General features: G+C 43.2%; 3 protein-coding genes across 6 annotated transcripts in view; all 3 read right to left on the minus strand.

Moving 5' to 3' along the window:
- Positions 1 to 32,950: 32,950 nt before the first annotated feature.
- Positions 32,951 to 87,124, minus strand: LOC139578334 (RNA polymerase II elongation factor ELL-like). 3 transcript variants are annotated; one of them, XM_071405782.1, is made up of 12 exons: positions 86,915 to 87,124; positions 68,018 to 68,062; positions 57,014 to 57,135; positions 55,777 to 55,940; positions 54,359 to 54,609; positions 45,044 to 45,168; positions 38,012 to 38,138; positions 36,393 to 36,963; positions 35,939 to 36,005; positions 35,603 to 35,774; positions 35,379 to 35,423; positions 32,951 to 35,289 (listed from the first exon to the last, which is right to left on the minus strand). In XM_071405782.1, exons 1-12 carry the CDS (start codon positions 87,047 to 87,049, stop codon positions 35,173 to 35,175), a joined length of 1,941 nt encoding a protein of 646 aa, XP_071261883.1. In that variant the 5' UTR covers positions 87,050 to 87,124; the 3' UTR covers positions 32,951 to 35,172. The 3 variants fall into 3 exon arrangements, with proteins under 3 accessions (XP_071261883.1, XP_071261884.1, XP_071261885.1); XM_071405783.1 differs by lacking the exon at positions 86,915 to 87,124 and adding an exon at positions 85,787 to 85,901; XM_071405784.1 differs by lacking the exon at positions 68,018 to 68,062 and having other exon boundaries at positions 86,915 to 87,112.
- Positions 87,125 to 87,903: 779 nt separating this feature from the next.
- On the minus strand, positions 87,904 to 96,765 carry LOC139578335 (peptidyl-prolyl cis-trans isomerase FKBP8-like). Its single transcript, XM_071405785.1, has 9 exons — positions 96,631 to 96,765; positions 94,400 to 94,658; positions 94,128 to 94,297; positions 93,837 to 93,925; positions 92,828 to 93,048; positions 92,566 to 92,738; positions 92,392 to 92,469; positions 89,128 to 89,268; positions 87,904 to 88,973 (listed from the first exon to the last, which is right to left on the minus strand). Exons 2-9 carry the CDS (start codon positions 94,644 to 94,646, stop codon positions 88,887 to 88,889), a joined length of 1,206 nt encoding a protein of 401 aa, XP_071261886.1. The 5' UTR covers positions 94,647 to 94,658; positions 96,631 to 96,765; the 3' UTR covers positions 87,904 to 88,886.
- Positions 96,766 to 99,981: 3,216 nt separating this feature from the next.
- The window catches only part of LOC139578337 (single-stranded DNA-binding protein 3-like), a 149,574-nt gene continuing 131,228 nt past the window's right edge, over positions 99,982 to 118,327 (minus strand). Inside the window, exons 6-18 of one of the 2 annotated variants that reach the window (XM_071405786.1) lie at positions 113,685 to 113,768; positions 111,552 to 111,611; positions 111,356 to 111,422; positions 110,263 to 110,330; positions 107,656 to 107,720; positions 107,391 to 107,436; positions 107,235 to 107,270; positions 105,613 to 105,667; positions 104,289 to 104,359; positions 104,087 to 104,165; positions 103,564 to 103,592; positions 103,255 to 103,356; positions 99,982 to 102,695 (exon numbers count right to left, since the gene is read on the minus strand). In XM_071405786.1, the coding sequence (XP_071261887.1) occupies positions 102,534 to 102,695; positions 103,255 to 103,356; positions 103,564 to 103,592; positions 104,087 to 104,165; positions 104,289 to 104,359; positions 105,613 to 105,667; positions 107,235 to 107,270; positions 107,391 to 107,436; positions 107,656 to 107,720; positions 110,263 to 110,330; positions 111,356 to 111,422; positions 111,552 to 111,611; positions 113,685 to 113,768 (924 nt within the window). In that variant the 3' untranslated portion in view covers positions 99,982 to 102,533. Of the gene's footprint in view, positions 102,696 to 102,716; positions 102,881 to 103,254; positions 103,357 to 103,563; positions 103,593 to 104,086; positions 104,166 to 104,288; positions 104,360 to 105,612; positions 105,668 to 107,234; positions 107,271 to 107,390; positions 107,437 to 107,655; positions 107,721 to 110,262; positions 110,331 to 111,355; positions 111,423 to 111,551; positions 111,612 to 113,684; positions 113,769 to 118,327 lie in introns of those variants that run through there. The other variant, XM_071405787.1, reaches the window with a different exon arrangement.

Here is a 118,327-nt window from a genome sequence, read left to right on the forward strand (position 1 = left end):
ACATGACCCTAAAAATGGTTTCTCATGGAGACAAAGGTTATTTACATTTACATTTAAGTCATTTAGCAGACGCTCTTATCCAGAGCGACTTACAAATTGGTGCATTCACCTTATGATATCCAGTGGAACAACCACTTTACAATAGTGCATCTAACTCTTTTAAGGGGGGGGGGGGGGTTAGAAGGATTACTTTATCCTATCCTAGGTATTCCTTAAAGAGGTGGGGTTTCAGGTGTCTCCGGAAGGTGGTGATTGACTCCGCTGACCTGGCGTCGTGAGGGAGTTTGTTCCACCATTGGGGTGCCAGAGCAGCGAACAGTTTTGACTGGGCTGAGCGGGAACTGTACTTCCTCAGAGGTAGGGAGGCGAGCAGGCCAGAGGTGGATGAACGCAGTGCCCTTGTTTGGGTGTAGGGCCTGATCAGAGCCTGAAGGTACGGAGGTGCCGTTCCCCTCACAGCTCCGTAGGCAAGCACCATGGTCTTGTAGCGGATGCGAGCTTCAACTGGAAGCCAGTGGAGAGAGCGGAGGAGCGGGGTGACGTGAGAGAACTTGGGAAAGTTGAACACCAGACGGGCTGCGGCGTTCTGGATGAGTTGTAGGGGTTTAATGGCACAGGCAGGGAGCCCAGCCAACAGCGAGTTGCAGTAATCCAGACGGGAGATGACAAGTGCCTGGATTAGGACCTGCGCCGCTTCCTGCGTGAGGCAGGGTCGTACTCTGCGAATGTTGTAGAGCATGAACCTACAGGAACGGGTCACCGCCTTGATGTTAGTTGAGAACGACAGCGTGTTGTCCAGGATCACGCCAAGGTTCTTAGCACTCTGGGAGGAGGACACAATGGAGTTGTCAACCGTGATGGCGAGATCATGGAACGGGCAGTCCTTCCCCGGGAGGAAGAGCAGCTCCGTCTTGCCGAGGTTCAGCTTGAGGTGGTGATCCGTCATCCACACTGATATGTCTGCCAGACATGCAGAGATGCGATTCACCACCTGGTTATCAGAGGGGGGAAAGGAGAAGATTAATTGTGTGTCGTCTGCATAGCAATGATAGGAGAGACCATGTGAGGATATGACAGAGCCAAGTGACTTGGTGTATAGCGAGAATAGGAGAGGGCCTAGAACAGAGCCCTGGGGGACACCAGTGGTGAGAGCACGTGGTGCGGAGACAGATTCTCGCCACGCCACCTGGTAGGAGCGACTTGTCAGGTAGGACGCAATCCAAGCGTGGGCCGCGCCGGAGATGCCCAGCTCGGAGAGGGTGGAGAGGAGGATCTGATGGTTCACAGTATCAAAGGCAGCCGATAGGTCTAGAAGGATGAGAGCAGAGGAGAGAGAGTTAGCTTTAGCAGTGCGGAGCGCCTCCGTGACACAGAGAAGAGCAGTCTCAGTTGAATGACTAGTCTTGAAACCTGACTGATTTGGATCAAGAAGGTCATTCTGAGAGAGATAGCAGGAGAGCTGGCCAAGGACGGCACGTTCAAGAGTTTTGGAGAGAAAAGAAAGAAGGGATACTGGTCTGTAGTTGTTGACATCGGAGGGATCGAGTGTAGGTTTTTTCAGAAGGGGTGCAACTCTCGCTCTCTTGAAGACGGAAGGGACGTAGCCAGCGGTCAAGGATGAGTTGATGAGCGAGGTGAGGTAAGGGAGAAGGTCTCCGGAAATGGTCTGGAGAAGAGAGGAGGGGATAGGGTCAAGCGGGCAGGTTGTTGGGCGGCCGGCCGTCACAAGACGCGAGATTTCATCTGGAGAGAGAGGGGAGAAAGAGGTCAAAGCACAGGGTAGGGCAGTGTGAGCAGAACCAGCGGTGTCGTTTGACTTAGCAAACGAGGATCGGATGTCGTCGACCTTTTCAAAATGTTATGTCCCCTGCTCAAACATTGCATACATCAACCAATGGCTGCATGCCACGTCATCGACTAACATAATACTGTAACATATGAGAGATGGCATAAAAATAAAATAATAATAAAAAATTAAATATGAGAGATGGCATGTGTCAGCAATGAGTGTGCAGAGGAACGCACCCATAACATGCACCGTTTGAGCTACTCCAGGAAGTGACGTTACAGGCTAGGTCAGTGCTGCCCCCTTGCATTGACTAATTTAAGCACCGCGGTATAAAATGAACTGGAGAATGCTCCCAAGATATCTGACCATTGTTTTCAAGGTAATCTACTCACATTCGTATACGCCGATTCATGGACCGGCTATATCCGGGTTGCATCCGGTTTATATGGAACAACGTCAAATGCGCACAACGTCAACACGTCATCCAAAAACATGGCAGACATTGTATGAATAGAGAATGTTGATCTCGGCTGTGAGTGATAGAAAAAATAAATCGGCCTCAGCAACAATGATTTGAATAATTCAATGGATGTTTTGAGCACAAAGGTGATGATTAATGTGTCTTATTAGCAATGTTCAAATCTATGTTAAACAGCAGTACCGAAGCAAAACTGTAGGAGCAGTCGAACCCTGGGCCCTTGAACTCAAGCCAAGGAGTTTGTCATTGAAGCCAAGGAGTTCAAGGCCAACCATGGTACTGCAGCATTGTTAGCAGAAAATAGGATCCCACATTATTGTGAATCGAAACATGGCGATCATCGTGGTCAATCTTCTTGTAAATAAAAGTTTTGAAGATAATCATGTTACCAATAATTGCTTCTAATAGACCAAATGTATTTCCTTGAAACAATTATTTTAAAATCACACACAGAAAAAGTAATAATGATAATTTAGTTGCTAATTGCAGCCTGGAGTACCCCAGTCGGCCTTCAAATCAAAAGGTAATTGGTCACATACACATGTTTAGCAGATGTTATTGCGGGTGTAGCGAAATGCTTGTTTTCTAGCTCCAACAATGCAGTAATATATAACAATTCTCAACAATACATACAAACCTAAAAGTAAAATAATGGAATTAAGGAATATATAAATATATTAGGATGAGCAATGTCGGAGTGGCATAGACTCAAATACAGTAGAATAGAATACAGTACATACATATGAGATGAGTAAAGCACAAATTTGTAAACATTATTAAAGTGGCCAGTAATTTCAAGTCTTATGTATATGTAACAGTTTTAACTTTAGTCCGTCCCCTCGACCCGACCCGGGCGTGAACCAGGGACCCTCTGCACACATCAACAACAGTCACCCTTGAAGCATCGTTACCCATCGCTCCACAAAAGCCGCGGCCCTTGCAGAGCAAGGGGAACCACTACTTCAAGGTCTCAGAGCAAGTGACGTCACCGATTGAAAGGCTATTAGCGCGCACCACCGCTAACTAGATAGCCATTTCACATCCGTTACACTCACCCCCCTTTCGACCTCCTCCTTTTCCACAGCAACCAGTGATCCGGGTCACGGCACCAATTTAACTTTAGTCCGTTCCCTCTCCCCGACCCGGGCGTGAACCAGGGACCCTCTGCACACATCAACAACTGACACCCACGAAGCATTGTTACCCATCGCTCCACAAAAGCCGCAGCCCTTGCAGAGCAAGGGGAACCACTACTTCAAAGTCTCAGAGCAAGTGACGTCACCGATTGAAAGGCTATTAGCACGCACCACCGCTAACTAGATAGCCATTTCACATTGGTTACATGTATAGGGCAGCAGCCTCTAAGGTGCAGGGTTACGTAACTGGGTGGAAGCCGCCTAGTGATGGCTATTTAACGGGGTGAACAGGCAGTGGCTCGGCTGGTTGTTGCCCTGGAGGGCTGATAGTTTGCCACCGGTGATGCGCTGGGCAGACCACACCACCCTCTGGAGAGCCCTGCGGTTGCGGGCGGTGCAGTTGCCGTGCCAGGCGGTGATACAGCCAGACAGGATGATCTCAATTGTGCATCTGTAAAAGTTTAGGGTTTTAGGTGCCAAGCCAAATTTCTTCAGCCTCCTGAGGTTGAAGAGACGCTGTTGCACCTTCTTCACCACACTGTCGGTGGGGTTGGACCAATTCCGATGGAGCAGTGGACCGTCAGTTATGTGTACGCTGAGGAACTTGAATCTTTCCAACTGCGGTTCCGCCGATGTGGATAGGAGCATGCTCCCTCTGCTGTTTCCTGAAGTCCATGAGCAGCTCCTTTGTTTTGTCGACATTACCAGGGCTCTCACCTGCTCCCTGTAGGCTGTCTCGTCATTGTTGGTAATCAGGCCTACTACTGTTGTGTCGTCAGCAAACTTGATGATTGAGTTGGTGGCGTGTGTGGCCATGCAGTCATGGATGAACAGGGAGTACAGGAGGGGACTGAGTACAGGAGAGGGCTGAGTGGAGGTGTTGTTTCCTACCTTCACCACCTGGGGGGCGGCCCATCAGGAAGTCCAGGACCCAGTTGCACAGGGCGCGGTTCAGACCCAGGGCCCGGAGCGTAATTATGAGCTTGGAGGGTACTATGGTGTTGAATGCTGAGCTATAGACAATGAACAGCATTCTGACATAGGTATTCCTCTTGTCCAGACGGGATAGGGCAGTGCGATGGCGATTGCATCATCTGCGGATCTATTGGGGCGGTAAGCAAATTGAAGTGGGTCTATCTACGGTGTCAGGTAAGGTAATGGTGATATGATCCTTAACTAGCCTCTCAAAGCACTTCATGATGACAGAAGTGAGTGCTACGGGGCGAGAGTCATTTAGTTCGGTTACCTTTGCTTTCTTGGGTACAGGAACAATGGTGGACATCTTGAAGCAAGCGGGGACAGCAGACTGGGATAGGGAGAGATTGAATATGTCCGTAAACACTCCAGCCAGCTGGTCTGTGCATGCTCTGAGGACGCGGCTAGGGATGCCGTCTGTTCCGGCAGCCTTGCGAGAGTTAACACCTTCAACTTGAGTTCAATGACTGTATATATGAATGGACAAAGCTATTGATCATCTGCCACTATTAATTCCTATGTGAAGACTCAATAGGGTATTAAAGCCAAATAAAGTCTTGAGCAACCCCACTTTTGACCATTGAAGCATGTGAATCGAAACATGGCGATCTTCGTGGTCAATCTTCTTGTAAATAAAAGTTTTGAAGATAATCATGTTACCAATAATTGCTTCTAATAGACCAAATGTATTTCCTTGAAACAATTATTTTAAAATCACACACAGAAAAAGTAATAATGATAATTTAGTTGCTAATTGCAGCCTGGAGTACCCCAGTCGGCCTTCAAATCAAAAGGTAATTGGTCACATACACATGTTTAGCAGATGTTATTGCGGGTGTAGCGAAATGCTTGTTTTCTAGCTCCAACAATGCAGTAATATATAACAATTCTCAACAATACATACAAACCTAAAAGTAAAATAATGGAATTAAGGAATATATAAATATATTAGGATGAGCAATGTCGGAGTGGCATAGACTCAAATACAGTAGAATAGAATACAGTACATACATATGAGATGAGTAAAGCACAAATTTGTAAACATTATTAAAGTGGCCAGTAATTTCAAGTCTTATGTATATGTAACAGTTTTAACTTTAGTCCGTCCCCTCGACCCGACCCGGGCGTGAACCAGGGACCCTCTGCACACATCAACAACTGTCACCCTTGAAGCATCGTTACCCATCGCTCCACAAAAGCCGCGGCCCTTGCAGAGCAAGGGGAACCACTACTTCAAGGTCTCAGAGCAAGTGACGTCACCGATTGAAAGGCTATTAGCGCGCACCACCGCTAACTAGATAGCCATTTCACATCCGTTACACTCACCCCCCTTTCGACCTCCTCCTTTTCCACAGCAACCAGTGATCCGGGTCACGGCACCAATTTAACTTTAGTCCGTTCCCTCTCCCCGACCCGGGCGTGAACCAGGGACCCTCTGCACACATCAACAACTGACACCCACGAAGCATTGTTACCCATCGCTCCACAAAAGCCGCAGCCCTTGCAGAGCAAGGGGAACCACTACTTCAAAGTCTCAGAGCAAGTGACGTCACCGATTGAAAGGCTATTAGCACGCACCACCGCTAACTAGATAGCCATTTCACATTGGTTACATGTATAGGGCAGCAGCCTCTAAGGTGCAGGGTTACGTAACTGGGTGGAAGCCGCCTAGTGATGGCTATTTAACGGGGTGAACAGGCAGTGGCTCGGCTGGTTGTTGCCCTGGAGGGCTGATAGTTTGCCACCGGTGATGCGCTGGGCAGACCACACCACCCTCTGGAGAGCCCTGCGGTTGCGGGCGGTGCAGTTGCCGTGCCAGGCGGTGATACAGCCAGACAGGATGATCTCAATTGTGCATCTGTAAAAGTTTAGGGTTTTAGGTGCCAAGCCAAATTTCTTCAGCCTCCTGAGGTTGAAGAGACGCTGTTGCACCTTCTTCACCACACTGTCGGTGGGGTTGGACCAATTCCGATGGAGCAGTGGACCGTCAGTTATGTGTACGCTGAGGAACTTGAATCTTTCCAACTGCGGTTCCGCCGATGTGGATAGGAGCATGCTCCCTCTGCTGTTTCCTGAAGTCCATGAGCAGCTCCTTTGTTTTGTCGACATTACCAGGGCTCTCACCTGCTCCCTGTAGGCTGTCTCGTCATTGTTGGTAATCAGGCCTACTACTGTTGTGTCGTCAGCAAACTTGATGATTGAGTTGGTGGCGTGTGTGGCCATGCAGTCATGGATGAACAGGGAGTACAGGAGGGGACTGAGTACAGGAGAGGGCTGAGTGGAGGTGTTGTTTCCTACCTTCACCACCTGGGGGGCGGCCCATCAGGAAGTCCAGGACCCAGTTGCACAGGGCGCGGTTCAGACCCAGGGCCCGGAGCGTAATTATGAGCTTGGAGGGTACTATGGTGTTGAATGCTGAGCTATAGACAATGAACAGCATTCTGACATAGGTATTCCTCTTGTCCAGACGGGATAGGGCAGTGCGATGGCGATTGCATCATCTGCGGATCTATTGGGGCGGTAAGCAAATTGAAGTGGGTCTATCTACGGTGTCAGGTAAGGTAATGGTGATATGATCCTTAACTAGCCTCTCAAAGCACTTCATGATGACAGAAGTGAGTGCTACGGGGCGAGAGTCATTTAGTTCGGTTACCTTTGCTTTCTTGGGTACAGGAACAATGGTGGACATCTTGAAGCAAGCGGGGACAGCAGACTGGGATAGGGAGAGATTGAATATGTCCGTAAACACTCCAGCCAGCTGGTCTGTGCATGCTCTGAGGACGCGGCTAGGGATGCCGTCTGTTCCGGCAGCCTTGCGAGAGTTAACACCTTCAACTTGAGTTCAATGACTGTATATATGAATGGACAAAGCTATTGATCATCTGCCACTATTAATTCCTATGTGAAGACTCAATAGGGTATTAAAGCCAAATAAAGTCTTGAGCAACCCCACTTTTGACCATTGAAGCATGTGAATCGAAACATGGCGATCTTCGTGGTCAATCTTCTTGTAAATAAAAGTTTTGAAGATAATCATGTTACCAATAATTGCTTCTAATAGACCAAATGTATTTCCTTGAAACAATTATTTTAAAATCACACACAGAAAAAGTAATAATGATAATTTAGTTGCTAATTGCAGCCTGGAGTACCCCAGTCGGCCTTCAAATCAAAAGGTAATTGGTCACATACACATGTTTAGCAGATGTTATTGCGGGTGTAGCGAAATGCTTGTTTTCTAGCTCCAACAATGCAGTAATATATAACAATTCTCAACAATACATACAAACCTAAAAGTAAAATAATGGAATTAAGGAATATATAAATATATTAGGATGAGCAATGTCGGAGTGGCATAGACTCAAATACAGTAGAATAGAATACAGTACATACATATGAGATGAGTAAAGCACAAATTTGTAAACATTATTAAAGTGGCCAGTAATTTCAAGTCTTATGTATATGTAACAGTTTTAACTTTAGTCCGTCCCCTCGACCCGACCCGGGCGTGAACCAGGGACCCTCTGCACACATCAACAACAGTCACCCTTGAAGCATCGTTACCCATCGCTCCACAAAAGCCGCGGCCCTTGCAGAGCAAGGGGAACCACTACTTCAAGGTCTCAGAGCAAGTGACGTCACCGATTGAAAGGCTATTAGCGCGCACCACCGCTAACTAGATAGCCATTTCACATCCGTTACACTCACCCCCCTTTCGACCTCCTCCTTTTCCACAGCAACCAGTGATCCGGGTCACGGCACCAATTTAACTTTAGTCCGTTCCCTCTCCCCGACCCGGGCGTGAACCAGGGACCCTCTGCACACATCAACAACTGACACCCACGAAGCATTGTTACCCATCGCTCCACAAAAGCCGCAGCCCTTGCAGAGCAAGGGGAACCACTACTTCAAAGTCTCAGAGCAAGTGACGTCACCGATTGAAAGGCTATTAGCACGCACCACCGCTAACTAGATAGCCATTTCACATTGGTTACATGTATAGGGCAGCAGCCTCTAAGGTGCAGGGTTACGTAACTGGGTGGAAGCCGCCTAGTGATGGCTATTTAACGGGGTGAACAGGCAGTGGCTCGGCTGGTTGTTGCCCTGGAGGGCTGATAGTTTGCCACCGGTGATGCGCTGGGCAGACCGCACCACCCTCTGGAGAGCCCTGCGGTTGCGGGCGGTGCAGTTGCCGTGCCAGGCGGTGATACAGCCAGACAGGATGATCTCAATTGTGCATCTGTAAAAGTTTAGGGTTTTAGGTGCCAAACCAAATTTCTTCAGCCTCCTGAGGTTGAAGAGACGCTGTTGCACCTTCTTCACCACACTGTCGGTGGGGTTGGACCAATTCCGATGGAGCAGTGGACCGTCAGTTATGTGTACGCTGAGGAACTTGAATCTTTCCAACTGCGGTTCCGCCGATGTGGATAGGAGCATGCTCCCTCTGCTGTTTCCTGAAGTCCATGAGCAGCTCCTTTGTTTTGTCGACATTACCAGGGCTCTCACCTGCTCCCTGTAGGCTGTCTCGTCATTGTTGGTAATCAGGCCTACTACTGTTGTGTCGTCAGCAAACTTGATGATTGAGTTGGTGGCGTGTGTGGCCATGCAGTCATGGATGAACAGGGAGTACAGGAGGGGACTGAGTACAGGAGAGGGCTGAGTGGAGGTGTTGTTTCCTACCTTCACCACCTGGGGGGCGGCCCATCAGGAAGTCCAGGACCCAGTTGCACAGGGCGCGGTTCAGACCCAGGGCCCGGAGCGTAATTATGAGCTTGGAGGGTACTATGGTGTTGAATGCTGAGCTATAGACAATGAACAGCATTCTGACATAGGTATTCCTCTTGTCCAGACGGGATAGGGCAGTGCGATGGCGATTGCATCATCTGCGGATCTATTGGGGCGGTAAGCAAATTGAAGTGGGTCTATCTACGGTGTCAGGTAAGGTAATGGTGATATGATCCTTAACTAGCCTCTCAAAGCACTTCATGATGACAGAAGTGAGTGCTACGGGGCGAGAGTCATTTAGTTCGGTTACCTTTGCTTTCTTGGGTACAGGAACAATGGTGGACATCTTGAAGCAAGCGGGGACAGCAGACTGGGATAGGGAGAGATTGAATATGTCCGTAAACACTCCAGCCAGCTGGTCTGTGCATGCTCTGAGGACGCGGCTAGGGATGCCGTCTGTTCCGGCAGCCTTGCGAGAGTTAACACCTTCAACTTGAGTTCAATGACTGTATATATGAATGGACAAAGCTATTGATCATCTGCCACTATTAATTCCTATGTGAAGACTCAATAGGGTATTAAAGCCAAATAAAGTCTTGAGCAACCCCACTTTTGACCATTGAAGCATGTGAATCGAAACATGGCGATCTTCGTGGTCAATCTTCTTGTAAATAAAAGTTTTGAAGATAATCATGTTACCAATAATTGCTTCTAATAGACCAAATGTATTTCCTTGAAACAATTATTTTAAAATCACACACAGAAAAAGTAATAATGATAATTTAGTTGCTAATTGCAGCCTGGAGTACCCCAGTCGGCCTTCAAATCAAAAGGTAATTGGTCACATACACATGTTTAGCAGATGTTATTGCGGGTGTAGCGAAATGCTTGTTTTCTAGCTCCAACAATGCAGTAATATATAACAATTCTCAACAATACATACAAACCTAAAAGTAAAATAATGGAATTAAGGAATATATAAATATATTAGGATGAGCAATGTCGGAGTGGCATAGACTCAAATACAGTAGAATAGAATACAGTACATACATATGAGATGAGTAAAGCACAAATTTGTAAACATTATTAAAGTGGCCAGTAATTTCAAGTCTTATGTATATGTAACAGTTTTAACTTTAGTCCGTCCCCTCGACCCGACCCGGGCGTGAACCAGGGACCCTCTGCACACATCAACAACAGTCACCCTTGAAGCATCGTTACCCATCGCTCCACAAAAGCCGCGGCCCTTGCAGAGCAAGGGGAACCACTACTTCAAGGTCTCAGAGCAAGTGACGTCACCGATTGAAAGGCTATTAGCGCGCACCACCGCTAACTAGATAGCCATTTCACATCCGTTACACTCACCCCCCTTTCGACCTCCTCCTTTTCCACAGCAACCAGTGATCCGGGTCACGGCACCAATTTAACTTTAGTCCGTTCCCTCTCCCCGACCCGGGCGTGAACCAGGGACCCTCTGCACACATCAACAACTGACACCCACGAAGCATTGTTACCCATCGCTCCACAAAAGCCGCAGCCCTTGCAGAGCAAGGGGAACCACTACTTCAAAGTCTCAGAGCAAGTGACGTCACCGATTGAAAGGCTATTAGCACGCACCACCGCTAACTAGATAGCCATTTCACATTGGTTACATGTATAGGGCAGCAGCCTCTAAGGTGCAGGGTTACGTAACTGGGTGGAAGCCGCCTAGTGATGGCTATTTAACGGGGTGAACAGGCAGTGGCTCGGCTGGTTGTTGCCCTGGAGGGCTGATAGTTTGCCACCGGTGATGCGCTGGGCAGACCGCACCACCCTCTGGAGAGCCCTGCGGTTGCGGGCGGTGCAGTTGCCGTGCCAGGCGGTGATACAGCCAGACAGGATGATCTCAATTGTGCATCTGTAAAAGTTTAGGGTTTTAGGTGCCAAGCCAAATTTCTTCAGCCTCCTGAGGTTGAAGAGACGCTGTTGCACCTTCTTCACCACACTGTCGGTGGGGTTGGACCAATTCCGATGGAGCAGTGGACCGTCAGTTATGTGTACGCTGAGGAACTTGAATCTTTCCAACTGCGGTTCCGCCGATGTGGATAGGAGCATGCTCCCTCTGCTGTTTCCTGAAGTCCATGAGCAGCTCCTTTGTTTTGTCGACATTACCAGGGCTCTCACCTGCTCCCTGTAGGCTGTCTCGTCATTGTTGGTAATCAGGCCTACTACTGTTGTGTCGTCAGCAAACTTGATGATTGAGTTGGTGGCGTGTGTGGCCATGCAGTCATGGATGAACAGGGAGTACAGGAGGGGACTGAGTACAGGAGAGGGCTGAGTGGAGGTGTTGTTTCCTACCTTCACCACCTGGGGGGCGGCCCATCAGGAAGTCCAGGACCCAGTTGCACAGGGCGCGGTTCAGACCCAGGGCCCGGAGCGTAATTATGAGCTTGGAGGGTACTATGGTGTTGAATGCTGAGCTATAGACAATGAACAGCATTCTGACATAGGTATTCCTCTTGTCCAGACGGGATAGGGCAGTGCGATGGCGATTGCATCATCTGCGGATCTATTGGGGCGGTAAGCAAATTGAAGTGGGTCTATCTACGGTGTCAGGTAAGGTAATGGTGATATGATCCTTAACTAGCCTCTCAAAGCACTTCATGATGACAGAAGTGAGTGCTACGGGGCGAGAGTCATTTAGTTCGGTTACCTTTGCTTTCTTGGGTACAGGAACAATGGTGGACATCTTGAAGCAAGCGGGGACAGCAGACTGGGATAGGGAGAGATTGAATATGTCCGTAAACACTCCAGCCAGCTGGTCTGTGCATGCTCTGAGGACGCGGCTAGGGATGCCGTCTGTTCCGGCAGCCTTGCGAGAGTTAACACCTTCAACTTGAGTTCAATGACTGTATATATGAATGGACAAAGCTATTGATCATCTGCCACTATTAATTCCTATGTGAAGACTCAATAGGGTATTAAAGCCAAATAAAGTCTTGAGCAACCCCACTTTTGACCATTGAAGCAAATTCAGGGTGGGTGTAGGCAGCTCAAACCTGACACTGCATATTACACCATAAGGTCAAAAATACTTGATGAAGTCACTAGGCATTAGGCATTGTTCTAAGGTAAACAAATACCTATAGGCATCCCATCGCTGCCACCAATGTAGCCAACCGATGTAGCGTGAGTGAATGCTATAGTGCCTTCCAGGGGGTTTTCAAACCTCTACTACTGGACCTCCAGTCATGTATTTGAACTATTCCAGAGCTAGCACACCTGATTCAACTAAGCAACTAATTATCAAGCCCTTGATTAGGTCAGCTACACTGAACAAAAATATAAACACAACATGTAAAGTGTTGGTCCCATGTCTCATGAGCTGAATAAAAGATCCCATAAATGTTCCATATACTCAAAAAGCTTATTTATCAAAAATCTTGTGCACAAATTTGTTAACATCCATGTTAGTGAGCATTTCTCCTTTTCCAAAATAATCCATCCACTTAACAGGTATGGCATATCAAGTAGCTGATTAATCAGCATGATCATTACACAGGTACACCTTGTGCTTGGGACAATAGAAGGCCACTCTAAAATGTGCAGTTTTGTCACCCAACACAATGCCATAGATGTCTCAATTGTTGAGGGAGCGTGCAATTGGCATGCTGTGTGCAGGAATGTCCACCAGAGATTTTATTAATGTTCAATTCTGTACCATAAGCCGCCTCCAACGTTGTTTTAGAGAATTTGGCAGTACAACCAACCGGCCTCACAACTGCAGACCAAATGCAACCATGCCAGCCCAGGACCTCCACATCCGGCTTCTTCACCTGCGGGATCGTCTGAGACCAGCCACCCGGACAGCTGATGAAACTGTGGGTTTGCACAGCCGAAGAATTTCTGCACAAACTGTCAGAAACCGTCTCAGGGAAGCTCATCTGCGTGCTTGTCATCCTCACCAGGGTGTTGACCTGACTGCAGTTTGGCATTGTAACCGACTTCAGTGGGCAAGTGCTTGCCTTTGATGAGCACTGGCACGCTGGAGGTGTGCGGATTAATGCCAGTTTCAACTGTACTGGGCCGATGGCGTTGTGTGGGTGAGTGGTTTGCAGATGTCAACGTTGTGAACAGTGCCCCATGGTGGCGATTATGGTATGGGCAGGCATAAGCTACGGACAACAAACACAATTGCATTTTTTGACAATTTGAATACACAGAGATACCGTGACAAGATCCTGAGGCCCATTGTCGTGCCATTCATCCACCGGCATTATGATTATGCACAGCCCCATATCGCAAGGATCTGTACACAATTCCTGGAAACTGAAAATGTCCCAGTTCTTCCATGGCCTGCATACTCACCAGACATGCCACCCATTGAACATGTTTGGGATGCTCTAGAGTCTGGCTTGACGTGTACGACAGAGTGTTCCAGTTCCCGGGAATATCCATCAACTTCGCACAGCCATTGAGGAGGAGTGGGACAACATTCCACAGGCCACAATCAACAGCCTGATCAACTCTATGCAAAGGAGATGTGTCACGCTGCATGAGCCAAATGGTGGTCACACCAGATACTGCCTGGTTTTCTTATCCACGCCCCTGCCTTTAAAAAAAAAGATATCTGTGACCACCAAATGCATCTGTATTCCCAGTCATGTGAAATCCATAGATTAGGGCCGAATTCATTTACTTGAATTTACTGATTTCTGTAACTGTAACTCAGTCAAATCTTTGAAATTGTTGCATGTTGCGTTTATATTTCTGTTTAGTGTAGTTCAGGGCTACAACCTAATTGTGAAACTGGGGGTCCCCAAAGAGAGCTTTGAAAACCACTGCCGTAGTCGATGAGTCATGAGTTTTACCACCTCCACCGCAATAGCCCAGGCCTTGGACGGAGTCAGTAAAACTCCCACCCGGGTCTCCTCCAACTCTTTCTCACGCCGGGCTGCTACACGGATGCCAATTAGCAGTACACAGCCAGGGTGGTGTTCAGTACGCATGAAAGGACAAAAATGGTCAGAAAACGGGAAGGTACTATCTGGACTAGCCCAATAAGATACGCTTTATTCCCTTTTCCTTGCAAACATTTTTACACTGTCCCCCTAATGAACAAGAACTGGCTCACTAATCACGACAGAAGGCACAACTTGATAAAAATTTCCCAAAATGGTGACCGTGAAAAGATCGATGTTCCTGGGGCAGGCACAAGCTCTATGAATATGTGGTGGAGCAGTTGGGATCTCCCCGGTGGCACCGCTGCAGGCAGAGTTGGGAGAGGTGCCGTTAAAGTTAAGACAACAACTAACCATGACATATTGGGTTATTAGATATTGGAACATATTGAGTTCTGGCCAGGTGTCCGGTTGGTGTATGCCATTCCCTAAACCGAGGATAACACTTTGCGGAAGAGCTGACAGTAACATGTGTAGAACCTTAAGAAACATTTTGTCTGCACTGAGGTGAGTAGCTAGCCAGTGCATTTGCTAGGCTAGATATACACTACATCACCAAAAGTTTGTGGACACCTCTTCAAGTTAGTGTATTTGGCTATTTCAGCCACACCCGTTGCTGACAGGTGTATAAGATCGAGCACATAGCCATGCAATCTCCATAGACAAACATTGGCAGTATAATGGCAGTATAATGGCCCATACAGAAGGGCTCAGTGACATTCAACATCTAGGAGCAACAACGGATCAGCCTCAAGGTGGTAGGCCACACAAGCTCACAGAACGGGACCGCCGAGTGCTGATATGCATAGCGTGTAAAAATCGTCTGTCCTCGGTTGCAACACTCACTACCGAGTTCCAAACTGCCTCTGGAAGCATTGTCAGCACAAGAACTGTTCGTCGGGAGCTTCATGAAATGGGTTTTCATGGCCGAGCAGCCACACACAAGCCTAATATCACCATGCACAATGCCAAGCGTCGGCTGGAGTGGTGTAAAGCTCACCGCCATTGAACTCTGGAGCATTGGAAACGCGTTCTCTGGAGTGATTAATCACACTTCCCCATCTGGCGGTCCAACGGACAAATCTGTGTTTGGCGGATGCCAGGAGAATACTACCTGCTCCAATGCATAGTGCCAACTGTAAAGTTTGGTGGAGGAGGAATAAGGGTCTGGGGCTGTTTTTCATGGTTCGAGCTAGGCCCCTTAGTTCCAGTGAAAGGAAATCTTAACGCTACAGCATACAATGACATTCTAGACGATTCTGTGCTTCCAACTTTGTGGCAACAGTTTGGGGAAAGCCCTTTTCCTGTGTCAGCATAACAATGCCCCTGTGCACAAAGTGAGGTCCATAGTGTATTTTGGATGTAGCTAACTAATCCGACACAACTAACCAGTTTTGTTAGCAGGTTTCCAGGGCTTTGATCCTGACTGCTCATAGTTTTACTGTGAGCCTCACTGTATTACAATTTACATGGGAGTTTAGTTCAGTGTATAGCATCTACAGGCCTCAAACTCGACTCTAGATCTCGAAGCCAGTTCCACTGCATTTTTTCATTGTTCCCCTCTAATCAGGGACTGATTTAGACCTGGGACACCAGGTGTGTGCAATTAATTATCAGATAGAACAAAAAGCAGCAGGATCTGAACCTCGTACTGTAAGAGTTGAGTACCCCTGAACTACAGTATGTCTACATTGGGATTTAACAACTCAACATTGATTGACTTAAAATTGAGGGATTCATTGAGGGAGAGCCAACAGTGAGATACCCTCCCTGACCCAGTGCCTTTTGATCCTCAAGGTATACTTGTCATAGGGATGAGAATGATGACGCCCAATGACAGAGAAAGAAGTCATTACATCTCAAAAAGCACAAGAAAGAGGATTTCGATAGCCACCATCTCAGATTGTTCTGAAATCGTTTCTGTAGTTAGAAATGGTTAACCTCTACAGGATCGGGGGTCCCTAAACCGGGGCAGTTGTTGCTCAATATGCGATAATGTGACTAGAAAATGTTGTAAACAACAGCCAACTTCCGGGACATAGACATATCTTACATGGGCAGAAAGCTTAAATTCTTGTTCATCTAACTGCAGTGTCGAATATACAGTAGCTATTACAGCAAAAGAATACCATGCTATTGTTTGATGACAACAAAATACTTTTATCACGGTAACTGGTTTGATACATTCACCTCTGAAGGTAAATAATGTACTAACATTCAGTAATCTTACTCTGATTTGTCATCTTGAGGGTCCCAGAGATAAAATGTAGTGTAGTTTTGGTTGAAAAAAGACATTTCTATATTCAATTGTAGGAACTGGTTCTACAGTTTGACCCCATTACTGTCTCTGGCTCCACACCCACCCCGCCCGGCCATCTAGATGTGTGAAGGTTAGTGTCTTTTCTAGAGGGAAGCTAATGATCTATCATGAATGACATTCCTGGGAGTGTGTACAGTCGTGGCCAAAAGTTTTGAGAATGACACAAATATTAATTTCCACAAAGTTTGCTGCTTCAGTGTCTTTAGATATTTTTGTCAGATGTTACTATGGAATACTGAAGTATAATTACAAGCATTTCATAAGTGTCAAAGGCTTTTATTGACAATTACATGAAGTTGATGAAAAGAGTCAATATTTGCAGTGTTGACCCTTCTTTTTCAAGACCTCTGCAATCCGCCCTGGCATGCTGTCAATTAACTTCTGGGCCACATCCTGACTGATAGCAGCCCATTCTTGCATAATCAATGCTTGGAGTTTGTCAGAATTTGTGGGTTTTTGTTTGTCCACCTGCCTCTTGAGGATTGACCACAAGTTCTCAATGGGATTAAGGTCTGGGGAATTTCCTGGCCATGGACCCAAAATATTGATGTTTTGTTCCCCGAACCACTTAGTTATCACTTTTGCCTTATGGCAAGGTGCTCCATCATGCTGGAAAAAGGCATTGTTTGTCACCAAACTGTTCCTGGATGGTTGGGAGAAGTTGCTCTCGGAGGATGTGTTGGTACCATTCTTTATTCATGGCTATGTTCTTAGGCTAAATTGTGAGTGAGCCCACTCCCTTGGCTGAGAAGCAACCCCACACATGAATGGTCTCAGGATGCTTTACTATTGGCATGACACAGGACTGATGGTAGCACTCACCTTGTCTTCTCCGGACAAGCTTTTTTCCGTATGCCCCAAACAATTGGAAAGAGGATTCATCAGAGAAAATGACTTTACCCCAGTCCTCAGGAGTCCAATCCCTGTACCTTTTGCAGAATATCAGTCTGTCCCTGATTTTTTCCTGGAGAGAAGTGGCTTCTTTGCTGCCCTTCTTGACACCAGGCCATCCTCCAAAAGTCTTCGCCTCACTGTGCGTGCAGATGCACTCACACCTGCCTGCTGCCATTCCTGAGCAAGCTCTGTACTGGTGGTGCCCCGATCCCGCAGCTGAATCAACTTTAGGAGACGGTCCTGACGCTTGTTGGACTTTCTTGGGCGCCCTGAAGCCTTCTTCACAACAATTGAACTGCTCTCCTTGAAGTTCTTGATGATCCGATAAATGGTTGATTTAGGTGCAATCTTACTGGCAGCAATATCCTTGCCTGTGAAGCCCTTTTTGTGCAAAGCAATGATGACGGCACATGTTTCCTTCCAGGAAACCATGGTTGACAGAGGAAGAACAATGATTCCAAGCACCACCCTCCTTTTGAAGCTTCCAGTCTGTTATTCAAACTCAATCAGCATGACAGAGTGATCTCCAGCCTTGTCCTCGTCAACACTCACACCTGTGTTAACTAGAGAATCACTGACATGATGTCAGCTGGTCCTTTTGAGGCAGGGCTGAAATGCAGTGGTAATGTTTTTGGGGGGATTCAGTTCATTTGCATGGCAAAGAGGGACTTTGCAATTAATTGCAATTAATCTGATCACTCTTCATAACATTCTGGAGTATATGCAAATTACCATCATACAAACTGAGGCAGCAGACTTTGTGAAAATTAATACTTGTGTCATTCTCAAAAACTTGGCCATGACTGTAAACTTACATTTTTTATTACCATAGCATTTTCGTATGTTCTCTGTAGATATGTACTTGAAAATGTATAAATTGACCAATTCGGCACATTTGGGCAAACTCCTGGCAGACATGAAACAAAATATTGTGTAGTGAATCAATTGCCAGAGTTAAATCTCAAAAGCTCCTCTCAGTTCACACAGACACAATATAGTTCTAAGAACCCCCTATTATGTTGCATGAAACAAACATTTGATGCAATAACAGTATTATAACATAATCTCGTCATTTCACCACCACACACTGTGAAACTATAATGTCCAAAGGATATCAAAAATGTTCTGCACAATCAGGTCAGTTTATGTAGTTCATATCACAGTATCCCAAATATGATTTGTTGTCCATAGTATCAATGTGATTTCACTAAATCTCAAAAATGTAAATCCTGCTTATAGGCTATTTAGAGCACACCCATAGAATCCTTGTGTCAAAAAGTAGTTTTTTTTGCATTATGTCCTGTAGGATCAGCTGCAGATACATGGTGGAGAGAGGCCAAACGTATCAAGGCACAAGGCGAGACCCAGATGCAGACACAGGAGGCAGATGGTTGGAGTCTTACAATGTTTAATAATCCAAAGGGGTAGGCAAGAGAATGGTTGTGTACAGGCAAAAGGGCAAAACCAGTTCAGAGTCCAATAGGTACCGAAGGGCAGGCAAATACAAGGTCAGGGCAGGCAGGATGATCAGACAGGCGGGAAAGTAGTCCAGAGTCAGGCATTGGTCAAAACCGGGAAGACTAGCAAAAGAGAATAGAAAAGGAGTACAGGGAAAAACATGCTGGTTGACTTGACTAAACATACAAGACGAACTGGCACATAGAGACAGGAAACACAGGGATTAATACGCTGGGGAAAATAAGCGACACCTGGAAGGGGTGGAGACAATCATATGGACAGGTGAAACAGATCAGGGCGTGACAATATGAGTGCTCCCAGTATCACAAGCGCTTCATCCGAAGTTCCACTCTGGCCAAAGACCATACTCCTGCCCCACCTGCGGCAAAATCTTTAAGCTGCAAGGTGATGTCAACCAGCATCTGGTGGTGCATGAAGATGTTCTTCCCTTTGCCTGTGACCAGTGTGGTAAAGGCTTCAAGATGGCAGGCTGCCTGACCAAGCATCAGAAAGTCCACACCACAGATTACCTCTTCGGTTGCACCATTTGTGGTCGCACCTTTTAAATGGGAGGCGTCACTCAGGGACCATGTGCAGTTCCACAAGGGAAGCAGGACCTTTGTCTGCCTGGATGAGGGCTGTGGAGGGAACTTCACCCATCGTTCAACCTACCTGCAGCACTGCCGCACACACAAAACTATGATGAATACTTCTGCCAGTTCTGCAGCCGTGTCTGCTGTTTGCACTCTAATCTGCTGAAGCATGAATGCGCGCACGCACTCAACAGTTGGGGGCGAATCCTGCAACTGAGACACATTCTAGAACAACAAAGGACATGAAAAGCTGTGTTCTCCTTGATATGGAATATGACATCAAAAACTACCAGGGACTTTAAAAAAACATTTTCTATTTTTATATTTCACCTTTATTTAACCAGGTAGGCCAGTTGAGAACAAGTTCTCATTTACAACTACGACCTGGCCAAGATAAAGCAAAGCAGTGCGACACAAACACATGGGATAAACAAACGTACAGTCAATAACACAATAGAAAAGTCTATTTACAGTGTGTGCAAATGTAATAAGATTAGGGAGGTATGGCAATAAATAGGCCATAGTGGCAAAATAATTACAATTTAGCAGTTAAACACTGGAGTGATAGACGTGCAGAAGATGCATTTGCAAGTAGAGATACTGGGGTGCAAAGGAGCAAAAAATAAATAACAATATGGGGATGAGGTAGTTGGGTGGGCTAGTTACAGATGGGCTGTGTACAGGTACAATGATCGGTAAGCTGCTCTGACAGCTGATGCTTAAAGTTAGAGAGGGAGATATAAGACTCCAGCTTCAGTGATTTTTGCAATTCGTTCCATTCATTGTCAGAAAAGAACTGGAAGGAAAGGTGGCCAAAGGAGGAGTTGGCTTTGGGGATTACCCGTGAAATATACCTGCTGGAGTGGGTACTACGGGTGGGTGCTGCTATGGTGACCAGTGAGCTGAGATAAGGCGGGGCTTTACCTAGCAAAGACTTATAGATGACCTGGAGCCAATGGGTTTGGCGACGAATATGAAGCGAGGGCCAGCCAACGAGAGCATACAGGTCGCACTGGTGGGTTGTATATGTGGCTTTGGTGAAAAAAAACAGATGGCACTGTGATAGACTGCATCCAACTTGCTGAGTAGCGTGTTGGATGCTATTTTGTAAATGACATCGGTAGGATAGTCAGTTTTACGAGGGTATGTTTGGCAGCATGAGTGAAGGATGCTTTGTTTTGCGAAATAGGAAGCAAATTCTAGATTTAATTTTGGATTGGAGATGGTTAATGTGAGTCTGGAAGGAGAGTTTACAGTCTAACCAGACACGTAGGTATTTGTAGTTGTCCACATATTCTAAGCCAAAACCGTCCAGAGTAGTGATGCTAGACGGGCGGGCGGGTGCGGGCAGCGATCGGGTGAAGAGCATGCATTTAGTTTTACTTGCACTTAAGAGCAGTTTGACACCACGGAAGGAGTGTTGTATGGCATTGAAGCTCGTGTGGAGGTTTGTTAACACAGTGTCCAAAAAAGGGCCAGAAGTATACAGAATGATGTTGTCTGCGTATAGGTGGATCAGAGAATCACCAGCAGCAAGAGCGACATCATTGATGTATACAGAGAAAATAGTCAGCCCGAGAATTGAACCGTGTGGCACCCCCATAGAGACTGCCAGAGGTCCGGACAACAGGCCCTCCGATTTGACACACTGAACTCTATCTGAGAAGTAGTTGGTGAACCAGGCGAGGCAGTCATTTGAGAAACCAAGGCTGTTGAGTCTGCCGATAAGAATACGGTGATTGACAGAGTCGAAAGCCTTGGCCAGGTCGATGAAGACGGCTGCACAGTATTGTCTTTTATCGATGGCAGTTATGATATCGTTTAGGACCTTGAGTGTGGCTGAGGTGCACCCATGACCAGCTCGGAAACCAGATTGCATAGCGGAGAAGGTACGGTAGGTACCATTTGAAATGGTCGGTGATCTGTTTGTTAACTTGGCTTTCGAAGACTTTAGAAAGGCAGGGTAGGTGAGATATAGGTCTGTAACAGTTTGGGTCTAGAAGAGGGGGATGACCGTGGCAGCTTTCCAATCGGATAATTTTAGAAAACGGATAATTTAAGAAAGAGAGGGTCCAGATTGTCTAGCCCAGCTGATTTGTAGGGGTCCAGATTCTGCAGCTCTTTCAGAACATCAGCTATCTGGATTTGGGTGAAGGAGAAATGGGGGAGGCTTGGGCAAGTTGCTGTTGGTGGTGCAGAGCTGTTGACTGAGGTAGGGGCCAGCCGTAGAAAAATGCTTATTGAAATTCTCGATTAACATAGATTTATCGGTGGTGACAGTGTTTCCTAGCCTCAGTGTAGTGGGTAGCTGGGAGGAGGTGCTCTTATTCTCCACAGTGTCCCAGAACTTGTAAATGGAAATCCTGATGTCTTTATAAGGCAAATTATTTGAAATAATTTATTTTGTTTAGCGTTTGTAAGACCGTCCACATTGTGAATTCATTTAAATATCAGAGATTATTTGAGATTATTTGATTTTATAATCCAGGAGGCCTTAATGACTTGTTGATCATGTTGGTATGGAAATAGGGAGTCAATGGTATGATGACACCAATAAAAAGGGCTAATAATTTAAAAAGCCTTTTCTCAACAACTATTTTCCACTCATCGCAAATTACGTATTGGTTGGTATCATATACACTTCACAATGTACAGTGGGGCAAAAAAGTATTTAGTCAGCCACCAATTGTGCAAGTTCTCCCACTTAAAAAGATGAGAGAGGCCTGTAATTTTCATCATAGGTACATTTTAACTATGACAGACAAAATGAGAAAAACAAATCCAGAAAATCACATTGTAGGATTTTTAATGAATTTATTTGCAAATTATGGTGGAAAATAAGTATTTGGTCAATAACAAAAGTTTATCTCAATACTTTGTTATATACCCTTTGCTGGCAATGACAGAGGTCAAACGTTTTCTGTAAGTCTTCACAAGGTTTTCACACACTGTTGCTGCTATTTTGGCCCATTCCTCCATGCAGATCTCCTCTAGAGCAGTGATGTTTTGGGGCTGTTGCTGGGCAACACGGACTTTCAACTCCCTCCAAAGATTTTCTATGGGGTTGAGATCTGGAGACTGGCTAGGCCACTCCAGGACCTTGAAATGCTTCTTACGAAGCCACTCCTTCGTTGCCTGGGCGGTGTGTTTGGGATCATTGTCATGCTGAAAGACCCAGCCACGTTTCATCTTCAATGCCCTTGCTGATGGAAGGAGGTTTTCACTCAAAATCTCACGATACATGGCCCCATTCATTCTTTCCTTTACACGGATCAGTCGTCCTGGTCCCTTTGCAGAAAAACAGCCCCAAAGCATGATGTTTCCACCCCCATGCTTCACAGTAGGTATGGTGTTCTTTGGATGCAACTCAGCATTCTTTGTCCTCCAAACACGACGAGTTGAGTTTTTACCAAAAAGTTCTATTTTGGTTTCATCTGACCATATGACATTCTCCCAATCTTCTTCTGGATCATCCAAATGCTCTCTAGCAAACTTCAGACGGGCCTGGACATGTACTGGCTTAAGCAGGGGGACACGTCTGGCACTGCAGGATTTGAGTCCCTGGCGGCGTAGTGTGTTACTGATGGTAGGCTTTGTTACTTTGGTCCCAGCTCTCTGCAGGTCATTCACTAGGTCCCCCCGTGTGGTTCTGGGATTTTTGCTCACCGTTCTTGTGATCATTTTGACCCCACGGGGTGAGATCTTGCGTGGAGCCCCAGATCGAGGGAGATTATCAGTGGTCTTGTATGTCTTCCATTTCCTAATAATTTCTCCCACAGTTGATTTCTTCAAACCAAGCTGCTTACCTATTGCAGATTCAGTCTTCCCAGCCTGGTGCAGGTCTACAATTTTGTTTCTGGTGTCCTTTGACAGCTCTTTGGTCTTGGCCATAGTGGAGTTTGGAGTGTGACTGTTTGAGGTTGTGGACAGGTGTCTTTTATACTGATAACAAGTTCAAACAGGTGCCATTAATACAGGTAACGAGTGGAGGACAGAGGAGCCTCTTAAAGAAGAAGTTACAGGTCTGTTAGAGCCAGAAGTCTTGCTTGTTTGTAGGTGACCAAATACTTATTTTCCACCATCATTTGCAAATAAATTCATTAAAAATCCTACAATGTGATTTTCTGGATTTTTTTTCTCTCATTTTGTCTGTCATAGTTGAAGTGTACCTATGATGAAAATTACAGGCCTCTCTCATCTTTTTAAGTGGGAAAACTTGCACAATTGGTGGGTGACTAAATACTTTTTTGCCCCACTGTATATGTAACCGAGTTAAGAACGTACCGCTCACTCCACAGCTTGCTTGAAAAATCACCAATGGAGCCATCCAAGAGTTACAATTGAATTCGGAAGTTTACATACACTTAGGTTGGAGTCATTAAAACTCGTTTTTCAACCACTCCACAAATTTCTTGTTAACAAACTATAGTTTTGGCAAGTAGGTTAGGACATCTACTTTGTGCATGACACAAGTAATTTTACCAACAATTGTTTACAGACAGATTATTTCACTTATAATTCACTGTATCACAATTGCAGTGGGTCAGAAGTTTACATACAATAAGTTGACTGTGCCTTTAAACAGCTTGTAAATTCCAGAAAATGATGTCATGGTTTTAGAAGCTTCTGATAGGCTAATTGAGATAATTTGAGTCAATTGGAGGTGTACCTGTGGATGTATTTCAAAGCCTACCTTCAAACTCAGTGCCTCTTTGCTTGACATCATGGGGATATCAAAAGCAATCAGCCAAGACATCAGAATTCTTTTGTAGACCTCCACAAGTCTGGTTCAATTTCCAAATTCCTGAAGGTACCACGTTCATCTGTACAAACAATAGTACGCAAGTATAAACACCATGGGACCACGCAGCCATCATACCGCTCAGGAAGGAGACGCGTTCTGTCTCCTAGAGATGAACGTACTTTGGTGCGAAAAGTGCAAATCAATCCCAGAACAACAGTAAAGGACCTTGTAAAGATGCTGGAGGAAACAGCTGCAAAAGTATCTATATCCACAGTAAAACGAGTCCTATATCGACATAACCTGAAAGGCCGCTCAGCAAAGAAGAAGCCACTGCTCCAAAACTGCCATAAAAAAGCCAGACTACGGTTTGCAACTCCACATGGGGACAAAGATTGTACTTTTTGGAGAAATGTCCTCTGGTCTGATGATACAAAAATAGAACTGTTTGGCCATAATGACCATCGTTATGTTTGGAGGAAAAAGGGGGAGACTTGCAAGCCGAACAACACCATCCCAATTGTGAAGCACGGGGGCATCATCATGTTGTGGGGGTGCTTTGCTGCAGGAGGGACTGGTGCACTTCACAAAATAAGGCCAGCATCCCGGAGTCGCCTGTTCACTGTTGACGTTGAGACTGGTGTTTTGCGGGTACTATTTAATGAAGCTGCCAGTTGAGGACTTGTGAGGTCTCTGTTTCTAGACACTCTAATGTACTTGTCCTCTTGCTCAGTTCTGCACCAGTGTGTCCCACTCCTCTTTCTATTCTGGTTAGAGCCAGTTTGTGCTGTTCTGTGAAGAGAGTAGTACATAGGGTTGTACGAGATCTTTAGTTTCTTGGCAATTTCTCGCATGGAATAGCCTTCATTTCTCAGAACAAGAATAGACTGATGAGTTTCAGAAGGAAGGTCTTTGTTTCTGGCCATTTTGAGCCTGTAATCGAACCCACAAATGCTGATGCTCCAGATACTCAACTAGTCTAAAGTCCAGTTTTATTGCTTCCTTAATCAGCACAACAGTTTCAGCTTTGCTAACATAATTGCAAAATGGTTTTCTAATGATCAATTAGACTTTTAAAATGATAAACTTGGATTAGCTAACACAACATGCCATTGGAACACTGGAGTGATGGTTGCTGATAATGGGCCTTTTGTATGCCTATGTAGATATTCCATAAAAAATCTGCAGTTTCCAGCTACAATAGTAATTTACAACATTAACAATGTCTACACTGTATTTCTGATCAATATTATGTTATTTTAATGGACTTTTTTTTGTGCTTTTTATTCAAAAACAAGGACATTTCTAAGTGACCCCAAACTTTTGAACAGTAGTGTACATGGACCCATTGTGTAATGATTAACAAACAGGGAGATGTATAAAGGTCATTCAACTGTCCGGTTACGCTTAAACATGACCTACTTTCCCAAATTAGGGTATTGATCCGTGCTACTTGTATAGAGAATATATCTCATCCCTATCCTTAAGACTGAGACAAATTAAAGGATTGTGCCTTGCTGGCAGACCCATGAACATACAGGCAAGAGAGTCCTTAACTTCTGGTGTGGTTATAAACATGCCAGCGGCTCTGTGGATAGGCTGAATAGTGTGTAGTGGTGTTGCATGTTGAGGGGGTTGGCCTGGAGTCCACCAGGAGCAAACTGAACTTGCTGACACCCATCCAGGTCCCTGAGCTGAGGCCAACATTTGGACGGGGGCGAGGCAGCTAAACCTGTCCAACTGGAACACTTATGGATTTCTAAGATCTTTCACAAAGTGAGTCAGATTGCTGCCCCTGATCGCCACACAGATCCAACTCCTACCCACACAGCCATGCCAATGCTTTTTCAGTCTCACCCAAGAGTGTGGCAGGCAGGAAAACAGTAAACAATCCTGTGGCATACAGTGAAGCTCAACAGAACCATAAAAAACACCTACAACCTATGGAATGTTATTTTGATAAGTGTACTTACTGATTGTGTTTTTCTGGCCTTTGCCGTCCCTGGATATTGAACAGAATTGAGATGTGTGGCTAGGGGTTATAATTGCAGAGTGTAAGTGGAGAAAGTCAAAGTTGCAGGTCCATTATGATATTCTGAGCGAGCATCTTGAAAAAAGATGACTGCTATGGTGTGTGGTCATCCACACCCCCTCCCGAAATGGCTGCAGTGCCATTTTTTCCCCATATATAACAAGGCAATTAGAAATGCCAGACGGGGTCATTTTTCTAACTTGATCACTTATAATTAGATAGTGCTCTTCTCGAACCATTGATGGCCTGATAAATCCTATCCCCGCAAACCTGTGAACTTTCCTCCACATCTATACTGTATGTGATGAGTTTGTGGCATATTTCAGAGATATGATAACAAACATTAGGCTGGTTATCAGTCAAGCTGGAGACTTATATCTCCCTCACTAACTTCAAGCATCGGCTGTCAGAGCAGTACACAGCCCATCTGTAAATAGCCCATCCAACCAACTACCTACCTCATCCCCATATTTGTTTTTGTTTTTTTATGCTCTTTTTCACACCAGTATTTCTACTTGCACATCCTCATCTGCACATCTATCACTCCGGTGTTAATTGCTAAATTGTAATTACTTCGCCACTATGGACTATTTATTTCCTTACCTCCTTACTTCATTTGCACACACTGTATACAGATTTTCTATTGTGTTATTGACTGTACGTTTGTTTATTCCTTGTGTAACTCGGTGTTGTTGTTTTTGTCGCACTGCTTTGCTTTATCTTGACCAGGTCACAGTTGTAAATGAGAACTTGTTCTCAACTGGCCTACCTGGTTAAATGAAGGTGAAATAAAAATAAATAAAAAAGCAAGACCTGTTAAGAAATTAGATGATATGTGCCCTAGCCTACCACACAAAGGCACTATGGATTTATTTTTTCTGGTTGACACAGACATGCTCAGGAAAGTGATATCACAACTTAAGACTTCTACCTGCCTTCTCGATCCTATCCCCACCATCTTCTTCAAAACAGATTTTAATTGCATATCTAAAGAAGTGCAAGCTATTGTTAATCACTCCCTGTTCACAGGCACTTTTCCCACTGCACTAACAACTGCTATGGTGAAAGAAGAAATGTAATCTAGATTCTTCAGCTCTTAGCAATTTACGGCCAATCTCCAACCTTCCATTCTTAAGCATTATTGGTGTTCAAACAGCTAAATTACTGCCAACTCTATTTAACTTTTTTTTTTGGCAATCTTGTTTTTGTGCCCACCACAGAACAGAGACAGCCTTAGTTAAAGTGGTAAATGATCTTAGAGAAAACACAGATGCCAAACAGCTCCCTGTCCTTGGATTTAAGTGATGCATTCTACACTGACCATGATGTCCTTCTGGACAGACTGGAGAGGTGGGTTGGCCTCTCTGAGAAAGTTCTAAATTGGTTTAGGACCTATTTAACTGGTCAATAGTTCTTTGTCACCCTTGGTGAACATAACTCAAAGACAATACATATCACATGTGGTGTACTATTCAGTTTATATATGTTACCCCATGGCAGTGTTATCAGAAACCACAGCATTGATTTTCACTGCTTTGCAGACAGTACACAACTTTACATTTCTGTCTCACCAGAGGATTTTAGAAGCACGGATAAATGATTAGACTGTATTAGTGATTTAAATACTTGGATGGCTCACAATTTCCGCCAGCTAAATCAAGACAAGCCCGAGGTACTTATTGTCGGAGCCAAAGCACACAGAGAGAATCTGTCCGCACAATTTAATTAATGAGCAATAAAGATTAAACACCAGGTAAAAAAACCTTGGTGTCATTTTAGATTCTGAACTCAATTTCGAATCACACATTAGGAATGTGTCCAAAATAGCTTTTTACCACCTGAGGAACATTGGCAAGGTATGGCCGTTTCTATCTCAGGCTGATACAGAGAGACTCATCCATGATTTTATTACAAGCAGGTTTGACTACTGTAATGCTCTCTGTCTGGTCTACCCAAGAAAGCCATTGGTCAACTGCAAAACATACAGAATGCTTCAGCTCGGGTACTGACCAAGCCTAGACATTACACCGTTTTTAAGGTCTCTGCACTGGCTGCCTGTGAGTTTTAGAATACATTTTAAGATTATTCTATTGGTTTTAAATCAATCCACAATTGTCCACCCCAATACATGTCAGGCATGCTTTTAAGTTATGTACCCAGTAGGTTCCTCAGGTCCTCTGGCACTGGCCTTTTAACTATCCCAAAGCTTAGGACCAAGAGGCATGGAGAGGCAGCCTTTGGTTACTATGCCCTCAGCCTCTTGTACAGCCTGCCAGAGAACCTGAGGGGGGCCAAAACTGTACACATATTTAAAAGAGATCTTAAAACACCTATTTAGCTTTGCTTTTCCTTAGGGTGCTTTTTAGTCATTCAGTTTTAGTTATTATTTTGTTTTTTATCCTCTTATGTTTGCTGTGTAGTAAATATATTATTTATTTTATTTTCAGTGATTTGTATTAGTTTTTTCCTGTGAAGCACATTGCGTTGCATTCCATGTCTGAAATTTGCTGTATAAATAAAGCTTGATTTAATAATGTAACCTCTCACAGCCTTCTCCAGGTTGAAAAAGTAATGGAGACACAATCTGCAGTTTATAAATGAAGTACTGCTGCCCCCTAGAGGATTCTGATGAGAGACTTCCTAGATGTGTTTGAATGCCCATACTAACATACTGTATACTACATAGTTAATGACTATATACTACATACTATTAGTTAATTATAGTATACTGTAAACGAGTTGAGCGTACTAGAGCTTCGCCTGTCTACCAGATGTTGATGCTGTTGCTATGCAACCTCTTGCTAGCTTGATAGCATAACAAATGACTAGCTAAACATTTTACGTTTTCGGGTGTGTTTGTAAATTCAATCTGGAATGACAGAGTGCGCTCTGCGCGTTTGTAAATTCTACTCTTGTCAGATTGTGTGTTAGTAAATTCAGCGCACACATTGGACGCTCTGGCCGAGGAATAGCCTGTAAATTTGATCCAAGCGTTCAATGGCAGTCAAGCGTCTAAGCTAACGTTGGCTAGCTACTTCCAGACACAAATGAGAGAACACCTCACTGACCATTGTACTCTCCCTAGCAGAGCTGGTTAGGCGGTTTCCTGTTATCCAGAGCATTGGTGACTGTAACTGTGCTGCTGGTAACAATTTAATTACGCTGTTTTTAGGACGTTTACTGACACTGGCCATTTTCAACTTTGTATTGAGTGTTCGTAAATTAATCAGTTATTCTGCGCAAGAGTGCTCTGAAATCGGAGTAAATAGCCAGAATTAACAATGTCCAATGAAACGCACGACTATACCGCTAAATTAAGAATGATGTGAATAATCATGTCAATAAACGTTGTGTAGTTAGTTAGATAGCATATAGTTTAACATACTGCCTAGCCAGTTCGTTGTATTAGGTGCCAACTAACGTTAGGTAACTAAATTAGCTAACATACCGGTACATACTGCTGCTGTAAGGGAAGCGTAGCTTACAAATTGTCAGCCAACGTAACGTATTTTAAAAGTCATTACTTTATTACATTGCTCAACATTTTCTTAACATTTGTCATAATTAGTTAAAGAAATGAATTTGTATCCATTCTCGTCGGATTTCGGCTGCATATTTTCCGGCAATCTGAAAAACTGTGAAGCCACGCCCATTTTCTGAAGTTGGATTATGGGCCCTAAATATGGAACGCCGTTTGGGTCTTTGCATGTCAAAAAAGATACACGCGTTAAATAACAGCATTTGACGGGTCAAATTAGCTTTTTATTCGCCACGTCAAATAACACAATTCCGTTAAAGAATGTTGTGTGTGCTGAATTTGCATGTAAATTGTACAATACTGCTTTGGTAATAAGGCATTATTTGTTCAACCGAATGGGAAAACGATGGTGTGAGCATTTGGAATTAGATCAGGATCAAAAATATTTGCAAATATCTTTGATACCGATGTTTTTAAAACTTCTGGGGTATCTAGCTAGCTTTAGCTTGGTACTGTAAGAAATGCTGTCTTCATTGACCTTAACACATAGCTATAATACTGTTATAATGCCTTCCTTATTAAAGCAGACTTTGTTGCAAATATCTTGCTACACCCCACATTTAAACACCATCTGCCCGTAACAGATACAAACCTCACTCCCCCACGCAGGGGAGGATGGCTGACTCAGACCTTTTATTACCACTGATAAGGGAGGCATGCCATTATGCAGCACGCACACGCACACGCACACACACACACACACACACACACACACACACCCTTGCTTTAGGCTGGGTTTCCAGGAACAAAGAACAGTGCCAGGAACCAATGAGGCATGGACACCAGTGTGGAGGGAATGGGCCTCCACTTACAGCGACCAGTCAGGAGCACGAACTACAAGAATCTACCTACGTCATTTACTGTATAACTAGAACTGCACAATATGTTTCGGGTCTCTTCTTCCGATAGTTCCCTAAGAACTAGACGAACGGGGCCGTGCAGCACGCTTTGCCAGATATTTTTACCTCTGAATAAACTGTCTTTATAATACCTTATCCACCTCGTCCAGCATCTCAACTTGGTCTCATTTCTCTAGTAACGAATCATCAACAGTACCAAGTTAGCACCAATGCAACCAGCCTGAAAAGTGACTTATTGCGGGACTTTTAAACAACTGTGAATTGAGCCACATTATTGTACCAGTGAACCTACTATGTGTATTGAACACTATTCCAGAGGAGAAACTATGCAATGTGGATGTTTTGGAGCCTGATAACTCTGAGGACTTTGGGGAAAAAAGCACTTGTGTACTGAGTAGACTGATACCCCATTTCATTGATCCCCAAGCATTGATCCACCTCCTGGGGAGGTGATTTCCCACAGTCAAAGTCCCGCAATAAGAGCTAAGACGCTAATATTTGCAAATCTTCACAGTTGTGTTCTGTAGGTGTCACCGAGTACTTATACACAATTTCATTGCTCCACATTCCAACACTCCAACCTTGTTTAACATGACCTAGTCTAAATATGGCACCACTTTCTAATACTGACTTTTATTTTCAAGGCGAAACGCAAATTCCATTATTGTGGCTAATCTTTATTGTAGCTAGCTTTAGAACACATAACCCTGTCCGGTCAAGCAATACTAGCCAGATGACGCTAACTGGCTGCTTATAACGTTATAACGTGAGCAATAGCTGGCTAGCTAGTTATTTCAATAGGAGAACAATAAGTGGGTACCTTAAGTATTCCCCCAATGCAATTCTATAGTCGTAACACATTCACAGTTTTGATTTCAACTGATTTTTGTCAAATTAATAAATTGTCTTTTGTTGAATTTATATAAGAACATTCCAACCTCGTTTAGCATGATCTATTCCATTATGGCATGATTCCACTATTTGTATTAATTTGCATCACTTTCATTGCGACACTTTTATTCTGAAGGCGAATCGCAAATTCCACTATTGTGGCTAATCCTTATTGTGGCTAGCTTCACATAGGTGGGTCCGACCACCATTAATCAAATAGGAACGGTCTTAAAAATTAGGGGCATTTTAAATGACACCTAGATAGAAAGTTAGCTAGCTAACTATAGCTACTGAAACAGATAGTCGTTTTGTTATGTTTTTGAGGAAGAACATTGTTTGTATCCACCAGATAGCTAGAATTGTTTATGACCAGCACTGTCCATAGCTTGGGGGAAGTGTGTCTGCGTTCGTGCGGCAGCGGCAGGTGCGGGAGACAACTTTACCAGCATCATAGCATAAGTATCGGTGAATCGTTGTGACCGTGTAATCAATGCGTATTAACTACGTAAAAACAATTATGAACGTGTTCAATTATTATGTGACGTGCAGTCTTATCCAGGTCCTGATTGGTCAACAAGCTTATTTGACGTATCTTTGTTTGACACGCAAAGAACCAAACGGCGTTCCATACCTAAAAGCATGAAAATAGTGTATATATATATATGGAGCATGAATATTCCGTATTTTGGCGAATTTAGTAAGACATCCGGGAACTTTTGACATACTAACTATAGCCATACTACTAGATTCACGTCATAAATAATACGGTTAGTGAGAGTATTCGAACACAGCTCCTGTTTCACTGTTAACTACTGTACTGCTGTCATCTCTACATGCCATGATGTTGCTTTTTTACAATGATAAGTAAACACATATTGATCAAGGACAGGTGTGACAATATACAATGGAGAGAAAACATACATTCCACATACGAGTTTATCAAGAAAACATGTTCCAATGATTCATGTCCACAGGGCTAAATATAGATTTCCTGCCCAATTATGAGGAAATCATTTTTAGAAATGGGGCAGGAAACACAGTACATTCAACAGTAAAACAAATGACACTGGGCAATTCAAGTACCAGAAATGAGGTGTAATTTAGAGCTATATGGGAACAGCAATAGAAAGTGACATGTTTTGTGTATTCAGTAAAATATCAGGCCAGGACTGATAAGGGGGTGAAATCATGTTGTTTGGCCTCTGTATTTGACATTTGTAATTCTTTACAAAATGTCCCCAAATCTCAATTCCGCATAATTAATGTGGTTTGTGTGTTTGAAATTCCATGCAACAACTGGCTCAGAATATGACCCCAAATAAATATTTTAAATAATTTTATTGAAATAAAGATCAATTTCAGTCCCAGACCCTTATGGTTTAAAAAAGCAGGCTTTGGGTTTAAGCGACAACATCCCCACATCTTCTCCAAAGCCATCTCTTTGCCAAAACAGCAGCATTTGTAATCATATGAAAACTTATACTTAAACTTAACAGGTCACTTGGCACATCCAATTCATACCATGGTGTACTGTTCTGGCAGTTCATACTTAAACACAACTAGTTCCATATCCAAGCAAATGTATTTACCATCTTTATTGATGAAAAGAATGGAGTCAAAATGGATTGACCGCAAGTGAAATGTATACAGTAATCATATTAGAATGTCTCTATAAAACAACTCGAGTATGAGACCAGCGAAAAGTTGCTTCTTATTTATAGAGCTCAACATTACTGGGTGATGACAAGAATGGATTCTGGTCACAAAACATTCACAAGACCCCAATGTTCTCTTCCCAGAGGCAATCTGTCAGACCCAGTAATCAGCATTGTGACCAATTAATCTTTCAGCATCAGCCATGTTGCGTAGTGTTTGGATTTCATGTGTGATGATACAGTAAACTTACATGGAAACATCTAAGCAAAGGCATGTAGATCCCATTTGAAGTGAATAAGAGCCCCACTCACATCTTAACCAAAGGCTTGATGACATGTTATAGGGCAATACTGGTTTAAAATGACATGTTCAAAATAAACCAACAATTACTCTGAAATGGATTATGCCATTTGGTCAATTCCTGGGAGAGCATCTTGTTTTGGTATTAATGCTTGTCAGAACATTGTCAAATAGTTTCCATATTGAAGTTTAAAATCAGGGCTTTGCATGTCCTTGGGAAGCGGTTTCAAGTAAAGATACTAATACTGGTCATTGTAAGACATTCGGAAAGCATGCACTGATGGACAAAGTGAAAATATACATTTTGACAAAACCCAGGTAAGAGTAACTAATATTTGCAACAAAAAAAAGTGGACTTTCCATATTCACATAAAATGGTCAATATCAGAAATGCATTAGTTGACTAGACCAAACTTGACAAGGGATTGAGAGCTTAGTGAAGAACAGTTTCCAAAACATTACAGCTTTTCTGATCATTTCAGGGGCTTTCGGGACACATTGAAGAGCTGTAATACTGTAGCCTGGCAGATACACAAGGATAATTGAGTCATCCACTCCACTTGGAAGATGTGAGGCTGGTCCTGGGTTAACAGTCACCTTGACAATCATATTGATGAACAAACACGGGGTTGGGGGAAAAAAAGAAAAACATTGTTTAAGAGCAAATTGTTTGTATTGATTGAAGGGAAATTATAACCAATATATTCCACTACATTGAACAGAGAAAATTTACAATAGTAAATGCTGCTGCATGGGGTATACTAATATCTTCCAATTTATGATTAAAGACTACATTATGTTGAAGAAGCTGATTTTTCCATCTTCCCTGTTTCCATTAGGTGATACAATTTTGCCTGAGTGGGGTTTGCAAATTTCTGACAGTGAACTGGCTTTACAATTGCGTAGGGAAGCTGAAAACAACCTTGCCCCACAGCAGATCGGCATAGCCAAGTACCATCACTAACTATAATTACAGTTTACCATGACCAATTCTGAAAAATACTTTACCAGCTGGTGTTACCCCTTTATATTCATTAAGCTCCTATCATCCGAGGATGCACCTGCTCTTCCATTAAGTCCTTCTGGTTAAGACATATGAACAAGATGTAAGAAAAGCCAAACAGAGGCACCTGTGCCTGACTGGAGTTTTTATATCATTGTCTTTATTAATTGATGGGGATAGTTGTATCTCTTTAAAAGGAAACAAATTATGAACAGCAACAGATGGACAATTTGATGGCAGCTTTTGCATAAAATACTGGCTGACATTCAAGATGAAGACAAAAACAATACACTGCCTTGTAGTACTGATTGAGGAGTGTAAAATTATAACAGATCTTGTTATCCCTATGTAAGTCCAAAAAGAAAAAAATAAATTAAAAAAGAAAACATAGTAAAATAGTTAATCAGAAAACATGATATCGCAATCCATATTTTTTTCTCTTAAACTATTTGCATTTGGCTTAAGATCTGCTGACTCCCTTTCAGTGTCACCATCACCCCCCCAGTCTACAAACCAGGAAAGGCTGTTTGGAGATGTCCAAAGAATGTGGATTTTCCATTTCTACTCTTTGAGAAATCTGTGTGCACTAAGGTGGGCTGAGAGTATGAGAAACACCACCACAAAGCTTTTCCGGATGCAATGTAGCTACACAGCGATCTGGCCAAACATGCCACAGTCTTAAAAAAAGAAAAAATATAATGTGGTCTGCTTTGTCCTCACTAGTGCTTTTGGCCCCAATGAGGGGAATACTCCCTTCATGGCATCTTTAGTAAGTACTTTTAGAGTAAGCAGAATCCAGTTTCTTTCTGTCTGGTTTCCAGAGAGAAAAGAGTAAATGTCAAACTAGTGCCAGTTATGAAGTTGCTGATGATCATATTCTGCTATAAGTTTCTTTATATGTGCCAGTTTGTTGTGTAGATATTCACAGCGATTCTTCTCTTGGCTATAGTTTCGATTCGTCTGTGAAGGATAGAAAAACAATCAGTATTTGTGGAGAAATTCCTTTAGCAGCTTTACGAAAAAAAAGAAAAACCAGATGCAAAGCTTACCTTTTTTATTTTACGATACTCTTGGAGTATCTGATTGTGGATTGTCTGTAAAAGAAAATACAAAATGACGATTTATAAAATGGATCAATCGGTGATTGTCAGAACATTTCATTCCAATTTTAATCCTGAAGTTGAACATGAAAACAAAAATAACTCCGGACGGCACCATAGTGCAGCTGAAGTGCTTAGGCAGAACAGTAGTCACAATGCTCCAGGGGGTGTACCTTGTACTGGTCTGTGCCTTGTTGGAGCTGCTTGAGCTCAGTGTCGAGCACAGTGAACTGCCGAGTGATGCCCTCTATCCGAGAGTGGAGGCCACGGTACTCACTGTACTCAGTATTAAAGTCATTCTTGTAGGTCTGACGCTGCTCGGAAGAGCCAATCACGGTATACTTCCTGTTCAGAGGGTGGGGGGGGGGGAGAAATGCAGAACTAAGAAAGAGGAGTGATTCAATGAAATACCTCAATTGCGCACTTTCCATGTCGTCAGGATCTGTTGCTGAAAACAGTCATTTCATTATACATGTATTTTGGTTTTGTAAGAAGAAGGAAGTGCTTACGATAAATAGTCTGCCATCTCAGTCGATGACGAAGGAACACTGGTGTTGTTGCACATTCCATTGAGATCTGAAAGGAAGCACAAGGTGACTTTGTAAGATAACCTTTCTCCATTGAAGCCGATACATGAAGACTCACTATTTATTATCACTTACATCAGTCAGGGCTTCCATTCACAAGAAAGCAGACTGCAGTAATCTAGGTATAGTGTTCATACATACATTTTATCAATTCATTTCAAATTGGGACAAAATCAGATATTTGAAATATAAGGATGAGCATGTGTTGTCTTTCCATTGTGCAAAATGTCTGAATTACCCGATTTAAAACTCATGAGCTGTAATCATGCTTAGCAGTAGAGGTCCCCAATTTTGCCAATCAGTCACCTGATTTAACTGAGTACCAATGTGATTACTACAAACAATGACTATAGATCTCTATACTATGACAACTCACCTGTGCTCCTGTGTGGAATACTGCTGCTCTTCAGGTTGTCAGGGCTGGAGGTGATGTCACAGGCCTTTCTTGGTTCAGGAACACGCTCTTCCACTCCCTTCCTCTCCCTCTCCTTGGACTTTTCCTTGTCTTTGTGTTTTTTGGACTTCTTCTTGGACTTGCCGTGCAGGGAAGGCGAGGAGCTCTTGCCTCGGGGCCTGTCGCGGCCCATGTGTCTGGGGGACGAGTGGCCCAGGCTTGGAACGGACAGTGCTGCAGGCCCAGAGAAGACGGGTGGCTGGCTCAGTCTCTCGGCCATGGCTGCCTCCTGGCTCTCACAGTCCCGGCCATTGTGGCTGGAGTCGTTGCTGACATCAGAGAGTGGGTCGAAGGGTCGGGGGATGTCCAGCAGGGGGAGCTGGGAGCTGGATGTCACACCGTCTCCTACTGCCGCGACCATGACCCCGCTCACCTCCTTCCCATTAGAGGAACTCAGCTTGCCATTTACTGGTCCCGCTGCCTTGTTGGCGAGGTGTGATATCCTGGGCTTTTTGTTGGCCAGTGGATCAATGAAATCCGCAGCCGGCCGTTTCTGGCAGAAACAGAGTTTGATGCACAAAATGAAACAGGGAATGTGGACTCATTTCACCTCTAAGGATTCTGAGAAAGTATGAACTGTAGTTTCTATTGATGACACATCAAGATAAAGAATATATACAAAAATGAAGTTAATGTGCTGTGCTGGTGAGAAGCAGAGGAGAAGGTCAGAGTAGTCAGAGTGAAAGGGAACTCGGCTACACTGAGTGTATGATGACCGTGCCCTTTCCACACAATGCATGGTATTGTATTACTACCCGACTTAATTTGAACCGGCCTACACTAACAACTTTAGAAGTGGCTGACCTAATCACAGTGGAGCAGGAAGTCCTTGGTTCTGAAATAACACTAGGCCCAGTTTGAAGCCCTGTGGACCGGCACGGCTCCTTAACCTGTTTAGTTTGGCAGAACTCCTCGAACGTCTCTCACCAAACCAGACAACTGCTCCGCTGTGGGTTTCTGTTTACAGCTAGTGTTCCAAAACTCCCTCTTTTCAACACCATTGCACGTTTGTGTGTGTACGAAGGAGGGGGAGACTGGAGTGTGTATTTGCTAATGCGTAAGGGAGGGAATGGAAGGGAAAGGACATGAGGTGTCCGAGGTGAAAACCCAGAGGGGAAGGAGCTAATAATAAAATCTATAGTAACTCCACAGAGAACAATGAGACAGATATTTCACTGGATGTATAAATGCTCCTTGCTTGTTCTGCCCACTATGACTAATTTGCTCCCATTGGAAACGACAAGCTGTGGTCTCTTGGTTTAGTTATACAATTTTTTGGTAACTCCTCCTGAGAGGACGTTCTGTGAGGACGGTGGGGAGGAGGTGGAAAAGAATAAAAGGGTGGAGGAGCATGGCGCATGTAGCTCAGTTGGTAGAGCGCAATGCCAGGGTTGTGGGTTCGATTCCCACGGTGGACCAGTATGGGGGGGAAAGTATGAAAATGTACGCACTCACTACTGTAAGTCGCTCTGGATAAGAGCTTCTGCTAAATGACTAAAATGTAAATGTAAGAGAAGGAAATGGAGGAAGAGGAGGCTTACCTGCAACGGGGAGCTGCTGGACAGCTCTTTGGGAGGGCTCACTGGGAGTGGGACCTCAACTGGAGGTGGCGGAGCCACTGTGGTGGTGGTCGTGTTCTGAGTCTGACTTTGGGCCTGACTCATTTTCCTAAAACAAAGCAAGTCACAGAAACAGAGTCACCACACAGTGAGACATAAATAATACATTGCAGAAAGCCCAAAATTCAGACTTTCATTATTTGGGGAAAAACTTCCAGAGTTCGGGTTAAATCTATTGTGATACCCCCTGTCCGGGGGTATCATCGGATGGGGCCACAGTGTCTCCTGACCCCTCCTGTCTCAGCCTCCAGTATTTATGCTGCAGTAGTTTATGTGTCGGGGGGCTAGGGTCAGTTGGTTATACCTGGAGTACTTCTCCTATCTTATCCAGTGTCCTGTGTGAATTTAAGTATGCTCTCTCTAATTCTCTCGTTCTCTCTTTCTTTCTCTCTCGGAGAACCTGAGCCCTAGGACCATACGTCACGGCAAACCGGGCATGATGACTCCTTGCTGTCCCCAGTCCACCTGGCCTTGCTGCTGTTCCAGTTTCAACTGTTCTGCCTGCTGTTATGGAACCCCTACCTGTTCAACTCTTAATGATCGGCTATGAAAAGCCAACTGACTTTTATTCCTGATTATTATTTGACCATGCTTGTCATTTATGAACATTTTGAAAATCTTGGCTCTCTAATTCTCTCCTTCTCTCTTTCTTTCTCTCTCTCGGAGGACCGGAGCCCTAGGACCATACGTCAGGACTACCGGGCATGATGACTCCTTGCTGTCCCCAGTCCGCCTGGCCCTGCTGCTATTCCAGTTTCAACTGTTCTGCCTGCGGTTATGGAACCCCTACCTGTCCCAGACCTGCTGTTTTCAATTCTTAATGATCGGCTATGAAAAGCCAACTGACATTTATTCCTGATTATTATTTGACCATGCTTGTCATTTATGAACATTTTGAAAATCTTGGCTCTCTCTAATTCTCTCCTTCTCTCTCTCTTTCTCTCTCTCGGAGGACCTGAGCCCTGGGACCGTGCGTCGGGGCTGCCGGGCGTGATGGCTCCTTGCTGTCCCCAGTCCACCTGGCCTTGCTGCTATTCCAGTTTCAGCTGTTCTGCCTGCGGTTATGGAACCGCCACCTGTCCCGGACCTGCTATTTTCAACTCTTGATGATCGGCTATGAAAAGCCAACTGAAAATTATTCATGATTATTATTTGACCATGCTTGTCACTTATGAACATTTTGAACATCTTGGCATAGTTCTGTTATAATCTCCACCCAGCACAGCCAGAAGAGGACTGGCCACCCCTCATAGCCTGGTTCCTCTCTAGGTTTCTTCCTAGGTTTTGGCCTTTCTAGGGAGTTTTTCCTAGCCACCGTGCTTCTACATCTGCATTGCTTGCTGTTTGGGGTTTTAGGCTGGGTGTCTGTACAGCACTTCGAGATATTAGCTGATGTACGAAGGGCTATATAAAATAAACTTGATTTGATTTATTGCTGAAGTAGGTCGAGGCACATTGGGGCCATACTTGCGAACATTAGAAAAGTGTAAACTTTCTCAGTCTCAAAATGCGCATCAGACAACTAAAATCAATCAACGTAGTTGCACTTGATCAAATGCTACATACTTTATATCCACCAACCAATGGCATTTCTTAAAATAGGTCAAATTGGCCACCAGCAGGATATTTTAAACCTCCAGATTGAAGTGTTGAATGCCAGTATAGCATGATGCATTCTTGACTAGGCTACTAACGTTAGACAAAATTCAAAAGGCAAGTCTTCGCATATAGGCCTATGACAAAAATCAAGTTTTTGCTAATCCGTTTCACACACACACATCCATGTGCTTTTGTGGGGAAAAGATCAAGGTCTATACAACATTTACGTTTACTGCACAGTAAAAAAAAAGTCAAAGAGCCATGGCCTTCTCAATTGGCTGTCATGTACCATCGCATCCTGGTGGTACACACTGCCAAAGAGTTTGACTCAAAAATGACAGTGCACATTAAAAGGAAAAATCCGACAACACTGAAAAAGAAAAAGTGGTTAAAAAACAATATGTTTGGTGAACAAATGTTTCATTTTGGCGTTATAATAAGGTTGGTAGCAACATGGAAAATCTTTGTGGAAACCTGTTGCAGCTCAAGTCGACAAAAAAAAAAATCCACAATGCAATCCTCTGTGCTGACTGACTAGCTAGGTAGCCAGCCAGCAAATGTAGCTACACACAATAATCTCAAAGACAATATCAGCATGCAAAGTAGCTAGTTCGCTGTAAAATCACCTAAACAAACTGCACTATCAATTTAGAAGTCTAGCCCATTTTTCCCCACAGCAAGAAAGGAGTTGCCATATTAATACAATAAACCCTTTTTCATTATCAAGCCAATTAAGAATATTGTAGAAACTTGTAACGACGTAAGAAATGCAGTAATTATATTGTGAAACAAACTAATTTTGCGAGCTATGACATGAAGTAATTTGAATATGTTGCAAGAGAATAATTTGACCTTATTAAACTCGCCAGATCATTTCCCGTCAATTTAACTCGATTGACGGTTATGATTAAGCAATAAGACACAAGTGGGTATGGCAGCCAAGTGGTTAGAGTGTTGGGCCAGTAACCAAAAGGTTGCTGGATCGAATCCCTGAGCTGACAAAGTAAAAATCTGTCGTTCTGCCCCTGAACAAGGCAGGTAAAGCTACTGTTCCCCGGTAGGCTGTCATTGTAAATAAGAATTTGTTCTCAACTGACTTGCCTAAATAAATAAAGGTTAAATAAAAATATGGCCAATATACCACGGCTATGGGCTGTTCTTAAGCATGACGCATCACGGAGTGCATGGATACAGTTGTTATCCGTGGTATATTGGCCATCTACCCCAAATCCCCAGGGTGCCTTATTGCTATTATAAACTGGTTGCCAATGTAATTGGAACAGTAAAAAGTATATTTGTCATACCCGTGGTATATGGTCTAAAATCAAATCAAAGTTTATTTGTCACGTGCGCCGAATACAACAGGTGTAGACCTTACAGTGAAATGCTTACTTACAGGCTCTAACCAACAGTGCAAAAAAGGTATTAGATGAACAATAAGTAGGTAAAGAAATAGAACAGTAAAAAGATTGGCTATATACAGTAGCAAGGCTATAAAAGTAGGGAGGCTACATACAGACCCCGGTTAGTCAGGCTGATTGAGGTAGTATGTACATGTAGATTTGGTTAAAGTGACTATGCATATATGATGAACAGAGAGTAGCAGTAGCGTAAAAGAGGGGTTGGCAGGTGGGACACAATGCAGATAGCCCGGTTATCCAATGTGCGGGAGCACTGGTTGGTCGGCCCAATTGAGATAGTATGTACATGAATGTATAGTTAAAGTGACTATGCATATATGAACAGCTTTCAGCCCAATAAGCATTCAGGGCTCAAACCAGGTTTATAATTGTAAATAAATCTCCTTTGCGGATATGCATAACTATAGATAAATCCGACAGGAGAGTTTGAGTGATGAAAGTTGGACAGAGGATCTTTATCTCTGAGCAAGAAATACTTGGACTAAATTAATGCTAGGCTATTTTCTGGCAAATGTGCTGTTATTTGCCAGATGCTAAGAATACAAACCATTATAAAATAGCCCATTTGCAAGATTGACTTGTCATTTCAATGGGCATAGGCTACAGACTGATTGTAATTCAACTTTGCCATTGTTTGCTTAGATAAAGGCAGGTAGCCTTATAGGCCTACATCTAAATTCAGATAGTCTACAGTTGCTTAGACAATATGTAGTCAAGATGTAAACTCAATGATTAAGCAGCTTGCATAGTTCAAATTAAGATTTATTCAACATGAATAGCGAGGAGATTGAGGTAAGAAATGCTTGTGTTTCCCAAACCATGCTGGAATAGGCTACTGAGGATGGGGTCATATCTTTAATTCACTGAATTAAATATTACTGTATATGAAGTGAATATGCTTGTGAACAGTTTAATTTTTTAAATATATTTTTTAACTTGTAGCCCAATCTGACCGCTGTTACCGTCAATCTAACAACTATGTTCTAACAACTGATCGGCAATTGTGATAGAGCTTCGATAGCTTCCAATTTAATTAACTAAACATGTCCCTTAATAATGGCATAATAACATTGAAGTTGTGCTATTTATTAAATTGGTTTGCCAGCTACAGGTAGGCTACACAAGTGGCACAAATTGATTTGCAATGACTTCAGAGATTGTCATTTCAACATATTTATTGTATCAAATGGTTACCCACAATGGCATATAAATTAATAGGCTACTTGATGGCCAGAGGCAAATGTATCATTCTCCACATTTAATGTCAGTTTCATTGAGGACTTCTGCCCATAAAAAGAACCACGCGAGGGAGTTCCATAACTTCCATTTCAAATGTTCACTTCGGCAGCCCCCGAGACCCAAGAATTGAGAATGTGTAAAACCCTTCGCTTTATATGGTTTTCCATGAGAAAAGTCGACATTGGAATGAACAGAATTTTGCAAATATATCCAATGCGCTCTAGAGCGCCTAAGGTCATTTTTCCTGTGCTTTGTTGCCTGATTTCTTTATGTGCATCAGTTCTAGCGCGTTAATGTTTTATGGAAAAAAGGTTGGAAATAGGTGTCTCCATAATGACAACGTGAACGCGACTGGTCGACAATCTGCTGGGTGGGGCGTTATTACTTTCCTTCATTCATTGGATCCATATCTCCTTTCTATAATATATCTAGGATTTGGCACCATGCGATGCACCCCCCTGGACTAAAGGGGCAGACAAATAGGAAAAATTTGCAAGACCCTCTGTTAAATTACACATTTCCTGAGGTAGGAATATCTCACATATGATCAATGGTTCATTCGAGAGTTATGACATCAGATAGTATTGAAATCTGACATGTATGATAGACGTTTTCGCGATTTTAAAGTCGTATTCTTATTAACTTCCAATGTAGCGAAAGAGACTACGCAGTGCTACATCATGCCGGACGGCTTTCTGCCTGCTTGAATGCCAATAACTCACAGATACACATGAAAACATTAAATGACCCAGGTAAATCAACAGATCAGAGATGCACAAAAACAATATAACATTCAACAAACATGTTTGTTAAGGAAAACACTGTTCACTGCTGTCCTCGATTCAAAATAGCTCATGGTATTATAATTAGACATATAAAATATTGTACATGTAAAGTGTAGCCTACATGTCTATGTAATATAGCAGCGATTATTATTTAGGTAGCAGTGCCAGTAGCCTGTATGTCAACAAGAGAATTCTATTTAAATGTATTCGTAACAGTCATTTACAAGATTTTGGCTCCACTTCTCAACACAGCAACACAATAAATGTAATTCTACATCTCAAAAGGGGGGGAAAATGTGAGATTCAAACCCTTTCCATAATCTGCGACAACTACGTGGAGCTAGGCACTACACAGAGCTATTTGACCAGTCAGTCAAGCATGTGATCTAGTTCTTTTTTTTTTTTAATCAGAAGGTGCCGTTCGCTTTCAGGAACAAGTGTTGGATTATGTCCAACTACATCGAGTTTAATTGGATGATATGGAATTTTAATCATATATAAAATCACAGCCAGCTATGCAGGTTAGCACAGAGCTAAATCAGCCAGGTTATCGGTGGGGAACAGATAACATATAGTGTGTGCTCACGAGCAACTACTTTGACGGTTTTAAATGCGCATTGAGATGGAGAAAAAGTATAAACAAACCTTTTCTAATTTCACAAGTAGAGCCCCATTGAGTTGACAAGTCTGCAATCAAACTAGTACTAGGTGGTTGTATTAATTCATAGCGCCAAGGTTAACTCTATTCCCTGTTCCAATGGACCTGTGACATATTGGCACATGACAGCATTATGGTGGCCTTGCTCTACATTCTGTTATTTTCCTCAACTCAATTCAGTCTGACAGATACAAATAAAACTGACCTGGTTTAACACAAGTCAGACATCATAACCAGATCATTGACAAAGCCCTGGGTGAGATGCTAAGTTACAGTTGCATAAAAAAATAGAAAGGGTGTGTAATGTGTACATAAACAGGTTATTTGTGTATGTTGGTAGTGTGGACAGTAGGGGGCAGTGGGATACACTGGGGAAATCTCCAAACCACACCCTGACAGAGAGCGAGTGGTAGGGAGGAGAAAGAGGGAGAGAGAAAAAGCGAGAGTGCGCTAGAGGGGTGGGGAGAGCAGACTAGGGGAAAGGCTGGCTGCTGTGCTCTGGTCAAGTCCCAACTGAAGACAAGCAAGCCCAGGCCTGGACCTTGGACCAGTGCCACCTCACACATGGATCAGCATGTGCTGGAACAGTGTTGCATCACAGGCCTTCCGATCATTTTGCTGCACCACTCTTGCGTGACTACGGCTGGTGTTCAAACTTTAGGGGAGGGAGGGTGGTCAGCTCATAAGCTAGCCAAGCTCAAAGTCCAGTCCCAAAAAATATATGATTGAAATATATTGCTTTGGGATGACTTCCACAGAAACATTTAATAATTGAGTGTGTGAAATATTCCCTGCTATATTGAGTCCAACAACTTTGGGTCAACTCCGTAAACCCAGCTAAGCGCTCTGCAATGCCTATTCTAAATTTAGCTGGGATGTACATTTTCTTACTGCCCCAGATGTTAAAAAACAGCTTTTTCCACTGGGTCCCACCAAAGAAAAAAAAGCCAGCTAGTTCTGTCAACAAAACAGGGCAGAGGGAATACTCAGAGCAGGGATCCACACAGAGAGAACAGTGCCTGGTTTCAGACTAGAATCTACTATTCCTGAGCATACTTGGAGCTCCTGGGATTCTATGGAAGTTTGTTTAAACCACACAAAGCAGAGGTGAAAAACTCCAGAAACCAATGTGGGGATGATCCCATTATTGCTGGTTTATGCCGCTGGCAGTTATTGACACGTGGAGCTACACAGAAAAGCATTGGTTTAATATGGCATGCGGTATAGTAATATAGCACCATCTAGCACATACCGAACAAGGATCCTCTTCAGAAGTTGCTGGTCTCCCTCAGTGTAGCCTGGCCAGTCCTTCTGAATGTCCTTAAACAAAGAGTCCTTCAATGTGAAGGTGTTGTCTCTCCCATTTAGGTTAGCCACCTAGAGACAAGCGACAGCAATCAGTGCATTACAATAATGCCATGATGCAGTATTCTGGAAGAACGCATTTCCTAAACCTATTCTCAAGAAATGCACCATTAATACCCTGCACCACTGGCAGTGACTGACTTGTTTGCAGTGGGCTTCAGGGCCGGCTCGGACTTACCTGTAACCACAGGCTAAGCCCCGGCTCTAAGTGTCTTGAAGGCTTGGGTCCTGTGACTAATTTATCAGTTGTGGGACAGAGCTCAGAAGGGCCCTCGGTCTGCCAAGGTGCAGCAAACCCAACCTGTTGTGAAAGGCACTCTACCTTATGAGCATGGGTGTTATGAGATGGGTGGCACCGGCCTGAAATATGATTGACCCAATGTGAATTGGGGGGGGGCACTAAGGGTGGCCAGAGCAAAAATACAGTGCGTTTGTTCTGGCAGTTTAGTGGGCTGGCTTTGGGACCAATGTTCCCTCGAATTCCAGCACCAAGCAAATTTCAGGTCTGCTGAGCACAAACTTGAATGTTTTGAAAAGTCAGTGCAACTTCCAGGGTGCGTTCGTTGTGAGCACAGAGGCTGTACCCCTCTTTAAATTAAAAATAGGGTTGTCCCGACTAAAAATTATCTTGGTCGACCAAGAGTCAATCGATTGGTCGAAATGTTCAAACGTGTATTTTTCCATATATAGACATCCTATGTGTTTTAATCAAATTAACTATATGCACTGAGCTTTTATGATGTTTTATGCGAACTGTTCGATTAAATAATTAAGACATAAAATTGACTAGATTTAGTCCGACCGCACTGACGAGCAACCATTGTCTCTCTTCCCTGCTGCAGCGACCACCACAGAACATCAGTGTGTATCGTGCTGTCCGTGTTGCTGAAGCTGCATCATAATTACAGCCATTTCTGACTGAAAAGTTGTTACCTAAACAAATTAGGGATTTCTGTAAAACAATCCCTATTCCTTCAACCCTTGCTCTCTTTACGTGATGTATGCAGATGACCAACAGGGCCTGACCTAGGCCTATAGCATATCACAATCACATAAATAAATCGATTATAACAAACTCCGAACACATAACAGCAAAATTAATGCATAGGACTTGAGAAAAAAAACTGAAACGGGGGAATGTTTACTGGTTGCTCAGGAGGTAAAGGGGAAGTCAGATGTGTGGAAAACAATTGACTTGTGGAAAATACTGATCAAGAAAAAGGAGCAAGTGCTGCATCCATATCAGGTGTGCCAAACAGGTGCTGTTAGATTACAATACAACTTTTCTGAGCGATTGTTAACAATGTAAAAAAAAAAAAAAAAAAAAATGAAGCGTACCTGAGAGGCTGTAGTAAAAAATTAAAAATAAAAAAAATCTAAAAAATGTAAAGCCTTTATTGCAGCAAAGACTAAAAACAGTCATTCATTTGAGAATGAAATTTCTGAAATGGAACGGTTTAGGCCTATTTAATATTCAATGGTCGCTTTGCTTTGTAATTTATAAAACAAATGCTTGATTGCATTTCAAATCATGAATGACTCGTATGCGGTGTTATGACGAACTAAAAATGAATGATTGATACAGTAGCCTATATAAGTATTGAAATATAGACCTAAGTAAGTTACGGTATTAAGACTTAACAGGATGCGCTCTTAGGCCTACAGCTTGATGGTGGTTATACAAGGCTGGGGGCTCCCAAGCGGCCTAAGGCACTGCATCTCAGTGCAATACCTGGTTCGAATCCAGGCTGCATCACATCCGGCCGTGATTGGGAGTCCCATAGGGCGGCGCACAATTGGCCAAGCGCCGTCCGGGTTTGGCCGAGGTAGGCAGTCAATTGTAAATAAGAATTTGTTCTAAACTGACTTGCCTAGTTAAAAAAAAAAAAATATATACAGTGGGGAGAACAAGTATTTGATACACTGCCGATTTTGCAGGTTTTCCTACTTACAAAGCATGTAGAGGTCTGTAATATTTATCATAGGTACACTTCAACTGTGAGACACGGAATCTAAAACAAAAATCCAGAAAATCACATTGTATGATTTTTAAGTAATTAATTTGCATTTTATTGCATGACATAAGTATTTGATACATCAGAAAAGCAGAACTTAATATTTGGTACAGAAACCTTTGTTTGCAATTACAGAGATCATACGTTTCCTGTAGTTCTTGACCAGGTTTGCACACACTGCAGCAGGGATTTTGGCCCACTCCTCCATACAGACCTTCTCCAGATCCTTCAGGTTTCGGGGCTGTCGCTGGGCAATACGGACTTTCAGCGCCCTCCAAAGATTTTCTATTGGGTTCAGGTCTGGAGACTGGCTAGGCCACTCCAGGACCTTGAGATGCTTCTTACGGAGCCACTCCTTAGTTTCCCTGGCTGTGTGTTTCGGGTCGTTGTCATGCTGGAAGACCCAGCCACGACCCATCTTCAATGCTCTTACTGAGGGAAGGAGGTCGTTGGCCAAGATCTCGCGATACATGGCCCCATCCATCCTCCCCTCAATACGGTGCAGTCGTCCTGTCCCCTTTGCAGAAAAGCATCCCCAAAGAATGATGTTTCCACCTCCATGCTTCATGGTTGGGATGGTGTTCTTGGGGTTGTATTCATCCTTCTTCTTCCTCCAAACACGTCGAGTGGAGTTTAGACCAAAAAGCTCAATTTTTGTCTCATCAGACCACATGACCTTCTCCCATTCTTCCTCTGGATCATCCAGATGGTCATTGGCAAACTTCAGACGGGCCTGGACATGCCCTGGCTTGAGCAGGGGGACCTTGCGTGCGCTGCAGTATTTTAATCCATGACGGCATAGTGTGTTACTAATGGTTTTCTTTGAGACTGTGGTCCCAGCTCTCTTCAGGTCATTGACCAGGTCCTGCCGTGTAGTTCTGGGCTGATCCCTCACCTTCCTCATGATCATTGATGCCCCACGAGGTGAGATCTTGCATGGAGCCCCAGACCGAGGATGATTGACCGTCATCTTGAACTTCTTCCATTTTCTAATAATTGCGCCAACAGTTGTTGCCTTCTCACCAAGCTGCTTGCCTATTGTCCTGTAGCCCATCCCAGCCTTGTGCAGGTCTACAATTTTATCCCTGATGTCCTTACACAGCTCTCTGGTCTTGGCCATTGTGGAGAGGTTGGAGTCTGTTTGATTGAGTGTGTGGACAGGTGTCTTTTATACAGGTAACGAGTTCAAACAGGTGCAGTTAATACAGGTAATGAGTGGAGAACAGGAGGGCTTCTTAAAGAAAAACTAACAGGTCTGTGAGAGTCGGAATTCTTACTGGTTGGAAGGTGATCAAATACTTATGTCTTGCAATAAAATGCAAATTAATTACTTAAAAATCATACAATGTGATTTTCTGGATTTTTGTTTTAGATTCCGTCTCTCACAGTTGAAGTTTACCTATGATAAAAATTACAGACCTCTACATGCTTTGTAAGTAGGAAAACCTGCAAAATCGGCAGTGTATCAAATACTTGTTCTCCCCACTGTATATACACACTGCTCAAAAAAATAAAGGGAACACTTAAACAACACAATGTAACTCCAAGTCAATCACACTTCTGTGAAATCAAACTGTCCACTTAGGAAGCAACACTGATTGACAATACATTTCACATGCTGTTGTGCAAATGGAATAGACAACAGGTGGAAATTATAGGCAATTAGCAAGACACCCCCAATAAAGGAGTGGTTCTGCAGGTGGTGACCACAGACCACTTCTCAGTTCCTATGCTTCCTGGCTGATGTTTTGGTCACTTTTGAATGCTGGCAGTGCTTTCACTCTAGTGGTAGCATGAGACGGAGTCTACAACCCACACAAGTGGCTCAGGTAGTGCAGCTCATCCAGGATGGCACATCAATGCGAGCTGTGGCAAGAAGGTTTGCTGTGTCTGTCAGCGTAGTGTCCAGAGCATGGAGGCGCTACCAGGAGACAGGCCAGTACATCAGGAGACGTGGAGGAGGCCGTATGAGGGCAACAACCCAGCAGCAGGACCGCTACCTCCGCCTTTGTGCAAGGAGGAGCATTTCCAGAGCCCTGCAAAATTACCTCCAGCAGGCCACAAATGTGCATGTGTCTGCTCAAACGGTCAGAAACAGACTCCATGAGGGTGGTATGAGGGCCCGACGTCCACAGGTGGGGGTTGTGCTTACAGCCCAACACCGTGCAGGACGTTTGGCATTTGCCAAAGAACACCAAGATTGGCAAATTCGCCAATGGCGCCCTGTGCTCTTCACAGATGAAAGCAGGTTCACACTGAGCACATGTGACAGACGTGACAGAGTCAGGAGACGCCGTGGAGAACGTTCTGCTGCCTGCAACATCCTCCAGCATGACCGGTTTGGCGGTGGGTCAGTCATGGTGTGGGGTGGCATTTCTTTGGGGGGCCGCACAGCCCTCCATGTGCTCGCCAGAGGTAGCCTGACTGCCATTAGGTACCGAGATGAGATCCTCAGACCCCTTGTGAGACCATATGCTGGTGCGGTTGGCCCTGGGTTCCTCCTAATGCAAGACAATGCTAGACCTCATGTGGCTGGAGTGTGTCAGCAGTTCCTGCAAGAGGAAGGCATTGATGCTATGGACTGGCCCGCCCGTTCCCCAGACTTGAATCCAATTGAGCACATCTGGGACATCATGTCTCGCTCCATCCACCAACGCCACGTTGCACCACAGACTCCAGGAGTTGGCGGATGCTTTAGTCCAGGTCTGGGAGGAGATCCCTCAGGAGACCATCCGCCACCTCATCAGGAGCATGCCCAGGCGTTGTAGGGAGGTCATACAGGCACGTGGAGGCCACACACACACACACACTACTGAGCCTCATTTGGACTTGTTAAAAGGACATTACATCGAAGTTGGATACGCATGTAGTGTGGTTTTCCACTTTAATTTTGAGTGTGACTCCAAATCCAGACCTCCATGGGTTGATACATTTGATAATTTGTGTGATTTTGTTGTCAGCACATTCAACTATGTAAAGAAAAAAGTATTTAATAAGAATATTTCATTTATTCAGATCTAGGATGTGTTATTTTAGTGTTCCCTTTATTTTTTTGAGCAGTGTATATATTTAAGGCTGCTATACTAAGCCTATTAATGATAATGAAATGAATTATCATTAGCAATAACAATAAGGAGATCAAGGTTATAATTATTATATAAAGTGTAAACACTAATTTAATTATAAATAATACCAGAGAGGCTGGTCTAACGAGAAAAAAGTGTGAAGCCTTTATTACAGCATAGCAAAGATTAAAAACAGACTCATTTGTGGATGCCTGAGGCTTGGTGTTCAGAGTCAGTAGGCTATTAAACACACAAACAAGCAACAGAAGCAGGATCTGTCTTATTTTAGTAGATAAGGATGATTTATAAAGCCAGGCATATTTAACAGTTAGGCTATTGATTAAAGACCTAATTAAGTTGGAGTTTCCTCTCCTCACTTTTCTTAGACAATTAAGGCAAGGGCTGTTGTCTCATCTCTATAACTCCGCTGCCGACTCTGGCGCATTGTTCTCAATACCAATATGCTGGATACTTTTGTTATTATGCACATAGCAACATGGTGTAGGAAAAGGCACCAATTCAACAGCGCACTGATGTGTTTCAGAATCACTATCCAACGCGGGAGAAAACACATCTTATTTGTTGCGCCATTGTTCTTACATATAACCATATAAAACTCAGCAAAAAAGAAACGTCCCTTTTTCAGGACCCTGTCTTTCAAAGATAATTCGTAAAAATCCAAATAATTTCACAGATCTTCATTGTAAAGGGTTTAAACTGTTTCCCATGCTTGTTCAATGACCCATAAACAATTAATTAACACGCACCTGTGGAACGGTCGTTAACACACTAACAGCTTAGACTGTAGGCAATTAAGGTCACAGTTATGAAAACTTAGGACACTAAAGAGGCCTTTCTACTGACTCTGAAAAACACCAAGAAAGAAAGATGCCCAGAGTCCCTGCTCATCTGCATGAATGTGCCATATGCCTCCTTGCAGCATGCCTGAGGACTGCAGATGTGCCCAGGGCAATAAATTGCAATGTCCGTACTGTGAGACGCCTAAGACAGCGCTACAGGGAGACAGGACGGACAGCTGATCGTCCTCGCAGTGGCAGACCACGTGTAACACCTGCACAGGATCGGTACATCTGAACATCACACCTGTGGGACAGGTACAGGATGGCAACAACTGCCCGAGTTACACCAGGAACGCACAATCCCTCCATCAGTGCTCAGACTGTCCGCAATAGGCTGAGAGGCTGGACTGAGGGCTTGTAGGCCTGTTGTAAGGCAGGTCCTCACCAGACATCACCGAAAACAACGTCATCTATGGGCACAAACCCACCGTCGCTGGACCAGACAGGACTGTCAGAAAGTGCTCTTCACTGATGAGTCGCCGTTGTGTTTCACCAGGGGTGATGGTCGGATTTGCGTTTATCGTCGAAGGAATGAGCGTTACACCGAGGCCCGTACTCTGGAGCGGGATCGATTTGGAGGTGGAAGGTCCGTCATGGTCTGGGGCGGTGTATCACAGCATCATCGGACTGAGCTTGTTGTCATTGCAGGCAATCTCAATGCTGTGCGTTACAGGTAAGACATCCTCCTCCCTCATGTGGTACCCTTGCTGCAGGCTCATCCTAATATGGCCCTCCAGCATGACAATGCCACCAGCCATACTGCTCATTCTGTGCGTGATTTCCTGCAAGACAGGAATGTCAGTGTTCTGCCATGGCCAGCGAAGAGCACGGATCTCAATCCCACGTCTGAGACCTGAGCACGTCTGGGACCTGTTGGATCGGAGGGTGAGGGCTAGGGCCATTCCCCCCAGAAATGTCCAGGAACTTGCAGGTGCCTTGGTGAAAGAGTGGGGTAACATCTCATAGCAAGAACTGGCAAATCTGGTGCAGTCCATGAGGAGGAGATGCACTGCAGTACTTAATGCAGCTGGTGGCCACACCAGATACTGACCGATACTTTTGTTTTTGACCCCCTCTTTGTTCAGGGACACATTATTCCATTTGTTAGTCACATGTCTGTGGAACTTGTTCAGTTTATGTCTCAGTTGTTGAATCTTGTTATGTTCATACAAATAGCAGGTGACAGTAAGTTTATTTTTTGCTCAGTTTACTATTTCAGTAGCACATGTCTTAGAGTGATGGACTGTGCCATCCCCACAGCCTCCACAATGGACCAGTCCACTCAGACAGGTCTCTTGTACACAATGATTATAAAAAAATTAAAAAAAATGCAACTTTCTCGACTAAAGAAATCTCGGTCGACCAACAGCCTATCGACCAAACAATCGACTAAACGGGGTCAGCCTTAATTTTAACAGTGGCCAAGTAGCCGTTCTATCCTTCAGCCTACATTATCAGCCAATGTGTGGTGTTCAATGAAGGCCTAAATTCCATGAGACTTTTCAAAAAACATGAACCTGTCTATCCACCTGTCCTTCAGACAAGGTGGTGACTGAAAATGTTGTATTGTGTTTGATGCAAGAAACCACAACCAAATAAAATGCATTATTCACATACCATCATCATAATCATCACTATAGAGTATGACAAATGTATGCTACTCTGCGTATTGGCTACTTAGTTTATTCAAGCCTGTCTAGAAATACAACAATGCCCTTTTAATAAGCTCTTGACTCGCTTTTCAAAGATGTCTAGAAATGTACACGTTTTGTGCTCTTGTAGGAACCAACCACTCCCCCATTGTGACCAGAAATGAGCTATAACTGGCATAATAACTCACCAACTAGCAAAGAATATGCACACATGGCTACATGGAGCCTTCGTTTTGATCTCAAAACAAGTGCATCTACTCCTGACTGCTCGTGCCTGTCAATGCAATAGAATCCTACTCCGACACACTCTGCAAAATCTCCTGCATAGTTAGTTTTGCATTAAGGTTGGGTGATATTTGGGTAGACCACTACAATGTTACTCCGAAGATCACAATATCATTTTGCTACGTTAATGACTAGATCATTCCAGACTGTGCAATTCTTGTGCTTATTTAAGATAGTCGCATTCTCATTAAATAATCTTAGCATGGTATGTTGCATTGAAAGTGGATAACATGAAGTTGATTCGATTACAATTCCCACAGTAGAGGGAAACGTTGATAGTACTGTTAACAGGGACAAGTGTTTGAAGTTCAATCTCATGCTTCTCTGCTCGGGCAGGAATTTCTTCTGTGCGGCAGTCCTGAGGGATCTGCGCGCAGGAACATTGTTTAGGAACATGCAGATGCCTTGGAGCAGGTGCGAAGGCTGTTGGATTGTCTGGCTGGCTTTAGGGCCATGGAGAGTGCAGCTGCATTAACTGAAACTTGAATAGTGCGAGGTTGAAGATGGATAGCTAACTGCTGTTTGACTTGACAGGAAACTAAACGATTGTTTTTAATCCCAGCGCTCAGCTAGTGTGAAGCAGCTAATTGCTGTGTGGCATGCATTGGTCCTAAAATGTTATGCATCCCTTATCGACTGAGTTGAATGAAGCTACAGCAGCCAAGGCGATAATGTCTGGAATAACTTTTGCTGTTCTCCAAATCACATTTTAAAGCTGAAATCCTTAGTTGCTACATCACTTTTTTTTTTTAAGTATAAATGAATTACAGATACACCCCTTGATTCTTGATGAATATGAGCTTAGTTCAACTGTCGTATCCCATCAGAACCCAAAATATAAGATTATTTTACGACAATGTTAATAACAATATAAATGTAAACAAACACCGTATAGCCCCAAAACATGGTTAAAACTATAATGTTGATTTCATGAAAGGTCAGTCCTTGCATCCATAGCTCTGTCTATGAATTTGAATGTTTACATTTCTCCAGGCGCATCGATCAGCATTTTAGCAAACCTAAGGCGGGGAGCCCATTTTTTTATTGTTTCAATTGCGGTGACTAGCTTTAAAACTGTATAGAAATGCAGCTTTCACAACATTTCTTGGAAGGGGGAAGAAACCACTGAACTAACTTGAATATTTTCCCTAAGTTAATTTTCAAATGAATTTATTTTAATAAATTAGGGCAGATACAAATTAACACAATGCATCAATTTGTGATACCCCATGGCCACCCATGACTGGTCCTTGGTCCCCCCTTGGCCACCCCATTAAAAAATGTATAGAAAGCTCCTGCCTATGAGTGTGACTGACTTGACTAACCTGTTGCAGGAGGCTGTCAAGAGAGTCTTTGTCGAAGGGCAAGAGGCCGTCCTTCTGCAGGCGCAGGATGAGCTCCGGCTTCCTATAGGGCTTAAGGGCCAGCAGGTGGGTGAGGCGCTCCCTCAGGGGCCTCTGCTGCGCCGTGCTCTTCTTCCCCGTGCTGCTGGAGATTATGACAGGCCGCGACGTCCGCCGCGACGGAGCGATGTCAGACAGGCCAGGCGCTGGTTTCCGGATCTGCACCTTCTTACCTGAGAAAAGAAAAGCAACATTGTTGTGTGTAAGAAAGGTTGAGCCTTTGTGACATCTAACCATGAGAGGTTGGGGGTTGTAATGAGAAGTTCTAGGTCCATCTGAAGTTCTCTTCAACAGAGAAAAGCAAACACAGGGTGAACTTTATGAGAGAACCTAAGTTGTCTAGAAAGTTACCACAGTACAAATAGTTGAACAAGCTGCTTCCTGGCAAAACAGCCACATTAAATCAGACTGTGAACATGTGATGTGATGGTGTTTGTGGTGACTGGTCAGTTAGTTGGTTCGTTTGAGTCAGAGACGTAACTGTGTGAAGCTCTGAGCACCTAACCATCCGGCCAGCCCATTGAGCCCCACACAGGGAACCATGAGCATGCAATTATCCCTACGCTGTGAGCTCAGCCATTTTCACAAGAATTAAGGTCATACGGAGATAGAGTGTGACTAAGGCACAGCTTGGGACTCAAAATAAATTAAACCACACCGTTTCTGACTTCCTCTCCAACAAGTCAATTACAGCATATCCTAGAAGCTTAATTTTAAAAAACAGCAATGCATAACAGAGATCATGGTGTTTCAGTTCTAGGTACACTTCTACTTTGTTTCTGTTCAGGGCTACTATGGTCTTTACTGATGTGCAGCAGAAACAGTTTCAGTATGCAGCTCTCCTGAGACTAGTAAAAAGCCCACAGTCTGATGTTCACTTGAAGCAGCCATGCTTGTGTGTGCGCGTGTGTTTTCAGTGTGGAAATACAATCTCTAGACTGGAGGCGGCTAGGATAGGAGGCTAAAACTGCCACCGGACAGGGCCTCACTAGTAGGACGAAGGGCTGCTTGACTGATGCGGAAATAACACCATATTGAATTATAGCCTAGCTGATGAGCCTGCCACTGCTCTGGCTCACTGTCGCGAGACCCAAACACACCCTAAAATGAGACAGCTCACCATCAGCATTCACCCTGGATGTGAACCGACATGAGGGAAAGTGTCACAAAACAAAAACATGAACAGGAATGCAAAACCTCTTTCTAATACAGTATGCATATATCCTAGACAGGGCTATAGGCCTTTTAAATTAGTAGCCTATGTTCTGTTTGACTGAGCTGGTTCTGACCGAAGGCCCTTACCACAGCCGAGTGTAAAACGTAATGTCGAAGGGCCTTACCTACGTATCTCCCCCCAGGCTTGATGACGATCGCACCCCTGCTGCGGGTCTCCTCCTCTGCCTGAGCCATGCTTTGCCTGGCCTTCTGGTAGGAGTCGTCTGTGGCACACACAGTGATCTTGTCCTGGATCCCACCCAGGCAGTCCAGCTGAATGCTCCCTTCACTGGGACAACGGAGAGGGTTACACAGAAACAAAGACCAACAGGTCAACTCACTCCCACGCTTGGGGAGATTCTCTTAGCTTCCCTACAAAAAAGGTACAAACTTTTAACTTTGAGTAGACACATCCAAATGGCATTAGCTTACAGTTTGAGGAACATGTAACGAAAACAGAAACGAAATCCGTGCTTTTATTGCAAAAAAATAAAGAGACTTGAGGAAGCCCATTCAGTAAAACATTTTTTTTAAATGTAACAATTTTCTGTCTTAGCCTTTCCTTATGCTGCCCAACGCACCTTGCTGTGCTAATATTCATGACATACCACTGCCTTGAGTGCACCATCATTTGATTATCTATTCAACTGTGGAATCCCTAGTTATCAAACCAATGTTGCATCAAATTCTATTCTTTCCTGGTTTTCCCTGCCTTTGATTCCTCCTCACGTTGATGACGGTTTGGCAGGGGATATAACGGAATTGGCAGCCCTCAGTGGCTCTGCCCCGGGTTTATAGCGGAATTAGAGGCTCATGAGGATCCAGGTCGATGGGTGAACTCCAGCCGACCCAGTCTCTCATTAGAAATAGTTGAGGACATGGGTGTTAAAAAAACTAGCCAGTCAGAGCCGGGACTCAGTTCCTCGCCTTCCACCTCAATACGCAGACATCTGGCCCAATTCAATTAATTTGCTCAACATTTGTCTTTGATCAGACTGGGAGGCAAATAGGACAGAAAGCACACTTGAGAGCAGATGGCACTCACTCTGCACCAAAGCCTGTGATCAGGAAGTTCTCCTCCAAACATTTTTCAGAACTCTCCTAATCCAGTTCAGCTCTTAACCATGTTAACAAACTCCTCCGTATGCAAACAAACAGTCACTCAATTTAGCCTGTCCAAATAGACTTTTTCAAACCTACTGACAGAGTGGAGTCATGGTAGCTTCATTCCAAAACAGAATTCATATGAAATAAACAGTGTCAACTGTGTTTGCATGCATCAATGCTTATTATGCGTGTATATGAGTGATGAATGTCTCATATGTCAAAGAGGATGAGGCCAGCGCCTCTGTGCTCACTCACCTGGTGATGTACTGCTGAATGCAGTCGAAACTTCCCTGTGGGTTGTCTCTACCAACATTGGACAAGTAGAAAGTAAACGTCCGCAGCTCATTCGGATTTTCCGACCGTGGTATTGAGATTTTCTGTGGACGGAGGAGAAAATTATAAATCAATGGCAGACATTCTTCCAGAGAGTGCGTTTAAATGATCAATATGCATGCCTCTCCTTAATGTAAATATGCCTTGTCCATTGCTGTTCTGGTTAATGTTTATTGGCTTATTTCACTGTAGAGATTCTAGCCCTGTTCACTATACCATATCCAACCTCTCAGTTCCACCACCCACATATGCGATGACATCACCTGGTTTCAATGATGTTTCTAGAGACAATATCTCTCTCATCATCACTCAATACCTAGGTCTACCTCCACTGTATTCACATCCTACCATACCTTTGTCTGTACATTATTCCTTTAAACTATTTTATCGCCCCCAGAAACCTCCTCTTACTCTCTGCTCCAGTAGCTCTAGGCGACCAATTCTCATAGCTTTTAGCCGTACCCTTATCCTACTCCTCCTCTGTTCCTCTGGTGATGTAGAGGTGAATCCAGGCCCTGCAGTACCTGGCTCCACTCCTATTCCCCAGGCGCTCTCTTTTGATGACTTCTGTAACCGTAATAGCCTTGGCTTCATGCATGTTAACATTAGAAGCCTCCTCCCTAAGTTTGTTTTGTTCACTGCTTTAGCACACTCTGCCAACCCGGATGTTTTAGCCGTGTCTGAATCCTGGCTTAGAAAGACCACCAAAAACTCAGATATTTTCATCCCCAATTACAAGATTTTCAGACAAGATAGAACGGCCAAAGGGGGCGGTGTTGCAATCTACTGCAAAGACTGCCTGCAGAGTTCTGTCTTACTATCCAGGTCTGTTCCCAAACAATTTGAACTTCTACTTTTAAAAATCCACCTCTCTAAAAACAAGTCTCTCACCGTTGCCGCCTGCTATAGACCACCCTCTGCCCCCAGCTGTGCTCTGGACACTATATGTGAACTGATTGCCCCCCATCTATCTTCAGAGTTCGTGCTGCTAGGCGACCTAAATTTGAACATGCTCAAAACCCCAGCCACCCTACAATCTAAGCTTGATGCCCTCAATCTCACACAAATTATCAATGAACCTACCAGGTACCACCCCAATTCCGTAAACTCGGGTACCCTCATAGATATCATCCTAACAAACTTGCCCTCCAAATACACCTCTGCTGTTTTCAACCAAGATCTCAGCGATCACTGCCTCATTGCCTGTATCCGTAATGGGTCAGCGGTCAAACGACCTCCACTCATCACTGTCAAACGCTCCCTGAAACACTTCAGCGAGCAGGCCTTTCTAATCGACCTGGCCGGGGTATCCTGGAAGGATATCGATCTCATCCCGTCAGTAGAGGATGCCTGGTCATTTTTTAAAAATGCCTTCCTCACCATCTTGAATAAGCATGCCCCATTCAAGAAATTTAGAACCAGGAACAGATATAGCCCTTGGTTCTCTCCTGACCTGACTGCCCTTAACCAACAGAAAAACATCCTATGGCGTTCTGCATTAGCATCGAACAGCCCCCGTGATATGCAACTTTTCAGGGAAGCCAGAAACCAATATACACAGGCAGTTAGAACAGCCAAGGCTAGCTTTTTCAAGCAGAAATTTGCTTCCTGCAACACAAATTCAAAAAAGTTCTGGGACACCGTAAAGTCCATGGAGAATAAGAACACCTCCTCCCAGCTTCCAACCGCTCTGAAGATAGGAAACACTGTCACCACCGACAAATCCACTATAATTGAGAATTTCAATAAGCATTTTTCCACGGCTGGCCATGCTTTCCATCTGGCTGCCCCTACCCCGGACAACAGCACTGCCCTCCCCTCTGCTACTCGCCCAAGCTTCCCCCATTTCTCTTTCTCCCAAATACAGTCAGCTGATGTCCTAAATGAGCTGCAAAATCTGGACCCTTACAAATCAGCCGGGCTAGATAATCTGGACCCTTTCTTTCTAAAACTATCTGCTGAAATTGTTGCCACCCCTATTACTAGCCTCTTCAACCTCTCTTTCGTGTCGTCCGAGATCCCCAAAGATTGGAAAGCAGCTGCGGTTATCCCCCTCTTCAAAGGGGGGGACACCCTTGACCCTAACTGCTACAGACCTATATCTATCCTACCCTGCCTTTCTAAGGTCTTCGAAAGCCAAGTCAACAAACAGATTACCGACCATTTCGAATCCCACCACACCTTCTCCGCTATGCAATCTGGTTTCAGAGCTGGTCATGGGTGCACCTCAGCCACGCTCAAGGTCATAAACGACATCGTAACCGCCATCGATAGGAAACAATACTGTGCAGCCGTATTCATTGACCTGGCCAAGGCTTTTGACTCTGTCAATCACCACATCCTCATTGGCAGACTCGACAGCCTTGGTTTCTCTAATGATTGCCTCGCCTGGTTCACCAACTACTTCTCTGATCGAGTTCAGTGTGTCAAATCGGAGGGTCTGTTGTCCGGGCCTCTGGCAGTCTCTATGGGGGTGCCACAGGGTTCAATTCTTGGACCGACTCTCTTCTCTGTATACATCAATGATGTCGCTCTTGCTGCTGGTGATTCTCTGATCCACCTCTACGCAGACGACACTATTCTGTATACTTCTGGCCCTTCTTTTGACACTGTGTTAACAACTCTCCAGGCGAGCTTCAATGCCATACAACTCTCCTTCCGTGGCCTCCAACTGCTCTTAAATACAAGTAAAACCAAATGCATGCTCTTCAACCGATCGCTGCCTGCCCCTGCCCGCCTGTCCAACATCACTACTTTGGACGGTTCTGACTTAGAATATGTGGACAACTACAAATACCTAGGTGTCTGGTTAGACTGTAAACTCTCCTTCCAGACTCACATCAAACATCTCCAATCCAAAGTCAAATCTAGAATTGGCTTCCTATTCCGCAACAAAGCATCCTTTACTCATGCTGCCAAACATACCCTTGTAAAACTGACCATCCTACCAATCCTCGACTTCGGTGATGTCATTTACAAAATAGCCTCCAAAACCCTACTCAATAAATTGGATGCAGTCTATCACAGTGCCATCCGTTTTGTCACCAAAGCCCCATATACTACCCACCACTGCGACCTGTACACTCTCGTTGGCTGGCCCTCGCTTCATACTCGTCGCCAAACCCACTGGTTCCAGGTCATCTACAAGACCCTGCTAGGTAAAGTCCCCCCTTATCTCTGCTCGCTGGTCACCATAGCAGCACCTATCTGTAGCACGCGCTCCAGCAGGTATATCTCTCTAGTCACCCCCAAAACCAATTCTTCCTTTGGACGCCTCTCCTTCCAGTTCTCTGCTGCCAATGACTGGAACGAACTACAAAAATCTCTGAAATTGGAAACACCTATCTCCCTCACTAGCTTTAAGCACCAGCTGTCAGAGCAGCTCATAGATTACTGCACCTGTACATAACCCATCTACAATTTAGCCCAAACAACTACCTCTTTACCTACTGTATTTATTTTATTAATTTATTTTGCTCCTTTGCACCCCATTATTTTCTGTCTCTACTTTGCACTTTCTTCCGCTGCAAACCAACCATTCCAGGGTTTTTTTTTAGTTTTATTTTACTTGCTGTGTTGTATTCACTTCACCTCCATGGCCTTTTATATTTTTATTTATTTATTTTATTTATTTATACATATATTTGTTTGCCTTCACCTCCCTTATCTCACCTCACTTGCTCACATTGTATATAGACTTATTTTTTTTTCACTGTATTATTGACTATATGTTTGTTTTACTCCATGTGTAACTATGTGTTGTTGTATGTGTCGAACTGCTTTGCTTTATCTTGGCCAGGTCGCAATTGTAAATGAGAACGTGTTCTCAATTTGCCTACCTGGTTAAATAAAGGTTAAATAAATAAATAAATAAATATAGGAAAGGTCATCCATAATCTGTTCCATCCAATACATCCAGCAGCTGATGTCACAGATTTAGAAAACAAATCTAACAGTGTTGTTTGCTGAACGTCTCACTCACACACAACCCAAATCAAATTTTATTTGTCACATACACATGGTAAGAAGATGTTAATGCGAGTGTAGCGAAATGCTTGTGCTTCTAGTTCCGACAATGCAGTAATAACCAACGAGTTATCTAACCTAACAATTCCACAACTACTACCTTATACACACAAGTGTAAAGGGAAAAAGAATATGTACATAAAGATATATGAATGAGTGATGGTACAGAACGGCATAGGCAAGATGCAGTAGATGGTATCGAGTACAGTATATACATATGAGATGAGTAATGTAGGGTATGTAAACCAAAGTGCATAGTTTAAAGTGGTTAGTGATACATTTTTGATCAATTTCCATCAATACCATTATTAAAGTGAGCTGGAGTTGAGTCAGGATGTTGGCAGCAGCCACTCGATGTTAGTGGTGGCTGTTTAACAGTCTGATGGCCTTGATAGAAGCTGTTTTTCAGTCTCTCGGTCCCTGCTTTGATGCACCTGTACTGACCTCGCCTTCTGGATAATAGCGGTGTGAACAGGCAGTGGCTCGGGTGGTTGTTGTCCTTGATGATCTTTATGGCCTTTCTGTGACATCGGGTAGTGTAGGTGTCCTGGAGGGCAGGTAGTTTGCCCCCAGTGATGCGTTGTGCAGACCTCACTACCCTCTGGAGAGCCTTACGGTTGTGGGCGGAGCAGTTGCCGTACCAGGCAGTGATACAGCCCGACAGGATGCTCTCGATTGTGCATCTGTAGAAGTTTGTGGGTGCTTTTGGTGACAAGCCGAATTTCTTCAGCCTCCTGAGGTTGAAGAGGCGCTGCTGCGCCTTCTTCACAACGCTGTCTGTGTGGGTGGACCAATTCAGTTTGTCCGTGATGTGTACGCCGAGGAACTTAACTTACTACCCTCTCTACTACTGTCCCGTCGATGTGGATAGGGGGGTGATCCCTCTGGTGTTTCCTGAAATCCACAATCATCTCCTTTGTTTTGTTGACGTTGAGTGTGAGGTTATTTTCCTGACACCACAGTCCGAGGGCCCTCACCTCCTCCCTGTAGGCCGTCTCGTCGTTGTTGGTAATCAAGCCTACCACTGTAGTGTCGTCCGCAAACTTGATGATTGTGTTGGAGGCGTACATGGCCACGCAGTCGTGGGTGAACAGGGAGTACAGGAGAGGGCTGAGAACGCACCCTTGTGGGGCCCCAGTGTTGAGGATCAGCGGGGTGGAGATGTTGTTACCTACCCTCACCACCTGGGGGCGGCCCGCCAGGAAGTCCAGTACCCAGTTGCACAGGGCGGGGTCGAGACCCAGGGTCTCGAGCTTGATGACGAGTTTGGAGGGTACTATGGTGTTAACTGCTGAGCTGTAGTCGATGAACAGGATTCTCACATAGGTATTCCTCTTGTCCAGATGGGTTAGGGCAGTATGCAGTGTGGTTGCGATTGCGTCGTCTGTGTATCGATTGGGGCGGTAAGCAAATTCGAGTGGGTCTAGGGTGTCAGGTAGGGTGGAGGTGATATGGTCCTCGACTAGTCTCTCAAAGCACTTCATGATGACGGAAGTGAGTGCTACGGGGCGGTAGTCATTTAGCTCAGTTACCTTAGCTTTCTTGGGAACAGGAACAATGGTGGCCCTCTTGAAGCATGTGGGAACAGCAGACTGGGATAAGGATTGATTGAATATGTCCGTAAACACACCAGCCAGCTGGTCTGCGCATGCTCTGAGGACACGGCTGGGGATGCCGTCTGGGCCTGCAGCCTTGCGAGGGTTAAAATGTTTTACTCACGTCGGCTGCAGTGAAGGAGAGTCCGCAGGTTTTGGTAGCGGGCCGTGTCAGTGGCACTGTATTGTCCTCAAAGCGAGCAAAGAAGTTATTTAGTCTGTCTGGGAGCAAGACATCCTGGTCCACAACGGGGCTGGTTTTCTTTTTTTAATCCGTGATTGACTGTAGACCCTGCCACATACCTTGTGTCTGAGCCGTTGAATTGCAACTCTATTTTGTCTCTATACTGACGCTCAGCTTGTTTGATTGCTTTGCGGAGGGAATAGCTACACTGTTTGTATTCGGTCATGTTTCCGGTCACTTTGCCCTGGTTAAAAGCAGTGGTTCGCGCTTTCAGTTTCGCGCGAATGCTGCCATCAATCCACGGTTTCTGGTTTAGGAATGTTTTAATAGTTGTTGTGGGTACGACATCGCCAATGCACTTTCTAATGAACTCGCTCACCGAATCAGCGTATTCGTCAATGTTGTTGTTGGCCGCAATGCGGAACATATCCGAATCCACGTGATCGAACCCCCCCCGGTGCACTTCCAGATACAGTAAAACCACTCACCACAACCCTCTAACTTATGAGCAATATAGTTTACTACACACACACAAACATATCGGTGAGTAGTACTAGGCCTCAGTAGAATAGAGATTCATGTAAATTCTAGAAATTAAACCTCAAATCTACAACGTTGTTTGAATCCCTTGGAGCATGCCCCAGGCCCATCAGGTGTTCTGACATGTTCAGTGAATAAAGCTGTATAGCCAACAACAGCTTTACAACAGTAAACCCACTCACCACCCTGTAACTTATGAGCAACATACATGTAACTGCCCGAATAAAGGAAACCCCAATAGTGTCAGTAGGGAGTTTGGGCCACCAAAATCCCGAACAGCTTAAATGCGCCTTGGGATAGATTCTACAAGTGTTTGGAACTATTTTGGAGGGATGCAACACCATTCTGCCATGAGAAATTCCATCATTTGGTGTTTTGTTTATGGTGGAAAACGCTGTTTCAGGCACCGCTCCAGAATTGTTTAACTGGGTTGAGATCTGATGGCCGACACACACACCCTTTGAGAGCCCTCTTTCAAAGTCACGGAGATCTCTTCTTCTAGCCATGGTAGCCCAAATAATGGGCAACTGGGAATTTATATACATGAAGCACGATGGGATGTTAATTAACTCAGGAACCACATCTGTGAGGAAGTGCCTGCTTTCAATATACTCAGTATCCCTCAATTACTCAAGTGTTTCCTTTATTTTGGCAGTTACCTATATGTGTACTATAGGTAGGTGTCTGTCAGGCTTGCATGGTGGCGATGTGGGAGGATGATGAGTAACAGGATAAGGCTTGAGGCTAAAAGACGGGGATGCATAGCTGAGCTAGGCTAGTCCACAAGTCCCCACTGATCTGTGACATTCTGCTTGTTTAACTGGTAATGTAAGTAAATGTAACAAGCAGTAAATCGTTACACATAGGTATTTCTGAAGTAGTCAAGCCTGCTTAGCCATAATTGCTCTCCTGCTCCCATGTTACAGGTGTTGCTTCTAGGCAAACTTGGGAATGAGTGAAATTACCACCTAGACTACTGCCCAGCGCAGAGGCCTCTTAATCACAGGGTTCGTAGCTGGTCCACACATCTGTTGGACTTTGTTTTTAAAGAGGGAAAATAATTAGCCAAACACTGGGCTGCTTTTAAGAGGCCCATGTGATGCAGATGTGATGCAGGATCCCGATTCCAGTATTATCCAGTACTATAGACAGGTGATGGTTGAGGTGTCAGAGTTCAGTGAAACACCCCGTAATCTTCTTCGAACAACAGTGAGTATGTTAAACTGGCAGGGAGAGGTTGGAGAAATGAAGACCGATTTTAAAGCCATACGCCTCCCTCTCCTACAATGGAAAACAAATTCTAGAATTTGGGCCTGGACTCCCATGAGGATTTAAAAATAATAATAATGTTTTACCTACGCCTGCTGGGGTAGAGAGTAGTTGGGTATGTGAGCAAGTCTCACTTTAACAGGAGTGGAGCTCCAGGCTTGAGAGAAGAACAGAGTGTTGGATGGGGTAGAGCGAGGCATGGCCAGGGGAGAGGGCGGTGTTTTGGGGAGTTCTGGCAGGCTTGCTGAGCAGGCTGACCCCTGGCTTGGTCTGTTGGCTCGCTGCAGTGTTGGAGAGCTGTGACCCACTGCTCCTCTAACACACTGGGGCTGATATACTCAAAGACCGCTATCTCGGTCTCTCTCCCTCTCTCACTAGCAGCCCAGCTCGGTTTACCCAAGGTCCTAACACGTGTGGAGCCTGCAGGTGGCCAACTATAAATAAACACTGGGCTCTCGGTTATGTGAGACGCTCAGCCTCAGCTCCAGTACAAACCTGCCTTTTATGCTCCACATGAAGAGATCTAGCCTTTCACAGTGCGGAGTTATCAACCCATTGCCTTGTGTTTATAAGAGAAACTGAATGGGATTAGACCAATTATCGTAATGTCCAATTGAGGTAGCCTGGATATTATAATAATCTTACTTCACAAGAAGAAAACAAACAGGACAACGATCATGCTTCCTCATTCAAACGTTGCACTGAATATTATCGATTCACCCCTTCCTGATCATGCTTCCTCATTCAAACGTTCCGCTGAATATCATCAATTCACCACTTCCTGGTGACTGCAGATGTGCACACCAGACACCCCTCTCATCAGTCAATCTCACACACACTTTACAAGGGTAGTGTGTGTGTGTGTGTGTATAACCTGCGATGATTAAGAGGCAGTGGGACTCACTGGAAGGCAAAGGAGGGGTGAGTCAGTCTGACACAGAACAGGATTACAGAGTCGGGCCCCAGCTGTGAATGTGGGCTGATTGAGGATCCATGCAACAGATGTCCTGATCCCACTACAGGCAGGCCGGGGCCAACCAACCAACAGTAATGCTGCAGCAATGGGCTACTGCTTGAGCCTACTGGCAGTTATCTATGGACACTGGAACTTCACACAGATGTTACAGTCAGGTGGTGAATTACTACCCTCTCAAAAATACTTTACCCACATGAAAACCAGCGAGCCTCAAACCCACACTACATCTAGCCATAACCAACCAGACAGGTCAGAAGCAGCCTTCTCTCAGAGGAAATGCCAAGCCAAAATGATGCATTTTATTACCAAAACATGCACTCAAATAAGAAACAGGGAGCATGGAAAGAGTGGTAGTCCATCCTCAACAAAAAGCTGAATGAACAGCACACTCCAGCGCACCCTCTCCACCAGACAGACACGGTCACCCACCCTACCCCCTCTTCCATCTGAAAAGCAAATGGATTGTAACAGCTATTTCCAACCCCCTTCTCTCTCTGCCTCTAGCTCCCCTCATATTTTGCACAGTCCTGCAAACAAAGCCTCTTTTCAGGCCAGGGGCACTGGAGAGGACTGGCCCTTCACAGCAGCTCCTCCTTAGCGTAATTAATGAAACAGCTGAGGGAGAGGCCGTGCAAAGCAGGGGGCATTCATCGCTGGCACAAGCCTGTCCTCCTCGCCAAATACAGCCAGACATACAGCCTGAGGAACACTGACACACAGTCGCACACACACTGTCGTCCACCCACACAGGATGTTTACCATCCTTGGCCTGTTTACCTTTCCTGACTATTCTTTGAGCTGGTTCTATTATGCCACCTTGACCCTGGAAGTGACTGAATGAAAGCTCTGCCAATATGAATGAATGTAAATGCTATGGTCATACTGAGCAGCCAACACATTTAGCAGGTTACCCCCTCACTCCCCCGCTTTCATTAGCATTCCGGTGTACTAATAGAACATGTTCCTATCCAGACCCGCCATGATTCAGCCATTAAACACATGCATAATTCAGCACTTCAAACACCCAGTAAAAACACCATATTTTCTAACCATCTGATCTCTCAAGTTGATGGGAGCAATTACTGATACCTCCCGCTCCCACTAGAAGCATGAATTGGGGGGGGGGGGGGGGAGACAGGCATCTGATGGAGATTTAACTACCTTATGAAAAATGCAGCTTTAAACACTCTCCAGCTTTATCAAATATTAGATTGAGGGTTTCAAGTTTTAATGTCATGTGTACAAGTACAGTGAAATGCCTTTATTGCCAGCGCTAAACCCAACAATGCAGAAATCAATATCAATGTAGTACTAAAAATAACATAAGGTAGAAAAAAAAAAAAACACGAAAATAAGAACACGAGAAGTAAGCTATATACAGGGTCAGTTCCAATACCATATTTACAAATGGTTCATTAAAGACAAAGCCATGGTCGTGCATTGCTTCAAATGAGAGAATAGACTGTTCAAAACGTTTAAAGCACAATCCAATGGCCACTGAAACCTCTCACTTTGTAACCACGTTAGACACTGGGTTGCATGTGACCCACCTACCTTCTGTACACGGTACTGTTCAGACAGCTCGCTTAGCTTTAGCTTATCTAGGCCTAAACAGTACTGATTATCCAAACAATATAACGTAGACACGTTAGCAACATCTGTGGCACCGCTCCAGTTTATGTTCTGATGTCTGAAATGAAAACAAATCTAATCTACACCGTCAACACTTCAGTGTAAATGTCACTAACAAACTGACTCACATTAGTGAAGGCTTGTTTGATGGAGAGATTTTGGACCAGCAGCGTTAGATGTCTGGAATGCATACAGTGCTGCTCATACTGTGAATGACAATGCTCGCTTTACAGATAAAAAAATAAAATAATCCCTACGTGCTAATTTGTAGAGACTGATGCTGTCCATAGTAGAAGAGCATGCGATGGGACTTGTCTGGGCCTGGGTAGTGTGCCCAGACAAGTTCCTTGTCTCTCACATGCACAGATCTTCTGTCTGTCCACCCTGTGAGGGGAATATCTAGGCCTGCTAGTACAGCCGCACTCGTCCTGCTCAGTGCAGATGTAATTGTAGCCACACATGTCGCTGCCAAAATATGACAGGAAATCTAATCCTGCCAGTCACTCGCAGACAACACAGCTCACTGCAGCTACAGAGGCCGTCTAGTCAATACTTGGTTATACACACACAGAACACAGTCCATGAATTAATGTTTTACCGATAGAAAAATGTGGTCTGTGGTGCAAACTCATTTGCAGACTCTGATCTCACAATTTTACTGCAAAATATAAAGAGTTGTTATTTATAACTTGAAATGCACTTACCCCTTGGTTTCCAGTAAATCGGATCAGCGGTTGTGAAGACAGGTCCTGAGAGAGATAGAGGACAAATAAACAGTCACATTGAAAACTGATCCTACTGAACAAGTGGATTTAATGAGTCAAACTTCATAGATCCTGCTTGGTGGGCAAAAAAGAGGACTGTTCAGTAAAGCCCACTCAGGAGACAGGCACATTAAACAGTATAAAGACTGTGCATTACAATTGAAATCTAACCACATCCAAATGACCACCGGATTACCATGATGAATCTTTAACTAGTCTAAACGTACAGAAACCAGATGAGTAATCTGGATAATCTAGCTGTCCTTTATGATGGGACTAATCTGTCAAACAGCGTCACCTTTCCCACAGCAGTAACAGGTGAGTAGTCGTTCTCCCATACGCATACTACTCACTGCTTGCATGGAACTTTTAAAAAATTGTCCTGTTTGGATGAGGTAAAAGCCTTCTGTATTTCACATCAAGCACTCAGTTTACAGAGTTTTTTCGAAATTGCCTCGCTGTGCTGCTCCAACTAGCCTCCCTAAAATGTCAAGGCCTTGCCATCGCTCAACATATTAAAACATTGTCTTTAGAGGGTGACAGGATAGAAATGCAAAGCAAGCAGCAGGCCATCCACGTCAATCAGCTGCGCTCCCTTCCCTGTTTTCATATTTCACCTACATTAGGCACACAGGCAGACAAAAAAACCACATACACAGGCATTTCCTGCAAAACAATCTGTACACATAAAAAGAAGCATGCCAGTTGCGCTGCAGTAAGATAAATGTGTGGTGTCCTCATTTGTTTTTCAGCACTCAGGCTATTCAGTGCAACGGCAAGCAGTTGGTACACTGCCAGCCAATCAGAATGGTGTTCCTGGTGCTGACATATTTGTTGTTATTGTCCACTGTTAGCAGCCACCAGATGAGGCTCAGATAAATATGGTGAAGTTATGGGGGACAAACATTCAATAAATCAAAACTCTAGATGTTTGCAAAGCACTTGCATAAAATCAGATGAGCAATGAGCATAGGACTTGCCTGATCAATGTACTCAACAGCACAGCCAATCATATTAATTGCATAATGACACAGGCAGACTAAAGGCAGACTATTCAACTGAGTTGTGTGAATAGCCATGTGAATTACCTCACCAAAAGCCCAACACACAACAAAAAAAAAAAAACTAGTTGTGACCAAATATTTGTTCTAAGTTCTGAGTAAAATAACTTTGGTAAGTAACAACTTGTACATAAACTTTTATCCATAGCACTGAGGTTCTGGAACGCCATCAGTGTGGTCATCCATTTCTTCTAAAAGCCTTACCGTGTCCGAATGTGTGGGAGAAAAATAAGTTGGTTTAAGAACAGACGCTGGTGTTGAACTCAAAACAAGTTACCCCTTTCACCTACGGTAAACCTATTACACAATGGGTTACACTGCTAAAGAAGCCATGGTCTGCAGTACAGCAGACCACTGGGCACATCAGCGTAGAGCTTACTCTATCAAGTCAAGCAGACAAAGCAATTAACACACCACTACTGAACAAACCATTGATTGCATGATAGGAGACGATACAGGAGCAGAACATGATTTACTTGAACAAATCAAAAGTTACTTGTCACATGCACCGAATAAAACAGGTGTAGACCTTACCGTGAAATGCTTACTTACAAGCCCTTAACCAACAACGCAGTTAAGAAAATATTTACGATATAAACTACAGTTGCAAATAAAATATAAAGGGACACAAACAATCAGGCTATACACAGAGGGTACCAAGTCAATGTGCGGGAGTACAGGTTAGTCGAGGTCATTTCTACATGTAGGTAGGGGAAAATTGACTATGCATAGATAATAAACAGCGAGTAGCAGCAGTTTAAAGGGGGGGTCAAAGCAAATAGTCCGGGTGGCCATTTGATTAATTGTTCAGCAGTCTTATGGCTTGGGGGTAGAAGCTGTTAAGGAGCCTTTTGGTCCTTGAGTTAGCACTCCAGTACCACTTGCAGTGTGGTAGCAGAAAGAACAGTCTATGACTTGGGAGACTGGAGTCTTGGGACAATTTTTTGGGCTTTCCTCTGGCACCACCTAGTATATAGGTCCTGGATGGCAGGAAGCTTGGCCTGGGCTGTACGCACTACCCTCTGTAGCGCCTTACAGGATGCCAAGCAATTGCTGGCTAGTCTAGGAGACTAAGCACAACATGTTTTCCACTAATCATAGCCAAGCTTCAAGGAGGAACATGCCTGACAACTCTGACAAGCAATAGAGGAAGTCGCTCTGGTTTCCTTCCTCATTGACACTTCTGGAGATCACATGTGAACCAGGAAGAGAGGCTAGCCTGCCCAGAGCACAGAGGAGCCTTTGGAAAGAGTAGGGTGACGCTGCCATTGGGCAGATGGTGGCACTGCAGAACATCCAACGACTGACACTGAGCCCACTCACACTGGCAGCTGTGAACATGGCACGTTGTGAACAGGGTAACCCCTGGTCTGTTGGACATTGCCATTACCCAATGTATAATACAGGTTGTAGTTCTATGAATTTCTTTGCGGTCAGAAAGTGTTTTCTAATCATGGATGACATTTTGACACACAAAGGTCATTTGTGTGTTCAGCCACATCCGTATTATAGGGCAGATTCCGACCAGAGTTAAGTGCACATAATCGAACGCAAGTCCCTTTATGCACCTTTTTCTCCACGTGTATTCTGACCTTAAATTTAAGCATGAGATTAGCATGCTTTTCACCGGCTATTTGTTTTGGGTGGAGATCAAAGTAGTTAAGGTATGGCGGAGGCGTCTACAGATTCAGCGTATTCTGACCTCGACTTAATTCCACCACCTTTTCGCACAATGAATAAGGTCGACCGTCAGTTATACCAACATATATTTATAACTGTCACTTTAGTGGTAGTTTCCTTACATTTTGCATTATTCCATTACAATGTAATGGGGCATAAAGAACACAATGCACAATGTATCAAAACCAATTGTGACTGGACGATTTGGAGTGGAATACGTGATGCAACGTGAGAATTTCAATTTCACAAGTAATTCCGAATCGCATACAGTCATTGAAACATGCATGTCAAATTTCAGACCAACAGAATAGAGATCTTGTCCCAGGCGTTCCTCAGTACAACCCTGGCCTTTACTGGCTAGTCTAAAACCCAGACCTAGGAGCCTGAGCACTAGGTCTGGGGAGGATGTCAGATTCTCTATGACATTTGGAAAGGGGGAAAAAATGTATCCAGGGAGGGTCTTCTTCAGACAACTCTACCAACAAATCATGAGTTCGGGTATGCAGGGCTTAAAATGCAGGCGGGAACTGTGCTCATGTTTAGCTAGGGTTACAAGCAAATACAGCAATAAAGTCACGGGTGACGCGCCTCCCATTTCCAACAGACACCGGAACTTCTACAGGCGTGTAAGCTGGAATATTGGTGCATTGCGGGAGGCATCCAGTCTGTAGAGAGACTACTTCCTGAGATCTAGTTTTACCCAGACCTGTGCTCAATCTGAACCAGCCAGCCATTCAATGGAGCCTGCACGTTCCGTCAACCCCACCGCTGCAACATAAAACAGAGTACCCGAATTTATCTCCCCCCCCACTGACATAGTGCAACACTCAGCCTGTTCATTTGAATGGGCTGCTGAGATGTCACTATTCTCTGGGACTGGAGCCAAGAATGTTCCACAGAGCTAACCGTAGGACACAGTGTGGCTCCTGAACGGGCCATGGATGTTCACAAAACTGGAGAACGGCCACCAGCTGGTGTCACGCAAATAAGAGAAACCTCAACGAGTCTAGGCCCAAGATTATTCCGGGGCGTACCTTTGCATGACGAAGATGAAGCTAGAACAGAGTTGGGGTAGGGCTGGGCGATAAATATAATTAATTAGACTCATTCAAACGTATGCTTCTGCGCAATATTCCAAATGCCTGTATCGCAAGAATCAAGTTTGTTTATATATATATATATATAAACAGAGTGTTTATGTCCGCTTGTTCTCATGTCTTTTTGGTCTTGTCTCCTTCACTCCCTCTGTGCACCTTTCCATTTTCACCAGTGATCTGTATATAATGTCTCCACCCTAACAATGGGAGTTGTTTTCCCAAAGGCGGGAAGGCAGGCAGCAAGCTTATGTCTATAATAAGCCCATAGAAACTCATTGGGCTTATTTTGGACACATTTTGGCGAGACACACACCCCCACCAAGCCCGTCCCCATCATTTAAAACAAAGATGTCAGAGAGGAAGAAGTGATCTCTCTGACAAGTGGTTTCAACTCGCTATTTGCGTTGGAGGTTTGGTCCAACAGAATTGGTCAAATGGACACAGAAACAAACTTTATTTTACTGTAATAGAGCATAGAAAGGCTAACGATACTCTTTTTATGTCTCAACTGCTCAAATTGCATGCAGACACTACCAAAACAGGATTATCAATTAACATTTAATTCTGGAAAATGAATGCTCAGTTTGTCGCACAGCCACATCCCGCAAGCAGCATTTGAACTGTTTTACTGTCTAGTCTGTTTCATAAATGTGCAATAAGCATAAAACAATTATATAAAAGGAAATGACAACTCGTTCCCATTCTGAGAAATAAGGTAGGCCACTTGATTTCAACATCTGAACCAGGTTCAAAAAAAGTTGGAGACGGACAGAAGGGTGTGTTCATAATAATTAAACTCATCTGCCTTGTTAGCTAGCAAATAGATCTAAATTGGCTAAACATGAAATATATATATTAGCTGGCCACTCAGCTGGGCCTGTGCTTGAGAGATTGTTTATGAGACGTGTACATTTTTTATAATGCCTGCTACATGAAGTTAGTAATTATTAGTGAATGTGCATTATTCATGGTTCTGGTCAATTTTTTTTATTTTTAAAGCATATTAATAGACTGAGTTTGAAAGCCAGATCAGTGATTACTATAAAAAAGGTTGAACTATTTTGATAAAATAATGAATTGTTAGTGGGTCTTGTGGTTGTGGAAGACTCAGGCTCTTCAGAAAGTAATTCAACATTTTGCTGTGTTACAGCCTGAATTCAAAATGGATTAAATTGATGGTTTTCCCCTCACCCATCTACAAGCAATACCCCAGAATTACAAAGTGAAAATATGTTCTTAGAAATGTTATAACATTTATTGAAAATGAAATACAAATCTAATTTACTTAGGTATTCACATCTGACTCTATACATGTTAAAATCAACTTTGGCAGTGATTACAGCTGTGAGTCTTTCTGGGTAAATCTCTATGAACTTTGCACACCTGGATTGTACAATATTTGCACATTACTATTTTAAATTCTTCAAGATCTGTCAAGTTGGTTGTTGATCAATGGTAGACAGCCATTTTCAAGCCTTGCCATAGATTTTCATGCCGATTTAAGTCAAAACTGTAACTAGACCACTCAGAAACATTCAATGTTGTCTTGCTAAACAACTCCAGTGTATATTTGGCCTTGTTTTAGGCTATTGTTCTGTTGAAAGGTGAATTTGTCTCCCAGTGTCTGTTGGAAAGCAGACCACCAGGTTTTCCTACATGATTTTGCCTGTACTTACCACTATTCCATTTCTTTTTATCCTAAAGAACTCTATAGTCCTTGCAGATGACAAGCAAACGCATAACATGATGCAGCCACCACCATGCTTGTTGAATTTGCCCTAAACATGACACTTTGTATTCAGGACAATAAGTTAATTTCTTTGCCACATTTTTTGCAGTTTTACTTTAGTGCCTTATTGTAAACAGAATGCATGTTTTAGAATATTTGTATTCTGTACAGGCTTCCTTCTTTTCACTCTGTCAATTAGGTTATTATTGTAGAGTAACTACAATGTTGATCCATCCTCAGTTCTCCTATTACACCCATTAAACTAATGGTTTTAAAGTCACCATTGGCCTCACGGTGAAATCCCTGAGTGTTTATCTTCCTCTCCAGCAACTGAGTTAGGAAGGATGCCTGGGTCTTTATAGTGACTGGGTATATTGATACACCATCCAAAGTGCCAAAAATATCACCATGCTCAAAGGGATATAAAAATTTCAGTTTTACCCATCTACCAATAGGTGCCCTTCTTTGCAAGGCATTGAAAAACCTCCCTGGTATTTGTTTGAAATTCACTTTTCGAATTATGGCCCTTACAGGTAATTGTATATGTGGGGTACAGGGATGCGGTAGCTATTCAAAAATAAATGTTAAAACACTATTGTTGCACAACTTGTGACTAACACATTTTTACTTCTGAACTTATTTAGGCTTGCCATAAAGGAGTTTAACTTCTCTAGGATAGGGGGCAGCATTTTCACGTTTGGATGAAAAGCATACCCAAATTCAACTGCCAGCTACTCATCCCCAGAAGATAAGATATGCATATTATTAGTAGATTTGGATAGAAAACACTGAAGTTTCTAAAACTGTTTGAATCATGTCTGTGAGTATAACAGAACTTATTTAGCAGGCGAAACCGAGGACAAACCATTCAGATGTTTTTGTTGTTGTCACTTTAATGGCTTTTCATTGGGAATCCAGATTTCTAATTGACCTTCTTGCAGTTCCTTCCGCTTCCACTGGATGTCAACAGTCTTTAGAAATTGGTTGACATTTTTTCCTTTGTGTAATGAAGAAGTACGGCCATCTTGAACAAGGGTCACTTGAAGTGTACTGTTAGATAAAGGCACGTGACCAGAAAGCTAGCTACAGTTTGTTTTAATCCTGTATTGAACACAGATCATCCCGTCTTCAATTTTAGCGATTATTTACGTTAAAAAATACCTAAAGCTGTATTACAAATGTAGTTTGAAATGTTTTGGCAAAGTTTACAGGTAACTTTTGAGATATTTTGTAGTCACGTTGCACAAGTTGGAACCGGTGTTTTTCTGGATCAAACGCGCCAAATAAATGGACATTTTGGATATATATCGACGGAATTAATCGAACAAAATAACCATTTGTGATGTTTATGGGACATATTGGAGTGCCAACAACAGAAGCTCGTCAAAGGTAAGGCATGAATTATATTTTTATTTCTGCGTTTTGTGTCGCGCCTGCAGGGTTGAAATATGCTTCTCTCTCTTTGTTTACTCTGTTGCTATCCTCAGATAATAGCATCGTTTGCTTTTGCCGAAAAGCCTATTTGAATTCTGACATGTTGGCTGGATTCACAACAAGTGTAGCTTTAATTTGGTATCTTTCATGTGTGATTTCATGAAAGTTGGATTTTTATATTAATTTATTTGAATTTGGCACTCTGCATTTTTACTGGCTTTTGGCCAAGTGGTAGGTTAGCGTCCCACATATCCCAGAGAAGTTAATACTTGACTCCAGACACCAGCTTTTCATTTTTTATTCATTTGTAAACAATTCCACTGTGACATTATGGGTTATTGTGTGGAGGCCAGTGACAATATCTCAATTCAATCCATTTTAAATTGAGGCTGTAACATAACATGTGGAAAACGTCAAGGGGTGTGAATACTTTCTGAAGGCATTGTCCTGTATATTTAGCCTAGGTATAATTTCACAGGACCTGAATTAGGATTATTCCTGACTGAAATGCAGTGCATTTTTACCTTTGATTGTACAACAAAGCATAGAAAAAACAGATATCATAAATCCATACATTTGAGAAGAAAAAAAATCTACATATGATTTTTAGGCCATATCACCGAGCCCTAAATTGAGGGATGGTGATCCTTCAACATTCAACTGTTGTTGGCAATTTAATGGGTGGTTTGGACACTGGGAAGTTCTTGACGTGCGGACTAGTTGGCAAAGTGTCATCTGATCTGCATGCAAAGAGATAAGGCAGATTACACGCACAGACCGTGCCAAAGTAAAGGCACAGCACAATGTTTTCACCAGTGCTTTCCCCTTTAAAAACAGTTAGGCCTCTAGTTGGATTACAGTCCTGCAATAGAATAGCGAGTTCTAATCCCCATCCACAGGACCTGCCGGTAACCAGACTATCCTAGGACTAAAATATCACTGGGTCGTTAGGAGGGCTACTCCTAAAACACTGCAGGCGGCAATTTTCACTGTGCATTTTGTACCAAATCAACACGCCTGTTGATAATCTCAACAGTGCAGTGATGAGACTCCCCTCACCTCTCCGGGGAGACAACTTGCACCTCTATAAACACTGGTTCAAGTTTTAAATTGAATGTAGCATCAATGCTCACAAAAATCAATCATTGCGTTGGCTTGAAATCACGTCAAAGGAGTCTCCAAAGAGTTTTCCCATATTGGCACAGATCTTTGAAATAAAAATACGTTTTTAAACGGAAATCAAGTTGGGCTATATAAAACTGCTAAATGTATTAAACGACATTAAAACAGCTAAAAGTATGATTGACTGCATAAGAGGCTGTTTCCACATGGAAATGTGTTTTAGAAATATCACAGTGGCGTAGCACCAAAGTTCCAATCATTGGGAAGATCTGTGTAACACTAAATCAACACACTACAGGACATTCAACTAGTTTACAACAGCTGTCTGCAGAGGAATTGATAAATCAAAAAATTCCATAAAGATAGTTGCAAAGTGAAGGTGAGAATTTCTATAAAGTTTATAGAATCAGCTTAAATTGGAACTTGATATTCAACATGTGACAAAGCACCAGCCAACTCCAACTTGAAAATATCAGCGCATGTCAAATCAAATGACCATACAACTGTGTGACATTAACTAAACCTGTGACACGAGTGTAAGAACAGACGCTGTTATGAGGATAACCCTGAACTTTCCAGGACTCATCTGTGAGGGGGCCAGTGGAACTGAGTAGCACCCCACGTTGGCCCAGGGCCTGGGACATGGTGCTAAGATCCAACAACCGCTCATTTCCACACGCAGTGATGGCACCGGATCAGCACTCAGCAGGACAGGACATCATCTGGGGCAGCTCCCAATGCTTGACTACTGGGAAATACACAGCGCAATCACTAGACATATGAGACCTAGCAAGAATGCAGGTCAGCTCTGTACACGGTGATACCAGGCCATCCAGTGTGACTAGCCCACGGGACTGAGGGCCACACCATCCATGACATTTGAGTCATATTTGGCTGTGGTTATGATCTCGCTAGCTAGTGCCCAATTCGTTCTGTTCAAACTGGGGAGTCAGCATTACTTAAATATCCGTGGCACCAGGGCCCTCAAATATAACCGCTGCGTACATTTTACACTAAATATCTGAGCCATTTCAGAAAAGACTGCGCACGTACAAAAATAGATATATAAACTTGCTGCACGCCATATATACACATATTTCCCGTTATAAATCAGACCTATCCTGAAATTGTGTGAGTGAACGAGCATTAAAACTCAGTCTGAAAAATGCCCTTATATGCTGTATACTTTGGAAGAATTGGAATTAGGCAAAGGATATTTTTTAAGGAAATACCAATGAATAACTTGATTAAATATCTCTGGAGGTGTTGAGAGAATGTTTTAAACTTAGTGACATTTGCTGTATTTGACTGTTTCTGAAACAATCTATTGTAAATTGTGATCATTTCAATTCACTAATGTTTTGCGTTTACTTTTACTAAATATGCTGCACTGCCCACATTTTCAAGCATGTCTACTAAAATTACAGTAGGCCTACTTAGTGGTAGTCTAGACACTTCAAAGCAAAAATATTAACTGTCTGTTAAATTCTACTGTATACTATAAACCGTGCTCCCTTTTGGATGCATAGCGCAAAATACTTGTTCAATACACACAAAAAGCTTATTTCTCTGAAATTTTGTGCACAAATTTGTTTACATCCATGTTAGTAAGCATTTCTCCTTTGCCAAGATATCCATCCACCTGACAGGTGTGGAATATCAAGACGCTGATTAAACAGCATGATCATTACAGGTGCACCTTGTGCTGGGGACAATAAAAGGCCCCTAAAACGTGCAGTTGTCGCAACACAATGCCACAGATGTCTCAAGTTGAGGGAGTGTGCATTTGGCATGCTGACTGAAGGAATGTCCACCATAGCTGTTGCCAGAGAAGCCGTCTCCAACGTTGTTTTAGAGAATGTGGCAATACATCCAACCGGCCTCACAACCGCAGACCACGTGTAACCACGCCAGCCCAGGACCTCCACATCCGGCTTCTTCACTTACGGGATCGTCTGAGACCAGCCACCTGGACAGCTGGTGAAACTGTGGGTTTGCGCAACCCAATAATTTCTGACCACACTGTCAGAAACTGTCTCAGGGAAGATAATCTGCATGCTCGTCGTCCTCACCGGGGTCTTGACCTGACTGTGGCTCGACGTCGTAACGGACTTCAGGGGGAAAATATTCACCTTCTATGGCCACTGGTACGCTGGAGAAGTGTGCTCTTCACAGATGAATCCTGTTTTCAACTGTACTGGGCAGATGGCAGACAGCGTGTATGACATCGTGCAGGCGAGCAGTTTGCTCATGTCAACGTTGTGAACAGAGTGCCCCATGGTGGCAGTGGGGTTATGGTATGGGCAGGCATAAGCTTCGGACAACGAACACAACTGCATTTTATCAACAGCAACTTGAACGCACAGAAATACCGTGATGAGAACCTGAGGCCCATTGTTGTGCCATTCGTCTGGCGCCATAACCTCATGTTTCAGCATGATAATGCACGGCCCCATGTCGCAAGGATCTGTACACAATTCCTGGAAGCTGAAAATGTCCCAGTTCTTCCATGGCCTGCATACTCACCAGACATGTCACCCATTGAGCCATTTTGGGATGCTCTGGATCGACATGCATGACAGCATATTCCAGTTCCCGCCAGTATCCAGCAACTTCACACAGCATTGAAGAGGAGTAAGACAACATTCCACAGGCCACAATCAACAGCCTGATCAACTCTATGCAAAGGAGATGTGATGCGCTGCATGAGGCAAATGGTGGTCACACCAGACAGACTGGTTTTCTGATCCACGAACAAACCTTTATTTTTTTAAGTATCCGCCTTCCCATTCATGTGAAATCCATAGATTAGGGCCTAATGAATTTATTTAAATTGACTGATTTCCTTATATAAAACTGCAACTCAGTAAACTCTTGAAATTGTTGCATTTATATTTTTGTTCAGTGTAATAGCCTACAACAGGCCCAATTAAATGAGAGATGAGTATGGTAATTTCTTGCAAGCTAAACTGTCATCGGGAATATGAACCCATCATGACAAGAAAAAGTGGTGAGGAATTAGTGTAATGTTATGAAAATATGTATTATGTTTATTAATAAAATATTGTTTACTTGCAATATTAGAAATGACAGTAGGCTATTCAGAGACATATACAGTAGCCTAAAAAACAAATGGAAAAGGTGAAGTCTGTTCTACCGTTAAACTGTGCTCAGGATCAGATCGATCAAAATACTTTAAATTGTTTTTATTTAGTGTAAAGTGGATCCAATTAAGAGTGAGACAGCACTTTGTAGGCCTATATGTTACTTCACGAGTATGAAACCATCAGTCAGAAAAGATTAGGAAATTATTCTGAAATGATCATGGAAATTAAATAGATGCCCATTTCTAACTGTTTCAGAATGAAAAAATGCCCCAAAATCTTAGCGCTTCTCACTAACAGCAAATGTTTGTATCTTATTATATTTCCCAGTTTTTTGTTATGAATAAGCGTGTGGTCATATCCCCCATTTTCTCTAAATACTAAGCTACTTGCAATGCAATACTTCAACCAATAGAAACTGTGCATACACATGGTCTAAAGTTTATGCGAAGCTAAGCACATTCTCACGTCAACCTTTGCGTGAAAATTGGCGCACGTGTTTTGGGGTATATTTTGTACGTAGACACTGGAGACCAGCCCAAAACATGTACCAGTCGCTGTTACTTAAACCTACCTTGTAGCATCACAGAGCACATGAAACAAAAACTTCCAATGTGCGTTCTTTGTCAATTAAGCAAATTACATTTGAGTTTCAGATAACACAAAATATGGGATACAGTAACAAATGGAGATTTGTTGTCATCCAAAGCGGGGGACTTATTGTTGTAAAAACAGCAACAAGATGTAAAAATGTACATTCCATTTAGTCTTACTTCATGTGATGTTTGAGCAATTGGGTGGAAATTGTGTATTCCATTCTTATAAAGACACATTGCCAGTGCCAGAATGGAAGGCCTTCACCTGGAGAGGTAACAAAAGTGCATACTAAGTGGGATAGAGGACAGCTCTCATTAAAGCTCAATCAGTTCCTTGTCTCTGGTGTCAAGGGGAAAAAGTCAACCCAGAGCACTAATGTCACTCCTTGTGCCCGCCAGCAAACTAAAAGGCTTTAGCCTAGACGGAAATGCTCCACAAAGACGAGGCTAGTTTATGAAGGCACTTATATCAAATATCTCTGGAAGCCTACTAGCAAGACTGGATCACTTGTGAGAAACACAAAATGTTCATGTTGTATTCTGAGTAACATAATGGTTAAACGTTTTGGCTAAGCTTTTCAATTAAAAACTGAATTGAAATTAGAAACACTTCTGTTCACCCTTGTATTATACATTGAGCTAAATTCTCTACACATACCAGGGGCCTGAAGGTTGATGTACTGTGTAAGGAATGTAATGTAAAACTTCACACTGCCTGCACAGAATCCAAGAATAACCTGGCCATTACCTAACCCACTGACACCAAAAGGCATTGGGCAAAAACATTAGTGTCAATCATCCCACAGAGGGATACCAAGTTCAACTCTTTAAATCCATTTAGCTGAAATAGCACATTTTAGGAGCCATTTTAGCTGCCAATTTTAGGTGCCATCTTAAAGGTTCTGGCATGATTTCATACAATGACTGCTTTTCTATTAAAAAAAAGGTAACTGCTGAAGTAACTTGAGGCATCTGGCAGCAAAATATACTTAAACAGAAACAGGCAGCCAGTTAAATAAACACTGCCTATCAACAGAAGATTGTACAGTAATAGGATGTTCTGAAAAGGTCTTGGAACGGTATTCAATTCTTTACAACAGGCTCGTCTGACAATAGGCGAAAATCTAGGCCAGAGAATTACTGATTCCTCATAAGAAAATGGCCGTGTTACAACACTTTGCACAACATACATTTTTTCTGGATCAAAAAGGGGCTTAGGTGGTGGACCTGGCAGGGGGGGCAATCAGCACATCTACATTTTACAGGACCCATTTATGGCTGTGTAAAGAATATTGTTCATTTTTGTAGACAATTTTCTATGATTCTACATACTCTGCCAAGGAGCTGAGATAAAATTGTGTAGTTTTAAAGCAAGTTTCCTGACATCCTATGAATTTTGCCATGGCTAATGTGATGTGCTTTTGCTCAAACAATCAAATGAAAACTGCTTAATTCAGTGTTTTGGGAATTTTCAATTCTCCCTGTCTAGCTTTTACTTTAGTAATTTTTAGTTCTCAAAGATATTAAAGGTCCATTGTCATTTACACATACTTTATAATTTAAGAGGTTTAAGTTTACACAAAGCATTTTTACATCACGAAAATGTAATTTCCAATTGTATTTATAATAATTTCTGGACTTTTTTTCTTCTTCCTTTTTCAGGTTGCCTAGGGGCCAGCCCAAGGATTACAATGGCAGAAAAATCCCTACGAGATAACATTAGGCCTTTTTTATATGTCGTAATTTTCAACTGAAGGCACATTATTTCCTCATGTTTGTCAGTCTCCAGGTTGAGAATCCCCACTCTGTCCTTCTGATCAGATGTGCAAACAGAGCAACGGGTTGACATTGGCACTGCTCACGTCAGACATGGATAACAGTCTGTCTGCCATGCTACCTGAGGACTATTGCACAATGCACTTACAAAGCACAATGCTCTAAAGGCTGTATATTATCATACCATTCTCTGAGTAGGACTTGACCTAGACAAAGAAAGAATGAATCACTGGATGGTGAAAAAGGACATGGTGTTAAAATAAAACTTTTTATATGCCATATGTTAAGGGGTTCACTCACTGCTCTAGAATGTAGAGAAAAACAGGGCAATTCAAGAGGGTGATACAAAATGTCAAAATGTAGTTCTTTGCCCTCTCAGAATTAATTAGATTGTTCGCTACAATATTGTAACCTTAATGTACTTGACAGTGTTGATTAAATAAGAGCGTTAATTTTCTGTGACAGTTGCTTGTTTTGACCGTGCTGCTCTTGGTTGCATCTCCTCCATATTTGGCGTTGGCAGGTGGTACCATTTGTAGGCGTTTCTGTGGGTTGGATCAATCAAAATCAACTTAATACGTCGTCATTTTCATTTCCAGATCCTTGGCTTTCATTGGCTATATTGGCAATCAATCTACATTGAGAGGCCGTTTCTATGGCGATTTAAAGGGCAAGACTCAAAAATACACAATGAAAAAAGGAACAGATTGTCCGAGGTCAGATATTTAAATTCAGTCTGTTAATAACCTCTTATGCAAGGGGGCAGTATTTTCACATCCGGATGAAAAGCGTGCCCATAGTAAACTGCCTGTTACTCAGGCCCAGAAGCTAGAATATGCATATAATTAGTAGATTTGGATAGAAAACTCTAAAGTTTCCAAAACTGTTAAAATAATGTCTGTGAGTATAACAGAACTCATATGGCAGGCAAAAAACGGACAAAAATCCAACCAGGAAGTGGGAAATCTGAGGTTTGTAGTTTTTCAAGTGATTGTCTATCCAATATACAGTGTCTATGGGGTCAGATTGCACTTCTTAAGGCTTCCACTAGATGTCAACAGTCTTTAGAACGTTGTTTCAGGCTTCTACTATGAAAGGGGAGCGAATAAGAGCTGTTTGAATCAGGGGTCTGGCAGAAAGCCTTTAGTTTAGTCACGCACGAGCTCCGTTCCCTTTCATTTCTAATGACAAAGGAATTGTCCGGTTGGAAGATTTATGATAAAAACATCCTAAAGATTGATTCTATACATCGTTTGACATGTTTCTACAAACTGTAATGGAACTTTTTTGACTTTTCGTCTGGACAAAAAGGAGGCATTTGGACATAAATGATGGACTTCATCAAACATGTATTGTGGAACTGGGATTCCTGGGAGTGCATTCCGATGAAGATCAAAGGTAAGTGAATATTTATAATGCTATTTCTGACTTTTGTTGACTCCACAACATGGTGGGTATATGTATGGTGGCTGAGCGCTGTACTCAGATTATCGCATGGTGTGATTTTGCAGTAAAGTTTTTATTTTTTATTTTTTTTATCTGACACAGCGGTTGCATTAAGGAGAAGTATATATTTAATTCTATGCATAACACTTGTATCTTTCATCAACGTTTATGATGAGTATTCCTGTAAATTGAAGTGGCTCTCTGCAAAATCACCGGATGTTTTGAAGGCAAAACATTACTGAACATAACGCGCCAATGTAAACTGAGATTTTTGGATATAAATATGAACTTCATCGAACAAAACATACATGTATTGTGTAACATGAAGTCCTATGAGTTCCATCTGATGAAGATCAAAGGTTAGTGATTAATTTTATCTCTATTTCTGCTTTTTGTGACTCCTCTCTTTGGCTGGAAAATGGCTGTGTTTTTTTGTGACTAGGCGCTGACCTAACATAATCTCATGGTATGCTTTCGTCGTAAAGCCTTTGTGAAATCGGACACTGTGGTGGGATTAACAACAAGTTTATCTTTAAAATGGTGTATAATACTTGTATGTTTGAGGAATTTTAATTTTGAGATTTCTGTTTGAATTTGGCACCCTGCACTTTCACTGGCTGTTGTCAAATCGATCCCGTTAAAGGGATTTCAGCCGTAAGTTAAATATATATTTAGTCCCCACTGTTTTATATTCAGCAGATTTCATTTAGAAAAAGCTCATGTTTTCACTCACAAACCTGTAGCCACTAGTTTGAACGTCATCTCTGCCGCGAAACAGCGCCACAGAGTTCTATTGAGCAGTGACCACTTTTTGATCATGCCCATGATGACATTCCATTTACTCTAAACATGCTAAATTCTCAGAGTAAATCTGTAACTTTTGAACCATATATGGCAAAGACACGGGGTTTGGATTATTGTTTTTCTGTAGCAATCCCCATTTGCATAAACCTTGAATTAATTAATACTTTTATGGGTGAACACCCTAAATGTGTTATCGATTTCTTCCTGGTCAATATAGGGCCAGAGGCAGTGCTTAACTATTTAATCTACAAAACCACAATAAAATATTAAAGTAATTCTACTGTGTGTTTGGAATAGACATAGAACTCCCCAGACAGAGAAAAAGGGACCAGCCAGACCTTGGGAAATCACTTCACAGCTGTTTATCCTGGGCACAGATATCAAAACTGGAGCACAAGGCATTGCTTGTCATCTTAACTTCCCTCCCTTCTTTGTGGTTTATGAGCTTTTTCAAGACGGCTCTCATTGTGTTTTTGTCTCTGTGGCCAGTCGACTACAGGGCTGCGGCTGAGGGACAACACCCCCCAAATGATGCGAGATTGACCTCTCACCCCTCCCAGCTTCAGCTTCCAAACCACAGTGCTCCATACTGGGGGGAGGGGGGGGTCAAAAGGGAATCAATGGCTCCCTCCTCTAACAGGTAAAAAAGATGTCTAGCTAGGCCAAACTGTGACTAAGGGGTTTATTCTTAAACGCCAGCGAATATACGACGAGGTATACAATGACACAGTTTAAGTGCTTACTCAGGCATGTCTGTACAGGAGGACTTGCATATCAACTGTAAAAAGACTTCAAGTGGGATACATTTCAACACCTCAATCAATCAGCAGATACTCCAATATGAAAATATCATACTAAGTAGTGATTGGGGGAGGGGGTCGTTACCGATGTCAATCACAATACATACAAAATTGTGCGAACCGCAATACTTATGGACACCTAAGTGTAGTATTAATATCCTATTGTGAGGTCCCTGGCAATTCCCAGCCCTAGTACTAAGAATCAAATGTTTGTTACATGCGCCGAACACAACTAGTGTAGACTTTACCGTGAAATGCTTGCTTAAGAGACCTTCCCAACGATGCAGAGTTAAAAAATAATAAGAGGCTGTATCTTTAACTCGTGTGCAGTAAGCACAGCCACAAAAAAAGCCAGATTCCCACAAATTGGCAATTAGACAACAGTACAGTGGACAATGGAGCCTGGGGATGAAAGGCATAAAAAAGTGCCTCTATTCATCAACTACAAAGCTGCGTAATGTCTGCATCCTCTGAAATCAGAGCCAAGCTCGGGTAGGGAAATAAAAGAGAAAAGCTACGGTACTATCCCTCCAGCTGAACGACTGCAGGTTTCATTCAACAGAATTGCCCAATTCTCCACTGACTAGGCATCACAAAATACATTTCTCAAGCACAAATCCCACACAGATTCCTGTAATTTCAAACCCTTAAATGTACAATATTTGTGTATCCAACATCAACTGTAACTAACAATGTAGTCTTCAAATCAATGTTTCTTTAGTGGGCAAAAATGTGCATGAACAGCATGATTACCACATATTTGGAGCATGATTAGCACGTGTTACGAATAAAATGTTTTAATACTAATAGGCCATATTTTTCAAAGAAAAGCACAGCAGGATACCATCTATGTTCTTATTAGCTACATCAAGGACACTGCATAGCGTTATCAAGCTAGGTAGCTAATGTTTTGTTTTCTTTCCAAACGGTTTCAAAGCACACTGGCTATGTTGGCCACTTCCTCTTCCCTAACTCAATCAATTTAAAGACAAGAATCATGAAACTACTTGCCATACTACTGGGTTTGTTAGACTGTAGTTAGATGTTCATGAACACAAACCTTGTAGTTGGTTTCCTGGCCTGGCAGGCTTGTCTCAGTCAAATATAGAATAAAATATAGATGGCAAGCATCAATGTAGATGGCAAGCATCAACCATATATATATCGCTAGCAATTCAAAACAACTCAAAGTCCATGACTGAAGAACATTAATTACCAGCTGACAAAAAAAAAAATCAGTCAGGGAAATGCTGTAAGTGGGAGGTTACTGACAAAATACAGCAAGCTCGATATGGTCATTTGAGCTACTTGTGGCTAGCCTCCAAGATGTCTCACTTTTCACGACTGCCAGAAGTAATATAAGCAAAGCAACGTAACGCAATGGTTTTTATTGCACTTCACTTGTTCACTGCAATTCATACATGGCTAGTTAGCTAGATAACGTTGAACAAACGACATTGTTCAGCAAACTTACCTAGCCTAACATTTGCTACTAAACTTTGCCAAATGTCATCGATCGCTGTTCAACATCACTACATGGCTAGTTGTATTTTATCTAGTTAAAACATATACTTAGCTAGTTGGTTGTGATACGCCCATAGCTTCATTACTGACTCTAAATCAAAGGTTTAACATCAAAGCTAGCTAACTTAACTAATTGGCTGGTAAGCGAACGTTAGTTACAGTACCTTAGTTTGCAACGTTATGTAAATGTTTGCTAGTTGGCGAATGAAGTTGACCGTTTTGATCGTTCCAATTAATGGCGGTAATGGAAAAACTAGACACCTAATTAACTAACTAACAACCTGAATCCTTGCTGAATTCTTACTTTGCTTGCCAACATAGCTAGCGCACTTGTTACGTTAGCTAGCAAGTCTTATAAAGGCTGATTGGCTAGAGTTTAATATTGAAAACACACACACTGGAAGCTACCAGCCTCGTTTAACACTGGGTTCATTTAAAAAGGTAGCTGAAAGGCAATCCTAAAATGACTAGTTGGTGTGTAGTAACAAACATGCATCTAACTCGTGTAGTTAGCTAAATAAATAAAATAGTAACGCTGGCTATCGAGCTAATGAAGCTTGCTGGCATGGCAGCGAAGTAGCCAGTTGCTAACCAGCTAACTATGTCAGCCAACGAGCAAAATATACCTAATATGTAGTTACATTTACATGAGTTGTTCAATTACCTTGCTACTCTGGTAACCTTCAAATGCCCTCAAGGCGCTGTCAGTGAGTTTTACGTGAAAGACGGAGATATTACTGCCATTGCTCACTCGTCCACAGGACAGTCCGTAGCACTGCTCCTCCTTCAACGCCGCCATCTTGCTACCATTGCCTCCACGCTCGCGCACGAGCAGCACTCTGTCGTAAACGCAGAAAAACTCCCACAGCTTTCTAATGAATATGCATGTTACGTACACGACGTGATGAAGTCATAAGTTAATAATACATTGAAACATACTAAATAATATATTATATAAACATAGCATTTATGCGCGACAAATAAGTTCGTCAAATTTATCGGGAGGATTTATCATAAACTATTTCTTTACTTCAATATAATGAAGCACTGAGGTGAAAATATGAATCATTAAAACATGACACATGTCTGACCACTGGTTACCAATGGAAAGCATATCAGAGATGTGCGTAGGAAGGAAAAAGGAAACATTAGGTCACTGGACTACGTCAACGAGACGTCAATGTCTCACTGAATACATGAGTTGGGAATGTCCAGTCTAACACATTGGTACCAAAGAAATGGAACATGAGAGGAAACACTAAGTAAATGACTATCGGTCTTCAGACAGATACAGTTTATGTTGAAAGGAGTGGAGGGTCAAACAATACAATATAAACAAAATCAAGGACACAAAAAAGCATCACAATACAGTGGTCTCTACCTTCTGTTGTGCTGTCAATCCATTTACTAAGACAGTAACAGTGGCAAGCATTCAATTTGACACAATTGTGTAGGCATGGAGACTATGCCCTGTAATAACAGAGGTGAAGAATCACTCCCAACCTGTCAAAGGTAGCTTGACAGTTGTATGGGTGACAAGACAACTTCAAGATTAGATTCCAGAAGGCTGATAATACTGTAATGAAACAGCATTGATATCCGTGCTTATAAACCTAGGGTCGTTGCAATACTAAAGGTTATTTGGCTCATAGCAACAAAGCTGACAAACTTTTATTGAAATAAATACAAAAGCAACAAGTGAGAGAATGTGAGAAACGCAAAAGCAACAAATATCTGCAACATTTAACTCTGTCTTTTTACATATGGTCTATTGTAGGAAAAAAAACAATAGATTTCTCATGTGACAACAAAATTATAGAAAAATAAGCCTCAAAATAGAAACACTTCACATTTAACGGTTGTCAAAAACAAAAACAAGCAAAGTGACCAAACCTAAAATTGGTATTAGAATGTACACCCTTCAAAGTTTGGTTTCAGAATCATCAAAAGTGACGTACACTCCATTTACTTTATAAATAACTAATTATATATTAAAGCATGGGTTTTAAAAGGAATGTGACAGTTTTCATTGACCAAGACTGTGAGTGTGGATCACAGGGCCAGTTAATACACCATCTAGATTAATCCCATACCCCCCCAACATTGGCACCAACCCAATAAACAAACAAGAGCAGAATACCTTTCTAACAATTTTTTTTTACACAATTGTACAATCTTATGCTAAAAAAAAACATTACATTTAAAAAAAAAAAAACACATCACATTAGCTAATTTTAAATATTTGACAGATCATTCCTAGAATTATAATTTCAGAGTGCTCAATCAATCAATTCATATTTAGAATCACTACTAGAGGAGCGCAAGACATTGGCAGCAATTAACAATTAGTGTCTGTCAAATGGACGTACATACATTTGAAAAGTATTTAGAACATTTCATATACAAATATTGATTGTATAGTATTTGTCACATAAAATTATCCTTCTCCCAAGGAGTGACAGAATAGTGTGAGAAACCTATGGACAGCCACACTAAAGAGGTGACACAAAACCCATTTCTCCCCCTTTTTTTGTTAGTTTTTTTTAGTTCCAAAAGGCACTGCCAGATGTCCAGTTGCTTTATGTGGGTCCCATTTTGCACGGAGCAGGCAATCACCAGAATAGTATTGATCTCATCTAATTTCTGGCAGCTATGACAACTGACAAGGCGACACCTCCAATGGCAACTGCAGTGGCACCGAAGAGCCATTTCCAGCTGACAACCTGTGGACAATATACAAGAAATGTAAGGCTTTCTGTTGACACCTGGAATTAATAAATTTCTGATCCCCAGCTGATTTGAAATCAAATAGGGTGTTAATGCCAGCATCAGTTTGTTGACATGAGCAGGTGAAGCTTCTTGAGAGGACGGTCTCACCCATGACGACTTGGCCTGGTGTTTCTGCATGCCGCTGCTGCCGCTGGCTGGGTTGCCTAGCATCTTCTTGTACATGGCCTGCTCTGCGCCTTTCTGCTCCGAGTGCTTCTTCACCAGCTTGGAGAGTTCTGCGTGGATGGTCTACCCCAGGAGACAAAGTGTGAGAATAATCTGCAGGCGTACTACTCTACACCCACTCATATGTGTATATCATACACATTCACTCATAACACTTTCCCAATGGCTTGTGCACCATAATCGTCAGGTGTTCTGGTAACTGCAGATGGCTTGATTATTGGCCCTTGATGCTGTGAATTTCATATACTTGCTAATAAAAAACAACAACTTTATATCAAGTCTGACTCATTCCTCTGAAGGGTTGGTAAGTTGGCAATTTAGGACATTTTCACAGCATTGGTCAGAATGTCTTATACAGCCTCTGAGGAACCACTTACTGGCACTGTGTTGTGGACCGAGGAAAGTAGAGACTTTGGGTAAGTCTCTGCTCTTAGCAGCAGTGGGAGAGGAGACTAAATGGGTGCTTGACAGTATTACGTTTCTACAGGACCCCCTTGGCTTTCCCATGTTGCAATACTTCTGATCATGTACAGTCGTGGCCAAAAGTTGAGAATGACAAATATTAATTTTCACAAAGTCTGCTCCCTCAGTGTCTTCAGATATTTTTGTCAGATGTTACTATGGAATACTGAAGTATAATTACAAGCATTTCATAAGTGTCGAAGGCTTTTATTGACAATTACATGAAGTTGATGCAAAGAGTCAATATATGCAGTGTTGACCCTTCTTTTTCAAGACCTCTGCAATCCACCCTGGCATGCTGTCAATTAGCTTCTGGGCCACATCCTGACTGATGGCAGCCCATTCTTGCATAATCAATGCTTGGAGTTTGTCAGATTTTGTGGGTTTTTGTTTGTCCAGCCGCCTCTTGAGGATTGACCACAAGTTGTCAATGGGATTAAGATCTGGGGAGTTTCCTGGCCATGGACCCAAAAAATTGATGTTTTGTTCCCCGAGCCACTTAGTTATCACTTTTGCCTTATGGCAAGGTGCTCCATCATGCTGGAAAAGGCATTGTTCGTCACCAAACTGTTCCTGGGTGGTTGGGAGAAGTTTCTCTTGGAGGATGTGTTGGTACCATTCTTTACTCATGACTGTGTTCTTAGGCAAAATTGTGAGTGAGCCCACTCCCTTGGCTGAGAAGCAACCCCACACATGAATGGTCTCAGGATGCTTTACTGTTGGCATGACACAGGACTGATGGTAGCGCTCACCTTGTCTTCTCCGGACAAGTTTTTTTCCGGATGCCCCAAACAATCGGATAGGGGATTCATCAGAGAAAATGACTTTACCCCAGTCCCCAGCAGTCCAACCCCTGTACCTTCCTGGAGAGAAGTGGCTTCTTTGCTGCCCTTCTTGACACCAGGCCATCCTCCAAAAGTCTTCGCCTCAGTGTGCGTGCAGATGCACTCACACCTGCCTGCTGCCATTCCTGAGCAAGCTCTGTACTGGTGGTGCCCCGATCCTGCAGCTGAATCAACTTTAGGAGATGGTCCTTCTTGGGCACGCTTCTTGGACTTTCTTGAGCGCCCTGAAGTCTTCTTCACAACAATTGAACCACTCTCCTTGAAGTTCTTGATGATCCGATAAATGGTTGATTTAGGTGCAACCTTACTGGCAGCAATATCCTTGCCTGTGAAGCCCTTTCTGTGCAAAGCAATGATGAAGGCACGTGTTTCCTTGCAGGAAACCATGGTTGACAGAGGAAGAACAATGATTCCAATCACCACCCTACTTTTGAAGCTTCCAGTCTGTTATTCGAACTCAATCAGCATGACAGAGTGATCTCCAGCCTTGTCCTCGTCAACACTCACACCTGTGTTAACTAGAGAATCACTGACATGTCAACTGGTCCTTTTGTGGCAGGGCTGAAATGCTGTGGAAATGTTTTTTGGGGATTCAATTAATTTGCATGGCAAAGAGGGACTTTGCAATTAATCTGATCACTCTTCATAACATTCTGGAGTGTATGCAAATTGCCATCATACAAACTGAGGCAGCAGACTGTCAAAATTAATATTTGTGTCATTCTCAAAACTTTTGGCCACGACTGTACACACCAGTAATGTTTGAAGACAGAAATGACATAACTGCTGCCGTTCTTGTCATCTTTCCCCATTTCACAAAAAAAAGTTATGAGAAGATAAAAGCTAATTGCGTTTGCTTAAATGAATGTATTCGGACAAGAAAACAATAACATCCATAAAAAATAAGTAGGGAGTGGACCAACATTTTTTCATCTAAAACTGCAAGCTTTTAATCTAGACCCTTGAAATTACATCTGTAATGGTTTATTACTCCTAATCTTAAACACTTCAGCGAAAACACCACCACAAACATGCCCGGGTAGCTACACTTTAGAGAGTATACAACCAACTCGTCAGTGGTGCACTCGGCATCCCAGTTCAGATGGCAAGAGCATGCCTAGTGCTAATGGAAGATAAAAATAATAATAAAAATGTGTTTAACTAGGCAAGTCAGTTAAGAACAAATTCTTATTTACAATGATGGCCTACATCAGCCAAACCCGAACAACGCTGGGCCAATTGAGCGCCGCCCTATGGGACTCCCAATCACAGCCGGTGTGATACAGCCTGGATTTGAACCAGGGTGTCTGTAGTGACACTTCAAGCGCTGAGATGCAGTGCTTTAGACCGCTGTGCCACTCGGGAGCCCCATGAACCACTGAAAATCCTTAACCACCCACAAAACACACTCGTGCACTACATTAGAGCCCGAGAAACAAAACACACTGTATGGGACATTTATAAAAGACATTCAGCGAAAGCACGATTTCACAGGTTGGTGTGCAGGACTGAAAAAAAAGACAGTCGGCAGGAGTGGGGAGGGTTGGACATGAGTGGTAAGTATTAACATGCAGCTGGTCCAAGAAGCCCACTCTGTAGTGCGCTCTGTCAGATTGCCCCGTTCACTGAGCCTCATGTCTAAGCAATGCCTTGGATATCACCTGGGAACAGAGGAACCAACCTATTTACAGCGACAACAACAAACTCAGATCCACCAAAATGAGTATGCAGTCCACCTGGTTTCCCTGGTCATCAATATTAGAGAATGTGGTACCACCTGGTGGATGTAAGTGAAAACTGCAACAACATGCGGTCCTGAAAATATGTTTACATTCTACATCTTTCTAAATAATGTTTTTGTGAATGTGGAGTGCAATACCTTGTTACTTGGTTCCAACTTCAGGGCCCTCTTCAAAATCTTTATAGCTTCAGCATATTCCCCTTGCAAGGCCAATACCTAGAGACACAGATGTAGTCCATGGTGATACTTTCAGAGATGGACAGTCATATTCACAATTACACATACACAACTAGTCAGTTGTGTGAGACCTACCTTGCCTTTGCGGAATAGGGCTTTTATGTTGTCTGGCTGGTGGGCCAGTACTGAAACGCAGGACCGTAGTGCTGCTTCATAGTGATCCAACTTGAGCTGGGCAGCTGCCATGTTGTTTAGACACTTCACCTTCACGTCCATCAGCTCCTCCTCTTCCTCCGGGCTAATGTCCACTGAAACAGACACACACAGCAACAGTAAGCTACAGGGAGCCCAGCCCCATCTAAAAACAGTGCTTTTGCAAAAAACACATCTCTGTCACCTTTGGAGCTGGACTCTGTGATCTGCAGGGCGATGCCATAAGAGTTAACAGCGAAGGCATAGTCCGCTCTCTGGTAGTAGACATTTCCCCTCTCCCTCTTCTGCCCAGCCAGGGCGATCCTCTCCTGGGGGGACAGGAGCTCAAGGTCGGGGGCCTCAGTGGCATCAAGCAGCTGGACCTCCAGGGCCAACTCCGCATTGGGAGGCACCTCAGGGACAAGACTGCCAGCGGTGAAGGCCAGGGCACGGAGCACACAATCAGAGAGCAAAGTCAGGACGTGTACTATAAGCACTGAGCTCTAGATATTTTAAAATGTATTTTACCAGGTAAGTTGACTGAGAACACATCATTTACAGCAACGACCTGGGGAATAGTTACAGGGGAGAGGAGGGGGGATGAATGAGCCAATTGGAAGCTGCGGATGGTTATGGGGACCGTGATGGTATGAGGACCAGATTGGGAATTTAGCCAGGACACCAGGGTTAACACCACTACTCTTACGATAAGTGCCATGGGATCTTTAGTGACCACAGAGATTCAGGACACCCGTGTAACGTCCCACCTGAAAAACGGCACCCTACACAGGGCAATGTTCCCAATCACTGCACTGGGGCATTGGGATATTTTTTTTTAGACCAGAGGAAAGGGTGCCTCCTACTGGCCCTCCAACACCACTTCCAGCAGCATCTGGTCTCCCATTCAGGACCAAACCTGCTGAGCTTCAGAAGCAAGCATGCAGGATGCAGGGTGGTATGCACCATTTCACTCACTGCTCTTTCTGAGAATGGAAGAGGGCTGAGGTGTTTAGCTTTGCTCCCATTAAAAGGTGCAGCTACAAAGAACCATGAGGCACAAGTTCATGATATCTACTCCAACTTCATGAAGCATTGGGAGAATTTCAGAGTTATCTTTATAGGAAATTACAATCTCAGAATAGGTAGCTTGTTTGGGTAACAAGACATGCCAGTGAAACCACAAAGAACCAGCAAGATTAAGAAATCCTCCATACCTCCCCAAGGAACCATATGCATATTTAGCATTGGCTTGGACAAGGGCCTTCTCCCTCATTTCCATGAGCTGCACTGTGAGATCCAGAGCCTGCAAGAGCACAACAGACTTAAAGCCTGATCACTACACTTCTCACCATCTTGGTTTGGATGCATTGCTGGTGAATATAAACTCGACACTGAACTTGAAATACACATTTCATCCATTTACACTTCTGAGATCTACTAACATCACTACCTTGTACGCAATCAGATCGGATTTGCCTTCACTTAAAATACTGAGTAGAATGTACCTGGATGACATCACCATCTCCCAGAGTGAAAGAGAGCTCAGGTTGCTCTTCTATAAGAGTCCCATCAGCCAGTGAAGTCTTCAGGTGAATCACGACATTCTGGCCTTTTGTGGGCCTGCTGTCTGGCCCATTCCCTGCCTGCAGGACTTTCTTCTTTAGCTGGCCATTACCTGCAAATAGATACGTGAGAATATATATCAAATGGTGATGACGGTCACCCAGAGATGTTCCTTTCTCTCTGACCTAAATATAGAAAAAATTAATTTTGTTACCTAGTATATCCATCCATTCGTCTAGTGGAGCTGAAGTGCCAGTGTCTTGGTCCGCTGCAGGCACCTCTGTTTTAGTCTTCTTCCCACCCCCAGCATCTTCCAAAGGAGGAGGGTTGTCATCAATGTCATCATCCAGCATCTCAAAGTCTTCCCCACTGTCCAGCAGCGAGGCTTTCCCTGACTTCTTCCCTGAGAGAACCATCTCTGGGTTATCCCCGGCACCCTTCACCTCCTCTTTGTCAGTCATCTGTTGATATGCCTTCAATGCGATTTAGAAATACAGATGAGAATAAACAGGGGTAATTTGGTTAGCAGGATAAATTGTGCTGCTAATTAAGGGGTGTTACTGGCTATACACACACACACACTCTCTCTGGCATCATACCGTGCAGCTTGTTTGGAAATAATGGGTTGCTGTGGTTTGGCCAGATTCATCCATGATTCTGGGTCTGGTAACGTTAGCTAGATACCATGACAGTGAAGACCCATGGCGTTCATGGCGCATTGGCGTTCACTCCCACTGCACTAAAAACTGCTATGGTGAAACCCCTTCTGAAGAAAAGTAATCTAGATTCTTCAGCCAATCTCCAACCTTCCATTCTTAAGCAAAAATCTGGAGAAATTGGTGTTTAAACAGCTAAACGAATTAACTGCCAAATGTATTTTAGAAAAATTCCAATCTGTTTTTTGTGCCCACCACAGCACAGCCTTAGTTAAAGTGGTAAATGATCTTAGAGCCAACACAGACGCCAAACAGCTCCCTGTCCTTGGATTCTTGGATTTAAGTGGTGCATTCGACACTGACCACTGATGTCCTTCTGGACAGACTGGAGAGGTGGGTTGGTCTCTCCGGTTCAGTTCTAAATTGGTTTAGGTCCTATTTAACCGGTCGAGAGTGTCGTCACCCTTGGTGAACATAACTCAAAGAAAATACATGTCACATGGCTTTCCACAAAGTTCGATTTTGGGTCCGGTACTGTTCAGTTAAATATGTTACCCCTTGGCAGCGTTATCAGAAAGCACAGCATTGATTTTCAATGCTACGCAGATGATAACTTGAAATTGAGTCCAGGATCTAAAATAACACCAAGGTTTTTTACCTGGTGTTTAATCTTTATTGCCCATGAATTAAAATGTGTGGCTAGATTCTCTCTCTGCTTTGGCTCCAACAATAAGTGCCTCGGGTTTGTCTTGATTTAGCTGGAGGAAGTGAGCCATCCGATTATTTAAATCACAAATAATTTATCCGTGGAGCTAAAAATCCTTTATTACAAGCAGGCTTGACTACTGTAATGCTCTCGTCTGCCCAAGAAAGCCATTGGTCAACCGCAAAACATACAGAATGCTGCAACACGGGTACTGACCAAGACCAGACGGAGAGCACACATTACACCGGTTTTAAGGTCTCTGCACTGGCTGACTGTGAGCTTTAGAAATACTTTAAAGATTATTCTATTGGTTTTAAATCAATCCACAACTGTGCACCCAAATACATGTTAGACATGATTTTAAGTTATGTACCCAGTAGGTCAATCAGGTCCTCTGGCACTGGCCTTTTAACTATCACAAAGCCTAGGACCAAGAGGCATGGAGAGGCAGCCTTTAGTTACTATGCCCTCAGCCTCTTGAACAGCCTGCCAGAGAACATGAGGGGGGCCAAAACTGTGGACATATTTAAGAGATCTTAAAACATATTTTTAGCTTTGCTTTTCATAAGGGTGCTTTTTAGTTATTCAGTTCGTGTTCTCTCTCATGTCTGTTGTGTAGTAAATATTTCAGCTTTTATTTTCAATTTTTTAAATAATAGTTTTTCTGTAAAGCACATCGCGTTGCATTCCATGTCTGAAATGCAATGTATAAATAAAGCATGATTTGATTGCGAGAAACGACAGAAAACAGACAGCTAGCTAGCTAGCTAATTAGTGCGTTAGCTAGCAAGCAATGTAGCTAACTAGCACTGTGCATTAACTATTGGTAACTACTACAGCTAGCTAGCCATTTTACTTAGCTAACTGTTCACATTATTTTTTATAATTTTGGTGATAAGAATGTACAGGATTTCAGTGGGTGTTTCGAGAACTTTATGAGAAGTTTCTTGTTGAGAGACTACTTTAGCTACAGTATTTAGCTAGCCGGTTTCTTTATCTTATACAAATTGACTTACTGTAGCTTCGTTCAAATGAACATGAAGAACAAAATGACAACAAAGAATCAATTAAATTGCACGTTACCTTAAAATATTATATGCTTGGTTAACAGACTGAACGCTTGATTGAAGAAGAGTTTGTGATGATAGCTTCGCTTGATCCTTCAGTCAATTCAGCAGGCTCTTCCTGTTCACCTTGGCCTGACATCTTTCCTGTATTTCTATTGGCTTATAATATTTATTTCAATCACACGATTGGTAGATCCCAATGACAGTCAAACAAATGACCTGACTGTTCAAACCAATAATGTATACACACACTGGATTGCTAAATATATGTATTGGCCCTTGAGAGTGTTTGAAGCAGCCAGTATGCCATATTGGCACTCCCCAGTAGGAGCAGTCCTCCAGAGGAATGAATGGAATTCTGCAGTATTTGAATGAAATGTTTCAAGGACTAAAATACATGTATTTAAGAATTTTTGTTGTTATAGTGCGGGCATTACATTAGTCATCTCTAAAAAATGATACATAAAAAAAATATTTTTATATATATTATTACATGTTTATGTGAAACTCACATAATTTAAAAGAATAATCGTGGCAAAAACGAATGTCGACATTAATAGACATATTTATATGGCTTCCAAAATATTTTTACAACGTGGTGGAGTGATAAAGATGGAAGCACAGTGACTTCAACACAGCGCCCCCTATAGTCATCTAGTGTATATATAAATCATTGGTTCAAACATGCAGTTGAAGTCGGAAGTTTACATACACTTAGGTTGGAGTCATTAAAACTCGTCTTTCAACCACTCCACAAATTTCTGGTTAACAAACTATAGTTTTGGCAAGTAGGTTAGGACATCTACTTGGTGCATGACACAAGTAATTTTTCCAACAATTGTTTACAGACAGATTATTTCACTTATAATTCCCTGTATTACAATTCCAGTTGGTCAGAAGTTTACATACACTGACTGTGCCTTTAAACAGCTTGGAATATTCCAGAAAATGATGTCATAGCTTTAGAAGCTTCTGATAGGCTAATTGACATAATTTGAGTCAATTGGAGTTGTACCTGTGGATGTATTTCAACGCCTACCTTCAAACTCAGTGCCTCTTTGCTTGACATCATGGGAAAATCAAAAGAAATCAGCCAAGACCTCAGACATTTTTTTGTAGACCTCCACAAGTCTGGTTCATCCTTGGGAGCAATTTCCAAACACCTGAAGGTACCACGTTCATCTGTACAGACAATAGTACGCAAGTATAAACACCATGGGACCACGCAGCCGTCATAATGCTCAAGAAGGAGACGCGTTCTGTCTCCTAGAGATGAATGGAGTTTGGTGCGAAAAGTGCAAATCAATCCCAGAAAAACAGCAAAGGACCTTTTGAAGATGCTGGAGGAAACCGGTACAAAAGTTTCTATATCCACAGTAAAACAAGTCCTATATCGACATAACCTGAAACCGCCATAAAAAAAGCCAGACTACGGTTTGCAACTGCACATGGGGACAAAGATCGTACTTTTTGGTGTCCTCTGGTCTGATGAAACAAAAATAGAACTGTTTGGCCATAATGACCATCGTTATGTTCGGAGGAAAAAAGGGGGAGGCTTGCAAGCCGAAGAACTCCATCCCAACCGTGAAGCACGGGGGTGGCAGCATCATGTTGTGGGGGTGCTTTGCTGCAGGAGGAACTGGTGCACTTCACAAAATAGATGGCATCATGAGAAAGGAAAATTGTGGATATATTGAAGCAACATCTCAAGATATCAGTCAGGAAGTTAAAGCTTGGTCGCAAATGGGTCTTCCAAATGGACAATGACCCCAAGCATACTTCCAAAGTAGTGGCAAAATGGCTTAAGGACAACAAAGTCAAGGTATTGGAGTGACCATCACAAAGCCCTGACCTCAATCCTATAGAACATTTGTGGGCAGAGCTGAAAAAGCGTGTGCGAGCAAGGAGGCCTACAAACCTGACTCAGTTACACCAGCTCTGTCAGGAAGAATGGGCCAAAATTCACACAACTTATTGTGGGAAGCTCGTGGAAGGCTACCCGAAACGTTTGACTCAAGTTAAACAATTTAAAGGCAATGCTACAAAATACTAATTGAGTGTATGTAAACTTCTGACCCACTGGGAATGTGATGAAATAAATCGTTCTCTCTATTATTCTGACATGTCACATACTTAAAATAAAGTGGTGATCCTAACTAACCTAAGACAGGGAATTTGTACTAGGATTAAATGTCAGGAATTGTGAAAAACTGAGTTTAAATGTATTTGGCTAAGGTGTATGTAAACTTCCGACTTCAACTGTACATGTAGTTCAAACACATTAAGTAAATTAATGCATTTATAGGGTTGTCAAATGCATTCAAATATGCTCAAACCACACATTTATAATTTAGTAAGTTAAGTTGTCTCACAGGCTTTGAGATAATGGGATATAAAATACTTTGGGAGATCATACTCTCTTTTTTAGCTGAAGATCAAAGAGGTGCACAGAAGACTCAAACAATTGGGAAAAATCAAATTACATTTATTATTGATGCAGTCGTTTCTTTTGATAAGCAAATCTGTTATTCTTTCAGTCTAAAGAAACTTTACAATATAAAGAAACATACAAAGGACATCTTTATTACCTACACAAGACACCTAAGTCCCTAAGACAAGATCTGAACTATCCTACCATGAAATACAAAGCAAACCCAAGAGACAGACTGCTTCATATAGAATACTGCCAAGTCGTCAGAAAGGACAATGAACGATACAGGATAATATTTTTTTCCTTCCCCTTCGACCCCCCCCCCCCCCCCCCCCCCAAATCTTTCTAATGTTACATTATTATATATCACAATATAAGTACAGAGATGGCCAACAATTGTATTACACAGAGGACTGAGAGAGGATCAGTGAGCATCAATCTTTACAACGCTATTTCATCAGGAGTAATAGCAAGGACACAGTTTTCCCCCGTAAGTATTACTTTTATCTAGTCTTTAAATTTAAAATTAGGTTCCTTTAGTATTTTTTCCTTTTAAAAGTTTGTCTTAAATTGATAAAAATCCTTCATATTAAAAACTGTAATATGTGGTCGCATGTTAACGAGACGATGGCCTTTGAGTAGGCAATAACCATTCTTAGAACTAATTTGAGATTATTTCCATTGGCAACAGGGGTCAAGGACAGAGTGAGGAGGCTATAGTTCCAAGAATAAACTGTATCAATGACATCAGACATCCCCTTCACCTCTCTCTGTCCTTACAGCTAAATTAATTGTAGATTGTTTTCACATTTCCTACATGTATACTGACCAGAAACAATAGTGTTTAGGGTGCAGTTACTGCATGTTCACATGTTCAAGTAAATGTACATATTTAATTTTTACCACAATTTTGTTTTAGCCAACTTAAATCAAATGTCAAGCACATCGTCTCTTTATTATGAAAACATGGACAGTTCACTTATAATTTACTTTAAGCTGTATTCATTGGTAGTGACTGACATATCAAAACATGTCAATGATATCAAAATGCATTATACAGTATTTACAAAAAGGAAATTAAAGGAAAGGAGGGCTCAAGAGTGAGGATGGGGCTGTAGGGGGCGGGTGCGGGACAGAGGGCTGTGTGCCAGTCAGTCTGCTAGAGGAACACTGGAGCGAGTCATTCCTCAAGACAACCTACCCAGAAGACGGACCTGTTTAGCTCTGAATCTGTTTAGCTCCGAATCCAAGCTACTCCATACCGGATCTGCCAACACTATAGCAAGGTCACTGGCAAAAGACCAATCACAGACAGAGGCCAGAATGATTTTAAATAAGAACAAAAATATGTAACTTGTTGATAAATTACTTTTTTTCAAAAAAGCACAACACGTCTCCGCTAGAGAGACGAACCCCTTGGATTAATAACCATTTCATATGAAAGTTTGAGGAACAGCCTTAGGCAAAGTATTTCCTTAGGTGTGCAGATTCTATGGGCATTAAAAAAATAATCATCTTAAATACACTTCATAGAAATTCAAACAATATCAAAAAAATAAACTAGAATAAAAGAAATAGTTTGACTCACAATTCAGTCCAACCAGGAACAATTGTCTAATTTCTCAAAGTATGTATTTACTATGTTACTAAGTAAGTATGTACTATGTTCTGTAGAGCACTCCTAATTTGTAGCGGGATAGTGAAGCCCCACCGTGTAGTCACTCCAGTCATTTCACACTCCCATCACCAGTGGTGCTACAGCCACCCCAAACACAGGATCTAACAGCCCATGGACAGGCCTAGACCCACTGAGGGAACTGGTGGATGGGAGCTCTGTGGTGTTAAGGCATCAGCATGCTTCAGTTCGGCTGGCACCTAGTGGAACTCGGCTAGCCGAACCGAACGAGTGTGATCTCATACTATATAACAAAAATACCTTTGCAGCAATAGTAAGGTTTGTCCATTTTGAGACGCTGTAGCCAGTATTCACTTCCTCAAAATAGTAAGAATTCATCTTAGATAACTCAAGAAATCTGTCAATAAGTTTTATGTTTTTGCCGACGAGATCTTAGTCGTGCAATTATACATCTAACTAAGATGTTTGGTGCACTATTTCTCTATTTTTTTTTATTTTTACAAAATGTCATAATATATGCACAAACTCAATCGAACCGTTTCAGCTGGGAAGCATGCGGACGCCTTTTGCCCCTCGCTAAACTATGGTTGCATGTGAGAGGGGTCAGACACCGGATCATAAGGATCTGTGAGGTCAACCCTAACTGGAAGGAAGCAGCTAGAGGTTTGTACACCAAAGACAACATGGAAACCAGTAGCAAGGGGCCTGTATCACGGGATCAGATCAGTAAAATAACATTGAGCCTTGAGTTTGTATGCAGGGTAACAGTGAAATCAATGCAGGAGAAGGAACCACTTTCAGGATTCTCAAGTTGTATATCAAAACAACAAATAAACAAGCACAATACAAGCTCAATATGTTGTATTTACAGGCAAGAGCAAAGCCATAGAAGAGCATAGAGGGTCTAAAAAACCTTTCTCTTTACTGAATAGGAAGGACACTGGTCGCAAGACAGAAACATTATTGTTCCAAGCCACCTGAACTGAAAGTAGAATTAGGAGCAACTGTCCAAATTACATTCGATCAGTCCCTCCTTGCACAGTAACAAGCCTGTAGAAATACATATATTATGACATTACATTTTGGGAGGGGTGCGTGTGACCAGACATGTAGATTGACAGACCAAAAGATAAAGACGTTTCTGAGATCGCCACCATTTTCACATTCAGACGTTTGGGGGAACTCCCATGCTAATAACATGGATATCCATGTGGATGGATGGATGGATGGATGGGAGTTTTAGGAAGGATAATTCTTAGATAAGAGCGATTTCAAACAGCTATCCTTGTATTCCTATCACACCCTGCTTGAGTGTTTACATTTTTCTGCCATTATTTTTTGGTAGTAAAAGACATTGGCCACAAATTCTGCGAAGAACAGAAGACAGAGGTATGCGTAGGGGGTTGAGAAAAATAAAACAAACAAGAAACATCCAATACCTAAAATCATGTAAACAGAAGTGTCATTGTGCATTTTTTGAGTGTGTGCTCATTCTGTTGTTGATGTTGTTGAGATACAATGTGCCATTAACAGGAAATCAAAACTACAACATTATAGCAATATCAATTATGAAAATTATAACAATAATATTATTAATAAAATACAAACATGTCATGAAAACTGTTCTTGCCCTAATATATCACCAGTTCAGCTTTTCATTTCAACAAAAGGACACAGGAATTGAATGAGGGTGAGCTTTGAACCTCTCACTCAACTGCTGCATGCAAAAACAACATTTCAATAGAATAAGAATAAAATGATTGAGTAGAGTGGAGCCACCAGCCTTGATGCTGAAAGGCCTGTTGCTGAGGGGAGTTCCTGCAGACAGCCAGACAGACAGAGTCCCTCATTCTCACTGTCCTGGGCCTGTGAGGAAGCCAGGCAGGCAGGAAGAATCACTGAGTTGGTTCTTCCTGTGGCTCTGAGACTGTTTCCTGCCCTGAACCCCCACTTTGCAAACACTGGGATGGGTGGCCTTGATGGGAATCCTGCGATCCAGTGACATCCCAGGGGGCTGCGAAACACAGCATGCCATCCAGGGGGGAGGAGGAGGGAGAGTAGGGGGAGGGAGAAGGGAGGAGAGGAGAGGGCAACGCAAGATGCAGCGGGGTGGGAGGGAAAGGGGGAGAGATAAAAAAGAAATAAAATAAAATAAAATAAAAAAGAAAATCACACACTCATCGTCATGTTGGGTGAATACTGCAAAGAGAGAAGAAGGGAAGGGGGGAAATAGATGAGCCAATGCTAGATTACAGTGTTTATATGATGCTACAAAATTCAAGATGCAAGCAATAAGAAACTCCACTCAATGTAATTATGATTCTGTCAATGTATAAGTTTGTTATCATGCATAACAAGTTTATATAAGACAGCCAGGTAAGAATTATACATATTTTCTATGTTGACATTATAAAACAAATCTAATTTCGACAAAGTAAGGTAAAGCCTGAAGGGAAAGTGTTTAGGATAAAGGAATCAAGTCAGCAGTGAGATGAGAATTTCCTCACAGAAGCACGCTTCCTGATGGTTGCGGGTTAGTGAAGAGAAGGACTGTAGTGCTGTAAAGTACTCACACTTTCACTTTGGAATGGGTTTAAAAAGTTCCCTGCCATCTCCCCATCATCCCGCGGAGTTCCCGGAGGGTTGTTCATGACTGCCATGTTGTTGGGAGAATTCTACACCAAGAGGGAAAGAAATCAAGATTTAGGCTTGCCATTTCTAGTGACTGGATGTTTCATTATAAAGTGCCATTATTTAATGAATGCCTGCTTTGGGTCCAAACCAAGTCATCAGTATTAGAAGTGCCTTCGATAAACTTTAGCTGATGGGTCTGCATTGAAATGAATGCAAGTTTATCTGGTGTGGAGTCTTTAAAGTCTCACCTTTGGCAACCCATCCATGTCACCAGAGCCTGAAAACAACAAGAGAGAGAGATTGACATGAGAGAAAAGCTCATCAATATAAAGCTATGATCAACTGCTCCTCTGGCCGGGGATCACAGGTCATATGCTTTAATTAAGCTATTTGTTTCAAATACAGATGAGACCCAACTTCATTGGCTTCGTGTCTCACCTTCCTACAGAATCAATGTGCCTGCTTGCTGCCCATATAATTATGAAAGGAACGATCCCTCTAGTGTCCACAAGGGGGTACAGTCACACTAGGAAAGCGCTACTTCTCAAGGAACTCAGCTACCGGATTTCAACAATTCAAGCCGGATGACCACATTACTATTGTACAGTAATTCTAAATTACTGCCTAATATTTATATAAAAGTTTCAGAAATGTAAATGTTCATGTTTGTCAGAATGATTGAATAAATTCCAGGTAACAGTTTTACGTGCTGCTGACAGATGAGAAGAATATCATCATATTGATCAGCTGATAGGTGCTATTAAAACTCACCTAGCGATCCGTTCATATGGTGTGGCTCCATGCTTCCCATTCCACCCATTGGGCCATCAGGGCCCGGCCCCATTGTGAACTGTAAAAAAAAAAAAACAGAGTTACAACTTAATGATGTTTGTCATTATCATATCAAATTGCATAATCATTGCCTCTCTCATTTGAAAACAGGAACCCCATGAAAAACAAAGAGCCTACTTACATTAGGCCTGTTACCACCAGGGCCAATAGGATTCATCATTGTGTAGATGTTTTCACTGGAATTTGTGGAGTCTGGTGAAAAGGAAACAACAGTTAGTCCAGCCTACAGTATATTTAGGGCTCCCAAGTGGCGCAGCCGTCTAAGGCACTGCATCTCAGTGCTCGAGGCATCACTACAGACATCCTGGTTAGATCACAACCGGCTGTGATTGGGAGTCACATAGGGTGGCGCACAATTGGCCCAGCGTCGTCCGGGTTTGGCCGGTAATAGCCGTCATTGTAAATAAGAATTTGTTCTTAACTGACTTGCCTAGTTAAATAAAGGTTAAATAAAAATAACAAAATAATCATATTTGAGCAGAACTACACAGTACTGTATTGCCTTCTCCCACATGAATGGACAGCCTTGAGATTGAACACTACAAAACCACCAAAACATCACAATGATTCACACCTAAACATGCCGGTTATAATTCATCTACCCAATGTCTAATGTCTCACACTTTTCAAATCTCATGTTCCCATGAACTTGGGGTTAAATCCTGATGACTACAGAGCCAGTGGGAAGTAAACAGGACCAGCACATCATGCTGCTCTCATTGTGTTTCCATCCTGAATAGAATATGAGAATTGAAGTGACCTTGATCCGACATTGTAGTGTGGTCAGAGTAGGAGATAGATGAACATAAAAAAATAAAGGAATAGCAAAATTGTGAAAGAGAGAGGGAAAAAGAGGGAGAGCAAGGGGGAGCCAGCGAAAAAGAGGGCAAGAGAACGGGAGAAGAGAAAAATAAACAGAAAGAGGTAAGGAGTGTGGGATTTGTCGCCTGGTTCTGGTCATGGGTGTAGTATATGCAGCCGTGACTGGGTGTATGTGTGTGTGGGGAAGGGGGGGGGGGGGGGTATTGGCGACTGCAGTGGAAGAACATGTGAGAAGTGCTGTGCACATGTTGCCCAGGCAACACATCACAATAGAGGTGTATGTAAATAATAAATAGTGGACACAAAAAGAAACCTCTCCACATCCCAACAAAAACAGCACATCCACAGGATGTTTGTCCAGAGCGGTGTGTTCTGACAGTACTGTCAACAGGAACATCAGACTGATGCAGCATCGGTGAGAACAACAGATGATTGCAGTTTGGTAGTCTGCCAATTTATACACGTCTGTATGTATGTAGCTATCCACATAACAAGCTAAGATTACTTAAGATAAAAATCATTAGGTAAACAAAGTCACCAAGTGTGACTGACAGCAGAATGGTGAATGAAACAACCAGCTTAAATAGATTGAGGAGTGATATGGAGACATAAGTGTTACGTACCTCCTGGGCTAGGCATGATGGGAGTTCCTGGTGGGCCTCCGCCCCCTGGAGGACCCTGGGAGAAAGATGAGAAGAGAGAGAGATTTAGAGGAAAGATATTTCCAAAACATCTAGACATACAGTGCCTTCAGAATATATTTACACCCTTCAACTTTTTCCAAATTTTGTGGGGTTACAAGGTGAGATTAAAATTAATTTAATTGTGATTTTTTTGTCAATGATCTACACAAAATACAAATATTTATGAAAAATAAAACACTATTATATGTTGATTATTTAAGTATTAAAACCCCTTGAGTCAATACATATTAGAATCACCTTTGACAGTGATTACAGCAGTGAGTCTTACTGGGTACGTCTATGAACTTTGCACACCTGGATTAGAAAATAATTGCACATTCTTCTTTAAAAAAATATTTAAGCTCTGTCAAGTTGGTTGTTGAGCATTGCTAGACAGGCATTTTCAAGTCTTGCCATAGATTTTCAAGCTGATTTAAGTCAAAACTGCAACTAGGCCACTCAGGAACAGTCAATGTTGTCTTGGTAAGCAACTCCAGTGTATATTTGGCCTTGTGTTTTAGGTTATTGTCCTGCTGAAAGGTGAATTTATAAGCTCTATTCAGTTTATTTTTATCCTAAAAAAACTCCCTAGTCCTTGTCAATGACAAGCATACCCAAAACATGATGCTGCCACCACCATGCTTGAAAATATGAAGAGTGGTACTCAGTGATGTGTTGTGTTGGATATGCTCCAAACATTACCCTTTGCATTCAGGACATAAAGTTACTTTCTTTGTCACATTTTTGGCAGTTTTACTTTACTGCCTTATTGCAAACAGGATGCATGTTTTGGAATATTTTTATTCTGTACAGGCTTCCTTCTTTTCACCCTATCATTTAGCTTAGTATTGTGGAGTAACTACAATGTTGTTGATCCATCCTCATTTTTCTCCTATCACAGCCAACTGAACTCTGAGCGGTTTCTTTCCTCTCTGGCAACTGAGTTAGGAAGGACACCTGTATTTTTGTAGTGACTGGGTGTATTGATACACCATCCAAAGTATAACTAATAACTTCACCATGGTCAAAGGGATATTCAATGTCATTTCTTTACCCATCTACCAATAGGCACCATTCTTTGCGAGGCATTGGAAAACCGCCCTGGTCTTTGGTTGAATCCGTGTTTGAAATTCACTGCTCGACTGAGGGACCTTACAGATAATTGTATATGTGGGGTACAGAAATTAGGTACAGTAGTCCTTCAAAAATCATGTTAAACATTATTATTGCACACAGTGTGAGTCCATGCAGCTTATTATGTGACTTGTTAAACACATACTTACTCCTGAACTTATTTAGGATTGCCATAACAAAGGGGTACATTTCTGCTTTTCATTTTCTATGAAAAACATAATCCCACATTGACATCATGGGGTATTGTGTGTAGGCCAGTGACACACAATCTCAATTGAAATCGGTTTTAAATTCAGGCTGTAACACAACAAAATGTGGAAAAAGTCAAGGGGTGTGAAAACATTCTCAACGCACTGTATACAGTAGCATGCCAGTCAGATGTCAGCTATGGCTAACAATACTAACCAGTGTTTAGGCTTGAGACTTACCACATAGTTGCCCGGAGATGATGAGGAATAGGCTATCTACAGAAAGAGAATAGAAAGGGGAAACAATCAGTAGACTCATGACTTTCACAACAAAGAAACGCCTCTAAAATCAATGAGGCATTGGAGTGAGTGAGAAGGTGAGTGAGCATCACTTACTGAGTTTGCGTTGGGATTGGGCCAGGGACCTCGACCTCCAGGACCCCTGAGACAGAGAGAGGGAGGAAAAGAGGCTGTGTGAGAGAGGCTCACTGCGGAACAAATTAGAGCTTGTATTTGCTCAAATTGTTATTTGTCAAATATTCTTACATCCTATCAGTGCTATTAATAGCAAATCCAATCGTACTTCAGATATTTGGACCAAAAAATATCATGGTAAGTGGATGGAGGTGATTAAATGCCTTTGGAGAATGACTGTGCTCACATGTTCATCCCTGGCATTCCTGGCCCCATCGAGTTGGGAGGAGGCCTCATTCCACCACCATAGTTCTACACAGAGAGAGGAACACACCGCGTCAACCCTTGGTACTAGTGAGGACAATACATGCCAGGTATCACATTCTCAGTTGTTGTGTTTAAGACAGATGCCTGTTTTTTAATGACTTGATCCTGATCAGAAATGTACGTGTATAATCATAACAGGGGCATGTGTGTCAAAATATGTGGAGTGTGTGTGTGTGTGTGTGTGTGTGTGTGTGTGTGTGTGTGTGTGTGTGTGTGTGTGTGTGTGTGTGTGTGTGTGTGTGTGTGTGTGTGTGTGTGTGTGTGTGTGTGTGTGTGTGTGTGTTGTGATGGCTGCACAGTGGGGGCTTGGCAGGACAGTAGCGTGGAGCAGGACACAGAGTAGCTCCATTCAGAGGTAGAGTTTTGTTCAGCAGATGATTACACTGGTCGAGCAGATGTCGCACAAGCTGCTGAATTGTTGTCTGCCAAAGTTACACAATAGCTGGGAGGGGCAGGGAGAGGCAGGGAGAAGGGGAGGGAGAAGGGCAGAAGGGCAGAGAGAATGGTAGGGAGGGGCAGGGAGAGGCAGGGAGAAGGGCAGGCAGAAGGGCAGGCAGAAGGGCAGGGAGAATGGGAGGGAGGGGCAGGGAGAAGTTGAGGGAGAAGGTGAGGGAGAAGGGCAGGGAGAAGGGCAGAAGGGCAGGGAGAATGGTAGGGAGGGGCAGGGAGAGGCAGGGAGAAGGGCAGGGAGAAGGGCAGGGAGAAGGGGAGGGAGGGGCATGGAGAAGGTGAGGGAGAAGGGCAGGGAGAAGGGCAGAAGGGCATGGGAGAATGGTAGGGAGGGGCAGGGAGAGGCAGGGAGAAGGGCAGGGAGAAGGGCAGGGAGAAGGGCAGCGGGGCACATGACGCTCAAACTGACTTGGTGATTGGAAACTAGACTGTGGATTTATACTTAACAAGGAGAGGGGTGCTACTTGAGGGGTATGATGTCGGGCTCGCTTTGAGACAAAGCAAAATAGCTGGGGGGAAAAAAGTAGCAAGAGCGATTCAGGTATTCCAAAACAACCACAGGTGCTCTTGGAGGGGAATAGTACTAGAAAAGCTTAAGGAGAAATTATAACCACAAATAAATGCTAAATGGCTAAAGAAATCCAAGTCCAGGCACTTGTGTGAGTTTACAAGTTAAAAAGCCTTTAAAGTGTGGGCTACTTCATTATTAAAATACACCAACGTGTTTTCGGCCTTCATCAAGGTGTCTGGACCTGGATTTTGTTATGACACTTAGCAATTACACTACATGACCAAAAGTATGTGGACAGCTGCTCGACAAACATCTCATTCCAAAATAATTGCCATTAATATGGAGTTGGTCCACTCTTTAATGCTATGACTGCCTCCTCCTCTTCTGAGAAGGCTTTCCACTAGATGTTGGAACATTGATGCAGGGACTTGCTTCCATTCAGTCACAAGAGCATTAGTTAGGTCGGGCACTGATGTTGGGCGATTAGGCCTGGCTCACAGTTCCAATTCATCCCAAAGGTGTTGAGGTCAGGGCTCTGTGCACGCCAGTCAAATTCTTCCACACCGATCTTGACAAACCATTTCTGTATGGACCTTGATTTGTGAATGGGGGCATTGTCATGCTGAGACAGGAAAGGACCTTCCCCAAACTGTTGCCACAAAGTTGGAAGCACAGAATCGTCTAGAATGTCACAGCACGCTGGTGCGTTAAGATTTCCCTTCACTGGAATGAAGGGGCCTGGCCCAAACCATGAAAAACAGCCCCGGACCATTATTCCTCCTCCACCAGACTTTACAGTTGGCACTATGCATTCGGGCAGGTAGCGTTCTCTTGGCATCCGCCAAACCCAAATTCGTCCAGATGGTGAAGCGTGATTCATCACTCCAGAGAAGGCGTTTCCACTGCTCTAGAGTCCAATGGCGGCAAGCTTACACCACTCGAGCCAATGCTTGGAATTGCGCATGGTGATCTTAGGCTGTGTGCGGCTGCTCGGCCATGGAAACCCATTTCATGAAGCTCCGGGACAAACAGTTATTGTGCTGACATTATTTCGAGAGGCATTTTGGAAAATGGTAGTGAGTGTTGCAACCTTAGACAGGTGATTTTTACGCACTACGCGCTTCAGCACTCGGCAGTCCCGTTTTTTTAGACCCACCCCTTCGCGGCTGAGCCTTTCTTGCTCCTAAACGTTTCCACTTCACAATAACAGCACTTACAGTTGACCTGGGCAGCTCTAGCAGGGCAGAAATTTGACAAACGGATTTGTTGGAAAAGTGGCATCCTATGACTGTGACACGTTGAAAGTCACTGAGCTCTTCAGTAAGGCCATTCTACTGCAAATATTTGTCTATGGAGATTTCATGTAAAAATAGTGTATTTGTGGTAATACATGTTTCATTGAGTTTTTCCAAATAGAAATACTGTAGGTTGAGACAGACATTAGTGAATGAGTAGCGATGAAAGCAACCTTGTGTGTTCAGTGTGTTATGCTGTAAATGGACATGGGGATCATGGATAGAGGGGTGGAGCAGCAGAGTTTGGGGGAGTGATGGTGTCTGTCTGTACCTGTGGGCCCATGCCACCCATCCCTCTGGGGGGATTCATCCGCATCGGGCCGCCCATGTTTGGATGTCCTGGAGGAGGGATGATCGAGAGGAAGTCCGTCAGCATTGGACAATTTCAGACCAAATACATTCTACAAGCACATATCCCTAAAGCTGCAATATGAGTTATAGATCTGTCATTTTCATTGAAAGCAAGTCTAAGAAGCAGTAGATCTGTTCTATGTGTCCAATTTCTATGCTTCCCGTTCTTAAGTTCCGTTTTTGCGTCTTTTACTTTCGGTTTTGTGCACCAGCTTCAAACAGCTGAAAATAAAACATTTGTGGTTATTGAAAAAATATCTTACAGCGATTTAGATGGTTTTGCTTGTTTTGTCACAGAAACGATTGGAATTTTTGCAACCAGGAAATGGCGGAGTGATTTCTGCATATTGCACCGTTAAAGGGATACTGTGGGATTCTGGAAATTAACCCCTTTTTGGGGGTAGGCACAAAACTACCTTTATACTTCGATACATTTTATCTTCAGACGAGTCCTGTGACACTTGGAGAACCCATTGTGATCGTGAGAATCTCCCCTTTCCACAGTGGGGTCACATTAGTTTTGTAGCCTAAACGCAACTAACAGAAGTTGGCACATCGACGGTACCGACGTCAGACGAGTCCCCTGACACTTGGGGGGGCCGTAGAGCAAAACTGAGAACACCATCGTGAGAGTCTCCTCTTTCCATAGAGTGGTAATGGTTTCTAGGTCAAACTGTTCAGACACTACAGACGTTTTCGTAAGAAGACCGATTTTTGGATGTCTCATGGTCTGACAAACACCACTCTAGCTCTGCTGCCTTTTATAGCTCTGCCACCTTGTTTTGTCATTTAGATTGATGCAGTGGTGCGTCAATCGACTCTAGGGGGTTAAAGTGTTTTTCTACCCAGAGGCAAATGAATATGCAGTACATACCCCTTTCTATCACGAAAGCAATGATGTCCGATGTTAAGAAAAATAGTGTTCGTTGTGGCAGTTTCACCAAGTACTGATTCCAGCTTTAACCTAATAGATATTACATGTTACAAAATGAATAGAAGTGTGAGGTGTTTACCCTGTGGTCTGGTGGGGTCCAGGCTGTTTGGCAGGAGAGGCTGTGACCCTGGGACTCCCACAGGGGGCTGAGAGACAAAGGGTAAGAGAGAGAGGAACATTAGCACAGAGCATTCAACTCCCTGAAAATGTACTACTCACATGTAAAACACATACTTCTAGTAGAGGTCACCTTTTGGGGGGGGGGGGTACTTTACCTGATTTGGCATGCGGAGTGAGGGGCGAGGTCCACCTGGGTACCTTGGAGACATGAAAGGCTGTGGGGAGGAGGACAGATGTTAACGTTAGTCTTATCCATCATGTTACTGTATGACTTTCCGCTGTCAGCAGGGGGAACCATTGTGCTGGAGAAAATGAGCTTTGTTTGCATTCTACACAAGGCAAAGGTTGTGTCTGAACAATAGTCTGAACAACAGTCTGAACAACAGTCTGAACAATAGTCCTCAGATGCTGAAGACTAATAGAACAGAATAGAACAGGGGAAATAAAGAGGGAAGATAAAGAGAGAGGGGGAAGAGATGGAGAGAGAGAAAGGTGGAGTAGAGGATGGGCGTGGGTGATGTCAGCATGTTGAATGAGGGAACAGTAGAGGATGAGGGATGAGGATGGGAGGGTGTGTGCAGGGGGGTAGTGGAAGAATGCACACCTATATCGGTTTTTACACACGCACACACCCCCACACACACAAACACAACTGACTGTATTGATAAATTGTCCAACAAAGCTACCAGACAACATTTTGACAGTGTGATACAACCACAGAAAATATCTCAGTGTATCTAAAGGCGTCAACATGCTTCAGTTCGGCTGGCGCCTAGCCGAGTTGTGCTCGCATGCTCCTTTAAAAAGACCTTCGCTTGAAGAACAAGAAAAAAGCAGCAATAGTACTGTTTGTCCATTTTAAGACACCGTAGCCTGTATACCCTTCCACAAAAAAAGATAATTCAAGAAATCTGTCATTAATTTTGACGTTTTTGCCAAGGAGATCTTAGTCGCTCAATTTTACATCTAAATAAGGTGTTTGGTTCAATATATCTCAAGTGAAAAAATATGCAGGAGTACAAGTCGTTGCTGAATGACAACAGGCACTTCATTCAAGAATTCCTACTGTTGAACAATGGCCGATGAGGGGGCGTAGACTTTGGCTACTGACTTCAGCTTGCCTCAATAAAAAATCCAAGACGTCACAAAATGTTGTCATAATATATGCACGAACTGTTCCGAACTGTTTAGGCTGAGAAGTATTGCGGACGCCTTAACAAAAAAAAAGTTTTATAAAAAAAATATCAAGGGAAAACAAAATGTAATTTATCAAGGGAAAACAAAATATAATAATCATTAAGAGCGCAACTAACCAGTGTTATTGACAATGACATAACACACAAATTATCATGCTATGAGAGATGTGTACAGTCAGGCGAAACATGACGCCATGACAACACAGAAACAGGCTTTCAGAGCCAAATAAACGCAAGGTACTAGTTGGTCCAAGTGAGACGAGGCCAGCTGGAGGACAGGTTAAGTAATGACCAGGCCCTGGAGGGAAAGAATGCCATTTCCCCTATCTCTCTCCCTCTATCCCTTCCCCTTCTCCCTCTATCTAGCTGTCCTTAATTCTCTCTCCCCCCTCTCCCCTCTCTCTCCCCCTCTCTGTCCCCCTCTGCTTTTGTCTAAGCCAAGTTGTGGTGAGTTTGTATGCGAGCGCTCCACAGTGCAATATTAATGGGATATTAATGGGATATTGATGGGATATGGGATAGTGAGTGCCGGGGTCAGGGAGAGGAGAGAGCATGCCTGCTCTGCTCAGCCTGGCCAGATGCACCTCCACTCCTCCTCTATTCTCTACAGCTGGGCCAACACAGCTGAATTATTTATCCGATCTACAGCGTCATGGCCACTGTCTGTCCACAACTAGAGAGCAGGGCTGTTTGTATGGACATATGTTTTGGGGGCTGGGAGGTGGGTAGGGAGTGTGGGTGAGAGACAAAAAGAGACAGATAAGGTGAGTGAGTGCAAAAGAGGAAGAGACCGAGGGAGACAGATGCCTCTCAGTGTGAGTGGACAGGCAGAGAGGAAGAGACCGAGGGAGACAGAAGCCTCTCAGTGTGAAGTGGACAGGCAGAGAGGAAGAGAACAAGGGAGACAGAGGCCTCTCAGTGTGAAGTGGACAGGCAGAGAGGAAGAGACCAAGGGAGACAGAGGCCTCTCAGTGTGAAGTGGACAGTAGGGAGTGAGATGTGAAAGAGGGAGTGGCTGCCTATGCAGCAAGAGGTGAGAGAGAGGGGGCAAAGTGTGTGTGAGAGAGAAGGGTGTGTGTGAGTGTATCTTACCTGGCCATGAGGTCCCATCATGGGGTTGTTGGGGTTGTGTGGGGGTGGCTGTGCGTGGGGTGACGGCTGGGAGCCGGGAGGTCCCTTTAAGAGAGAAAAGAGAGGGAGATGGGTGACACAGTGAGGCTCGGAGGGCCTTAAATATAATTAATGTAATTAATGTCTTAGCAACACAGTCATACTTAAGTAATTCCCAACTGACAGTATAGAAAAGGAAATCTTACCACATACAGTAGCTATGTACGTAAATACATTACATAAAACATCTAACCTCAGAAATATTTATACCTAGATAACCCATTAATAAGAAACCACCTCCAAGCCAGGACCTGTTCTCACTTGAACACACAGTATGTAAACCCAGTCATACAGAGGAGACCACACACGTTCACAGTCATGTGTTGTTTTATCAGCCAGTCTTTCAGAGCCTCCATGACGCCTGAAGTTCTCAGGTAACCATGCAGTAGCAGCAGACCCCCCCCCACACACACACACACCACGTGCACACCAGTCACGCATGCATACACACCCTGCTGCACTGCTGAAGCCTTCAGGTAATGTAGCAGACTGGTAATCCCCTAATCCTGCCATTTCAAATCTGCAACACCAGACACACACCTGTATGAGCACTAACCACACACACACACACACACACACACACACACACACACACACACACACACACACACACACACACCTATTTCAACTGAATGTCTGCCCACGGGAGCAGAGAGACACTGATCTGTCTAACACACTACACATGTCTGCACCTGACCAGGAGACAATCCTTCTATTTAACACATCTCACTAGAAGATCCAACCTGTCTGATGAAACCTAATTCCTACTAAATCAAACAAACTATCTTCAGTTCCGACAGACCAAGCAGCAGCAGACACCAGCAGTATCTCCCCTTCTCCTGCTCAACCACCCTGAGAAGCCCTGGCACTGGGGAGAATGGTGGTGCGCTGACAGAGGGGAGAGCAGTGAAACCAAATGTACAAAAATTGAGCTTGAGGAGAATGAAAATAAATAAAACCTCAACTCTAATGCATTCAACTACTTTTTTTTAACAGTACAACAATGCTTCAGCCATAGGAGGCAAGCAGCAAGTCAACCAATGCTGACTTAGAGGTGTACAGTGTTAGAGGTATATGTACCCACTAAGTCACCATCGTCCTCATCGGCCACCTCATGTACAGGCCTCTCCATGTGAGTGCCGTGTTGATAAGGCACATAGCTGTGGACTTATGAGGAGCTCTTGTGATTAAGTGTTTCCAGCGAGAGTTTAACATTAGGTTTTTACAAGTGTGTGTTGTGTATAAAACCCACTTACTATAGCAGCCTAATGCTTTCATTTACAATTCTAAACTAGAGAAGAGAAAAATATGACATTTTTTAACAGTAACAAATATGACTGCAGCCATAGAGATCTGGATCTGAGTAAGTGTTATGAAAAAGACAGATGTTACAAGTCATGATAGTAGACTAGGTGAAAAATCTGTCGATATACCGTTAAACAAGACAATTAACCCTAACTGCACCTGTAAGTCGCTCTAGATAAGAGTGTCTGCTAAATGACTCAAATGTCAAATGTAAATAGTAGCATTGCGGCAATGACTGAGCATAGGGCCGAGGTAGCTAGCAGCTTTTGGGGTGGTGGTTAACACCAGCTGCACTACCTGGCCTCTCAGCAGTTTAAAGTGGGGGTCTGGCTCTGTAGCGGTGGACTGTGTGTGGGTGTCTGTACGAGTGCGTCTGTACGAGGGAAGAAGGGGGTGGGGGGGTGGGGGTTAAATTAAGCAATTAATAAAATCCTTTTCTACACAGCTAAGGAGATAACAGCTTGGCAGCGTACCACAAACCCATCAACAAAAGCTACCCAACGTACTCCCAGACTCACCCTCCCCAGATCTGCTTTAGGAACAACACAACAACTCTGCTGCTTTCCCTGAAGAGGCAGTAACTGAACACAGATTGGATGGCACAGATTGCAATACTGAGCCAGTCATGTGTATGCATATACAGTACTTCTCCATCACCAATAGAGGGCAGTGCAGATCTACCATAGACAGGCCCGAACACAAAAGGCAAACTGAAACGCAACAAACAAAGCCTGGTTGAACAACAGCACAATGCACACTCATTGTTATTCCTTTCTACATTCCAGCAGCAGTGCTACAGGCTCATGGTATGGCATGGCAACCTGTCAGCTCAGTGGGGTAAGACTGCCATGAGGGTTTGCTCCTCGAGGAGACTGAAGTATAGTGTGCTGATTTAGCGTGTTACTTTAGCGTGTTACTATGGTATGGTCACTGCCGTGTATCTATGATTCCTGCCACAGTGATCAGGAATGTCAGTCTTCGTTTCAGTGGCAGACCTGGAATAGGCTCTGCAATGGTTGAACATAAACTAGAAACCTGAATCAACAGCTCAAGAGTCTTCGTCATTAGAATCCAAACCAGGTTAAGTTGAACCACTCGTACGATATGCTACTGCCAGACTAGGCTACAGACAGACAGTTGACAGCGTGAACAACAGACTGGGACTGGAGAGAGAGAAAGAGTTGGCCCAGGAATGCCAATACTCCCTCTCCAGTGGTCCTATTCACATATCACTTCTACCAGGCATTCTCAAACTTTAACCCATAAGATCCAGTCTAACATTCTACCATAGAGACCAAGACATGTTCAAACACAATGGGTAGTCCATCAACCCAACAGAGTTCAAATCAAATCATATAAAATATTATTAAAATCACATGCTTCGTAAACAACAGGTGTAGACTAACAGTGAAATGCTTACTGGATGGCAGGGAACTCGACCCCAGTGATGTACTGGGCCGTACGCACTACTCTCTGTAGCGCCTTGCAGTCGGATGCCGAACAGTAGCCATACCAAGTTGTGAAGCAACCAGTCAAGATGCTCTTAATGGTGCAGCTGTATAACTTTTTGAGGATCGGAGGGCCCATGCCAAATCTTTGCATCCTCCGGAGGGGGAAGAGGCGTTGTCATGCCCTCTTCACGACTGTCTTGTGTGTGTGTGGACCATAATAGATCCAGAGTGATATGGACACAAAAGCTCTCGACCCGTTCCACTACAGCCCTGTTGATGTGAATGGCGGCGTGCTCGGCCCTCCGTTTCCTGTTGTCCACGATCAGCTCCTAGTCATGTGTGAACAGGGAGTACAGCAGGGGACTAAGCATGCACCTCTGAGGGGCCCCCGTGTTGAGGGAAAGGGGGATACCTAGTCAGTTGTACAACTGAATGCATTCAACCGAAATGTGTCTTCCGCATTTAACCCAACCCCTCTGAATCAGGTCAGCGTGGCAGATGTGTTGTTGCCTACCCTCACCACATGGGGGAGGCCCGTCAGGAAGTCCAGGATCCAGTTGCAGAGGGAGGTGTTTAATCACAGGGTCCTTAGCTTAGTGATGAGCCTGGAGGGCACTACGGTGTTGAAAGCTGAGCTGTTGTCAGTGAACAGCATTCTCACATTGGTGTTCCTCTTGTCCAGGTGGGAAAGGGCAGAGTGGAGTGCAATAGTGGTTGCGTCATCTGTGGATGATTCTCTGATTCTCTAGAAGAGAGTAGCTACTACACCCAAGCTAGACATTATCACCCATCAGTACCTTGACTCACCTGACCAACAAACTCAGCCCCAGGTGACATAACTACAATACGCACCAACGGTGATCCAATTTTAGATGACAGTTAGCTAGCTGTCTCTTTGACTATGGAGAGCCATTCCTGTAACAGTGCATATACTGTAGATTAGAAACCATCTCTGTTCTATTTATGACCACGGTTTACGACTTTAAGAGTATGGTTTGAAATAACAATGGGTTGACATAGGAGCGGCAGGTAGCCTAGCAGTTACGAGCGTTGGGCCAGTAACCGAAAAGTCGCTTGTTCCAATACCTGAGCCGACTACGTGAAAAATCTGTTGTGCCCTTGAGCGAAGCACTTAACACTAATTGCTCTGGATACTTTTGGGGCTTTCGAGTGGCGCAGTGGTCTAAGCCACTGCATCTCAGTGTTAGAGGCATCACTACAGACCCTGGTTCGATTCCAGCTCTGATTGGTCGTGATTGGGAGTCCCATAGGTCATCTGGGTTAGGGTTTGGCCGGGGTAGGCCGTCATTGTAAATAATAAAACTGACTTGCCTAGTTAAATAAAGGTTAAATATATATATTTTTTTTTAATGCAATAATAATGTTTTCTGCTAACCTCACTGGGGTAGCCTGCTGTTACTGTGTGCCAGCAGTCTCTAGTCCTCCACTCTCCTGGTGTGCGTTGGGCCTGCCCTTCCCAGTGGAGTTTTGCCGTGAGGATTATTAAGCGGGCCGACCCCTGCTATATCAGGGAGAATCGCAGATCCGGGCCAGATGCCAACACACAGGCTTTGTGGTCCTCCTTCCCCAAACTCTCCCTCCTTCCTTCCTTCCCTTCCTCCCTCCACTCCTCCCTCTCCGCTGCAGGAGCCTGATGTGAGCCCTGGCCTATGAGGTACAGATTAGGGGAGTCTCTCGGGGCTTCTCCCAGGGCTACCCCATCAGTGCGGGGGTCACCTATGTTAATTACCCCTCTCCTCTGAATTTGGGAGGGATGCTGGAAAACACACCACTCGCTACTATTGTACA

This window comes from Salvelinus alpinus, chromosome 6, assembly GCF_045679555.1.
Source record: "Salvelinus alpinus chromosome 6, SLU_Salpinus.1, whole genome shotgun sequence".
NCBI lineage: Eukaryota > Metazoa > Chordata > Actinopteri > Salmoniformes > Salmonidae > Salvelinus > Salvelinus alpinus.

What these genes read in the sequence shown, in the direction of transcription:
- LOC139578334 (XM_071405782.1), bottom strand. Translation starts at nt 87,049, where the DNA reads ATGGCGGCGTTGAAGGAGGAGCAGTGCTACGGACTGTCCTGTGGACGA. An exon ending in CTGAAGAGGATCCTTGTTCG is followed by an intron (nt 38,139 to 45,043) that starts GTATGTGCTAGA and finishes GCTTTGTTTTAG; the next exon opens with GAAAATGAGTCAGGCCCAAA. An exon ending in GAGATGGCAGACTATTTATC is followed by an intron (nt 35,775 to 35,938) that starts GTAAGCACTTCC and finishes CCCTCTGAACAG; the next exon opens with GAAGTATACCGTGATTGGCT.
- LOC139578335 (XM_071405785.1), bottom strand. Translation starts at nt 94,646, where the DNA reads ATGACTGACAAAGAGGAGGTGAAGGGTGCCGGGGATAACCCAGAGATG. An exon ending in CGAATGGATGGATATACTAG is followed by an intron (nt 94,298 to 94,399) that starts GTAACAAAATTA and finishes ATCTATTTGCAG; the next exon opens with GTAATGGCCAGCTAAAGAAG. An exon ending in AGTTGGAACCAAGTAACAAG is followed by an intron (nt 89,269 to 92,391) that starts GTATTGCACTCC and finishes CTCCTGGGGTAG; the next exon opens with ACCATCCACGCAGAACTCTC.